This window comes from Acomys minous (genome assembly GCF_964271855.1).
Source record: "Acomys minous genome assembly, chromosome: 13".
NCBI classification, from domain to species: domain Eukaryota; kingdom Metazoa; phylum Chordata; class Mammalia; order Rodentia; family Muridae; genus Acomys; species Acomys minous.
This window is the reverse complement of record NC_140495.1, coordinates 48,895,146-49,023,860: the sequence shown is the minus strand read 5'-3', so window position 1 is coordinate 49,023,860 and position 128,715 is coordinate 48,895,146. Positions and strand designations below refer to the sequence as shown.

The following is a 128,715-nucleotide window of genomic DNA, read 5'->3' as shown; positions in this document are numbered from 1 at the left end:
AAACTCTTGGGAGAGCAAACAGAAAAGGCTTAAGACAATGCTGACACTGTGAGAATTTTGGGAGAGCAAAGAAAAAGTTTAGATATGGGAGCTTCCTTTCATTTATCTGATTGTTGGCAATGATTAAAAGTTTATTTTTGGAAATGTTGAAGTTTGGTTGTAGAGGCATATAAGCCTTAAGGTGGTGTTCCCAGAGGCGTGTCAGAAAGAATGGATGACTGAACATTTCCCATGGGGAGGTGAGGTCAGTAAGCCATCAGGGTGTCCCAAAAATGGTTAGTGACCCAGGGGTCTGGTGCAGACCAGTTAGTAGCTCATCAGCACTAACCAGCAACCAATAGCCTAGCTCAACAGATGAGCTAGCCACAGCCTAACTCAACAGATGAGTTAGCCACAGGGATGTAGCTAGGAATGCACTCTAATTTTTCAGTGGCTGTGACTAAACAGGAGAGAAAGAGCCTAGTTGAGGGTCAGTGAAGAGGACCAGGGTGTCCCCTGTTCCCAGTCAATCAGAGAGGGCCAGCAAACTCTCTAACTAGAGGGAAGCATTTAGGGAGAATTTAGCTGGTGTTGGGTGTAGAAAGGTGGCAATCAGGGAGTTAGGGAAAGGGGAGTCCAAAAACCAGGGAAATGGAAAAGGAATCCCACTCTTAAAGATAGGTGAGAAACTTAGGTTTCGGATTACTGTACTTAGCTGGACTTAATTTGACCTCAGAGATGGATTTCCTGTAGCTTACAAGAATCCTTCTAAGTTCATATAGGGAGATAAATATGACATCATCACTGTTTGAAATCTGCAGTGAAATACACATTGTTAGACATGAACACATTGTAGGAAAAGGGTAGTAAATATATATATACCATAAATATATCATCCTTGGGAAAAGAGCTTTGTGTTAAGAGCATAAATGCTCTGAGATGAGCTTAGGGAAAGCAGAAGCCCTTTTGGCCTCTGTGGAACAGTAACAAAAGGAAATTTAAAATATTGGAACCATGGTAGGATCATATAGTGGAATGATTTACCATAATTAGATTAGTAAATCAGAGCTCCACTGATCAGTCTCAATACTTTGAACAGTTAATACAATAGCATAGTAACAGGAAGAAATGAAGCATTTGTTTAGACATGTGGACCTTCATAACTTACATTTTCCAACTTAAAACACATTTTTAAAACACCTTCTTGGAAGCTTTAAGCAATAGGTGAAATTAACAGTTAAAGTTTGGTCTCTTGCATATAAAGAGGGCTGGAAAGGTACCTGAAGTCTCTCATGATAGAAGCTGGCAATGTGACTATGTATGTAGCTCGAGTATGAATTTGAAACAGACCTGCAGCATTACCCTGTTTTGTGACGTTGAATTTAAGAGCCATCTGTACTCTGCCAGGTCAAGGGGCTTGAAGGCTGGACATGTCTGCAGCTCTTGTGTTGCTTGAACCTCCAGTGACTAGGAAGGAAAACAAGCCTGTGTATGAGCATCGACATCCATAGGCAAAATTTGCCAACAGGCTAGACTGTGGGATCAGCATCCCATTCTGGTTATAGCAGCTGTGAGACCAGTGTCTCCTTTAGGCTGCATCTGAAACAGGTCCCTGGCAGAGCTGGCTCAGGCTGGACCCCGGTGGGAAGGGGCATGCCGACTTCTATTTTCCTAGGGTAGTGGTTAAGGCCTGGAGTAGTTTGAGCCTGTTGGGAAGGTCTTTTGGGGTTTAAAGATTTACCGGTCCTTATATGGGGCTCAGGACACATCCTCAGCCTTTTAATTAAAATGGCAACAAGACCACAGTCTTGTCTATCTTAAGAATATCTAAATAGACAGACTAAAACTTTAGATTTTATCTCTGTTAAGTTGGAATGTTAATAACACAAGTACAGTCCAAAAACACAATCCATAAAAGAGAATAGAACAGATTTTGTATGACCAATAATATCATATTTAGAATTTTAAGCTAAACATGGTTTAAGGCAATGATTGAAAATCTAATATTGTAAACAGGAGTTGAATCCAGGTTAGCTGGTGATAGGAGAAATAGCATTTATTTACTTGTCTAGGAATTATCAAAAACATAAATTAAAACACAGTCAAATAATCACACGATTTTTTTGTCAAAAGGCAGGTGTAATAAACAGCAAAGCTGGTTGATCAGCTGAGCATATCTACTGGATTGCCAGTTTACCTGCAATGGGAAGTGGGTGGGGCCAGAGCATGTAGTGGTTGCCCTTAACAAAGATGGCAGCTAACCACCAAGTTGTCCTTAGAGAAGGTAGTCACGTGGTCGCCCATAACAAAGGTGGCGACTAGCCTAGTCATGTGGCCGGAGCGGAAAACAGCTGGCAAATTTTTAAATGGTAGCAGGCTGCAAGCGGTGGAGCAAGGTACCTTAGAAGGCTGAGTAGTGGCTCTGCCACCCGGGAAGCACAGCTGAAGCAGCGGCTGCAGGGTCCCCACTGACCCATTCTGTCCTGTCCTGGCCGGGGTGGGGGACAGCGGCAGCAGTGGCAGCACGGTGGAACAACATGACCAGCTAGATTGTGGCTGGCGAAACAAAAGTAGCCGGCAGGGGCCGGCAGGGGTACAGAGTCAAGAGGGTACCAGCAGGGACCATCCCTCTGGGCCTCTCCAGGAATAAAAGTAGACTATCTGAGGTGATAGGCGCACATTCCAGGGGACTTGGTGTCCAATCAGAGGAAAGATGCCCACTGTAACCCTAGAAGTCCAGGGCCGGTGGAGGAAATGGCCAGGGGTGGTGTTTGAGATCCATAGGTATGTTACCAAGAAGTCCAGCGTTGGTCGGGGGAGGCCATGTGGACAGCAGCAGAGAGATACCTGATTTTCAGGTCCCGGGAGAGAGCAAAGTAGCAGAATTTTTGTGTGGAATAGGGTCCCAGCTGGTTGTATAGAGAGCAGAAAGTAGGAGAGTAGATGGGAAGGTCCTATGAAGTTCGTACCCTGTTTCAGCACCAATGTTATATATAAAAATTAAAGATTAAGACCGATGAGAGAATAGAATACAAGGTGCCAGGCAACAGATGTTATACAGAGTTTATTAAAGGAGCATGGGGAGAGAAGGTAAATGGGGAAGGGGTACTCCAGAGACAGAGAGAGAGAGAGAGAGAGAGAGAGAGAGAGAGAGAGAGAGAGAGAGAGAGAAAGTAAGATGGGAGAGAGAGAGAGAGGTAGAAAAGTAGAGAGAGAGCATCACATGGAGGGTGTCTTTTACATGGCCCAGGGCAAGGTCATACCCTCGTGGCAGGTAAGCAGCGACATCACAGGTAGGCAGACTGAAGCAGAATCCTAACATTTTTAGTTTGAAACAAGATGGTGTCATTGGGGAAGAGGGAATCTCAGTTGAGAAAATATTTCTACCCAATTGGCCTGTTAGCAAGTCTGTGGGGGCATTTTCATGATGAGTGATTGATGTGTGAGGACCCATCCCACTAAGGGTGGGTCCAGCTCTGGACAAGTGGTTCTACATGGTATAAGAAAGCCGACTGAGCAAGACTTGGGTGAGCAAACCAGTGTTCAGCACTATTTCATGGTCTCTGCTTTAGTTCCTGCCTCCAGGTTTCTGCCTTGAGTTCTTGCCCTGATTTCCATTTATGACCGACTATAAGTTGTAAGATGAAATAAACACCTTCCTCTCCTTGTTCCTTCAGTCATGGTGTTTCTCATAGCAACAGAAAACAAACCAATATAAATTCTGAAGTAAGCTACATCAACATTCCTAAATGAACACTCCCGAGACTGGGGACTGCCCGTATTTTTCTTGTGACAATGTATAAGCAGGAGCAATGTTTTGCAGATTAGCCAATACTCTTTGTTGACCTTGAGTGTTCAAAGCCCAATTTGATTTTGGTCTGAAGACTCATTCGACACTTGAGAAACTGATACGGAGAGTTTCATACTTCTCGCAGGTGAGGAGTGTTTTACTTCTACCCTTCATATCTTCTGAATTTGGAAAACAGAAAGCCTCATGCCAAAACAATGAGTTAAAATAAACCCAAGGCTTGAGAAGGGCAGAGGATGAACAGGGCCAGAAGGCTACGCTGACATCACTTCAATGCACTGAAGTTGTATTGATACAGCAAGGGAGATGCTCTCAAGCTTTCTGCTCCTGGATTTATTTATGCCTTGGTCTCTTCTGGGGCCTTCATTGCGAGTGAAGGATATCATGTGCAATATGGAAAGATCTGAAATCACTCCAAATTGTTTCAGGGTTATGGGTTGTCTTCTAAGGCAATCTTAGAAGTGATATCCTCTATGGGTGACTGAAATGTTTAATCCTAGAGAAGTATAAAGTAAAAACCCCTAAATGAGTCCATACTGTTCTTTTCCTATTTAAAATGTTCCTTGCAGCCACAGTAATTAGATATATTTTATCTTAGAAGAAATTCCGATGGGAAAAAGCACATTAGACAAAACCTAGGGAAATATGGATAGAGCAATGGACTAGAGTGTTCAGTGTTGGCTCGTTGGCTGTGGTAAATGTACTGTACTAACAATGTGTGGTGTTAATGATGATGGAAGCTGGGCATGGAGTATATGGGAACTTCCAGAATCATCTTAATGACTTTCCTAAAGCTGAAACTGTTGCAAAACCAAAACATTATCTTAAAAAACACTTCGCTACAAATGAAGGTGGCTTTATGGAGCCAGTAAGAGGCCAACATGAAACTATCATCAGAGTTATGTCTCAAAGATGCAAAAATGTCCCCATTCCTGCTGCAAAAAGACACCAGATCCAGCCCTTTTCTTTCCAAAGTTTTGCAGAGGGTAAATGGCCTGGATGTCTTCCAGCACACGTTTGGACAGCCTAGGAAGAACTGTGACTTCAGATGTGCTCTCTCCAGAACATTCCCCTTTGCCTCCAATCTCCCTTACAGGAACAGATACTGCAGGACTTGCTCTGGCCTGTCCCTTTTGAGAAATAGCCTGGCTCTCATTTTCCATACTTGGCAATTCCATTCCCCTCACAGCCAACAATACATCAGAAGTGATAGTCATTTATAGTAACATATTTTTCTAATAGGGAAATGTCAAAGATGTCACTAACAATTTATATAGCTAAGAGATGACAGGATAATTAACTCAGACCCTTCACAGCCATCTGCTAACGAGGCCCACTGCCACCCACTCACTTCAGGCCAGTTTAGGAAGAATCAAAGGCAGCTTCTGCCTGAGAGAAACCAGGTTCAGATCTCTCCAGAATGTCTGTGCTGAGGCCTTCGCTTGCGGTGTAAGATCTCTTCCCATCTCTTTTATAACTGTGTTGATAAAAGATGTAGATGTTCACAGAAGAGCATAGGGCACAAAGTAACACACATGCTCTGACTTCTGAACACATGTGGCCTCCCATTCATGGCTCGTGGGAAAGCAAAGTGGTAAAGAAGCTCTGGAAGAGCATTTGTTTGATTTTACAAAGCTCACCCTCTTATTATCACACAACCTGGCTGCTCCACTCCTTGGCATTTATCCAGATGAGCTGGAAGCTTGTGTACACACAACAAACTGCACACAGAAGCAGTTAGTTACCAATTACTGGGAGACAGGAGCCTCTTCAATGGAGCTGCCAGCAAGTGGGGGTAGGGAGCTCTGTGATGCAGCAGCTTTCGTGGTCAGCAACTCCACTGAGGTACGTTTCTCACTGAGTTACCCCTGTGCTCCAGTAATCAGCTCCAATAAGCATATTGTTTCACCAAGATAGACTTGAATGGAACAATTTCTTTGAACTATCATCAGGGCTGCATCCTGGCTAAAACACATGTTTGTTCATGTGTCCTCATGGGGGAAAATCATACAACAGCTATGTATGTATGATTTCAACAATAGGATTTTGTGGTCAAAGCACAAACATGCTTCTGGGAGTCAAGGAAGAGAACTGAGTAGAGAGAGTACAAAAGAATTTTAAGGAGTGGAATGATTTTGCACATTATAGTGGTGGGTATGTGCCATAGGCTGTAAATTTATACCACCAGGAGTAAACCCAACAGAGATGATAGACTTGGTGTAGTAGCAATGTACCAATGCGTGATCATCTATTGTAAAAAAATATATTACTCTGGTCTGGTGTCAAAGGTAGGGAAATCTTTGTATTTTCTGTTCTATTTTGTTGTGAATCTAAAGTCATTTGAATAATATGTCTATTTTTAAAAGTGTCCTTTCGGGACTCAAGGCTTATGAAACAATTGAACCCACCTTTGTAACTCTTTGTAACTGGCATATGACAAAAGCTTGGGAGAACCTGTCCTGAGTCTTTTGGATTTGTGCCTACATTTCCTAAGCTCTCCTGCTTCTTCCTTAATGTCCCCTTAGTCTTGAGCACCCATTCTGTTTCTAGTCCCCAACTTGCTTCTTTGGGTCTGATGAAAGCTGTACTCCTTCAACATATTTCTCAGACATTTTAGCCTCTTCCCCGGGCCATCTGTTTCAGTTTTTCTTGTTCCTCTTGCTTCAACCAGCCCATAACCTGGCCTCTCACCTCTGTCACTGAGCATCTCTCTACCTATAAATCTCTTTTCCATGAAGACAGAAGGAAGGACTTGTGTTTGGCTCTTGGCTGGGAAGCCCAGAGCCACTGGGTTGATGATTGGGAAGAGCTTTGAGAATACAGGCTCTCTTGTAAAATATTACAGTGGCATGTTTCCTGGTCAGGCCACCTGGGGAGATCTGCAAAGACATAGTGTGCCCACGCTGTACATTTGTTACACAAGAATTTCTTCTCTTCCCCTCCTTAACATATTGCTAAACATGAAATATCAGGCATAGAAGATAAACCTGAAAATATGAAGTGCAAGATTAAACCAGCCTTTAAACAGAAGAGCATTCACCAAGACAGAGCAAAAAACAGAAGCAGTAGCAAGATTTGCTCAGTACAGAAGAAACTGCTCTTTGCCAGACTTTCATCTCCAGTGAGTTCTGCCAAAGATATTGCTGATTTATTATTTTACTGGGCTTTCCAGAATCAGCTGTGACGGTCATTATTCTTGCATAGCTGTTTTATTCTTGCATTTCCTGTACAAGGAAAGGAGCCACGAAGGCTGTGGATGCCATTTTTCTATAACCCTGGCATGGTGCCAGCAAGGACTCACAAGCCTGTGGAATGGGCACAAGAGCACAGTATAAAGGCCTGTCTGAGGGTCTGCTCTATCCGTGTTCTCAGCCTTCCTAACGCTGTGACCCTGTGGTACAGTTCCTCATGTGATGACCCAACCATAACAACACTTTTGTTGCCATTTCTTTTTTTTAACCCTTTCTTTAAAAAAAAGATTTATTTATTTATTTATTATTATGTATACAATGCTCTGCCTGCATGTACTCCTGCAGGCCAGAAGAGGGCGCCATATCACATTACAGATGGTTGTGAGCCACCATGTGGTTAGTAGAAATTGAACTCAGGACCTCTGGAAGAGCAGTCAGTGACCTTAACCACTGAGCCATCTCTCCAGCCCCTTGTTGCTACTTCTTAACTGTAATGTTGCTACAGTTTATGAATCTTAATATAAATATCTGATATGCAGGATATTTGACATATGACCCAACCAAAGGGGTCATAACCCACAGGTTGAGAACCACTGCATTTGATAAATCCTGCGGTAGCATGTTGCCTTTCGCTAATAGGGTTCTCCCTCTCCCTGTCTTTCTCCTTTCCTTCTTCCTTCCTTCCTTCCTTCCTTTCTTTCTTTCTAGTTTAAGAATGAACCTCTTTGAGAATAGAAATTCATCTACTTTTAGGTACACTTAACATCATTATTAAGACATGGAGTTGCTTGGACAAAGGGTTTGGACATGTTGAAGTATATTGATACATTGTGCAAATTTCTTTTGAGTGTTGGTCACCCCCAGAGGTGGCTTTGACTTGAAGAATAAAATCAGATTGATGAAGAATTCTCTTTCTGGCCCTTTTTGTCCTTAATTTAAGACTTTTTACTTAATAGTTTCACATGTGTCTTTAGCTTGGAAGAATTGTTCTAAGAAGCAACAATGACTCTTCATCCTCCCCTTTGACAGACTTGTCAAGCTCTCTTTTAGTGCCTGGGAGCACTCATGCCCCAGCCCAATCCTGCATGGGCCAGCCCAATCCTGCCTGGGCAATCCCCAGCAGGAACTCTCTGATTAATGTACAGATGTAGGAGTTAGCATCTGGAGAATCATTTAGAGCCCAAAGGACACTGTTGGTGAATTGGTATGGGTCATCCTTGGTGGGAAGGCTGATATTCTGGAACAAGAAACTCAGTGAGTCATTCTGGCTATAAGGAATCTGAGAGTGTTCAAGAAGGCTTGGTGAATAAGTCACCCCACTTTCTCTCTCTCCGTCTCCTCCTGCTTTATTTATCTGCCTCCTTCATGGCTCCCAGTTTCTCATGTCCGTATTCAGTTCTACTTCAGCAAATATGCATGCGTTTATATTTCTTCTTTTTTATGGTTGAGGAGAAGAATTTTATTGTAGATATGAGCCAGAGATTTGGAAGAGTCCAGACTGAACTTGTCCTTGAGAAGAGACAAATGGAGGGAGAGGAGATAGGAAGAGAAGACAAAAGAAGAGAAGAGAAGAGAAGAGTCAAGAGGGCAAAGAGGTCAAGAGCTAGCCAAAAGTGAAGAGGTGAGAAAAACCAAGAGAACTGTGTGTGTTTAAACTTCTTAAGCAAGGTTTATTCATGCAGGTCAGAGTGAATAAATCAAGAGAAAGTGAAAGAGATTCATTACAAAATATGAGGTTGTTGTTCATACAGCAAGGGAGACCTTCATTAAAGTACCTACCCTGCCATTTGTCAGCTGAACAACAAAGTATAAGAGTAACCACACTTCAGACTTCCAAAAGAGAAAGATAGAGCCCATGTTTCTAGCCTTGTATAGATGGAGCAGATAATTGCTACTAGTATTTTACACAGAATCATAAAATGTATCTATAATTTTACATCTATTTTATTTATTTATAGATGTATTTATATTTAACATTATAATATTACTACTTTCCCTATTCTTAAAATCTCTTTGTAAATATAATTTCTAAATGCAAGAGGAAAGCCCCATTAAATGGGTATACTGGAATTGTGTAATATTTCCACATTATTGGGCCTAAAGTTCCCTTCTTTTCTCCCCCCGACTTCTTTTCTCCCTTCCTTCTGTCTTCCTAGTATAAGAATGCACCTGTTTGAGACTACAGATTCATCTACTTTCAGGTATACTTAACATCATTATTAGACATGGGATTGCTGGAACAAAGAGTTTGGACACTTTTAATTATCTCAACTCATTGTACAAATTCTTTTAAAGTTCACACACTAACCACTTGTATACTGTTTTCCAGCTTGGCAGCAGGAGTGGACACCATAGGCTGCCTACCCAAGAGCTCTATACCTTCTTTTTCCTGTTGACAAGACCTGTCTTGATCAAGTGTCCATGCCTCTTTTGGGAAAAAAAATCATGAGTGAGGTGAGCATCTCACAGGGCCCTGGCTGCCTAGAAGATCTGTAAGGTTTCTGGGGTTTTCGTCTTAATTCTTGAAAAGAGCCAAAAAGGAAATAGTTTCCATTCTTTCAATGGGCATTGTTGTGTCTACATGAATAACCTTGAACCATGTCGACTTGAACACAACTCTAGTGAAGCTGTTGAGCCTTTGAATTAACCACCCAGAAGCCCCCTTCTCTGAGACCCCTTTCTATGTAAAATAGTGTAATCTACTCATTGCTTAAGAAGTATGGTGTTCGTCCCCTTGATGGGGAGGCCCAGTGGCACTCAGGGGAAGTATAGCAGGCTACCAAGAAGAGACTTTATACCCTATGATCATATACAGGGGGAGGAGGTCCCCCACAGTCACAGTCATAGGGGAGGGGAACAGGGTGAAAGTGGGAGGCAGGGAGGAATGGGAGGATAGAAGGGATGGGATAACAAATGAGATTTAATACGAATGAATTAATAAATTAATTAGTTATTTTTTTAAAAAGAAGCATGGTGTTGTCATAGCACTCTAATGCATTGTAATTGGAACAGCCTTACAGTTATTAAAAAATGTTTCCCAAATTAATTCATAAACACACACACACACACACATACACAAAACCATCTAAATTTGACTTCAATTTGATGTTCTTTAATTACTGATGAAAGTTCACATTTATTATTCGTTTGCTACTTAATCATTTGCATTTTCTTTTCCAAAACTGATCCAACTGTGGACCAAATTATCTGGAAAGCACTTTAAAGATTGGTGCTCCTCGGGAGAGGGTTGTGTCGCAGGCTAGACTAAGCTGACTGGCATGGAACTGAAGGCCTGGTTAAGGTCTCATTGGAAACGAGACTAAAAGGAACAAAGACTCCTGCTTGTTTGCAGGCAGAGCTGTCTCGCACTCAGTGACATGGGACTGTGTTATGTTTGAGCAGGGTTCTGTATCGAGCATTTGGTCCACAGTTGGTGGTGCTATAGGGAAGAATCTCTAGGATATGAAGCCTAGTTGGAGAAAGGAAGTAAGTCACTGAGGTGTGCTTTTGAAGATTTCTTCCTCTTGCTCTACTTCCTGTCCATCATGAGATGACAGGGCCCTTGCTTATGCACTGCTATGAGGCTCCACCCACACCCAGGGGGATAAAACAGTATGGACTGAGTCTTTTGAGACCATAAAGAAAATAAACTGATCTTTTTTTGTAATGCAAAATAACTCAAAGGAGCTGATCCCCCCAAATATGGTTATGACCATTTATAGAAAGCTAGACTTCGAAGGGGTCTCTCTCAACAAGAAGACTGGTTAGTAAGAGAAAACTAGTGAAAATAAAGGGACTGTTGTGGGACATCCACCAGAGAAGAATACTCAGGCATGGGTTTAAGCCAATAGAAAGTCTTTATTAGCCAGCATATGACTAAACCGGGTGATCAGGGCCTCACTGTACCCCGGGGCCTTTCTTAGGATGAGCTGTTAAGCACAAAACTGTGATCTGGGTTGACATACGTAGTTAGCAAGAACAGTTAGCCAGAAGCAGAACAACGGAAATTAAAAAGCAAGGTCAGTAAATTAGGGAATTTCCCAGAACTATGGACTTTGATGGTTTCAGTCTTTGTTTTTGTTTTGGCAGGTGGTGCTATCTATGTGCTGAATTTTACAGCATGAATGGCACTACCATCATGGAGTCAGTTGTGCTAAGGTCTGGGGGCTACTAAGGTCTTGGAGGCCCCATAAAAGTGAGGAGACAGACACATGCTTGCTACTAGGAGGGACTCACAGAGTGTCATTCTCTGCTTCCCCTGCTTTCAGGCTTAAGCTACTGAGCACCCCATCCCACCCCATCTCACCCCATCCCCTGTGCCATCAAACACAGTTAAGCTCCACTATAGCATAAAAACACTTCATTAGCTTTTCCAGAGAGAGAAATGTTTCCAATAACTCTAGTTTTAAAACAAATATTGGAGTATTTGAAATAAGCATTGGAGCAAGAGCCCCTAATTCATCTCCTGAAAGAAAAAAAAAGGGACCTTTGAAAGTGATTCACCATCTTCCCATTAGCACCTTGGGAAGCCACAGCACATCAATCCATCCATATTAAGGTACCGTGTGATGGTCACATAATTAGAAATCTAAATGCCCTACCTTTTAATGGGAGGCTTTCAGTATTACAAATAGTGACGTCAAGCCCAACTGAGAAATGCTGGGGACAAAAGTCTTTCCAGTGAGAGTGTGTGTTATGCACAGGCAAAGTTTCTTTCTAGAAGATTCGTTGACTTTGTGGTCAAAACTCTAGCAGCCCATCCCAAGACAATTGGATTTTACTCATAATTTGGAGGCCCTTGTGTAGACAAGTGATGCTTGTTTAGCTAATTTGTTTATCTAAGGACTTCAGCCAGAACCTACCTGCCTTCCCTAAGCCACAAACACCATCAGCAGAGAAGCCCATTAACCAATGCTTGCTTCCCTTCAGCTCATGCACAGGTCCACTCATTAGAGGCATCTCTCTGTGGGATTAAATCTTGCCAGGTAATGATGCCCTTAACATCCCAGACAACTAACACCATAACATAGTTGGGAGCAAGAAAACACTCAAATTGGTATGAAGAGAGAGAGAAAGAGAGAGAGAGAGAGAGAGAGAGAGAATTTCCAAATAAGTTGAATGCTGTTGGAGAGTTTCTGCTGCCCTGCATACATGTCCCTCAGACTTGTGTGCTGGTGAAAGGCATCTATGTGACCTCACAGACCCTGTGAGTACTGTTCACCATTTTGTGATTTAAAGCAATGATGATGCTTTGACATGAATGTGAGCTGTGTTGGAATAAAGAGAATAGAAAAAATAAATTTAAAAATATGTGTGGCTGCCTACTCTTTATGTGCAAAATTGTAAAATAAAGATGGTCCAAAAACAGCCCCATCTCTGCCCCGAAAGAGATTTCCTATCAGCCTTGAGTTCTAAGAGCCCACACTAAAAGGAGCTCTGAAATGAATTGGGCTCCGATGGAATGGCGTAAGGGAAGGATGTAAAACTAAGTTCAGTGGGGGACTACAGTCAGCCAAGGTTTTTGTTTGCTGTACATTTAGCCCTAAAACCAGTAGATTAAGACCACTGGCTAGGGGCTACAGAGATGGCTCAGAGGTTAGGAGCATTGGCTGATCTCTCAAAGATTCAATTGCCAGCAACCATATGGTGGCTCACAACCATAATGAGATGTGGTACCCTCTTCCTGTGTGTAAGTGTATATGCAGGCAGAACACATAATCAATAAGTAAATCTTAAAACAACAACATCCTAATTGTAGCCCCCTCCCTCATCAACTCTCGATCCCATCTCCCCTCTCCCTCCCCTAGTCCTTAGAAAGGGTAGTCCTCCTCCTCTAACATCTGACCTTAGTTTATCTAGTGTCCCCTGTACTACATGTGATCTCTTCCTCTGTGGCCTGACAGGGCCACCCTACACTCCTGGGATTCTGTCCAGTGTCCAGCTTTGAATCTCTGCAACTGTCCCTATTCCCTGCTGGGTAGAGTCTCTCTGAGGATGTTTATGTTGGGTTAAAATCCACATATAAGTGAGTATATACCATGTGTGTCTTTTTGGGTCTGGGTTATCTCAATTAAAATGATCATTTCTAATTCCATCCATTTGCCTGAAAAATTCAAGATTTCCTTGTTTTTAATAGCTAAATAGTATTCCATTGTGTTGATGTATCACAGTTTCTTTATCCATTCTTCAGTTGAGGGGCATCTCAGTTGTTTCCAGGTCCTGGCTATTATGAATAAGGCTGCTATGAACACAGTTGTGTAAATGTCTTTGTTGTATAGTGGGGCATTGATGCGACCTCCTGCCAGCAGGAAAAATGCTCGACACCAGGATCCTTCTCAGTCACGTTTTATTGGGAGCATCCTTGAAGCTGAAGTGAAAGACCCCAAACTCCCCCAGAGCTTGAGCTTAAATACCATCTAAACCGGCGCGTTAACACCTCACAGATTCAGGCAGAATGCCTAGTTAACATATGAATGCAGATAGGTCAACAGCTTACACAAGCATAATTACCATTAGCATAATCCCCCTGATGGGAGGGGCGACTAGAGATAGCTCTAGCAAACGCATGCGTACTGGCAATTGTTTACAGGTAACAGCACACAGACCAGCGCCATTATTGGGTGCGGCTGGCACGATCGTGGCTGGCTCCTTACAGGGCATCTTTCAGATATATGGCCAGGAGTGGTATAGCTGGTTCTTGGGGTAGAGCTATTTCCAATTTTCTGAGAAAGCACCATATTCCTTTCCCTTTCCAGAGTGGTTGAACAAGTTTGCACTCCCACCAGCAGTGGAGGAGTGTTCCTTTTTCTCCACATCCTCCCCAGCATGTATTGTCATTCAAGTTATTGATGTTCACCATTTAGATAGGTGTAAGATGGTCATTGGTATACAATTTAGTATATTGATACAAAATATGGGCATGTCAAATACTTGTCAGATTTTAGCATAAGAATATATATCCTAAGTCTAACAGATAGATATGACTCTATCTATAGATGAGGTAAAATAGTTGAATAAGATCTTCAAAAGTGTCAGAGACACACAGAATATGGCATTTAAAGTTGTTTTTATAATCCTAAATTTCTTTGACAATAAGACAAGTTAATTCCTGACAACACCCTGCTGACCTCAAAGAAGATGATGAGCATCAAAGAACCTCCCTATGGAGGCAGCTTCAAACATGGTGAACCGGCAACTGGGCAAAATGACCTCATACCTGCCACAAACAGAATTCTGCCTAAAACTGGGTAGCTTAGATGCAGGCTAAGGTAAGCAAGTCCTCAATAGTCCCTGCCCTGTGAATAAGTCTGGCAGAGATATTGAGCCAGAAAGCTGAACATGAGGCTCCATCATTATAGAGAGTATTGGGTGACTGTTTAGGCAGTAAACTGTCTCAGTCATTTTGTTTGTTTTGGAAGCTGCTAATCTGTACTGCTGGTTCACTCAGAAATTTAAGTTTTATTCCTTCTCAAGTCTCTGAGGGACACTGAAGGATGGATAGTATAGTTTTACAATCAAATTTAGTTGGTTAGGGGATACCATGACCATATTCTTAATCATTATTATTATTTATTGGGAAGATATGATTTTTCATCTGTAGCCACTGTTCCTTCTGCTTAAAAATCCCTATATTTTTCAATAATTGTTAAATGTTTCACAAATGTGTCTGAAATATCTTCTCTGAAATTAAAAGTTAGTTAATGTATTTCTCTTGTCTTATGACAGTTTGGCTTTAATAACTTTTTCTGACTAAATGATTTTAATAAAAGAATGCCGTAATTTGAAATTAAATAAATATTTGCTCAAGTGCTCGTATGCGTGAGGATGTGTGTGCATGTCTATGGATGCCAGAAATTGACACTGGACATTTTTCTCTAATATTCTTCACCTTATTTTTTGAGACAGGGTCTCTCACTGACCCCAGCGCCTACTGATTGCCTGGACTTGCTGGCCAATGAGATCCAAGGATCTGCTTGTCTCTGCCCTCTTGCCCTGCTACTCCACCCCAACCCTAGAGTTACAGACATTGCCACCACTTCCACCTGGCTTCTCTTATGTGGGGTCTGGGGATCTGAACTCAGGTCCTCACATTTGTGTGACAGACATTTCACCCATTGAGCCAACTCCCCAGCCCTGTTGCTTATATTTTTATATGTTCTTTCTCTGTCTCTCTGTGTCTGTGTCTGTCTGTCTCTCTCTTCTCTGTCTCTATGTCTCTGTCTCTATCTCTGTCTCTCTGTCTCTCTCTGTCTCTCTGTCTCTCTCTCTGTCTCTGTCTCTCTGTCTCTCTGTCTCTCTGTCTCTCTCTGTCTCTCTCTGTCTCTCTCTGTCTCTCTCTCTCTCTCTCTCTCTCTCTCTCTCTCTCTCTCTCTCTCTCTCTCTCTCTCTCTCTCTCTTCCTCTCTCTCCCTCTCATATCACTTCTGTTTAAGAAAAAGAATATCACACTGGCCAAATCCTAGAGGCATTTATTGTTCTAGTGGACTATGGGCTATGGAGGCTGTGACTTAACTGTGATTCAGTTCAGGTTGGAGACTCTGGGATAACCATGCTTGTCACTACTGCAGTAAATGGTGACAGTGGGCTATATGCACCAAGCTCCCTGTATTTTGCTCTGAGACAGACATTCCACTGGTCCAGGGGAGGAAATGATGCCTGAAGACAAAGTGATTCCTCGCCCACTAATCCAGCAAGTATTCTGTCACTAAGTTATGCCCGAACTCAACATATAGCACGTTTTTAATTATTTACTTTGTAGGGGTTTGGTTTGTTTAATATACTTATTTTATGCATGTAGATGTTTTACTGGCATGTATATCTGTGTACCACATGTGTACTTGGTGCCTTTGGAGCCAGGAAAAGGAACTTGAGTTACAGATGTTTGTGAGCCACCATTTTGGGGCTGAGACTCAAACCTGGGGCCTCTGAAAGAGCAACGAGTGCTCTTAACTGCTGAGCCATCTCTCCAGCCCTTGTTTTGTATTTTTGAGACAAGGTCTCATGTAGTTAAGTGTAGTCCATAACTCTTCAATCTCCAGCTTCTGCCTCTCTAGTCCTCATATTATGGGTGTATATCACTGTATCAGATGCCAGCATTCAGAGCCCTACCATACTGCCATCTCCCAAATAGTTTAAACATAACCAGAATGCTACACGTGCTACATAAATATAGATCATAAATGTTCTTATCAGTTTGATTTGAACCAATGACTTTAATCACCATTTTTATACATAACAAACTAAATATCCAGTTTTTAAACACACATTCTGGCTTCAGTTGTTCCCGCTCTCTCATAAAGATGTAATGGGTGCTGTCTAGAGGAGCTTACTGCTTCAGGAGCTGTTTACATTATAGAAAAGGCTCTGGTTTTCCTGTGGAGTGTTTTCTTGAGGCTTACCCAGCCCTGAAGAGGGGGCATTAGAAGGGCAGAGCGAATCCTGGCTCAGTGCCCCTGCACTCTCAGCTAGGGAGGCAGGACTCCTTGGCGAGCATCTCTCTCCATCCCATGGCTGCCATTTCAGCTTCATTCCCTGGTGACCTAACATTAGTAAAGACTCCCCGCTAGAAGACACCCCAACATTATGTCTTCTTCTCCCACTCAACCCCACCCTCCTCTGCTCCAAGATAAATTCATAGGCCTCAGAGGTTTTAATGTTAAAACTGTTAAAATTGAGTCCTCTTCTATGCTTTTCTAACACCCTTTCATGCCCAGACCTCTCTCCTATCATCACAGGTTGTATATGCTGTGTTAAGACCTGGACTTTGAGGCCATATATTAAGTACTATATTTATATTTGTTTATTTTTAAATAATTATTTTTGTTTTATGTGTGCATGTGCATGCAATACTCACAAAGACCAGAAGAGGGCATCAGAACCTCTGGAACTGGAGTTGCAGGTGGTTGTGAAACATCATGTGGGTGTGGATGCTAGAAACAAATGCTCTTAACAGCTGAGCCATCTCTCCAACTCCCATTTAAATTTTTATAGTATTTAAACAGTTCTCAGTGAAGGAAATATATTTTTAAGAACAAATTAGTCTATAATAACAGAACAACTGGTTTACCTGAGCACTACTGAATCAACAGGAGGTGTTAACTGCAGAGGATGTTGAGGCCATAGGTGTTTGTAAACAGTCCCTCTAAAAATGAGGCTAACAAGTGTCTCCTGCAAAAACTCTGGAATACTGCCCTTTGACTCCTTTTGGAAGCAGAAGATAGGAGAATGAGGAAAGTCAACAGGTAGAGAGGAAAGAGGCAAAGCAGCAGGAGACTAGAGAGAAGGGACACTTGCTTCATGATGACCTACTCCAGTCGATGAGGGTTGGTGGTATACCAGTCCCTAAAACACACTTACAAGGAAAGAGTAGGAGTGCTGAAGAGACCAAAAATTCTAAGGTCAGACTGGAGCTGGCCCCACCATCCAGCTGCCGCTTCCCTGACCCATGTGATCGGATTCCTTCTATACATGTTATGGTTGTGGCTAGTCTTAGCAAGCACTAGGGTAGGTGGGAGGGAAGACAGAGAAACACACATGTGGACTGGCTGTGGTTATGTGGTTTCCATGCCTCCTCTAACTTATGACCCTTCTTCCAAAGAGTCAACGCTATTGCCTTAGGGAAGGGAAGAAGCTGAAGCAAAGAACATGAAAGAGTCAAATATTAGCACTTTTGTTTTTGGGGTTTTTTTTGGTTGGTTGGTTTGGGTTTTTTGTTTGTTTATTTGTTTGTTTTTTGTTTTGGTTTGAGACAGGGTTTCTCTGTGTAGTCCAGGCTGCCCTAGAGCTCACTCTGTAGACCAGGCTGGCCTTGAACTCACAGAGATCTGCCTGCCTCTGCCTTGAGAGTGCTGAGACTAAAGGTGTGTGCCACCACCTCCTGGCAAGTGTTAGATTTTTTGCTTTTTGTTTTTCAGGCTTTCAAGTCAGGGCATCAGGAGAACAGATGGGCCTAGAGTGTTTGCAATAGACCCTAGAGAAGAAGGCCTGTTCTGCTGCTCTAGACTGATGCCTCCCCACTGCCTTTCAAGAGCATCCAAAGAGAAGTGGAGGAGTTAGTTGGGAGACTAGACAACAAAAAATTCTGGTGGAAAAGGCCAGCACCTGTGCCTTCCTAAAGTGCAGCAAGGGGAGTGTTCAATGACAAAAATCTCACATACAGTTGGGGATTACAAAGCAGAGGAAATCTGTCTTTACTTTCTTGGCTTGAATCCAGGAAAGAGAAAAGACTCATGTCTGCAAGGATTCCGTCTGGTCTTTTCTGGCATGGCTTGTGAGATTGAACTCCTCTTAATCTTTGTAGACCTGAGAATGGTGGGACTGGAGGCTCAGGAGCAGTGAAGCAATTCAAGAGTGCCAAGGGTCTCAGTCAGTGTTCGATTGCTGTGAAGAGACACCACAACTACAACTCTTATAAAAGAAAATATTTAACTGAGGCTGTCTTACAGTTTCAGAGGTTTAGTCCATTACTGCCATGGTAGGAAACACGCCAACATGGTGCTGGAGAAGGAGCTGAGAATTCTACATCTTGATCTGCAGGCAGCAAGAAAAGACTGCCAAACTTTGAGTGTACCTTGGATATCTGAGACCTCAAAGCCCACCCTGTCAGTGATGTACTTCCTGCAACAAGGCCACACCCACTCCAACAAGGCCACACCTACTAATAGCACCATTCCCTATGGACCAAGAGTTCAAACACATGAGTCTATGGGGGTCATCCCTATTCAAACCAACTACCAAGTAAGTAACAAATAACTGTGGGTGATTCCATAGGTTTCCTGTAGTGCCAGAATGTTATGAAGCACCAGGTTTATCCTATATACCCAAAGGAGTCCTGGGAGTTAGCTAACCCAGAGCCAGATCCAAAGTTAGGGTGATACGACCTGACACATGGGGAGCTGCAATGGCCGATGCTTTCTTTCCCCAATTGGACTAATAAAAAGTGATGCAGATCAGTAGAAGTGTCCCTGTGTCCCAAACCTCCACTCACTAGTACAAGGTAACCCTCAGATTTGTTGCAACCATGGGAAAGTGGTCATGTATTAAAGTGACTTAAGAAAGAAAGTGTTTATTTTGGTTCACAATTTGCGAGTATGTTCCATCATGGCAAGAGGGCAGGGCAGCATGGACTGAAGCAGTTGGTCACATTGTGTCTACAGCTGAGAACTAATGCTCAGAGCCCCCTCTCCTTTTTACTCAGTCGGACCCCAGCCCATTGCATTGTGGTGCCTCCCACAAGCAGGGGGTGGGCGTCTTCCCTCCTCACTTATACCATTCTATTGCTGTGATGAAATGCCATGAACACAGCAACTCATATGAAGGCAAACATATAATTGTACTGGTTTACAGTTTAGAAGTTTGGTCCAGTATCATTATGGAGGGAGACATGGCAGGGAGCAGGCCAAAGTGGTGCTGAAGAGAGATCTGAGATTGTGTGATCTACTGGGTATAGTTTGAGCATAGGAGACCTCAAAGCTGGTGCCCACAGTAACACACATCCTCCAATAAGGCCACACCAACTCTAGCAAGGCCACATCTCCCAGTAGTGCCTCTTCTTATGGGCCAAACATTCAAACACATGAATTTATGGGGTCATACCTTTTCAAACCACCACAGATATCATAGAATCGTCTCTTCCCTTGGACAAGAGGACAAGGCTTTCCTCCAGCTAATGACACACAATTCTCATGTGAGGCATGGAGGAAGGAAGGATGCTATGCCATATTAATGCAGGGGTCTTAGACAGAATGCTGACTGTTCAGCTCAGCGTCTCATGTATGTTCCCGAGGAGAGGTTGAACTGGGAAAGGAGCAATCAATGCTACTTGAACTCATAAGAGAGAGAGAGAGAGAGAGAGAGAGAGAGAGAGAGAGAGAGAGAGAGGGAGGGAGGGAGGGAGAGAACTACTGTCTAAGAGGAACACCAGGCAGGAAAAGACAACAGAAGTCTATAGCAGGGACAGGAAGGGCTGAATGATTCTGGGCCTTATGTTCTTTCTTAATGAAATGCTTAGACCACTACCCATGCAGAAAATATAGAAATATTAAATATGTTCCTAGAATAGTTAGAGGGAGAGAAACACACACAGAGAAAGAGAGAGACAGAGACAGAGACAGACAGACAAACAGAGAAAGAGAGAGAGATAGAGACAAACAGAGAGAGAGAGAGAGAGAGAGAGAGAGAGAGAGAGAGAGAGAGAGAGAGTTGTTTTGTTCCTGGCCCTCCTGAAGGCCTGGACAAGTTACCATGTTTGGACAGTGTTCTTGAAGGTGTCATGCTACTTCAGGCTATGAAACTTTAGGTAATAGAAAATTCAAGACCCACTCAATGGGCCTGTTGGCCAGGTTTCTTTGGACAGGGGCCAGGGTCTCAGGACAGAGGTGGGGCACAAAGGATTCCATGGCCAGGCTCAGCCATGGGACATCCAGCTGGGTGTGTGGAAACCTTCCCAAGACCTTCCTTTTACTTTCTGGAGTGAAAAAGCCAAGCCTACACTGCAAATGTTACTGTGATCAGGAGCCATCTCACTTCTGAGGGAACTCACTGGAGTAATCACAGTATTCCCTGAATGCAGCCACCTAGGCTGTTGATGTAACTGTATCACTCCACTTGGTTAAAAGAGCCTGGAGCACTGCAGTCACATTCCAGCTGAGCTGCTGGCAGGTTGAAACTGCCCAACTTCTCTGTCCCTGTCCTCTCACCACTTTGTAACTCATTTGTCCACAAAGTTAGAAAAATATGAGTCCCTGTGACCTCCATGCCTGGATTTCCTATGAACCTCTTCAGAGCTGTGACTCTCTGAGGATGCAAGTCACCAGCCCACTTCTGTTTCTCATTCTTTGCCTATGTGTGGCCACATGCCCCTGTATGGGCATGCCTGTGTGAAGGTGTGCATATGTGCATGTAAGCACATGTGGGAAGCCTTGGGTATTGTTCCTTGTTTTTTGATACAGGGTCTTTTATTGTCCTGGTACTCACCAATTAAGCTAGGAAAATCCAAAGATTCACTTATCTCCACTCCCACCCACCACCCCAACCCCTCATCTGGTATTGCAGACACATACTATTATGCCTTACTTTTTTACACTCATTGTGGGGATTGAACTCAGGTCCCCAAGCTTGTGTAACAAGCACTTCACTGACTGAACTAATTGCTTTACATTATTTTTTAAACTTTTTGTTTATTCCTTGTATGTATATGTGTGTACGTTTCTGTGTGAGAGTGTAACGGGTACCTACAGAAGCCGGAAGGGGCATTGATCCCCTGGAGTTGCAGGCAGTTGTAAGCCACCTGACATGAGTGCTAGAAACTGAGCCTGGGTCCTCCGCTGGAGCAGCAAGCTCTCTTACCCACTGAGCCAGCTCCTGCCTCTCATTCTAACTCATTGCCCGCAGACCCCTAGAAACCTAGCCGTTACCCAGCAAAGAAGTATGACATGACATCCCTGCTCTGGACAGTCAGTGGCTCAGTTAGAGTAGAAACTTGGGGGCAAGGGACCGTGGTTCTGAAGCTAGGCATGGTGACCACACCTGTAACCCCAGCCTTCAGGAGGATGAGACAGCAGAGTTGTCCCAGCCTGGGCTACAGTGTGAGTGCCTGTCTCAAAAAAAAATACTCCCCTGATCCATTAAAAAAAGGAAGATGATTCTGGTAATAACTTGGGACTCAGGTTTCAGATGGAGGAATGTACTAGAAGGTGGCTTCATATGAGAACTTTCTGAGGATATCCTTTCCATTGGTGACAGTGTTTGATGGATAGATCTGCCAAAGTAGGGTGGTCCACCAGGAGTCGGTAGGAGGCATGGGCTATCAGGGCTGGACTTGACCCCTCTGAGGGACTCAGGCAATTTGCAATTTGTATAATTTGGGCCTTTCATTTAACAATACATTTCCTCAGGGTAATTTCACTACTTGCACAGCTGCTAGTGTCAAAGGATTTCTCTTGACAGGATGAGGAAAAGCCCTTCATGTGCATTGCCCCACACTCTGGAGGGAGGGAGGCTGGGAATCAGGGCATCCTCTTCAGAAGGTAGCTGTACAGTACCTAGCAGAGTTAAATGTAAAAATCCTACAACTACAGTTTATAAGTAGCCCTTACTCATACAGTAGCATCTGTATGCCTAGGGTCTGTGCTTATAGCCACACAGTGGAAAAAAATTCCAAGCTCTACTTAGTAGAGAATGGACAAGATTCACTGTAGAGTCCTGTGGCTTCATGAAAATTCAGAATAATCTATACTTGCTTATTTTTTGTTTTGTTTTGGACTTCTGTTGCTGTTTATTTTGTTTTGTTTTGTCTGGTCTTGTTATTGTTTTAGAGAAGGGAGTCACAGTGTGGCTCTGGCTGGCCTAGAATGCACTATGGAGATTAGGCTGGACTGGAACTCACAGTGATCAATCTGAAGGCCTGTGCAACCACATGAGATATAATCGATACTTGTGTCAATGTAAAAGAGCAAGGCATAAAATAGTGTAATTAATATGTTCCTATTTATTGAAAAATAGTAAGTAAATGCATAAAAATTATTGGAAGGGTACACAAAATGTTATTATATGTGGCAATACAACACTGGAGGTCTGTACCAAGAGAGATATTTTTGTTTCCTTAAAAGTAGATATATTATTTTATTTTTTAAAAAAATCTTGCCCATGCATTTCTTTTTAACCAGCGAAAGCCATTGAAGAGCACAAAATGATAGGCCATTACAGAAAGGGGCTCCCCAACACTGATGCCATGCAGGACAGGAGGCTGAGTCCTGTGTAGAGGGATGCTGGCCCTCCTTGGCAGTTACATCTTAAAGACCACATTTGTCCCTTGAATGAAAGAACAAGTGTGATTTGGTTCTGATGATGTTTGGAAGAACATGGAGAAGTTCTCTTATATGTCACATCTCCTTCAGGGTCTTTCTAGTGTTATTCCAAATATGTGAGCTCATGGGACTGAGAGTAGATATGGCTCCAAAACTCCTTCATATCTGGTACAGGCCAAAGAATCTAAAGGGTGTCCTCATTTTTACAGAGGGATAGATGGGAGGGTCTTCATTCTCATGGAGGGACAAGGTAATGAATGGGAGAGAAGGGAAGGAAGGGTGAGAAATCCTGGGATCTGGGGAGGATAGGCAGTGGGGTGCTGCTGGAGAAGTTGAAGTCTGGTTTATTCAGACAGCCATCTGAGCTTGGTCTATTACTACAGATTCCCTTTCTCAGAAGCATTCTCTCTTCCCCTGATCTGGGCACCCCCAGATGCTCTAAGAAGCATCACATAGCCCTCAGGAAAGATTATAGGCCTTACTCTTTACTAATAAAACCTGTTCAGCAAGGATCTGGCGATTCCTGGGGATACCTTACCCTATGCTAAAGAGATCCTAGCCTTCGGCAAAGGTATGACCTTTAATCATACCTAGAAGTTCTTCCTCCACTCATAGGATAATTAAGTATTGTGTTTTCCTTCTTTTGTAGGATCCTGTGCTACTGCATGTAAATGAGGTTCTGTACAGCTACATGTAAATTAAGTATCTTGGGATCACTACCGCCAGCAAATCAGACACATTCACCTACAAACCCCTCCCCATTGCAAGGCTTATAAATAAAAGTTGGCTGGCATGCTCAAGAAAGTGCTTCCACCATTCCTCTACCACGATCATCTGAGACTCCATTTATTCTGGGGAAGAATCACTGCTGGACACCCTGAGCTTGACTGCTGCCTTGGCAGCCACTGAAGCCTGCTCCACTAATTCAGTGCCGACCTCAGGTGAAGCATCTGCCTGGCCTGCCTTCTGGCCAGTTTGGAGGATCAGCCCACATCCTCTGCTGTTCTTAGCATGGCAGCTAAACAAAGAGTTTTTGGTATCATCACAGGATCGTGGAGCTCCCCAGTCTCCACTGCCATCTAATACCAGCACTTTCATTCTAAAAGAGCTAAACTGTAACACTCCATGGAAAAAACTCTTTCCATATCCCAGCCTAGTGCACGAGCTTTGCCCAAAGCACTCTAGCCATTCTTGAAATAGGACCTTTGACCTTGAGGTCTATCTGCTCTCCTCAGGATGCTGAATGACAATGGTGAAAGAGGAAAGGGCAAATGGTTAGGAATATTACAAGACCTAGAAGAGACTATCAATTCTGGAACCTTCTACACTAGGGAACTGGAAGAGTTCCTTCTGATTCCAATATGCCTCTGAGACACCTGTAGTACTCTGTAAATTTGTTAACTTGTATGTCTAAAGCTGGAGAAAGTTTTAAAAAGTACTTAACTGACTCTCTCATCAGCACTTAACAGTACTTTTGTTAATATCATCTGTGGCTGATGAGATGGCACTACAGACAAGGGCGCTGACATGCATACCTAACAGCCTGTATTTGATCCCTAGAAACCATCTGATGGGAGAGGACAGACTCCCTGCATGTTGTCCTTTGACCTCCACACACAGGCATGGTATTTGTACCCCACAACACACACATGCTCAGATAATATATGAATGTAAAACATTCTCATTAATGATATATTGTTAACTATCTTTGTATAGCATTGTATAACTTACATAGTAATAAATCCAGTTATATGATACTTAAGTGAAACATTTTTATCAGTTTAGTAATGCCTTAAAAGCACTTACAAGCATAAGTAAAACTCTGAAAGGAAAGAGACAGGCTAATGTTTATAACTGTAGTGGGGGCTCAAAGTGACAGTTTGACTTTATTTGTCATAATTTAAAATATACACAAACCTCGACCTAGTGGTTTCCTTTGCAGACATTTATCTTGCAGGAACACCCACAGAGATGAGAGGAGACTGTTGTAGAAGCATCTTCTTTATTGCTTAGCTCTTTCAGGTTATTCATCAGAAACAACCCCAAACGCCCAGCAACAGCTGGTTAAGCAGCCTCAGCACTTTCAGAGTGGAGCACCATACCGGTGACCCACATAGATAGAGGTACACATTTGGGATCTGAGCCAGGCATAGTGGCTCTTCAGCATTTGTATGGCAAGACTGAGGGATTGCCACAAGTTGAAAGCCAACCTGGGTTACATCATGAACTCTAGGACAGACTGGGACATAAAGTGAAAGATTGTGGAGATGGGGTGGGGCTGGCTGTGCAAGCCTGATAATCTAAGTTTGAATCCCTAGTACCCACTTAAGGCCCAGCATGGCCATGCACATCTATGACCTCCTTCCATGTGTTCACTCACAGATGTATACCCTTGCACACATACACATACACCACATACACCCAAAAATTAAACTTTGAAGTTTATCAGGGGTGGGGGGAGGGAAGGAGAATGCATAAGTGAGCTATGGTGATATAAGACTGATCCCAGCACTTGGGAGATGAGTAAGGAAGAGCCAAGGATTCTAGGTCCTCTTCTGAGACCACCCCGGGCTACAAGAGTCCTTCCCTGCCTCCCCCGAAGAGAGGAAGAATAAGATCAGAATTAAAGGGAGAAAAACTGCAGGGAAAGCCACACGCTGTGTGCTCTTGTTTGAATTTACAAATGCTATAAAAACCTGGGATCACACACTCGGTGCTTGTCTCTGGTGCAGGAGGGACTCCCTATTCTACACACACATAACGTTCAACAGCCATGTACTAGTTTTGTTATGCGGAATAACAATGGTAATGCTGTAATAAGCAAGAAAAGTTCTAGTCAGAGAAAAGCCTGCTTGCCCATTCTGAAAAGCAGCTCATCCCAGGAGCTCATCAGTGCCATTCCTGGCCGTCAGTCTTGCCTTCTGAACAGGTCTGAGTACCAGTGCCTAAAATCTGGGAAGATACGTTTCTATTCTCTACCTACCTGGTCACATCTGGCCACTGTGTACAGTCAAATGTGCTGTCTGGGCCATCAAGATGACGCACGTGATAGAGGGCCCTGCTGCCAGCCCTGACAACCTGAGTTTGATTCCCAAGACCCCAGAGTGAAAGAAGACATTGCCTCCCACAAGTTGCCCTCTGACCTCCACATATGAAAACACACACACACACACACACACACACACAAATCAAGTCAAATACACTTTTCCCATTGACCAGAAAAGCTGAGAGACCTGAGGTCTCATTTCCTAGTATTTATATAGTAAGGTTTCTTGTTTTGTTTTGTTTGTTCAAGACAGGCTTTCTCTGTGTAACCTTGACTGTCCTGGACTCACTTTGTAGATCAGGCTGGCCTCAAACTCACATTGATCTGCCTGCCTCTGCTGACACTACAGTCGTGGGCCACCACAGCTGGCTGGCACAACATGGAAAGTGGCAGACCTTTTATGTACATTAATATTTATTTTGAACAAATGAGATAATAGAGAATGAAAAGTAGGCAAAGACATTTGGAAACATCTAGAAGTCTTAGAGAATGTTTCTCTCGACTTCTCTCCATTGAAAATAGACCACGTTGGCCTTTTCTTAGAAGGTGCTCCTTCAGCATTCCTCTTGTCACCATCCTCCCTTTCGCTTTTTATTTTTTCATGCCTCATGTGTTTCTAAACTTCTAAAACTGTGGGATGACAGTAGAAAAAACCTTCTCTATTGAGTGGCGTACGGTGCTCTCTGTTGGATGGCTTTTGAAATTCCCAGGCTGGTACATGACCTTGACTTCTCCCAGAGGAACCAGCAAAGGTAGCAAGGGTATGTCCCTTGCTCCCCTAAGTGCTTGCTGGTGCTGGGCTACCATTTGAAGGAAAGGATTCCCATTATTCCTGTCACTTGCCTGGTCTAGGACACTGAAAGGGACTAGGCTGTGACCTGTTCTTGCCTCATTTCAGTGAGGAACTTGAGGGGTGAATTGCTCACTGACTGCAGCTGAGTGCAGGTCTCCTCGCTGCTGACCCAGGACTCCCTCTCACAGCTGCTTTGCTCTTACCAGGGGTTGGAATGTCTCGGGTGTTTGACTCTAACAACCTAAGAACACCTTTGCCTTTCAGCTCATGCAGTCTGCAAGCTTCTGTCAGCACATTCTACTCAGGCCTGCCCCTAGGATCCCTGTCTTCTCCACCAGTAAGACAGGTCTTCACTTTGCCCCTACATTCTAGTGCCTTTGGTACAGGAAAGTACTCTGCACACTACCAAAAGAGAAACATAAGACACCAAGCCATCCACAAACCCTTTGACCTACAATGATGTCCTGACTGCAAGATATGCTAGTGCAATGGAGGCATGGCACAAAGCTCGTGGGAGTAACCAACCAATAACTGATTTGACTTATGGCCCACTCCATGAGATGGGGCCCATATCTGACACAGCTTGGGTGATAAAGAAGCAGAGATTACATAGCACACAGACATAGGGTAAAACCAAATAATACTGATCTTTAAAAAGAAAAACAAAACAAAAACGTAGTGATAAAATAACTCCTAATGATATTCTCCTATACTCATATATCAGTGCCTTGCTCAACCATCATCAGAGAAACTTCCTCCTGCAGCAGATGGGAACAAATACAGAGACACCCCCCCCACCCCAGCCAGACATTATGCAGAGAGTGAAAGACCTTGGAATACTCTGCCCTAAATTGGATGTCATCATTAAATCCCTCCCCTCAGGACTCTCTAGAAAACAAGGCCCTCTAAGTCAACATGAAGAAAATGTATATGAACTCACAGAGACTGAGGGAACATGCACAGGGCCTGCGTGGGGCTGCACTAGGCCATCTGTGCACATGCTGTGGCTTCTAGTTTAGTGTTTTCATGGGATTCCAGAATGTGAGAGTGAGTGGGTCTCTGGTTTTTATACCTTCTCTTGGACTTTCTTCCTTCTGTTGGTTTGCATTGCTCAATTTCAATGTGAAGGTTTTTGTTTTATCTTATTTTATTTTGTTTTGTGATATTTCAGCATTAATTTTTAGGAAACCTACTCTTTTCTGATGAGACAGAAAGAGAGCCGATCCAAACGGGAGGGGAGGTTGGAAGGTACTGGGAGGAGTAGAGGGAGGGGAAACTGTAATCAGGATCTATTGTGTGAGAAAACACTGCTTTTCAATAAAAAGGGAGGGGGAAAAAGGTTTTCAGGTCCAGGAGTTGCAGGACTCTGCTGTCCTAACAACCACTGCACACATTGGCCTGGGTCACAAGGCCAGAGAAAAATCATGCTGCTGCTGCCCTCCAGTGTCCACCTGCGAGACCAGACCTACTTTTCTCTGGAAGGCAGGATGCCAGTTTTTTGAGGGACAACAACCGTGGGCTGAGCTGCAACACTAGAGCTTCCAGATGAGGCCTGAAGTGATTGACTCATTAGAGGCCAAGGGGTTTGTGTTGGGGCTCCATGTCCTTCAAGGAGGCAAGTTATAGTACTCCATGCTGATGTTTGTGAATGACATCAGTTTAAGGAGTAAACAAACATAGTCATGACCTCAAACAACTGGAAATGGCCCAGAATCATCAGTTCCTTACAAAACACCCATATCTTAAAGATGGGGGTCCTAAAGGCTTCTCCAAGTTGGAGTACCTAAAATTTACACAGTATTTCCAATGATGAATTGTGAAAGAGAAAAGAACTCTTATGGCATTAATATGAAAACTACATTTTTACCTACAATTCTAAGAATGAATTCATTTTCTATGCTCTTCACAGTAAATGATAATGCAAAATTGTTGAGGTATAGTGAGGCAATCAAAGTAGCAAATCCTGCCTGTGAGGAAACTGGAGGTGGGAAATTAGAGAGGAAAGTTTTGCTGGCTTGTTTATATGTTATTGTTCTGGATGTTCTAAGGATTATAGAATTTGCCACAATTTTTGTAATTGTCATGATTTATTTTCTTTTTGTCATTTAATTGTCAACTTCACACAGCCTAGAACTACCTGTGATGCAAGCCTTGATAGAGAATTGCCTTGATCAGACTGGCCTGTGGGCATGTCGGGGGGGGGGCAGGGGATTATCTTGATTATTTTTTGATGTTGGAGGATCCAGTCCACTATAGGCAGCACCATTCCCTAGGCAGGTTGTCCTGCATTGTATAAGAAACTAACCTGAGCATTAGCATGCAAGCTAGACAGCAAACATTTTCTCATGTTTTTTGCTTAAATTCCAGCCCTAATGCCCCTCAGTGATGAACTATGACCTGGAAGTATATGCCAAATAAATTCTTACCTAAGCTGCTTTTGGCATGAGTATTTCACCAAATCAACAGACTGAAACCCTCTAAATAAATATTCTTTTGGTACCTAATTTTGAACTCTTATTATATATTACATAATATATAATAATAGAATGCATTATATAATGTTGTGCTTCCATAAATCCAGATCAAATTCCTTCCTCCTTTCTTGTTCTGGTTCCTGGCTACACACATGTGTACAGTCAGTGTCAAGTCAGTCCAGTCCAGGCATATTCCTGTAGCGATCCCTGGTGGCACCATCACCCTTCGAAAAGGTGTCCTAACTTTGCAAAGTAGCCTCATGTCTATAATTTCAGATCTAGTTAAACAATAGGTGCTTGGTAGCATTCAGTTATTTAAACTCTTCTGGCCTTTGTTTTTTTCATCTGTACTGTGGAGTGGCCCTTGGACCTATTTTTATTATGTGTCTGTGGAGATTGAGTGAGTTAATAAATGGCAGGTGTTTGGAACTGGACCAAGCACAACGTAAGTATCAGGTAGGTGCTGGCTGCTGTCTTATTTTACTCATTGCCTGCTGTTTACATGGACTTCACAGTATACAAAAGAACAAGCCCTGCCCCCTGACTCCCCTTTTCTTCAAGATGATGATATTGAGAACTGAGAGGAGGCAGGGAAGAGGTTTTAGGACTTGGAGGAAAGACAGCAAAATCTTCATCACATATGATGACAACAGACAAAGTAAAGAGGCATAAATTTTAAAAATTGTGGGGAGAGCAGAATACAGAATGATAAATACCCAGAAGAAATAATTAAGGGCAGATTCCAAGATGGCAAGCGTTGTGGACCTTGTTTAGAAGCTAGAGTAATCGAGTCAGGGAATTGGACTGATTTCTTAACCAGGAACACCAAGCTCCTTACCCTACTACAGGGGCAGAACTCCACAGTTTGAAAGGAATAAATTATGGGAAAACAGTGCTCCCCTGAACATGGGAAGAGCATGGACTCCCTGGAGAGCAGACTAGCATGGCAGCAGTGGCAACTGCTGAGGTAGGCTGACGGGAAGGCCTACAGGGAACCGCCGGCAGAGGTGATTGGCATGGTATCCCTTAAGAATTGCTATGGGAAGTGGCAATTAACAGGGGCTGTGAGCAGTGGTAGGTGAAAGAGAGTGGAGACCAGCAACCTGCCTCAGTGGCGGGCTGTAAACCACAGGTAGAAACAGAAGGGCAGACTGCTCGACAGCTCAGAGCAGCAAAACAGCACCCTCCACATGCACTGCTGCACAGGCAAGGAGCTGAGGAGAGGTCAAGGGGAAGCCAGGTGGAGTCCACTGTGCACTGGGGAAGCAGCTCCATGGAGCAGAACCAGCCGGCTTCCTGCCTGCTCCCTGCTCCCAGAATCGCAGCTCCAGAGCCCAGCAATGACTCAAACACTGAAACTCACCCCTCTGACAAAGATTGGGGATTCCTGTGGCATTTGATCTGCGAGGAAGATACCACAGAAACTGGGAACAAATTTGTAGTATACATTGGAAGCAGTGCTAAGAGGAAAATTCATGGCACTAAGTACCTTTAAAAAGAAATTGGAAACATCCCACATAAACAACTTAACAACACATCTGGAAGACCTAGGGAAAAAAGAAGCAGAAACATCCAAGAAGAGTAGACATCTGGAAATGATCAAACTCAGGGCTGAAATTAACAAATCAGAAACTAAGAAAACAGTCCAAAGAATCAACAAAATCAAGAGCTGGTTCTTTGGGAAAATCAACAAGATAGACAAATCATTAGCCAAACTAACTAAAAGGCAGAGAGACAGCATTGAAATCAACAAAATCAGAAATGAAAAGGGAGATATAACAACAGACACTGAAGAAATACAAAGAATCATAAGATCCTACTTCAAAGGCATATACGCTGCAAAATTTGAAAATCTAAGGGAAATGGACAATTTTCTTGATCAATTTCACTTGCCAAAATTGAACCAAGATCAGATAAACAAGCTAAATAGTCCCATTTCCCCTACAGAAATAGAAGCAATCATTGATAGTCACCCAACCAAAAAAAGCCCAGGGCCAGATAGTTTCAGTGCAGAATTCTAACAGACCTTCAAAGGTGCACTAATACCAATACTCCAAAAACTACTCCAAAAGATAGAAATAGATGGAACATTACCAAATTCATTCTATGAAGCCATAGATACCTAAAACTCACAAAGACCCAACAAAGAAAGAGAAGTTCAGACCAATTTCTCTTATGAACATTGATGCAAAAATACTCAATAAAATACTTGCAAACGAATACAGGAACACTTCAAAGATATCATTCACCATGACCAGGTAGGCTTCATAAATGTAATCCACCATATAAACGAACTGAAAATCAAAAACCACATGATCATTTCCTTAGATGCAGAGAAAGCATTTGATAAAATCCAACACTCATTCATGTTTCAAGTTTTAGAGAGATCGGGGGGATACAAGGCACTTTCCTCAACATAATAAAGGCTATATACAGCAAGCCAATAGCCAAAATCAAATTAAATGGTGAGATACTCAAGGAAATTCCTCTAAAATCGGGAACAAACAAGGCTGCCACTCTCTCCATATCTCTTCAATATAGTCCTCAAAGTTCTAGCCAGAGCAATAAGACAACAAAAGGAGATCAAGGGTATCCAACTGGGAAAGAAGAAAGTCAAATTATCCCTATTTGCAGATGATATGATAGTCTACATAAGTGACCCACAAAATTCCACCAGGGAACTCTTACAGCTGATAAACACCTTCAGCAAATTGGCTGGATACAAAATTAACTCAAAAAAGTCTGTAGCCTTCCTATACACAAATGACAAGCTTGCAGAGGAAGAAATTAGGAAAACCACACCCTTCACATTAGCCACAAGCAATATAAAATATTTAGGAATTACTCTAACCAAGCAAGTGAAGGACTTATTTGAAAAAAAATTCAAAACTCTGAGAAAGAGATTGAAGATGACATGAGAAGATGGAATGATCTTCCTTGCTCACGGATCAGGAGAATTAACATAGTAAAAATGGCCATCTTACCAAAAGCAATCTAGAGATTCAATGCAATCCCTATCAAAATACCTACACAATTATTTATTTTTTTATTTTTTTAAAGATTTATTTATTATTATGTTTACAGTGCTCTGCCTGCATGTACAGCTGCAGGCCAGAAGAGGGCATCAGATCTCATTATAGATGGTTGTGAGCCACCATGTGGTTGCTGGGAATTGAACTCAGGACCTCTGGGAGAGCAGTCAGTGCTTTTAATCTCTGAGCCATCTCTCCAGGTCACCACAATTTTTTAAAGACATTGAAAGTTCAATTCTGAACTTCGTATGGAAAAACAAAAAAACCCCGAATAGCTAAAACAATCTTGTACAATAAAAAATAATCTGGAGGAATCTCCAGACCTGATCTCAAGCTGTACTATAAAGCAACAGGAATTAAAACAGCATGGTACTGGCACAGCAACAGGCTGGTTGATCAGTGGAATCGAATCGAAGACCCAGATATGAATCCACACACATATGGTCACTTGTTTTTTTGACAAAGAAGCCAAATCCATTCAATGGAAAAAGGATAGCATCTACAACAAATGGTGCTGGTCTAACTGTATTTCTATGTGTAAAAAAATGCAACTGGACCCATATTTGTTACCTTGCTCAAAACTTAAATCCAAGTGGATCAAAGACCTCAACATAAAACCAGAGACACTAAGTCAGATAGAAGAAAAAGTGGGGAAGAGCCTGGAACATATTGGCACAGGAGACAACTTCCTGAACAGAACACCAACAGCCCAGACCTTAAGGTCAACAATTAATACATGGGACCTCATGAGGCTGAGAAGCTTCTGTAAGGCAGGAGACACTATCAGGAGAACAAAGTGACAGCATACAGACTGGGAAAAGATCTTCACCAGCCCTACATCTGACAAAGGTCATATATCCAAAATATATAAAGAACTCAAGAAATTAAACACCACCAAACCAAATAACCCAATTGAGAAATGGGGCTTGGAACTAAGCAGATAAGTCTCAACAGAGGAATATCAAATGGCTGAGAAACACTTAAAGAAATGCTCAACCTCCTTAATCATCAGGGAAATGCAAATCAAAACAACTCTGAGATTCTATCTTACACCCACCAGAAAGGCTAAGATCAAAAATTCAAGTGACACCACATGCTGGCGAGAATGTGGAAAGAGAGGAATACTCCTTCATTGCTGGTGGGAATGCAAACTAGTATAGCCACTTTGGAAATCTATCTGGTGTTATCTCAGAAAACTGGGAATAGGGCTTCCTCAAGACCCAGCTATTCAACTACTTGGAATATACTCAGAAGATGCTCCAGCACACAACAAGAAAAGTTGCTCAACCATGTTCATAGCAGCCTTATTCATAATAGCCAAAACATGGAAACAGCGTAAGTGTCCCTCAGTAGAAGAATGGATAAAGAACCTGTGGTACATTTAAACTATGGAATACTACTCAGCTATTAAAAACAAGGAATTCCCGAAATTTGTGGACAAATGGATTGAACTAGAAATGATCATAATGAGTGAGCTAACCCAGAAGCAGAAAGAGTCAAATGGTATATATTCACTTATATCTAGACACTAGCCCAAGGGGCATGTCCCATGAAAATCTTCACATACCACTAAAGTAGGTCAGAAGGGAGGACATCGTATTGGGACTTTAGGTGAGAGAAGCATGGGAGAATGGGGAAATAGAAGGATCCAGATGGTCCTAGAAACCTACAAGAAGAATATTATGATAGGCAGATTTGGGCCTAGGGGTCCCGCTCAAACTATGGCATCAGCCAAGGACAATACCGGCCGTAAACTTCAAACCCCTACCCAGATCTAGTCAATGGATAAGACATTCTCCACAGTTGAGTGGAGAGTGGGGACTGACTTTCCCACATACTCTGGTGCCTCATATTTGACCACGTCCCCTGAATGGGGAGACCTGGGGGCACTCAGAGGAAGGATAGCAGGCTACCAAGAAGAGACTTGATACCCTATGAGCATATACAGGGGGAGCAAGTCCCCCTCAGTCACAATCATTGGTGAGGGGAGTAAGAGGAAAATGGGAAGGAGGGAGGAATGGGAGGATACAAGGGAGGGGATAACCATTGAGATGGAATATGAATAAATTAATAAAATAAAATTAAAAAAAAAGAAACTTACACTTCAACACTGATGTGTTTCTCAGTGGTCAATTAATGGTGACAATTTTCTCACTGTGAGAGACCCCCAAATAAGTTTACACTGCTGGCAGTTTTTTCTCACCATGCCCAGAGTCTCAGTGGCTTTGAAATTATCTAGGTTTTAACTGAGATATTCTAAGTTTACTATCAAAGACAAAGATGATTGAAGAAGGCAGATGGTGGGGTAAATGAAAATTTGTTGTATAGTTTCAATTGTCACCTTGACACAACCTAGAATTGTCTGAGTAGAAAATTGTAATGAGGAATTTTATATATTTATTTGGCCTATGGGCATCTTTATGAGGGGTCATCTTGATGTTGTTAATTGAAGTGAGAAGACTCAGCCCACTATGGGTGGCACCATTCCCTGTGCAGTTCACCAACTCTGAGAGCAGAAAGGATGACCAAAAACAAGAGTGCATGTATCAATTTGTTCTTTGCTACTGGACTGTGGATATAATTGTTTCAAGCCCCTACCACTATGACTTCCCCATGGTGACAGACTGTAACCTGAAACTTTGAGCTACGATCATCCCTTTCTCCCCTAAGTTGCTTGGTCAAGATATTTTAATCACCACAATTGAAACAAAACTAAGACACACACTGTCTTATGTAGACTTTTTTACTAAGTGAACCAGAATGTGGGGCCAGTTTGCTGACAATATTTACAAAAGCAAACTGGGAAAGGTATGAGCTGTGCTTTGTGATCTCAAATACTGGAGTACTATTAATAACCCCGAAAAACAACTGAAAGATTGGCTCTAAGGGGCTGTGAAGAAAGTCTGGATCTTGCGGTGGAAATCTGTGGCCTTCTGTAACAGTTTTGTGTATTCAGGAAGTGTGTGTGTGTGTGTGTGTGTGTGTGTGTGTGTGTGTGTGTGTGTGTGTGTGTGTGTTATTAAACATAGAAGAAGCAGGAAGGGGGACAGTAACCAACTGCCTCTATGGCTGGGTCCAGGTCCACCCCACAGTTGAGAGATTAAGACTTTCACCTACACTTCTCTATTGGTTCCAAGAAAAGTTAAAACATGGAAGCATGTGTATGACAGAAATCAATACCTTTTTATTTCTTCTTTGTTATCTATTTATTTTTCTGAGACAGGGTCTCACTAGCTTTGGTTTACCTGGAGCTCACTAAGTAGAGCCAATCTGGCCTTGAACTCCCAGAGATCTGCCTGCCTCAAGGATGCTGGGATTAAGGCATGAGCTACCACACTCAGCCCCATATTTTTCATTGAGGAAAAAAAATCCAAATTACATTAATATACCTTTAAGTTCTAAAGAACTCAGTCAGGACACTTTGTCTGTACTAAAGTAGCAAACTTAGTCTCATGGGTATGTATACTTGACATACGTTAACAAAGGAGTCTAGGATGGCATAGGCCATGGAAAGTGGGTTGAATCCACCAGACTCAACTTCAGCTACTGCCTCATTGGTTCACAAATCTTCCATGGTCTTGGGGTTTGGGAGAGCTGACTCTAAGAAAGAGTTCCAAATCACCAATATAAGGTAAGGACTAGGGCCATCTCAAACAAAGAACTCTCATCGTAGGTTGTTCAGTGGAACACAAACCCCAAGCACTAGGTACTTTAAAAGCAGGACTGAAAGAAATGAATGTTACCCTGTGATGGGATTCCATTTACACAAAGCTGTAGTCAACGCAGTTAAGACACACTGTGAGGCACAGGGTGCTTACCTGCTAGAGTACAATGACTGTTTTGGCTACTGTGGTGCTACCTGAGGTATAACGTCTGATACAGGGAGGAGTTTTGTCATTTTTGGACTGGGCCATGGTAAGCAACAAAAAGCCCAGCAATGTGTGGTCCTGGGGAGTGCTGCATCATGGAGCTACTGAAGAGGCAAGGCTTTCCTGTGTGGGGTGGGGGTTGGGGGGTTGGGGTTGGGAGAGGAAACCCTTCACTTTCTCCTCAGCCTGTAAAGCCAGGGTGGAGTTTAGTGGTAATCCTTTCATTTCCACTGTTTGGTCTTGAATTCAATAACTTGGGTGGTCCTGAGACTATTTTGCTAAAATTTTTGTTTATGCTTGCATCTCTAATAGACTTTGGAAGTTTCTTGTTTTCTTTCTCCCTCTCCCCCCCTCCTTTCTTATTTTTGGTTAGGAAAGAATAGGGCATTCACAGAAAGACGGATAGAAGGTATTCATGCAACCCCCCCTTTTTTTTAAGAAGAAATGCTTACCTCCATAAATTGTCTAGATTTATAAATTATGTGATTCTGTTTTTACAAAACCAATTTCAAAATTCCTTATGCCATGTGGGTATCTGACACTGTTGTCTTCCAAGGCCAATTTAGAGCCTTGGTCTATAAGAACTTGCTAAGACTATATAACATCTGTAAAGGACTCTCACACCAACACCCTCCCTGCTACATACTTGGTGATAACACTTCAATCCAGAAAAGGTCAAGAAATCTTCTCACGGTCAGGACAGGCCAGTCAGGGAGCTAAGAGTGGGTCTCAGGTTTTGTAAGTTAGCCCCATGCTGTCCTTCACGTTTTTGATAAAATCTCCAAAGCTTCATTGTACAAATTACCCACAGCTGCTGTCTCCTGTTGGGTTCTGGAGGCTACAGCAGTACTATCTTCTACTGAGAACCAATGACATCTGTGCTTAAGTGGAAACTGAGTGGCTGGGTGATGGGAAGGGCGGAAGTGGGACTAGAAATGCTGACTCTCCCAGAACATGAGTGTTGTGGAGGAATAGAAAATGCCTCCCGTTGGCTCATGCATTTGAACATTTGATCCCCAGTTAGTCATGCTGTCCTTTTAAAAGAGAATCATACCGGAGGAAGTATGTCACTAGTGAACTTAGAGGCTGTTTTAAACCACCCCACTTGCTGTTCCCTGTCTCCTCCCTGAGTGGGGAGGTAATGTGACAAGCCAGCGTCTGTTCCTGCTGCCTTCTCTACCTATGGCTGCATCTTCCTGGCCATGATGGACTCTACCCCTGGAACTATAAGCCAAAACAAGCCCTTTCCCCCTTAAGCTGTTTCTGTCAGATATTTTATCATAGCACAGGGAGAGAAATGGACACAACACAGAACTGTCTGTCTGCTTCTGCTATTAGATGTGTTCACACATGTGTTTTCCTTCTTTCCTCCCTGCCCTCATCGTCTGTCTTGCTTGCGGGCCTGCCCTTCATCTGTGCTGAGTGTGGGAGTTCCTCCAGGCTTGGCTTTGCCTTCTTTCCTATAACTTTCTGGAAACAGCCTCCTCCAAACACCACCAACTCACAAATCATTACCTCCAGACCGTCTCTGGGCACATGGCATCTCAAATTCCCATTAGCCTACAGAACAAGCAATCTTCCCTCCTCCCCTAAACTCATCTTCCTCCAGGACTTCCAAGTCGGAATCTGTAAATCACCCCAGAGCCTGCCTTCCCACTGCCATCCCCCGAGTCCCTCATCCCTCCCATCCCCCACCTTCCCACACCCCCCCTTGCTCCCATACTCTACAGCCTGCACACCTCTGAGTACTCATCCGGTGATTTGGTCAGCTTCTGACCCTTCGTCCCAGCCCACAATCCACACAACTATCACTTCTCATCCAGAGGGATAGCAGCTTCTAGCCTGCTCCTGGATCTGCTTCATGCCCCCCCATATCTCTCTCTCTCTCTCTCTCTCTCTCTCTCTCTCTCTCTCTCTCTCTCTCTCTCTCTCTTTCTCTCTTTCTCATTTTACCCCAGTATCTCTCAATACACTCATCTGACTATAGTTAGAATCACAGGAAAAAAACACTTGCTTCTCTGGGCTGCAGTTGCTCTGCCTACTCTTGGGTCCCTGAAACAAGCCATGTTCCCAGGCCTGTGCACCCACCCAAGCTATCATAGAGTCTTCTTTCCTGGTCTTTTTGTGCCTGCAGACCTCCTGCCAAGTACACAAGTGTACACGAGCTCGTTACCATCCACTTATCCTGCATAGCTTGTCTCAAATATCTCCCCCTCAAGCCCATTTGCTGTCCCTGGGCTAAGCTCTCACTTAGATCATATTCTGGATATATGTAGCTCAAGTTTAGAATCATAGACAACCTTCTGCATCCACAGGGTTACCTGATCCGCAGAATGAACCACCCACAGGTCAAAACATTTTGGAATTTGTTCCAGATATACTGAACATGTGTGGATTTTTATCTTTTCATTGCTACTTACAGTACAGATGCTTACATAAATCATTAGGTGTGAACAGTAGTCTGGAGATGGTTGAAAGTACACAGTATAGTCTATGCCAGCTACATGCAAATGTGCATCTATAGATTGTGGACTCTTTAGGAAGTCATGAAACATCAATCCCCTATGTTCCCTGGGGCACCTGTGTGCACTATCTTTTAGTTAGTGGACTTAGTAAGTTACCTGCTTTTTGCCAGGCCTTGTTCTGCACACTTGAGAATTACTCAGCCAGTAGAAAAGTAAACTTAAGTATGTTTTTACCTCATTGTTTGGATTTACTTGTTTTTGTTTTATGCGTGTGAGTGTTTTGCCTGCACTTGTGAATATGCACCATGTGCATGCCTGGTAGGAGAGGGTGTCAGATACCCTGGAATACAGTGGTTGTAAGCCGCTGTGTAGTGAGTGCCAGGTCCTCTAGAAAAGCAGCCAGTGTTCTTAACCACTGAGCAATCTCTCCAGACCGAATTGTAAGTAGTCCAGAAACGGAATAAAAAATTAAATTATATATAGTAATTATATCCCATTAATTACTGTAAGTTACTTTTGATGTGTTCCATTTCAAGTTCATCCCCTCACTGGGCTCTATGCTTAATGTGAGCTAGGACTGTGTCTGTCAGCCCTCAGCTCTAGGATCTATCAGGGACTCAACACCTAGGAAATTAATGAACATTCAAACCTGTAAGCCAGCAAATGAATGAATGATTTTAATACTTGGACCAATTTACATGGAATTATGGCATTTTTTCTTTTATTTTTTTATTAATTTATTCAGATTACAACTCAATTGTTCTCCCATCACTCGTATCCTTACGTTCCTCTCACCCTCCCACCTCCAACCCTATTACCCTCCCTTAGGGCCATGTACAAGGGGGATCTCCTCTCCCACTTTCTGTTCACAGGCTAACAAGTCTCATCTTGGTAGTGTGCCTATTCTTTCTTTTTAAAAATATTTTATTAATTTAGTCATATTACATCTCAATTGTTAGCCCTTCCCTTGTATCCTCCCATTCCTCCCTCCCTCCCTCTTTCCCCCTACTCCCCTCCCCTAAGTCTGTGACTGAGGGGGATTTCCTCCCCCTGTATATGCTCATAGGGTATCAAGTCTCTTCTTGGTAGTCTGCTCTCCTTCCTCTGAGTGCCACCAGGCCTCTCCATCAAGGAGACGTGGTCAAAAATGGGGCACCAGAGTTCGTGTGAAAGTCAGTCCCCACTCTCCACTCAACGGTCGAGAATGTCCTGTCCATCGGCTAGATCTGAGTAAGGGTTCGAAAGTTACTGCATGTATTGTCCTTGGCTGGTGTGTTAGTTTGAGCAGGACCCCTGGGCCCAGATCTGCCTATAATGTTCTTCTTGTAGGTTTCTAGGACCATCTGGATCCTTCTATTTTCCCCATTTTCCCATGCTTCTCTCACCTAAAGTCCCAATACGATGTCCTCCCCTCTGACCTACTTTCATGGTAAGTGAAGATTTTCATGGGACATGCCCCTTGGGCTAGTGTCTAGATATAAGTGAGTATATACCATTTGACTCTTTCTGCTTCTGGTTGAACTCACTCATGATGATCATTTCTAGTTCACTCCATTTGTCCACAAATTTCGGGAATTCCTTGTTTTTAATAGCTGAATAGTATAGTACCACCAGGGCTCCCCTCCAAGGGGAGGTCATCAAATATGGAGCACCAGAACTCATGTCAGAGTTAGAGCCCACTCTCCATATAACTGTGGAGGGAATTGTGGCACTTTCAATACACCCAGTATGTATCAGCACGGACAGCGTATGTGTAATCCACGAGGTTGCTCTTCCCCTTCTCCACTAACCTTATATGTCAGCAGCTCTTCCTGCTGCCCTGGATAAAAGGAGATCTGAAGACGCTCTTGAACAATGCTGCCATCTTGTGACCAAAGACAGCACCACAGCTGGACTAGCAAGTTCTCATCACTGCCTCTGAGTATCTATGAAAATCTTGCCACTGAGGTTGATCTTTGCCTAGAAACCCAAGAACATGCTGCCAGCTAGGAGGAAAAACAATGTCCATGCTAGTGTCTGTCTCTGCTGTGTCTACTTGTTGGCCCCCTGGACCATAGTCCTTGCCCTCTGCCTCTGCATCCTAGCACCATGGTACAAAGCCTTCAATGTGTGAACAACTGTTTTCTATCAGAATTGCTGGGGTTCAGTCACTCAGTGGACACTGGATGCCTTTACAGCTCCCTTCTCCAAAAAGCGTGGGTGCTAAAGACTAGGCCTGCTCAGTTGGCAGTTTAGGGAATCCATGCTACACTCAGTGCAAGATGTGCACCCCTGCCCTCCCCCTACTCACACCCTCCCCTCTTTCTCTTGTCCAGCTTCCTCCTTGGCCTCCTTTCTTATTCACAGCCCCATTCTCTTCCTTCTTTCCTCCTTCTCTCCCCTTCCCGGGAAAGTCTATCTAAAATACTTGGATCAATAACAATTATAAATCTCTGGTTACAAAAGAATCATAATCGAAACTTAAGATCTCCCACCACACTCAATAAATGTGTGTGGGTTGTAGTAAAGGCCCTTCTAAAATAAAAGAATAAAACATTAGGAGAAATACTTTCTTTATAGCCTATGTGACCCTGTAAGGAAAATTATGGCAGGTTCTCTGAGGGCTAGAGAAGTTCTTAAAAACATTAATCTGGGGTGAGATGGCTGAGTGGGTAAAGACACTGTTGCCAAGTGGGAAGACCCAGATTAGATCTTGGGACCTACATGGTAGGAGTTGAGAACTGAATTCCTGCAAGTTGTCCTCTTATCTCTATACACACGGCATGTGTGTACATTTGCATTCGCTACCACACAGACACAGAGATGCATATACATAATAAATGTTGGAAATGCTTATTTTTAAATAAATATGTAAAATTTGTGTTCCTTTAGAAAATCTGCAAATTTGAAAATCTGGCTGTGATGCCAGGGAGCCTTTGTATAGTTCAGGTTGCACAAGTGTAGCATCTTAGCATCCCAGCATCATCCCACCATCCCAGCATCCCAGCATCCTAGTATCCCAGCATCATCCCAGCATCATCCCGGCATCCCCCCAGAAAATCTTCCAACAAATCCAGAGAGATGAGACACCTTGAAATGGTCTCATAAGAATAGTCCATGTCTGGGAGATTGCATGGGCAGGTGAGTGACATACAGACCCATTAAAACATAGTTAATCCTCGGCTTCTTCTGGGGAAGTTTCTAGCAGAGTCTTGATTCAGAGAAGTGAAAGTGTTGAATAAGAAAACAAAACTGTAGGGCTAAGAGGTTTGTCATTCTTTGAGGATTAACCCTCTGGTCAAGACAGGAAACCCACGGTAGCCAGATGACCATCTTTTCCTCTGTGTGGGCCTTGCGTGTTGACAAGGATCTCCTCACTTGAAGGAGGATTTTTGGTTACCCAAGTTCTCACTTCTCTTTACTATTCACTACAGTTCCTGACACAGATTGAATGATCCTAACTCTCCAGATTTAAAGTTCACCTTTGAACTCCTGCTTCTGAATAGTCATGTCAAAAAAAAAAGGAAAAAAATAATGCTTTAAGTAGCAAACTTCCAGTTACAATGGAGAAAACTAAACAAAGCAGCAATTTTTCTGATTTTATGTCTAGAAGCTATGCCAATGTACTTCCCTGGCCAGCACGGAAGCTTTCGGAGAACCTGGCCTTTGCACCCACATGTGGGTGGCCTAGTTCACCAGAGATGGGCAACTTTGTGCAAAGGTTTCAGTCCCAGCCAAACAGTGTTGCAAGCACTGAGCAGTACAGCCTCTGTATGACTCCTGCCCCTTTCATGAAGTAAGATACCTGCCAGCAATTTCCTGTACTGACAGACTGGGGACAAAGGCCCTGAACAGAGGAGGAATGGAAACCTGGCTGGCTTAGGCTGGTCATTTGGGAAGACTAATGCTGGGTGTGAAGAACTTGCCTGACATCCATCACCTGGCTATTTCAAATTGTCCTGGGAGTCTGTGGAGAAGACACTGAGCCATTCTTTCCTCTCAAGCCCAGCTTTCCAGAAGTAGCATTAAAACAGGAGGCCTTTCTCTCTGGAGAGCACTAAGCCCTCATGGTGACTTGGGTGAGAGAGACGAGAAACCACTGATAAAGACATGTATGTCTCAGATGGAGAGGAGTGATTCTTGGACAGGAGTGCCAGGGGAACTGCTCATGTCCCTTTACTCTGAATGAACACCTGTCATACAAGTTCCACCTGCTGATGAAATCAAACTCCCTAAAGCCCACTGAAGGAGAAGCTGATGAAGTCTAGGTCCCACAGCCAGAGATGCTGATGTAATTTCTTGGATTTGGCTTCTAAGTCACGATTGTTAAACCTTCTTGGGTAATTTTCACTATGCAACCAAGATGAAGAACCCACTGTGTCCCCATAAGGAGCCATTAATGGATTGAGGAATGTGATTTATTGATGCAAAATATTAAAATACATTGAAGAGCTATGGATGGTCTATTGAATTTTTCTATCAGATGCTTGAACCACTTGAAACAACTTTACATTTTACAAATTGTTCACTTTTTATTGAATTACTGATGGAAGCAGAGAGACCCACTACTGAAGAGGGAGAAGAAGGATTGCAGAAGCAAGCATAGTCAAGGACAGCACAAGAAAATCCACAGAATCAACTAACCTGAGCTAATAGGAACCCACAGAGACTGAATTGGCAACCAGGGAGTGTGCATGAGTCTGACATACACCCTCTGCATACAGTTGTGTACCTTGGTCTTCTTGTAGGATTCCTAAAAGTGGGAGTAGGAGCTGTTTCTGACTCTTCTGCCTGCTTTGGGGACCCTTTTCCTCCTACTGGGTTGACTCATCCAGCCTTAATACAAGCAGGGTGCCTACCTAGTTTTACTACAATTTGGTATGCTATGCTTGGTTGATATACGTGAGAGGCCTGCCCTTTTCTGAAGAGAAAGAGGAGGAGTGGATGGGGGTACAGAAGGGAGGTATGGGGAAGGACTGGATGGAGAGGTGTGAGGGGAAACTGTGGTGAGGATATAAAAAAATATATGAAAAAAATTTTAAACAAATAAAAAATGGAGAGATGCTTCAGTAGTTAAGAGCACTGGCTGCCCTTCTAAGGACCTGGATTTGATTTTCAGCACCCACTGGCAGCTTACAACCATCTGTAACTCCAATTCCATGAGTTCTACTCTAATACCCTCTTCTGATTTCTGTGAGACCAAACATTTATGTGATACACATGCATACATTCAGGCAAATCACTCATATACATAAAATAAAACCAAAAAACACTTAAGAAAATCAGGTGTGAACATTTGGTGTTTCGTTATTTTTCCTATGACTTTTCTTACTTTGCGGCAAGTTCATATTGTTGAATTTTCTCATGTTCACTACTGAGTACACCTGATTGGATAGATAAGCGTGGTCCCTCAGATGAGAATGGCCACCATAGGCTCATATGTTTCAATATTTGGTCCTCGGTTGGTGGAACTGTTTGGGAAGGATTTGGAGGTGTGGCCTTGTTGGAGGAAGTGTGTGAATGGAGTTGGGATTTAAGGTTTCCAAAGCCCATGCAAATCCTAGTTAGTTCTCTCTGTGTGCTACTCTTGGTTAAAGACAAGCCACTGGGCAAAATGTCCTCATTTCTACCACAGACAGAATTCTGCCTTAAAAAAGGACAAGCTTGGATGCAGGCAGAGTAGACAACTGAACTCTGTCAAGACAGGGTAAGCAAGTCCTCAATAGTTCCTGCCTCACAAATATGTCTGTCAGATATATAGGCCCAAAAGCTGAGAAAGATGCTCCAACATTATAGAGAGTTTTGGGTGACTATTCAGGTAGCAAACTGTCTCTGTCATGTTCTCATTTGGAAAGTTACTAACTTGCACTGCTGGCGCACTCGGGTAGTCAAGTTTATTCCTTCTCAACTCTCTGATGGAGTCAAAGACCAGGTAGCTTAGTTTTACAATGAAGCTTAGTTGTTTAGGGGTTAAGATGTTTTTAGGTCTAGATAGATGTTTTAAGTTGATAATGACAAGATGTGATGGAGCTTGATTTACATTCAGAATTTTAGATGCACCAAGATAGGAAAGATGTTTTCTTCAAAGGTGTCAAATACAAATAGCTAAAACACTAAAAATGTAACATATAATTCCTGATTCTGTCATGGTTCTTCTTGCTATAGGTAGTTTATTATATATGTGTGTGATAATATAAATGTATATGTAAAAAGTATGAAAAGATAAAATTAAAATAAACTAGCTTTAAAAAGATATAAGATATTAGCCACTACTCCAGCTCTGTCTGCTTCCATGCTCCACAATATAATGGTCATAGGCTCTAATGCTCTAGAACTGTAAGCCCCAGTAAACGTTCTACAAGTTCCTTTGGTCATGGTATCTCTTTATAGCAATAATAAAATAATTTAGACACTGGCAGAGAATCTTAGGCTAGAAAGAAGCAAGTTCACTTACAATTGCAGAAATAAGATTCCAAAAAGAATATTGTCTTTGTCCACTTGAGTTACTATAATAAAATAACTTAAACTGGTAATGTATAAAGAATAGAAATTCATTACTCACAGTTCTGGGGACAAAGGCATCTGCGATTGAGGTTTCAGAAAGTCCAGCTTTTTCTGAACACTCAAGCTTTACTTTCAAGGTAGTACCTGGTTGCTGTGTCTTCACACAGTGGAAGGGATTGATGGGGAAACACTCACTCTCTCAAGCCCTTCACAAGGGTGCTGATCCTACCCATGAGGGTATCACCCACATGGCTGAAACATCACTCAAAGCCATCACCAATTTAGAAAATTGTATTTTGTTAATTCTTTAAGATTTTCAAACACCCTAATTTGATAATATTCACCCACCCCCTTCTCTCCTCTTCACTCTGAACCTACGCCCATTTTGTCTGACAGTAGATGTTCTGTTCCTCTGGCTCTTGAACTCTTTCCATTTCTTCTTCTGAGATGCTTCTTGAGTTTAGGTCTAGGGCTTGTGCTGTAGATGTAATCTTTAGGGCTGTCCACCCCACAGAGCTGTTCTCTGTGTTCTGACCAGTGAGTTTCTGTAACGGTCTCTGTCTGCTGCAAAGAGAAGCTTCTTTGATGAGGAGTGAGATACACTATCTGTGGGTATAAGGATAAGTATTTAGATTGCAGTTCAACCGTGGCAGTAGTGGGTTCTCTTCCGGGTTCTATGGCTTTACCAGCTGTAGGTAGTTGGCTGGGTTTACAGTACCAGTATGATTTCTCTCATATTGAGCCTTACGTCTAAATAGCTATTGGTTACCTCCAGGGTATAAGCATCACTACTGTGCCTTCAAAAAATGCCTTGTCACAGTGGTGCACACCTCTAATCCCAGCACTCAGAAAGGCAGAGGCAGGAAGATCTCTGTGAGTTTGAGTCCAGCCTGGTCTACCAAGTGAGTCCAAGATAGCCAAGGCTACACAAAGAAACTTAAAATATATATTTTTTCATTCTGATCATTGTTGAATAAGACTATTGATTGCTGAAGTCATCATATTTTTAAACCATTACTTTGAGGAGTATATTCTAGCATAATTTTTGGGGGCTACCAACATTCAGAACTGACCAGTTATCATGACCAGATTCCTTTTGAATTACTGTCATAAATATGTTTTAATAGCTCTGGGATAGTATAGTAAAGCTGTACTGCATTCTGGTGGCCCACTATTTTAGGAATAGCAAAGGAATTATTGTCAAGGCAGTATCAAGTTCAATAACCACTTTCCATTCTTCTGCTGGTTGAGCTTCCTTTACCATAATTATGGAACTCAGCCCAAGGCCCATTAAAAGGCGACAGCTAACATTTTCATGGCTGCACTGAGCTAATGCACACAAAGTGATAACAGTTAATACACACATGTTTGCTGGCTCTTTAATTGTGAGAGCCCCATTCTACTGCTTCCTGAGAAGCTACTATTGTAAATTTAGCATGCCTTTCAGCACTGGTAAATGCGATAATTGTGTGAGTCCAAAGATTCCCATTTAGCATAGTCAAGTGAAAACAGAGGAAAGGGTAGGTCCCACCCCTAGTCACCTGAATGAATGCTATGGGACACACATGTTCCCTCATTCATAATAGCTACCTTAATAAAAATATTTAGACTCCAATGTAATAGCCACAAGACAACAGAGCTTTCTTTTGTCTTTAGACAAAAAGGGGCTCACTAAGATGCCCAGGATAACCTTGGATTCGATCCCGAGCCCAAGTTAACCTCAAACTTGGCAATCCTTCTGCCTCAGCCTGCAGAGTGACTAGGATTGCTGTCACTGTGCCACTAGGCCTGTCAGACTTCTTAGTTGACAGTTACCCTCAGACCTTCCCATCTTTCCTAACGTATCTCCAAAGTCGCTGGGCTAATCTTTAAACTTCTGTAAGTACTTCTTTGCTGGCTGTGTATCCAGGATTCCCATTTGTGCTACTTTAGTGCCCTCTATTGGCTCAGCTATTTTCACCAGCACAGTAACAGTAAATAAAGGCAGACAGATTGTTTGGGCAGTCCTTAAAAAAACAACACATTATTTTAAGTGAGTTGTTATGACCTCTGGAAAGTTCTTCACAACCATTCCTTCCTAGTGTACAGATAGCTCTTCTTACTATAAACCACAGATGGTCACTCCAATGCCATGACATTGTTCTCGACCTGTAGTACTAATTGTACTTCTGCCTCCCGCATGCAAGAGTCTATATGGGCAAATGTCAATGGCCAATTTGGACTGATTCAAAAATACTGCCCAAACATCATCTAGACAAACAAAAGTGATGGAACTATCTAGGGAAGAGTTAAATTTAATCCCTCAGCTCGCATCTCCTCACGAAAGGGAATTATAGTTGGACTAAAAATTCCCTTGTCTGTGATCATGCCAGGGCAGTGGGAACCTGCTCCATTTGCAGGGTTTGAAGAGTTCTGCATAGCCACTAGTCTGCATAGACACTAGTGACACATATTGATGTACCGCTAACAGGCTCTGGGCTTAGGCAATAAACAGTAAGACTGCAGGGTGCACACAGCACCGCATGGCATACCCAGGCATGAACTTAGTTCTTGGTCTCACAAGGCTAACAGTATGTAATTTCACCTGCAAACTACAGACTACATCCAGTCAGCCTGAGTCCCTCTGAGCCATTATCAGACCCTGATGTTAGCCACAGGACCTGTTTCAAAATCTTGCAATTTATGCTTTCCATAGATCTCTTTTCATAAAAATGCCTAAACTTCACTGGCTTCCTGGGCCCATTTTTGATAACCTAAAATGAGTTTATTTGGCTCTCCAGTGTCACCTGAGAGCCCTTGCCATGGCTGAGGCTTCCACTGTCTCCTAGAGGAAGGTCTTCCCAATGCAGCAGTACCCTCAGACTTTCCCATTTCATGGAGACCCTCTGCTGGCTCCCGTTTCCCTGTCCTTTTTTCTTCTGCTTTGTCTTAGTATCATGGCAGATTAGATACAGTTTTACATGTACACGTTGCTCATGTACATATAAATGTATATATAGCAAGAGCACATGTTGTGTCACTGTTAAATGTCTTACACCAGCAAGTGTGACATGACTGCATGGGATGCTCTTTGAGGAGCACCGCATGAGGAGCACTGCATGAGGAGTACTGAGTGTCTTGCATAATTTCTATGAACCCTTTCTAAAGGGTTCATAGCCCCAGCTATAGTGTAACGGTGTATGACATTTAGCAGTGATACAACATTTGCTCCAGCTATGGTCCTGGTTCCTGTACCCTCAGCGCTGCAAATGCGGTGGAGTACAGGCTGTGCACTAGTAGCCTAGAGAGTGAAACCAAAGAAAGGTGGACTTTACAGAAAGACCGAAAGGCCTGTGCCCACATCTCTGCTGTCACTAAATGGCCTTGGGCAAATCACTTGCCCTATTAGTTCCCTAAAATGGGGCCAGTAGCAGAACACAAGGTTGCCTGTAAGCATGGGGTAAGAAGCTTTGAGATGTTCTTTGCACCCACATGTCTACATAGGATGAAGACATTTTCTTTAAAAGAAGTTGCCCAAATCATCTTCATTGTCCTCTTCATACTTTCCAAATGTCAGCATAATTTACATGGATTCCAGAGCTTTGCATTCTGGCTTTGCCAGGGCCCAATTGTAGGACCTTTGGTTCCTTAGAACTTTAGGAATTTGGGGGTCTGGGGACTGAAAAATAGAAATTTACATGTTCTTCACAAAAGGGCTCATAGAAACGATGCAAGTAATGTAGTGTTCCTCATGCAGTGCTCTTCATGCAATGCTCCTCAGGCAACATTCCTCATGCATTGCTCCTCATGCAGTACTCCTCATATAGTGCTCCTAAAGCAGTGCTCCTACAGCAATGCTCCTCATGCAGTGTTCCTCATGCAACACTCCTTATGCAGCCTTCTTAATGCAGCACTCCTCATGCAGGGCTCCTCATGCAGTGTTCCTCATGCAGTGTTCCTCATGCAGCGCTCCTCATACAGTGTTCCTCATACAGTGCTCCTCATGCAGCGCTCCTCATGCAGCGCTCCTTATGCAGCACTCCTCATGCAGTGCTCCTCATACAGCCCTCCTCATGTAGTGTTCCTCATACAGTTCTACTTGTGCAATGCTCCTCATGCAACATTCCTCATGCAGTGCTCCTCATGCACTGCTCTTCATGCAGTGTTCCTCATGCAGTGCTCCTCATACATCCCTCCTCATGCAGTCTTCCTTATGCAATGCTCCTCATGCAGCCTTCCTCATGCACCGATCCTCATGCAGTGCTCCTCATGCAGTGTTCTTCATGCAGCACTTCTCATGCAGTGCTCCTTCTACAGTCCTTCTCATGCAGCACTCCTCATGTGACGCTCCTCATACAGTGTTCCTCATGCAGCTCTCCTCATGCAGCACTCCTCATGCAGCCCTCCTCATGCAACACTCCTCATGCATTGCTCTTCATGCAGTGCTCCCTATGCAGCGCTCCTCATGCAGTGCTCTTCATTTAGCCCTCCTCACACAGTGCTCCTCATGTAGTGCCCTTCATACAGCCCTCCTCATGCAGTGCATTTCATACAGCACCCTTCTTGCAGTGCTCCTCATACATCCCTCCTCTTGCAGTGTTCCTCATGCAATGCTCCTCACGCAGCCTTCCTCATGCAGCGCTCCTCATGCAGTGCTCCTCATGCAGTGTTCTTTATGCAGCATTCTCATGCAGTGCTCCTCCTACAGTCCTTCTCATGTAACACTCCTCATGTGATGCTCCTCATACAGTGCTCCTCATGTGATGCTCCTCATACAGTGCTCCTCATGTGATGCTCCTCATACAGTGCTCCTCATGTGATGCTCCACATACAGTGCTCCTCATGCAGCCCTCCTCAAAGAGCATCCCATGCAGTAGTGTCACACCTGCTAGTGTAGCTCTGCTTTCTGCAGTCTGAGGCTTCCCCCAGTTTGCTCATGAAAGAAAGGGGTTAAGCCATTTTTTTCTCCAAGGACTTTAACACTAATGTCCTATGACACTTTGTAATATACTATGCCAGTCCCCACAAGACAGAATTGGAAGAGGAGCAATTTAAAGGTGGGTCCAAAGCCCTGGCTTCATAGAAACTAACTTCTTGTTCCTGGCTGGCCTTCTCATGTTGTACCCTGGACCCTCTTCTTCCTAATTTCCTGTGGTGAGTTCTATGACCGCCTTTTCTCTCTCAGAACAAGAATATTTCTCTTTATTATATCATTGTCACTGTATAACATATTCTTTTAAAAGTTGTTCTGTATTTTGTGACCTGACCTGCTTCCCAAACCCACTTGCCATCCACCTCAGCCAGTCTTCTCCATTTCCTTCCTTTCAGTTACTCAATTAAAATTTTTTATTAAGGGCTAGAGAGATGGCTTCTATCTCCTGTGCTTCCCAGCACCCACCTGGTGGCTCATAACCACCTGTAACCCTAGTTCCAGAAGATCTGATGCCTTCTTCTAGCCTCCTTGAGCACCAGACATACACATGTAGTATGCATATATACATGCATACACTCACACACACACACACACAAATAAATATAAATAAGTCTTTTAAATCTTGGGCATTATTCTTGAGTCCTTCTTTCAGCACATCTAAGCATTCAACAAATCTTTTCATTCTGCCTCCAAAATTCAGCCACATGCATCAACTTTCTCCATTTCCACCAGTGCTGCACTTAATCAACCTGCCACCATCTTCAGCAGAGAATTGCTATAATATATCAACCTCCCATCCTTTCTCTTATGGTAACCAGACTGAGCTTTCAAAGAATGTCGATCAGTCTGTGTGTTTTCCTTGCCTGAATTTGTCCAAACCATTGTCCTTTGATTTTCTGAGGCTCCATATAAAAGCACCATTCCCTGCCTCCCCACCCTCACTGTAGAGCCCCAGCCTCTCTGAACTTCATGCTAATCATATACCCACAACTCATGTCTGTTGGGCATTCCTGCTCAGGCTCCTTCCTTTCCCTGATACGTTAGCTTTCAGTCCTCAGGATCAACGTCACCTGCTCAAGGACACCAGTCCACACAGCACAACACGGAGTGTCATCTCCCTCCTCTACCACAGTGTTCTACATCGACAGCTGCTCTCTGAGATCTTTCTTATGTGATTTTCAGGTCATTCTACTGACATCAGGACCCTACCTTATCTTCTTTGCTGGTGCCATTTCAGAGCCTAGAACTACATATGGATAAGCTGTTCAGTAAATAATTGTAGGAACACAATCAAATCAACCCATGTTGGCCTTGCAGCACTATTATCATTTCACACCACTAGAGGGCAGTCATTTAATTAGAATGAAGAAATCGGTGTCCTTGCATACATCCTAATTTGTCCATAATTGACTTTAATCATTAATGGCACAGTTATATTTAAGAAAAAATATTTTTCTATCAAAAAAAAAAAAGAAAGACCCTAGATTTTTAAAACAGCCACCGGGCTTAAGTCCAGGCAACAGTTTATTCCAGAATAACAAATGGTGATATTTTAAGCAGGTTTTCTGCTTAATGCTGTTATTCAAATTTGTTTGTTTTGAAATTTTCATTATATAGAGTGATATGTTTAATTTGGTGATGTGAATTGTCTAGGAACTCAGATGCAAGCCTATGCACACAGACTGAGAAAGGCTGTGGATGAATGAGTTCTGGAGATGAGGTGGAAGCTGCTGATCTGCATCTGGTGGAAGTGTTCTGTGCCATAAAGCAATGCTTGCAGGACAGCTTCAAATGAGGATCACTTTGTTGTATGATGGGTGGATTTTGTGTCTATGACAAATGTTTGGGGTGCCCCAAGGGCAGAGGCCATTTCTATCTTTTCTGTCCCTTGTTCTTAGCAGAATGGCTCTTAGTGTTTCACTTTTTGTTTTATGGTATGTCTTCAGGAATCATGTTCAAGGTCAAGAGGCAGGAGAAAACCTTTCTGTTAAAGACCAGTGGCCAGCACAACCTTTAAGGGAATCTGGGAGAGTCAGGATCTGTTTAGCAGCAAGAGAATCATCTCGATGGGTAGGTCAGCCATGATTTACTGCCAATTACAGGCTATGTGCTACCATAAGTGGAACCAGTTTCCCTTAGCATCAAAGGAAGGGCCTCTTACACACTCAACAGTATCTACGTCAACCCTCTGCTGTCGCTCAGGTGTCCCTGAACATGTGATTTTTCAGATGGCTTAAAAAGGAAATGACACAAGCTCCAGAAATCTGCAGATGTGACCTCTGCTTCGGATGCCTGCTTCTAGCTTCCTTCCTCTTCTGAGCCAACTTCTCCTACACATTCATGGGGGTTGGGAGGAGGTCCCAGTAGATTCCTGCTTATCCTTAAACTTTGCCTAAAATGATCTTCACTAGTCCTTTCTTGGCCCTAGCTCAAAGCTTTAGGCATGTTGGGTCATCCTTGCTCTCACAGACAAGTCCACTCTGGCACACAGCACACTGATCGGTAGCTATTTGGGTTTTCTCTTTGTTCACCACAAGAGTGAGCATGGAGCCTGGTACATAATGTAGCTTAATAGCTATGAACTAAACAGATGAGAATTGCAGAGCTGTGCTGTGCAGTGTACATGGAGCTGGGTAAAACTCACAGAGAGACTTGCATCATTATCATAAAAGAGTATAGCTTTCAGAGGAGACGTCCTTGTTTTGTAATCACCTTTTTATATAGAGTGGACAATAAATCTTTATTAGATAGATAACTTGAAAATATGCTCTCCTATTGTCTCAGGGAAGTGCTTTTTGTATGAACCACAAGGATCTATTCTCTCTTCTGTGGCTGGTACTTTCAGCATCCTATGAAAGGAACCACTGCTTAACCCAAGGCGACAGACATCTACCCTTTTGTTTTCCTTTAAGACTGTCTAGTTATATAGCCTTTACAGTTATGTCTTCAACCCATTTGAGAGCTAATTTCTCTACATTGGTATGAGGTAGAGGTACAGTTCCATTCTTAGGCACGTTTATGTCATGTTGAAAACATTCTTTCTGCATATAGTTGTCCTCATGCATTTGTCAGAAATCAACTGGAGTCACACATGTAAAAATATGAAGATTTGCTCATGAGCCCTATTCTCAGCCATATTTTGTTAGTCCTGACTAAGTCAGGGAAACAGACACAAGAGAAAATCACATGCACACACAGCGAGAGAGGGAGAGAGGGAAGGAGAGGGAGGGGAGGAGGAAGGGTCAGAGAGAGGAGGGAGAGAGAGAGAGAAAAAGTGTGTGTTTAAACATATAAAAGTGACTGATTTGCACAATTGCAACAAGGTCAGCACTGTCAGGAAGACCAGACCACAACCCTGACACAGGTATAAAGCTTCAGTTGACAGGAAGAATTTCTTCCTCAAGGGAGCTTTGATCCCCCCTTCATGTGGTTCAAGCTCTAGATGGCCTACGATGCTCTTCTTTACTTGAACTTAACTGATTATACACTTTAGTGACATCTACAAAATAAATCTATAACAACATTTAGATTAGCATCTGACTGAATAATAGAATAAAGTCTCACCAGGCTGACTCATAAAACTGACCGTCACAATCCGTAAGTCTTTGCTCATTCCAGTACCACAGTCTTCTTTACTGTAGCTTGGTGGTAAATTTGCAGCTGGGAAGTATACATTCTCTGTGTTCTTATTTTTTTATTTTTATTTGTAGTGGGGGGAGTCACTTGCAGAGACCACAAGAGGACACTGCATCCCCTGGATCTGGAATTACAGGTTATTGTGAGCTACCCAGTGTGGACACTGGGAAATCATTTTAGGTCCGCTGCAAGAGCACTTGAGTTCTTAACCCCTGAGCCATCTCTCCAGGCCACAGTCTTCTTTTTAAAGTGTTTGTTTGGGGGGGGTTGGTGTTTTTGTTTGTTTTTTTTTGTTCTGTTTTGGGGGTTGTTTTGTTTTTGTTTTGTTTTGTTTTGGCTATTCTAGGTGTCTGTGTCTGTAAGCCAGATGTCTGTGAGGCAGGGTAGAAAAGAAGCAGGACATATTTATCTGATGTAAGCTTTGTGCAACATGGTGACTTCATAACTCAAAACCCAAAGAAACAAAGAAAATGGTGTTTTTAAAGGCAGCCATGCAATGGTGTGACCAGAAGGCCACAAGACATGAACTAGGGAGAACTTAGCACAATTCACTTGGCAGGATGCTGTGTCTCTGTCTCTACCCATGGACCTGAGGTCCAGAGCAAGCCCCTCTCAAACAGGACCTGTTTGAGGCAACACAGACAAGAGGAGGTGAGGATGACACTGATGTGTCTGCTGCTTTGTCCTGTGCTTAAGACCCACACCGGGGACAACATGTCCTGAACCCTGTTGTCCCTCAAGACCACTCGCTACATTTCCTACCTGCCTGTGTGAGGGGCTGAGACCAGACGGCATCATGAGAATAAGTCAATTGCTGTGGCACCCAATAAGCTGTTTTAAGTGTCAAACACTGTAGCCAATAGTACCTTCCTCTCTGCTCATGAAAAAGTGGCAAGTTACATATGTGTGACCTAGTGTGGCTCTCCTGATAATATGGATGATAGTTCAGCCTTCTTGTGTGAGGAAATCCTGTTTGAGACTTTAAGAAGTCACCTGCCCTGGGGAGTGCCTTGTGATGAATGCGATGCCAAGAGATGAAGGGACGTGCTTGCTTTCTGTGGAAAGTTTGAGTGCCTGTGAGAACAAATGCCATTGACATGTGTCATTAATGTGATGACACATTAATTTTTGATTTTTTTGTATAGTGTATACATGTGCACACATGTGAGTATGGTTACATGTACATGTGTACATATGGACGGGTGTCAGCATCTGTCACTTTCCACATTTTTTTTGAGACACAGTCTCTCAGTGAACTGAAACTTCCCAGTTGGCTAGACTGGCTGATTGATAGCTTCAGTCAATCATCTACCACCACCACCACTACCACCACCACCATCACCATCACCACTATCATCACCACCACCACTATCACCATCTCCACCACCACCACCACCACCATAACCATCACCACCACCATAACCATCACCACCACCACCACCACCACCACCACCACCATCACCATAACCATCACCACCACCACTACCACCACCACCATCACCATCACCACCACCACCACCACCACTACACTACCACCACCACCACCATCACCATCACCACTATCACCACCACCACCACCATCACCACCACCACCACCACCACCATCACCATAACCATCACCACCACCACCACTACCACCACTACCATCACCAACAACAACAACAACAATACCCTTGGTAGGGTGTCAGATGCACACTACCATGCCCTGTTTCTTATGTGGATCCTGGGAGTATGGATGGATCCTTATGCTTGCTCAGCAAGCACTTTACCAATGGATGATGCCCTTTTAAGAAATTCAAGTTGCAGATATCAGCACCTCCACTGTCACATGGTTGTCGTCTCTGTTTCATTAGGACAAGAGGGTGACTGCTTGCAGGGATGTGCTTCAGCCTATTCCTTCCTGCTTGGCCTTGTTTTCTGGGAAGTCTGCTCAGCAGTCCACCGAACTGAAAAGATTTGAGAAACAATGGGTATTGTTAAAAATCAGTAAACAGATACCAGTCTGCAAAGATGCCTAGTGAGCAGGTAGAGGGGGGAGCTGTAAGCTCTGTGCTGGAGGACAGCATCGCAAAGCCCTGGGTTCAGGACTTAGGGAATGGCTGGGGCTTGTTTTAACAGAGCCCTGTGCACTCTAGTAAGGAATAGAGTCAAGTGCTCTCTCCCAGATTGAAGAAGTGGATTATATTTTATGAACAGACTTTCTTTGATTTTCTTGTTCAGGAAGACAAGTGCTGGTGAAGTAGAAGGCACTGAGATCAAGAGTGAGAAGCTAAGTGTCTCTACTGCTGGAAAAGTGTGTACTTATCCCTGAAACAGGAAGTGGTCCTTGATGTGCCTGGGGTGGGGGAAGTATATGTGCTTATGTGCTGCTGTTTCCCGGTTTGTGTGTGCCTGCAGGGGGGTGGAGGTGAGGGACAATGTGTTTACATGATGGTGTATCCAAGTGTGTGCCTGAGCTTGTGGAGGTCAGAGATTGACTGTGGTTGTCCATGTAGTAAATCTTAAGAATAATCTACATCTTTATTGACCACTTTTACTCTGGGAAGCAAGCTGTCCACTTCACTTCACTGTGTAGTCAGAACTAGTCCAATTGTATTGGACTCTCAATGAGTCCAGGCTGTCTGGCAGGTAAGATGGAGGGGCTACCTCCATCTCCCCAGCACTGAGATTGCCAAGTGGGCAGCACCACACCAGATGTTTTCCACAGGTGATGGAAGGAACCCAAACCCAGGGCTTTACACTTACAACTGTCTCCTCAGCCTGACCCTTGACTGTTAGTTGAAGACTTTGTGAACTATTGATGAGCATCGGCCCCTCACCCCACCATGAGTATGTGAGTAAGGGTTGGTTATAGAAGATCATTCAAAATATAATTTCAATGACATTCACCAAAATCCGGGTAACAATGCTAACAATGATGACACAGGGAGGCAAAGCAGCCAGTTTGCTTCTCAGAGAAAAGGAAGTCAACAGAGATGTTGATTATTCTAAAGGTTTGCTGCCCAGTATTTAGAACTTGACCTGCTCCCTGCCCCCAGACCAGTTTAAAATCAGCATGAATGTTGTGTAATCTAATGAGTTTGATCCAGGTCAGTTATTAAGGGCTAAAATGGATTAAACAAAAGACATTCCCTCATAACTAGAAAGAATACTTCAAAGGTGGGATTTGCTCTTGTTATGACAAAGGAAGTGGATTTGCAGACTGCCTCTGGGGCACACCCCTCAGTGACTTTTGGTTTCTCAGTAAGGAGAGTCTTTTTTTCTCTGTCTTTCTGATTCTTCCCTCCCCACAACCCAGGCTCTGGTCCAGAGTCTCCCTCAGGTTAGAGATGCAAGTTAAGAGGATCTGACTGTCAACATCTTTTCTTGTTTTTTAAAGACCAGGCAGCAGGCATCACCACCATCAAATGAGCAAACGACATGCCTGGGCTCCTAGCAAGGAGTAATGTAGCAGGGGACCTGCAGCAGGTAAAACAGGCCACACTGTACAGACTCAGGGCTTGAGAGATGCTGACATCAGGACACATGGAACACTCTATCCTGGTACCTCCATTCTGTGTGGAAATCCTAAAGAGAGAATCCAAACAGGAGCCAGGAGATCTAATAGATTTTTTTTTAAATCACTCCATCAACATTTCCCACTGCATAAACTTACAGGGTCAGGACTGGGCTCTGGGGTTCATCTTCAATACACTGACCTTTTATAGTACCGATGTAACCCAACAAAATGGGTTGGTGGTGAGTTGGTGAGTGCAAAGGCCAAACACAAGGTTACAGCATGAATGAGTGGAGAAAAGTAGATTGCCTGTGGCAGGTAAGAGGCCTCTCAGAAGTTCCCTGGGGAGGTGGTGGTGGGGATTGAGGATTTTATTTGGGAAGCATACACATATTTGTACTAAGAGAACTTCGAGGGTGAGCACATTACTATGCATGCTCAGTTTAAGGTAGGAATTTAAGAAGGAAAAGGCTGGGGCTATAATACAGTGAAGAGTGCTTGCTTTGTTTATTTGAAGCCCTAGGTTCTAGGCCAGTCCTGGGAGTTGATAGGAGAAGGGGTTCCATTGTGCTGCTTGTCCTAGGGCCTTGGCAGAGGCACAACAGTCAAGCCACCAGTTGTAAGATCCCTTTGGCTACATCACACATAGCCGCTCCACCTGCACTGACACCTTCCCCAAGCGGCCATGCACATACACACATGGCTGCCTTTGGCCCCACCCTGCCACCCTGCCTGCCACAGCACTTTGCCCAAGCAAAATGTTGCTGGCGGTAAGACCCCTTTGCCATGCCACACCACGCCATTCCATGTCATGCCATTTGGTGCTTCCAGGACAGGAAGATCTGTCCACGCTAACCTGACATACTAATCTTCCCATCAGAATAGCAGCTGACTTCTCAATGTCTTTTAAAGCCAAAACAGCTTGAAAAGCAATGTACTTCAAGTCCTAAAAGACCACAGACCCAAACACTGACCAGTCTACTTGGTAAAACTATCTCCTATAATTGAAGGAGAAAGAAACTTGGCACCATTAAAAAAAAAAACCTAAAGGAATTCATGTACAAAACCAGCCCCCAAAGAGAACACTGCAAGGAGTCTTTTGTACTAAAAAGAAAGATAAGTATATCTAAAAGGTTACAGGAAGAAAAAAGTAGTACTATGACTGGATATAAAATGGTACCAAGAAAGCAAACACCATAAATGCAACAAAATGACAACAATAAACACACACTTTTAAAATGATAACTAAATATTGATGGCCTTAACTCCAAAATCAAAAGCCATAGGCTAGCTGATTGGATTAGGAAACAATATCCATCTTTTTCTGTCCTCAAGAAATACACTTCACCTGGAGGATGCACAGTGAGTGAAAAGATGGAGAAAAGTATTCCAAGCAAATGAGACCAGGACACATGTAAGCATCCCTGCCCTGACTTGACAAGATAGACTTCAAAGCAAAACTAATCAGAAGAGACAAAGGTCATTTGATTCTGATTAAGGGCACAAGCTTTCGACTTGTTGGTCGGGGGAATATATTTAAGTACAACACATCTTCTAGGAATTCAAAGCCATCGTGGATTTTGGAATATATATATATATTCATACACTTGAATATACACAAATAGTAACTACACAAGTAGTAACTACTACATTAGAATTACTCTTAAAATGTTTAATTCCTTTGGAATAGCAGTAAAAGTAGTGCTGGCATACAAATGCTGTATAATAGCCTCTCTACATACAGTTGTACAAATGCTTCAAAAATATCTCCCACTGTTCTCCAGATGTTGACTTCAGTTACGCTTATAATAATATTACTTAAACCTGTATGAACATAAAACTAGTTATGAGCTCCTAACGTCGTAGTTCTTATTCAATTATAAAAAGCGAGTGAATGCACTAATTACAAACAAATTGCAAAACCAATAAAATTCAAATTAACAACATTAAATTAATGTGACACAAAATGTCGTATTGAAATTGAATTACCATATACAACATAACTATGGTGAGGTGCTGGAGGCCCCTCCCACATTCTTTTGAGTTAGGCCCCCACTAATTTCTCTAGACAACCTTTTTCTAACTAAATACCATCAATTATTTGATGCTGGTTATTATTTTCTTTGAATGGTGATGATAATAATTTTTCATGGCTGAGATGTACCATTTCGTTTTGCCAGTGGAGTTGTAAAGACCTGTGTATTGAGTCTGCCTGTCACTCTACACATTCACTTGAAGCAGAAAAAAATGCTGTGAGCCACCTGACTACTCATTCCAGGAAACTTGGTAAGGTTTGGGCTTGACCCTTGACATCTCCGTCATTAAACTAATTTTGAAAATTGAGTCCATCACAGTTAAATCAGGTGTCAAGATTTTCTTATATGTTGTCATCAGAGGATACAGATGATCCTCTGTATGAAAAAGATCATCACCTATATAAAAACAGAAAGTCAACAGCTTTTAATAGAGAGCCAGGTGGGCCCTGGATCATGTACTTGGATTTCGGTTTAAGGGTCAGAAATGCTTCAGATGCTAAGCAGTAACTATTCCCAAATCCATTCTCCTGCTACAGGACTGAATACTTGTATTAATGAAAAAAGGCAAGCTGAGTACATTGGGACAGGCCTGCAATCCTAGCTACTCAGGAGACTGAGGCAGTAGGACTACAAGTTCAAGGTCAGTCTGGGAAACTTAGCAAGATCTTATCTCCAAAGCAATAAGAAAATAGGTGTGTGTGGGGGGGTGGATGTACTTGGTTTTTTTTCATTCTTTAACTATTGACGTGGTGGTTTTAATGAGCAGTACCCCTGCCCCATGGACTCACATATTTCAACAGCTGGTCCCAAGTTGCAGAGATGGCACAATCCATTTAGAGAAAGAGTGTCACTGCAGGCAGGCTTCGAGAGTTCATAGCATCACCTCATTTCCAGTTTGGTTGGAGATGTGATTTCTCCGGTTCTTACTCTGGATGCCTGCTGCCACCCACCCCACTCTCACCCTCCCCACTGCATAATCGACTCTCCCTCTGGAAATGCCAGCCCAAATCAACTCTTTCTTCTGTAAGTTGCTTCCAGTTTGTGTATCTTATCAGAACACTAGAAAAGTAACTGATAGAGCGAGGCCAGAGTTCAGGCCCCAGTCACCTAACGAGTCTTCATGGTCTCTGTGGAGCCAGCTAGTATTCCCTGGCTGCAGATGAAGCAGCCAATAACCAGTTCATGGACCAGGCATCTCTCTTTAAGGAGCTTACAACTTAGGGAGACAACACACACATTAAAAAATGTATGTTTGAGGATGTTCAAAGCTTGCTTGTGAAAATGCACATCCTCCTTAGTCAGAACACAAGGGGAAAGGTTGGAGGCTCAGCAGCATCACCTGTCATTCACACCCATCATAAAGCCTCAAGTCCTTCTTCCCTGCAGGAACAAAGTACCATTCCATTGGGTGCCACCCACGACTTGAATCGGTAAACCTGATAGCGTCTAGGGGTTGACAGTTGGCCCCTGTGCCATTAGGGTGTCTGAAAATTCTGATCATCACAGTCAAAAAACAGAGGCCATTTTTCTATTCCAGCTGAGCACCGATATATTTCAGGAGAAGCATGTGGACACAAGGAATAAAAGACATGCACAATAAAAAGGAGTGTACATTTCTGCTAAGTTCCAAGGTCCTTAGAATTAGAAAAGAAGTCTACAAACAGCAACAACAGAAAAGCGAAGCCAGTCTGATGACTTATGTGAGTAAACCTGGGTGCTCAGATCACGGGACTGCAGAAGAATTTGAGGATAAGGTACAGCTCCAATTCCAGGCAGTGGGCTCTGTGAGAGCACCTATTTGCAGGGTCCTTAAATTTAATGCCATGAAGACAGGAGGATGATCTGCCAAGATGACTGGCAAAGAACCCGATCTCTTCTTGCCTGGAACCTGTCAATCAGCAATGTCAGACCTCGGACTGGCTGGAGGTAATCCAAGTTTTTCAGTTCTGGAACGATTAAATTCAGAACAATTAAATTCAAAAAATGCAACAGTGTCATTTCAATATATGTCAGTAAAGAGCAATCTCTGTGTACTTGAGCTCATTATACTTTAAAAGAAACCATCCTGCTAGAATAATTTATAACTTTCATAATTTGAGCATAAAAATTAGTGAATATGGGATAGTGAGATGACTCAGGGGGTAAAGTTCACCAAGAAGGCCTAACAACTTGAATTTCATTGCCAAGACTCATAGTGGAAGGAAAGAACAGACTTCCAAAGTTGTCTTCTGACTTTTATAGGAGTGGCATGGCACACACACACACACACACACACACACACACACACACACACACACACACACCAAGGAATTGTGTTTTTGACTAATAAAGATAAAAATATCAACTCTAAACAGAATTGATTTTTTTAATTAGCTTTTTAAAAATAATCAGCTAAAGGACTCAGAGACAATGGAGATACATCATACTACTTGGTAAATAGTTGTTTGTCAGACTGACAATAATTTTTTTAATTTCCATATCAAACCAAAGGAAGTGTTCAAAGTTTCTAATTAGACTGTGTAGAAAATAGAAACAATATTCCTATTTTTACTTCTGCCTTTATCCTCCTAGCACAGATAGATTAGCCTATAAATAAACAACCTAAACTCTCACAACTTGGAGTGGTTTAAGTGAGAACAGCCCCTTGGCTCATAAAATTGAATGTTTAATCACCAAGGAGTGGAACTGTTTGGGAAGGATTAGGAGGTATAGCCTTATTGGAGGAAGTGCGTCACTAAGGGTGAGCTTTAAGGTTTCAAAAGATTGTCACCATTACCAGTGAGCTGTCTCTGCCTCCATCTTGCAAATCAGATGTGAGCCCTCAGCTACTTCTCCAGCACCATGCCTGCCTACCTGCCACCACGGTCCTTCCCAGGATGCTTTTGGACTCACCCTCTGAAATTGTAAACAAGCCCCAACTAAATGCTTTCTTTTAGAAGAATTGCCATCATCACAGTGTCTCCTCACAACAATAGAAAGATACTGTGTAACCTGCTGCAGCCAATGTAGTGTCATTTGATAGACTCCAAGGAGAGATTGGAGTGGGCGTGTGCACCAGGCTTGACTTCTGTTACACTACCACTTTCCTGTGATGCATGTGGAGGCCCACTGTGCTACAACTTCCTGTCTTACCAGACTGCATCATACTGTACAGATACAGAAGCTATCAACATAAAAAAGCTGTGGGAGGTTGTCAGCTCCTCCTGGTCATTCCCACCAGTAGAGACAATGGATCCTTTTTGACTGACAGACTTTCACAAAGAGGCTTGGAGCTGGTGTGCATTTCAACAACTATGAAGTGTATGATGATGTTCTTGTTTTCCTTCTTATCTGAACTCTTTTTTTCTAAGATTTCCTAGTTGATTTATTCAATGTGTATGAGTGTTTTGCATGCATGTATGCCTATGTACACATGTGATTTTGCAGTGCCTTCAGAGGCCATCAGAACCCTTGGAGCTGGGATTATAGTCCATTGGATCCTGGGATGGAATCCCAGTCCTCTGTAAGAGTAGAAAGTGCTCTCAACTGCTATCTCTCCAGCCACCATCATGTTTTTTAACATGAATTAATTATTCTATCAGGAACATGTACCAATCAACACTTTTCATCCTAAGAAACAAGTGTGACCTCATATGATCATCATGGAACCTACCCACAAGGTCATTACATGTGTTTATGATGTCTAATAAAGGCTTGTGGTGTCTCTCAGGGGGTATTGGAGGGGCTCTTCCCAGAAGCCTGATAACTCTGAGAAGAGTCTTTCCGTATCTAAATATTGGCTGGATATTTTTTCCTGCCCTGGACAATAGTTAATAAAGCCTAGTAGATCACTCACATGCCAAGTACTATGAGTTGAATCCCAGTAAGAAAATGAGAAAGAAATTCTGTGAATCATTTTAAATCTAAACCCATTAGTTGAAAAAAAATGACCCTGAAGTTAATGTCATCTCATTCAGTAATTAGATCTTCTTTGCATAGCAAAAAAGAAGTTCTACACCAAAGGCATAATAATTCTATTAGAAAGTTAAACCATGATATTGTACAGTTCGGAGGCTCTGAATTCATATTTAATTATGCAGGTAATGTAATTATACAATCACTTCTCATCTGATATCAAGAGGAAAAGTTCTTGGTGAGTCTGTGAGAGTGTTTTTTACAAGGTTTTGTGGAAGGGGCATGCAATTAATATGACGCTCTTAAGATGAAAATGTAAAGATATCTTTGCAAGCCTGTATCCCCTTCCATGCATGCACACTGAATTAGCTGCTTAGATCTTTGCCGTTGCTAATAGAGTTGTGGCTCCTTATCTTAGCATGGCCTGCTATAACAATTAGCACTAGGATTGAGCAAAGACCTCAGCCCTTTATTTCAGAGCTCAGCATCATTCCACAGAACAACCGAAAACTAATAAGTCAAGAATTTTGATTCCCTTAAATGCTTATAAGAATTTTTTTTCGTGTTCACTCTTTCTATTTAATTCACTAACAGACAAACTTGTATACTTCTCTTAGCTTTTCTTTTTTAAGTCCATGGGACAATTTTGCCTGGTAAGCTAAAGAGAAGCTTTGGTTAAAATAGAATGCAATAGCAAAATCAAAACAAAGAAAAAACTCCTGTTGCCTTTCGTACTGGCACTTTTACCAATGACACCCAAACAAACATGCGTATTACCTTGCTCTGTGTTCACAGTATTAATATGAGGGCAGGGTTTCTTGCCACCCTACCAACAGCAGGGCCTGTTCAGCCCAGTTCCTCACGCTGAATGGTGGTAACTCCCATAATATTATCCGGAGGCCCCAGATCAAAGCCTCTGTGCTCTGGAAAACCCACATTGCCATGCTTTATCACACCAGCATGTGTGTGTGTGTACCCACACATCACCACACTCCTGCTTGCTACCTCATCAGTAGACACCTGAGTGATGTCATTCTGGTGCAGCACCTCCATGGTTGTGAAGTCCCAGGTTGCGGCTCTTTTGTCCATGCCGTAGAAGTGTCCCATGGTGGACAGGACACATTGGATGCTGTTTGGCAGAGTCTACCTTGAAGTCAAAAGTCAAGCAGCAGCCATCATCATTGTTAAAGAGCACTGTGTAGCAGTAAGGCCAGCAGGCAATACACTGTTCTCTGGGATGAATGCCACACTCACCGATGGTGCGAGCCTGGCTTTCAGAGTTGGAAGCTGCAGACTTTTCTAGGCTTCAGCAACTCACATGGCAGTGCTGTAGCTGACCAGAGCTCTCCCTGGAGAAGATTGTGAATCCATGCACCAGGCAACCAACGGGACCACCAAACTCTGACATCTGCTAACCAAAAGGCACCTTGCTGCCATAGTGCTGCCAGCTGGCTTCTCACTCACCTCTTCAATACAGGGAGAAAACACTGTGCACTTGAAGTCATATGAGCCTGAAAAGCGTTGTTAGGATGCCAGTCCAAGCTGAGGACCATGGACCCACCTGTTGTTTCCAGACTGCAAGTGGAAAGCAGAAATGAGCCGACCTCCACTGCTGACTGCAAACTCACTATGGAGAATGACCCTACATATTGGCTCTGCATGCGAATAAAACCTCATTATCACATGATGTCCGCTTGGCAGGTGGCTGGCCTGGCTCTGAGGAACCTTGGCAATACATATGTTGTGTCCCTTACCTTCCTGAGTTCATGAGCTTTCAGGTATAGGGTTCCTATTCTTGTAGGTATGAACTGTCCAAGCATGGCCACTGACACACACAGTGCTTCCCAAGGACACAAAGCCTGGATCTGGGTACCCTAGTGTTTGGAGGACAGGAGTCACTGATGTCAGTCAGTAGATGCTAACACGATCCAGTGTACTCTGGCAGAGGAGGCAGGCCCAGAAGTGTTGGTTCAAAAAATGTTTTGTTTTGTTTTGTCAAGTCAGGGTCTCACTAGGTAGCCCGGGCTGTCCTGGAACTTGTCGAGCAGACCACGCTGGCCTCAAATGCATAGAGATCTGTTTGTCTCTGCCTCCCAACTCCTGTTATCCCAGCAAATACACTGCTTCTAAGGAAATGGAAACACACTGAGGAGACACTTGGGGGAGCTACTGTGACTAAAACTGAGCTTCCCTACGCACAGGGAAGCAAGAGAAATGCTGAATTCATCAAACCCAGTTACATACTCAGAATCTGTACTACTGCGCAAATAGGCAAACCTAGTGCGTTCTAAAGCACGTGTTTTTAGCAAAAAACTCATTTCTGAAAAAGTTGCCCAAATGCATCTCCGAAGTGTGCAACTTGTTCCCTGAGTTAGAACACATCGAGAAACGGTCGTTTCTGCTAGTGCTGTGCTTCTACACATGTATTTGCTGAATGGTGAAAGGGCACAATAATGCCACTTGCTCCCAACAAATACACTGCTTCTAAGGAAATGGGAACACACTGAGGAGACACTTGTGGGAGCTACTGTGACTTAAAATGAGCCTCCCTACGCACAGGGAAGCAAGAGAAATACTGATTTCATCAAACCCAGTTACATACTCAGAATCTGTACTACTGCGCAGTTAGGTAAAACTAGTGCATTCTAAAGCAAGTGTCCTTAGGCAAAAAACGCATTTCTGACAAAGTTACCCATATGCATCCCCGAAGTGTGCAACTTGTTCCCTGAGTTAGAAGACGTCGAGAAACGGTCGTTTCTGCTAGTGCTGTGCTTCTACACATGTATTTGCTGAACGTCAAGGGCACAGTAATGCACTTTTCTCCCAGCAAATACACTGTTTCTAAGGAAATGGGAACACGCGGAGGAGACACTTGTGGGACCTACTGTGACTAAAACTGAGCTTCCCTAGGCACAGGGATGAAATAGAAAAGCTGATTTCATCAAACCCAGTTACATACTCAGAATCTGTACTACTGCGCAAATAGGCAAAACTAGTGCGTTCTAAAGCACGTCTCTTTAGGCAAAAAACCCGTTTCCTACAAAGTTGCCCAAATGCATCTCCGAAGTGTGCAACATGTTCCTTGAGTTAGAAAACGTCGAGAAACGGTCGTATCTGCTACCGCTGTGCTTTTACACATGTCTTTGCTGAACGGTGAAAGGGCACAGTAATGCACTTTTCTCCCAGCCAATACACCGTTTCTAAGGAAATGGGAACACACTGAGGAGACACTTGTGGGAGCTACTGTGACTAAAACTGAGATTCCCTATGCACAGGGAAGCAAGATAAATGCTGATTTCATCAAAACCAGTTACATACTCAGAATCTGTACTACTGCGCAAATAGGCAAAACTAGTGCGTTCTAAAGCACGTCTGTTTAGGCAAAAAAAACCCGTTTCTTACAAAGTTGCCCAAATGCATCTCTGAAGTGTGCAACTTGTTCCATAAGTGAGAAAATGTCGAGGAACGGTCATTTCTGCCAGCGCTGTGCTTCTACACATGTCTTTGCTGAACGGTGAAAGGGCACAGTAATGCACTTTTCTCCCAGCAAATACACTGTTTCTAAGGAAGTGGGAACACACTGAGGAGACACTGGTGGGAGCTACTGTGACTAAAACTGAGCTTCCCTACGCAAAGAAAAGCAAGAGAAATGCTGATTTCATCAAACCCAGTTACATACTCAGAATCTGTACTACTGCACAAATAGGCAAAACTAGTGCGTTTTAAAGCACGTCTCTTTACGCAAAAAACTCATTTCTGACAAAGTTGCCCAAATGTATCTCCGAAGTGTGCAACTTGTTCCCTGAGTTAGAAAACGTCGAGAAACGGTCGTTTCTGCTAGCGCTGTGCTTCTACACACGTCTTTGCTGAACGGTGAAAGGGAAAAGTAATGCACTTTTCTCCCAGCAAATACACTGTTTCTAAGGAAATGGAAACACACTGAGGAGACACTTGTGGGAGCTACTGTGACTAAAACTGAGCTTCCCTATGCACAGTGAATCAAGAGAAATGCTGATTTCATCAAACCCAGTACATTCTCAGAATCTGTACTACTGCGCAAATAGGCAAAACTAGTGCGTTCTAAAGCACGTCTCTTTAGGCAAAAAAAAACTCATTTCTGAAAAAGTTGCCCAAATGCAACTCCGAAGTGTGCAACTTGTTCCCTGAGTTAGAAAACGTCGAGAAACGGTCGTTTCTGCTAGCGCTGTGCTTCTACACATGTCTTTGCTGAACGGTGAAAAGGCACAGTGATGCGCTTTTCTCCCAGCAATACAGTTTCTAAGGAAATGGGAACACGCGGAGGAGACACTTGTGGGACCTACTGTGACTAAAACTGAGCTTCCCTACGCACAGGGAAGCAAGAGAAATGCTGATTTCATCAAACCCAGTTACATACTCCGAATCTGTATTACTGCGCAAATAGGCAAAACTAGTGCCTTCTAAAGCACGTCTGTTTAGGCAAAAAAAAAAACCCGTTTCTTACAAAGTTGCCCAAATGCATCTCCGAAGTGTGCAACTTGTTCCCTGAGTGAGAAAATGTCGAGGAACGGTCGTTTCTGCTAGCGCTGTGCGTCTACACATGTCTTTGCTGAACGGTGAAAGGGCACAGTAATGCACTTTTCTCCCAGCAAATACACTGTTTCTAAGGAAGTGGGAAAACACTGAGGAGACACTTGTGGGAGCTACTGTGACTAAAACTGAGCCTCCCTACGCACAGGGAAGCTGATTTCATCAAACCCAGTTACATACTCAGAATCTGTACTACTGCGCAAATAGGCAAAACTAGTGCGTTCTAAAGCACGTCTCTTTAGGCAAAAAACTCATTTCTGACAAAGTCGCCCAAATGCATCTCCGAAGTGTGCAACTTGTTCCCTGAGTTAGAAAACGTCGAGAAACGGTCGTTTCTGATAGCGCTGTGCTTCTACACATGTATTTGCTGAACGGTGAAAGAGCACGGTAATGCACTTTTCTTCCAAAAAATACACTGTTTCTAAGGAAATGGGAACACAGTGAGGAGACACTTGTGGGAGCTACTGTGACTAAAACTGAGCTTCCCTACGCACAGGGAAGCAAGAGATATGCTGATTTCATCAAACCCAGTTACATACTCAGAATCTGTACTACTGCGCAAATAGGCAAAACTAGTGCATTCTAAAGCACGTGTTTTTAGGCAAAAAACTCATTTCTGACAAAGTTGCCCAAATGCATCCCTGAAGTGTGCAACTTGTTCCCTGATTTAGACAACGTCGAGAAACTGTCTTTTCTGCTAGCACTGTGCTTCAACACTTGTATTTACTGAACGATGAAACATCACATTAACCGTAACCCTAACCCTAACCCTAACCCTAACCCTAACCCTAACCCTAACGCTAAACCCTAACCCCTAACCCTAACTCTAACCCTATCCCTAACCCTAAACCTAACCCTAAATTCTAAACCTGAACACTATCCCTAAATCCTAAACCCTACCCATAACCCTATCCCAACCTTAACCCTAACCCTTACACCTAACCCTAACCCGTTCCCTAACCCCAACCTCAACCCCAACCGTAGCCCTAACCCTAACCCTAACTCTAACCCTAACTATAACACTAACCATAATTCTAATCCTAACACTAACCCTAACCCCAACCCTGACCCTGACCCTAACCCTAAACCTAACCCTAACCCTAACCATAGACCTAACCCTAATCCTAACCCTAACCATAAACCTAACCCTAACCCTAACACTAACACTAACCCTAACCTTAACCCTTACCCTAATCCTACCCCTAACACTAACACTAACCCTAACCCTGAGTCCTAAACATACCCCTAATCCTAACCTTACCCTTAGCCTAAAACCTAACCCTTACCCTAACCCTAAACATAACCCTAACCTTTACCCTAACCTAACACTAACACTAAAAGTAATCGAAAGACTAACACTAACCCTGAGTTCTAACGCTAACACTAACCCTAACCCTAACCCTAAGAGTAACCCTTATCCTAACCCTAACCCTGAGTCCTAACCCTGAGTCCTAACTCTAACCCTAACACTAACACTAAACCAAACCTCAACCCTAACTTTTACACTAACTCTAACCCCAACCCTAACCCTAACCCTAACAGTAACCCTAAGCCTAACCCTAACCCTAACAGTAACCCTAAGCCTAACCCTAAACCTAAACCTAAGCTTAAGCCTAACCCTAACCCTTACCCTAATCATAACACTAACCCTAACCCTAACCCTTACCCTAACCATAACACTAACCCTAACCCTACCCCTAATCCTAACTGTAAACCTAATCCTTACCCTAACACTAACCCCAACCCTAACCCTAACCCTAAATATAAGGCTAACAATAACCCTAACACTAACACTAACCCTAACCCTTACCCTAACCCTAAACCTAACCCTAACCCTAACACTAACCTTAACCCTAAGAATAAACTTAAGCCTTAGCCTAAACCAAACCTACACCTAACCCTAACCCTTACCCTAAACCTAACCCTGACACTTACACAAACTCTAACCCTAACACTAACCCTAATCCTAAACCTAACCATAAACAAAACCATAACCCTAACCCTAACCCTAAGAGTAACCCTAAGCCTAACCCTAATTCTGAGTCCTAACCCTAACCCTTACCCTAAACCTAACCCTAACCCTAACCCTAACACTAACCGTGACCCAAACCCTCAGTCCTAACCCTAACCCTAAGCCTAACCCTTACCCTAAGCCGAACCCTAACAATAACCCTCACCAATATTCTAACCATAACCCTAACCCTTATCTTAACCCTAACCCTAACCCCAAACCCAACCCTAACTCTAACCCTAACCCCAACAGTAACCCTAAGCCTAACCCTAAACCTGAGTCCTAAACCTAACCCTAACCATAACCCAAACCCTAACCCTAACTCTAACCCAAAACCTATCCCTAGCCCTAACCCTAACACTAAACCTAAACCTGACCATAACCCCTAACCCTAACCCTAACCCTAACCCTAACCCTAACCTTTGCCCTAATCCTAACCCTAACCCTAACCATAACCATAAACCTAACCCTAACCCTAACCCTAACCCTAACGCTAAACCCTAACCCCTAACCCTGACTCTAACCCTATCCCTAACCATAACCCTAACCCTAAACCCTAAACCCGAACATTATCCCTAAATCCTAAACCCTAACCATAACCCTATCCCAACCTTAACCCTAACCGTTACACCAAACCCTAACCCTAACCCGTTCCCTAACCCCAACCTCAAACCCAACCGTAGCCCTAACCCTAACCCTAACTCTAGCCCTAACTATAACACTAACCATAATTCTAATCCTAACACTAACCCTAACCCCAACCCTGACCCTGAGCCTAACCCTAACCCTAACCATAGCCCTAACCCTAATCCTAACCCTAACCATAAACCTAACCCTAACCCTAACACTAACACTAACTCTAACCCTACCCTAACCCTAACCCTTACCCTAACCCTAACCCTAACACTAACACTAACCCTAACCCTAACCCTGAGTCCTAAACATACCCCTAATCCTAACCTTATCCTTAACCTAAAACCTAACCCTTACCCTAAACCTAAACATAACCCTAACCCTTACCCTAACCTAACACTAACACTAAAAGTAATCGAAAGACTAACACTAACCCTGAGTTCTAACCCTAACACTAACCCTAACCCTAACAGTAACCCTTATCCTAACCCTAACCCTGAGTCCTAACCCTGAGTCCTAACCCTAACCCTAACCCTAACACTAGACCAAACCTCAACCCTAACCCTTACACTAATCCTAACCCCAACCCTAACCCTAACCCTAACCCTAACCCTAACAGTAACCCTAAGCCTAACCCTAACCCTAACCCTAAGCCTAAGCCTAAGCCTAACCCTTACCCTAACCATAACACTAACCCTAACCCTAACCCTAACCCTAACCCTAACCCTAACCCTTACCCTAACCATAACACAAACCCTAACCCTACCCCTAATCCTAACTGTAAACCTAATCCTTACCCTAACCCTAACACTAACCCCAACCCTAACCCTAACCCTAAACATAAGGCTAACAATAACCCTAACACTAACACTAACCCTAACCCTTACACTAACCCTAAACCTAACCCTAACCCTAACACTAACCCTAACCCTAAGAATAACCTTAAGCCTTAGCCTAAACCTAACCCTACCCCTAACCCTAACCCTTACCCTAAACCTAACCCTGACCCTTACACAAACACTAACCCTAACACTAACCCTAATCCTAAACCTAACCATAAACAAAACCATAACCCTAACCCTAACCCTAAGAGTAACCCTAAGCCTAACCTTAATTCTGAGTCCTAACCCTAACCCTTACCCTAACCCTAACCCTAACACTAACACCAACCATGACCCAAACCCTCAGTCCTAACCCTAACCCTAATCCTAACCCTTACCCTAAGCCTAAACCTAACAATAACCCTCACCAATATACTAACCATAACCCTAACCCTAACATTAACCCTAACCCTAACACTAACCCTAACCCCAAACCCAACCCTAACTCTAACCCTAACCCCAACAGTAACCCTAAGCCTAACCCTAAACCTGAGTCCTAAACCTAACCCTAACCATAACCCAAACCCTAACCCTAACCCTAACCCAAAACCTATCCCTAGCCCTAACCCTAACACTAAACCTAAACCTGACCATGACACAGAATCCCAACATTTGCCCTAATCCTAACCCTAACCCTAAATCTAACCCTAACCCTAAACCTAACCCTAACCCTAACGCTAAACCCTAACCCCTAACCCTAACCCTAACCCTAAACCCAAAACCCGAACACTATCCCTAAATCCTAAACCCTATCCAAAACCCTAACCCAACCTTAACCCTAACCCTTACACATAACGCTAACCCTAACCCATTCCCTAACCACAACCTCAACCCCAACCTTAGCCCTAACCCTAACCCTAACCCTAACCCTAACCCTAACCCTAACCCTAACCCTAACCCTAACCCTAACCCTAACCCTAACCCTAACTTTATCCCTAACTATAACACTAAACATAATTCTAATCCTAACACTAACCCTAACCCCAAACCTGACCCTGACCCTAACACTAACCCTAATCCTAACCATTCCCTAACCCTAATCCTAATCCTAACCATAAACCTAACCCTAACCCTAACACTAACACTAACTCTAACCCTAACCCTAACCCTTACCCTAACCCTAACACTAACACTAACCCTAACCCTGAGTCCTAAACATACCCCTAATCCTAACCTTATCCTTAACCTAAAACCTAACCCTTACCCTAAACCTAAACATAACCCTAACCCTTACCCTAACCTAACACTAACACTAAAAGTAATCGAAAGACTAACACTAACCCTGAGTTCTAACCCTAACACTAACCCTAACCCTAACCCTAACAGTAACCCTTATCCTAACCCTAACCCTGAGTCCTAACCCTGAGTCCTAACCCTAACCCTAACCCTAACATTAGACCAAACCTCAACCCTAACCCTTACACTAACCCTAACCCCAACCCTAACCCTAACCCTAACCCTAACCCTAACCCTAACAGTAACCCTAAGCCTAACCCTAACCCTAACCCTAAGCCTAAGCCTAAGCCTAACCCTTACCCTAACCATAACACTAACCCTAACCCTAACACTAACCCTAACCCTAACCCTTACCCTAACCATAACACAAACCCTAACCCTACCCCTAATCCTAACCGTAAACCTAATCCTTACCCTAACCCTAACACTAACCCCAACCCTAACCCTAACCCTAAACATAAGGCTAACAATAACCCTAACACTAACACTAACCCTAACCCTTACCCTAACCCTAAACCTAACCCTAACCCTAACACTAACCCTAACCCTAAGAATAACCTTAAGCCTTAGCCTAAACCTAACCCTACCCCTAACCCTAACCCTTACCCTAAACCTAACCCTGACCCTTACACAAACACTAACCCTAACACTAACCCTAATCCTAAACCTAACCATAAACAAAACCATAACCCTAACCCTAACCCTAAGAGTAACCCTAAGCCTAACCCTAATTCTGAGTCCTAACCCTAACCCTTACCCTAACCCTAACCCTAACACTAACACTAACCATGACCCAAACCCTAAGTCCTAACCCTAACCCTAAGCCTAACCCTTACCCTAAGCCTAACCCTAACAATAACCCTCACCAATATTCTAACCCTAACCCTAACCCTAACCCTAACCCTAAGCCTAACCCTTACCCTAAGCCTAACCCTAACAATAACCCTCACCAATATTCTAACCATAACCATAACCATAACCTTAACCCTAACCCTAACACTAACCCTAACCCCAAACCCAACCCTAACTCTAACCCTAACCCCAACAGTAACCCTAAGCCTAACCCTAAACCTGAGTCCTAAACCTAACCCTAACCATAACCAACCCTAACCCTAACCCTAACCCAAAACCTATCCCTAGCCCTAACCCTAACACTAAACCTAAACCTGACCATAACCCTGAATCCCAACCTTTGCCCTAATCCTAACCCTAACCCTAACCGTAAACCTAACCCTAACCCTAACCCTAAACCTAAACCTAACGCTAAACCCTAACCCCTAACCCTAACCCTAACCCTAAACCCTAAACCCGAACATTATCCCTAAATCCTAAACCCTAACCATAACCCTATCCCAACCTTAACCCTAACCGTTACACCCAACCCTAACCCTAACCCGTTCCCTAACCCCAACCTCAAACCCAACCGTAGCCCTAACCCTAACCCTAACTCTAACCCTAACTATAACACTAACCATAATTCTAATCCTAACACTAACCCTAACCCCAACCCTGATCCTAAGCCTACCCCTAACCCTAACCATAGCCCTAACCCTAATCCTAACCCTAACCATAAACCTAACCCTAACCCTAACATTAACACTAACTCTAACCCTAACCCTAACCCTAACCCTAACCCTAACACTAACCCTAACCCTAACCCTAACACTAACCCTAACCCTGAGTCCTAAACATACCCCTAATCCTAACCTTACCCTTAGCCTAAAACCTAACCCTTACCCTAACCCTAAACATAACCCTAACCCTTACCCTAACCTAACACTAACACTAAAAGTAATCGAAAGACTAACACTACCCCTGAGTTCTAACCCTAACACTAACCCTAACCCTAACCCTAACAGTAACCCTTATCCTAACCCTAACCCTGAGTCCTAACCCTGAGTCCTAACCCTACCCCTAACACTAAAACTAAACCAAACCTCAACCCTAACCCTTACACTAACCCTAACCCCAACCCTAACCCTAACACTAACCCTTACCCTAACCCTAACAGTAACCCTAAGCCTAACCCTAACCCTAACCCTAAGCCTACCCCTAATCCTAACTGTAAACCTAATCCTTACCCTAACCCTAACACTAACCCCAACCCTAACCCTAACCCTAAACATAAGGCTAACAATAACCCTAACACTAACACTAACCCTAACCCTTACCCTAACCCTAAACCTAACCCTAACCCTAACACTAACCCTAACCCTAAGAATAACCTTAAGCCTTAGCCTAAACCTAACCCTACCCCTAACCCTAACCCTTACCCTAAACCTAACCCTGACCCTTACACAAACCCTAACCCTAACACTAACCCCAATCCTAAACCTAACCATAAACAAAACCATAACCCTAACCCTAACCCTAAGAGTAACCCTAAGCCTAACCCTAATTCTGAGTCCTAACCCTAACCCTAACCCTAACACTAACACTAACCCTTACCCTAACCCTAACAGTAACCCTAAGCCTAACCCTAACCCTAACCCTAAGCCTACCCCTAATCCTAACTGTAAACCTAATCCTTACCCTAACCCTAACACTAACCCCAACCCTAACCCTAACCCTAAACATAAGGCTAACAATAACCCTAACACTAACACTAACCCTAACCCTTACCCTAACCCTAAACCTAACCCTAACCCTAACACTAACCCTAACCCTAAGAATAACCTTAAGCCTTAGCCTAAACCTAACCCTACCCCTAACCCTAACCCTTACCCTAAACCTAACCCTGACCCTTACACAAACACTAACCCTAACACTAACCCCAATCCTAAACCTAACCATAAACAAAACCATAACCCTAACCCTAACCCTAAGAGTAACCCTAAGCCTAACCCTAATTCTGAGTCCTAACCCTAACCCTTACCCTAACCCTAACCCTAACACTAACACTAACCATGACCCAAACCCTCAGTCCTAACCCTAACCCTAAGCCTAACCCTTACCCTAAGGCTAACCCTAACAATAACCCTCACCAATATTCTAACCATAACCCTAACCCTTATCTTAACCCTAACCCTAACCCCAAACCCAACCCTAACTCTAACCCTAACCCCAACAGTAACCCTAAGCCTAACCCTAAACCTGAGTCCTAAACCTAACCCTAACCATAACCCAAACCCTAACCCTAACCCAAAACCTATCCCTAGCCCTAACCCTAACACTAAACCTAAACCTGACCATAACCCTGAATCCCAACCTTTGTCCTAATCCTAACCCTAACCCTAACCCTAACCCTAACCCTAACTCTAACCCTAACCCTAACGCTAAACACTAACCCCTAACCCTAACTCTAACCCTATCCCTAACCCTAACCCTAACCCTAAACCCTAAACCCGAACACTATCCCTAAATCCTAAACCCTATCCAAAACCCTAACCCAACCTTAACCGTAACCCTTACACCTAACCCTAACCCGTTCCCTAACCCCAACCTCAACCCCAACCGTAGCCCTAACCCTAACCCTAACCCTAACTTTATCCCTAACTATAACACTAACCATAATTCTAATACTAACACTAACCCTAACCCCAACCCTGACCCTGACCCTAACCCTAACCCTAATCCTAACCATAGCCCTAACCCTAATCCTAACCCTAACCATAAACCTAACCCTAACCCTAACACTAACACTAACTCTAACCCTAACCCTAACCCTAACCCTTACCCTAACCCTAACACTAACACTAACCCTAACCCTGAGTCCTAAACATACCCCTAATCCTAACCTTACCCTTAGCCTAAAACCTAACCCTTACCCTAACCCTAAACATAACCCTAACCCTTACCCTAACCTAACACTAACACTAAAAGTAATCGAAAGACTAACACTAACCCTGAGTTCTAACCCTAACACTAACCCTAACCCTAACCCTAACAGTAACCCTTATCCTAACCCTAACCCTGAGTCCTAACCCTGAGTCCTAACCCTAACCCTAACACTAACACTAAACCAAACCACAACCCTAACCCTTACACTAACCCTAACCCCAACCCTATCCCTAACTCTAACCCTAACCCTAACAGTAACCCTAAGCCTAACCCTAACCCTAACCCTAAGCCTAAGCCTAACCCTAACCCTTACCCTAACCATAACACTAACCCTAACCCTAACCCTTACCCTAACCATAACACTAACCCTAACCCTACCCCTAATCCTAACCGTAAACCTAATCCTTACCCTAACCCTAACACTAACCCCAACCCTAACCCTAACCCTAACCCTAAACATAAGGCTAACAATAACCCTAACACTAACACTAACCCTAACCCTTACCCTAACCCTAAACCTAACCCTAACCCTAACACTAACCCTAGTCCTAAGAATAACCTTAAGCCTTAGCCTAAACCTAACCCTACCCCTAACCCTACCCCTTACCCTAAACCTAAGCCTGACCCTTACACAAACACTAACCATAACACTAACCCTAATCCTAAACCTAACCATAAACAAAACCATAACCCTAACCCTAAGAGTAACCCTAAGCCTAACCCTAATTCTGAGTCCTAACCCTAACCCTTACCCTAACCCTAACCCTAACACTAACACTAACCATGACCCAAACCCTCAGTCCTAACCCTAACCCTAATTCTAACCCTTACCCTAAGCCTAACCTTAACAATAACCCTCACCAATATTCTAACCATAACCCTAACCCTAACCTTAACCCTAACCCTAACTCTAACCCTAACCCCAACAGTAACCCTAAGCCTAACCCTAAACCTGAGTCCTAAACCTAACCCTAACCATAACCCAAACCCTAACCCTAACCCAAAACCTATCCCTAGCCCTAACCCTAACACTAAACCTAAACCTGACCATAACCCTGAATCCCAACCTTTGCCCTAATCCTAACCCTAACCCTAACCCTAACCCTAACCCTAACCCTAACCCTAACCCTTAGCCTAAAACCTAACCCTTACCCTAACCCTAAACATAACCCTAACCCTTACCCTAACCTAACACTAACACTAAAAGTAATCGAAAGACTAACACTAACCCTGAGTTCTAATCCTAACCCTAACCCTAACCCTAACAGTAACCCTTATCCTAACCCTAACCCTGAGTCCTAACCCTGAGTCCTAACCCTAACCCTAACACTAACACTAAACCAAACCTCAACCCTAACCCTTACACTAACCCTAACCCCAACCCTAACCCTAACCCTAACCCTAACCCTAACAGTAACCCTAAGCCCAACCCTAACCCTAAACCTAAGCCTAAGCCTAACCCTAACCCTTACCCTAACCATAACACTAACCCTAACCCTTACCCTAACCATAACACTAACCCTAACCCTACCCCCAATCCTAACCGTAAACCTAATCCTTACCCTAACCCTAACACTAACCCCAACCCTAACCCTAACCCTAAACATAAGGCTAACAATAACCCTAACACTAACACTAACCCTTACCCTAACCCTAAACCTAACCCTAACCCTAACACTAACCCTAACCCTAAGAATAACCTTAAGCCTTAGCCTAAACCTAACCCTACCCCTAACCCTAACCCTTACCCTAAACCTAACCCTGACCCTTACACAAACACTAACCCTAACACTAACCCTAATCCTAAACCTAACCATAAACAAAACCATAACCCTAACCCTAACCCTAAGAGTAACCCTAAGCCTAACCCTAATTCTGAGTCCTAACCCTAACCCTTACCCTAACCCTAACCCTAACAATAACACTAAACATGACCCAAACCCTCAGTCCTAACCCTAACCTTAACCCTAACACTAACACTAACCCTAACCCCAAACCCAACCCTAACTCTAACCCTAACCCCAACAGTAACCCTAAGCCTAACCCTAAACCTGAGTCCTAAACCTAACCCTAACCATAACCCAAACCCTAACCCTAACCCTAACCCAAAACCTATCCCTAGCCCTAACCCTAACACTAAACCTAAACCTGACCATAACCCTGAATCCCAACCTTTGCCCTAATCCTAACCCTAAACCTAACCCTAACCCTAAATCTAACCCTAACCCTAACCCTAATCCTAACGCTAAACCCTAACCCCTAACCCTAACTCTAACCCTATCCCTAACCCTAACCCTAACCCTAAACCCTAAACTCGAACATTATCCCTAAATCCTAAACCTTAACCATAACCCTATCCCAACCTTAACCCTAACCCTTACACCTAACCCTAACCCGTTCCCTAACCCCAACCTCAACCCCAACCGTAGCGCTAACCATAACCCTAACTCTAACCCTAACTATAACACTAACCATAATTCTAATCCTAACACTAACCCTAACGCCAACCCTGACCCTGACCCTAACCCTAACCCTAACCCTAGCCCTAACCATAGCCCTAACACCAATCCTAACCCTAACCATAATCCTAACCCTAACCCTAACACTAACACTAACTGTAACCCTAACCCTAACCCTTACCCTAACCCTAACCCTAACACTAACACTAACCCTAACCCTGAGTCCTAAACATACCCCTAATCCTAACCTTACCCTTAGCCTAAAACCTAACCCTTACCCTAACCCTAAACATAACCCTAACCCTTACCCTAACCTAACACTAACACTAAAAGTAATCGAAAGACTAACACTAACCCTGAGTTCTAACCCTAACACTAACCCTAACCCTAACCCTAACAGTAACCCTTATCCTAACCCTAACCCTGAGTCCTAACCCTGAGTCCTAACCCTAACCCTAACACTAACACTAAACCAAACCACAACCCTAACCCTTACACTAACCCTAACCCCAACCCTATCCCTAACTCTAACCCTAACCCTAACAGTAACCCTAAGCCTAACCCTAACCCTAACCCTAAGCCTAAGCCTAACCCTAACCCTTACCCTAACCATAACACTAACCCTAACCCTAACCCTTACCCTAACCATAACACTAACCCTAACCCTACCCCTAATCCTAACCGTAAACCTAATCCTTACCCTAACCCTAACACTAACCCCAACCCTAACCCTAACCCTAACCCTAAACATAAGGCTAACAATAACCCTAACACTAACACTAACCCTAACCCTTACCCTAACCCTAAACCTAACCCTAACCCTAACACTAACCCTAGTCCTAAGAATAACCTTAAGCCTTAGCCTAAACCTAACCCTACCCCTAACCCTACCCCTTACCCTAAACCTAAGCCTGACCCTTACACAAACACTAACCATAACACTAACCCTAATCCTAAACCTAACCATAAACAAAACCATAACCCTAACCCTAAGAGTAACCCTAAGCCTAACCCTAATTCTGAGTCCTAACCCTAACCCTTACCCTAACCCTAACCCTAACACTAACACTAACCATGACCCAAACCCTCAGTCCTAACCCTAACCCTAATTCTAACCCTTACCCTAAGCCTAACCTTAACAATAACCCTCACCAATATTCTAACCATAACCCTAACCCTAACCTTAACCCTAACCCTAACTCTAACCCTAACCCCAACAGTAACCCTAAGCCTAACCCTAAACCTGAGTCCTAAACCTAACCCTAACCATAACCCAAACCCTAACCCTAACCCAAAACCTATCCCTAGCCCTAACCCTAACACTAAACCTAAACCTGACCATAACCCTGAATCCCAACCTTTGCCCTAATCCTAACCCTAACCCTAACCCTAACCCTAACCCTAACTCTAACCCTAACCCTAACGCTAAACACTAACCCCTAACCCTAACTCTAACCCTAAACCCGAACACTATCCCTAAATCCTAAACCCTAACCATAACCATAACCCAACCTTAACCCTAACCCTTACACCTAACCCTAACCCTAACCCGTTCCCTAACCCCAACCTCAACCCCAACCGTAGCCCTAACCCTTACCCTAACCCTAACTCTAACCCTAACTATAACACTAACCATAATTCTAATCCTAACACTAACCCTAACCCCAACCCTGACCCTGACCCTAACCCTAACCCTAACCCTAACCATAGCCCTAACCCTAATCCTAACCCTAACCATAAACCTAACCCTAACCCTAACCCTAACACTAACTCTAACCCTAACCCTAACCCTAACACTAACACTAACCCTAACCTTGAGTCCTAAACATACCCCTAATCCTAACCTTACCCTTAGCCTAAAACCTAACCCTTACCCTAACCCTAAACATAACCCTAACCCTTACCCTAACCTAACACTAACACTAAAAGTAATCGAAAGACTAACACTAACCCTGAGTTCTAACCCTAACACTAACCCTAACCCTAACCCTAACAGTAACCCTTATCCTAACCCTAACCCTGAGTCCTAACCCTGAGTCCTAACCCTAACCCTCACATTAACACTAAACCAAACCTCAACCCTAACCCTTACACTAACCCTAACCCCAACCCTAACCCTAACCCTAACAGTAACCCTAAGCCTAACCCTAACCCTAAGCCTAAGCCTTACCCTAACCCTTACCCTAACCATAACACTAACCCTAACCCTAACCCTTACCCTAACCATAACACTAACCCTAACCCTAACCCTAACCCTAACCCTAACGCTAAACCCTAACCCCTAACCCTAACTCTAACCCTATCCCTAACCCTAACCCGAACCCTAACCCTTACCCTAACCATAACACTAACCCTAACCCTAACCCTTACCCTAACCATAACACTAACCCTAACCCTAACGCTAAACCCTAACCCCAACCCTAACTCTAACCCTATCCCTAACCCTAACCCTAACCCTAAACCCTAAACCTGAACATTATCCCTAAATCCTAAACCCTAACCATAACCCTATCCCAACCAGTGTAATTGCTCCGAAGAACTGAGTCTAAAAAGGTCTACTTCTCCTGTTCACATTAACCTCTTTTCTCTCCTATCTAGAGTAGGTAGGTTGGAAGGGAGGTAAAGCATTAAAGAACCCCAAATAAAGTAGGTTTGAAAAAGTTCAAAGCCTACATGCTCTGGCAAGGAATAACATCCAAAGGCCTTCCAGGTCTGTGTGATCTGGCTGGAATGATACACTTTTAATCCCTCTGACTGGAATATAGACATGCCCTTTGTACACACCTTTCATCTCAACAACACCATCTAATTGAAGGGCAAACAAAGTGACAAATCAGAGAAAATACTTGACAGAATGAGTCAGAAATAGGATATGCCCAACTCTCACAGGAACAGACAAAAAATAGAGGCTACTTAAGAGCAGTGCAGAAAGAGTAGAGAGAAGGAGAGGGAAGCTCAGTGAGCTCAGTTCAATTGAGTTCAGGCAACGCAGTGGAGTTCAGCTGAGTTCATTTTGGTGCAGTTCAGCTAAGTGCAGTTTAATTCAGTTGAGTTCGTGTGGCTCCAATTCACTTCATTGCAGTCAGTGCAATCTGTTAAGGTAGTCTTTTACTCTCCTGAAGAAACTGATGTCTCCAAAGCTTATTGCCTCTGTCTGCTAATGTAGGCCTAGTGTTTGAAGCTTCTAGCCTCTGTACAATTTTATCTACATCTAGAATGTTTTCAGCCTCTGAGATTTACCGTTGAACAAACTCACCCACTATTGGTCTTTCTGAACTCTTGCTGGCAGGTTCAACTCAGCTGTTGTTGCTCAACTTCCTCTCCAAGATGACTTATTCAGCCTGGCTTCTCACTCAGCCTCTGACTGAATTGCTCTGCTTGGCCTCAAGCTAACTCTAGCAATCTGTCCTAATGTTCTGGCTCCTCCTCATTCTCTGGCTCATTCTGTCTTCACCTGTGTCTAGCTTGTTCTATCTTCAAGCCCTGTCTGTAAATCTCTCCTAGTAAAACAATTTCTGAATTCCACAAACTGAACTGCCACAAACTCAACTCCACTGCCTCTCAACTCATAACTCAACTGAATTGACTAGAACTCAGAGATCTACATACCTGTCTCCTGAGTGCTGGGATTAAAGGGAGTACCACCATGCCAGGACCTAAGCTTTTCTTTACCTGAAACGCTCAATTTAAGGCTGCCCTTGAACTCAGAGGCTTGCCTCTGTCTCCTCAGATTTAAGGTGTCTGTATGCCAGACAGAGCAGCCTTGTTGCTGGATTAAAATTCTTCTATAGCACTCTATGCAGTTCAGTTTGTGGAATTCAGAGGCAGTTTTTCCAAGCAGAGCAATTCAGCGAGAAGCTGAAAGAAGTCAGTTTGAATTAGTCAACTTCCAGCCAGCCAAAGTTCAGAAAGAACTACAAAGGTTGAGCTTATTAAGCAGTAAGCCTGTGAGAAGACAATTACATCAGGAAAAAAAAAGTTACATTTACACTGCCCTGTCCTGTTTGGGAAACACTGTTTCCTTGTAGTTATCCACCACCTTTGGCTCTTACAATCTTTCCTCCTCCACTTTTGTAATAATTCCCAAGGACTGGAAGAAGTGTGATATAAATCTCCCATTTAGAGATGAGCATTGAATAGTCTTACTCTCTGCACCTTGAGCAGTTGTAGATCTCCATGTGTCTTAGTTATTACTACATCACTATGAAGAGACACCAACGCCATTAGGTATTAGATACCATGTCTAATGGGGACTTACAATTTCGGAGGGTAAGTCCATTACAATGATGGTGGGAACATGGCAGCAGTAAGTCCTGGTGCTAGAGCAGTAGCTAAGAGTTTATATCTGAACCACAAGCATGAGGAAGAGTGCTAACCGGGAGTGGTGTTTCCTTTTGAAACCTCAAGATAAAATTGAAAGCCTACCCTTAGTTACACACGTCCTTCAACATGTCATACCTCCTAATCCTTCCTAAACAATCCTACCAGCTAGAGATCAAACTTTCAGACATATGAGCATCATATGTCTTAAGAACATCATCTCCATTCTTAAGTGAATTCTCTGTATTTCTTTCTCACATTTGCTTATCTGGGTTTTGTATCAACTTTCTACTGGCCTTGTTAAATGAACTGGTGAATAATGTCTACTGTTCCTATTCTTGATAAGTTTCAAATGACAATTTGATAGGAATTTTATGTACCTAATTAATGCATTAAAGGATTTTTAGATAGGTAGTGAGATATTATTCTGAGTGTGCCTGTGAAATTTTTTCTGGAAGGGTTCAGTGACTGATTAAGAAACTTAGAAAAGTAGGCAGTGTGGGTGGGGATCACTCATAACCATCTTAGATAGAACAAGTGATGAGAAGGCAAATCCACACTGAACTGGGACATTCATGTGTTGCTACTGCCTGCTCTGAGTTTCTTTCTTTTTTTTTTAAAGACTATGTAGCTTTGGCTCTCCTGGACTCACTCTGTGGTCCAGGCTGGCATCAAAATCATGGAAATCCAACTGCCTCTGCCTCCTAAAGTGTTAGGTTCACAGGCACGTCTGCAACCATGCCCAGCTGCTGCCCTGAATTCTTAGGTTTCAGAATTCTATCACTGGTTTACACCTTCAGATTATGGGTCTTACTTATCTTGTGAACCACATCCAATAAATCTTTTCCTACTGTTTTTGTTTTGCTGGAAAAGTATTGGTAATAACTGTTTTTTAATAAAAATAGATAGCATATCAGCACATTTTAGAAACTGATTCTACTGCTTTCTTTATGGAATTATTTAAAATCTGAATTAATTTATCTAAAGGCTAATTCTAAAATTGATTTCATTCTTGAATGTGTTTTCTTTATTTTTAATGTTTGAGCTTTAACTTTTATATATTTACAAAGTTGTTCATCCTGCTAATTTATGCTGTATGTACAGCTGTATTAGTTACTTTTCTCATAGCTGTGATAAAATACTTGAAAGAAGTAATTGGATTTTCTTAAAAAATTGGTTTCAGAGGGTTTAGTGCAACATGACTGGGGAAGGTGCTGAGGCAGAGGTGGGTATAGGGCAACTGGTCACATTGCACTGGCAGTGAGGGAGCAGAGAGCCCAGGTGGTGTGAAACATGTAAGTCCTGATCCTAAGGCTCTGTTTCATCCAGCTAGGGACCATGTCCAACCAAATATTAGAACTTCTCTAAAGAGCACTACCAGCTGAGGAATAATTAATATACGAACCTGTGAGGGACTTTTCTCACATATTCCTTTTTCCCTTTCTCCTTCCTCTACTCTTCTGCCTTTGTATGCTCTGTTTTCATAATATAAATTCTAAGAACTAATGTAATCCAAATCCTCTGGCACTTCATTCCTACTAAAAAAAATTTTTTTTCATCAAAGTCAGTGACTAACACAGGGACCGACTTACAAGTGTATTGTTTTCATAAACATGTCGTAATAAAGTATGAAGGATGCTACAAACATTTTATACTAAGGATTTCAGTCTACAGATAATCAGGAAACAGTAAAAACATAACCAAGAAGATATTATAATTAACTTCCTTTTTTTAAATTTCAGAAGAAGCAATTCTCTTTTTATTCTTTCACATTTTAAAAAGTATTTATGATGAACTTGGATCAGTGTGTGCGTCCGTGCGTCCGTGTGTGTGTGTGTGTGTGTGTGTGTGTGTGTGTGTGTGTGTAAAATGCACTGAGTTTCACTGCCGCTGCTTACATAAGCATAACAACCTGCCACTTAAGAAAATGACACATACAACACTGGAGCAACCATTAACTGTTCATTGTTCTCCCATCCATAATGGCATAGTAATTAACCGATTTATAAGATTCTAAATAAGTATTTACACAAAGGGTGTCCGAGCTCAGCAATCTAGTCCTCTATTTTAAAGCACGATTTCCACCTATCAGTGTAACATCTCGGTGTACAAGTGAGTTCACTGGACTTAGTAGCAAGTTTAAAACATGAGACAAAACTCAAGCTTACAGTGCATGTTGGACCCTACCTCACCTACAGCATTAAGTTCACCCGACAATGCCGTATGTACATTCTGAGGAGAGTCCCATGGCACACTCGCACCGTCACAGGAAGAAGCCCACGCCTATACCCACGCTCTTCAGAGCTCTGAGGGAGAAAAGGCTCCGTGGGAACTCGAATGCGCATGCGCAGTGCTCAGGCGCATGCGTCGCATCCTGCGCATGCGTCGCATCCTGCGCATGCGTCGCATCCTGCGCATGCTCAGCGGCTAAGACCTCCGGACTACCGGGACCCTGAAGGGTACCCGCCCCGCCCCGCCCCGCCCCGCCCCGCCCCGCCCCGCCCCGCCCCGCCCCGCCCCGCCCCGCCCCGCCCCGCCCCGCCCCGCCCCGCCCCGCCCCGCCCCGGCGTTGTCTACCGCCCAGGTCTTCCTTGCTTTCTTTTCCGGGCAGGCGGGCCTTGGCTCCGGGGTTTGTATGTCTCCGGGCGCGCTCATCGCGGGGTCCACGCCACGCTCCATGGCGAGTGCTGCGGAGCGCAGGAGCTGGGCCGCCCTCTGGCTCTGCGCAGTGGGTGAGGAGCGCGCGGGGCGGTGGGGATCGGTGGGAGGTTGGGCCGGGTCGGGGTCGCGCCGCGGGGTGCTTAGAGTATTCATCCGACCTCCTCTGTGGGTCGGGCTTCCTCAGCGGGACTCTGCGCTCGCAGACGCCCCGAGAGTAAGGCTACCTTCTCTGCGACCAGGAAGTTTCCGTGACTCCATTGGTAGACAGACAAGGAATGTCGAGCCCCAATTAGCCATAGGTTACAGGGTCTTGTTACAGTAAAAGGCTTTCCTTGCCCAAGCTAAAGAAGAGGATGATGCCTAAGGGCAGATCCTAGTCAGATATCCAGAACTGTGGTATAAAGAGAAACCATGCATCTTTTAAGCTCTCAGCCCTCTACTGTCACGGATATTTGGGTTCTCTGTGGTTCACCCCTTGATTCAGCCACCTATTTAAAACCCTCAGTGAGCCAGTGTTAGAGGTGTGAGTCTTTTTTCTACCTATTTTGGTGAATTGTATTTGGACTTTATATCGAAGGGATAAATGCTACTAGAGAAAGGGGAAATTATTTTAATGTCTAGGGCAGAAAAATAGCGAAAAGGAAAAATAAAACGAGAGTGGAAATATGTAGAACAAACAACTATTATTATATGTACTTTCATAGTGCTTGTCTCTTGCAATATGATTGCATGCAGAGTAAATTTTTACTGATTGGATGAACTAATTATGCTTTTGTGTCACTTAAATCTTGTAATGGATCATTGGTGAGGTTTGGTTTTTTTTTTTTTTTTGATAGATAGTAAAAAAAAAAAATTCAAACATTGAATAGGCAATTTAGACTAAAGGTAAAAACAAAGTAATGAATCATTTATCTTCTACATTTTGTCCTTTCCAGTTATTTTACTTGACCTGGCTGTCTGTAAAGGATTTGTAGAAGATCTAAATGAATCGTGAGTATACATATATGTGTAAAATACTATTAAATACTGTTTAACTTTGCCTAACTCAGATGCCTTCTAAATATCCACACATGAATCTAATCTTTTAATAATAGGTGCTGTGGTGACTGATATTAACATTGTCAGTTTTGTTTCAGGAGTTGTATAGAGTGCCTGCCATTTACATGCAAAATGGAAGAGTGCTGCAGAGAGTTCTGCTAATAAGGTGAAAACCCAACAAAAGTCTCCTTATTGTTTTTTTTTTTTTTTTTTTTTTTGGTTTAATCATACAAAGTTAGCGCTGGAATTCGGTGCTTAATCTATAGTATAACAGGTTTATTCGTGAGATCTTGCTCACAATAGGTGGGAAAACTAGCTTCATTGCAAAATTCAAGGTCAGTATTTCTGCCTTCACGGCAACTGACAACAATCTCTTCCTTGGCAGGCCACATGGGTGCCTCTCCTATACCAGATTTGGTGTGCAATCAGTCTCTGGAGGGACTTGTAGCCAAGGACTCAAGCTTCCCATGCCAACCAGGCTCAGAAGTATACCAGCATTCCTAGCCTACTTGTTGGTACATTTTTTTTGGCATTTTTTTCATATACTTTGCTACTAAAATGTTCTTTTTGAAGTCTTTAACTTAGTTACTTTTCTACTTATAGAGAGGCAGAAATCTTTTCTTCTGTGTTCTTCATCAGTGAGATAGATTTCCCTGTCTGTACTTCATCTGCATGATGCTTGTATGGTACTATTTCATGATGGAAACAAACACCACCTACCAAGGAGCTACTATCCTTTTTATCTTATATCTTTCATTGTTAACAGTAGATGAATCAGTACTTATTACTTCCAGTTTTGCTTTTCTGTGTGAAATGGTGTGGGCATGTGTTTGTAGTTTGTATATGTGAGCACAGCCTTTGTATGCTTGTGCAGAGGACAGACGAATACTCTGGTAGTCCTGCTCTACTGCTTTATGTCTTTGAGACGGGGTCTTTCCATTAACCTGGTTCTGGCCAGTATCTAGTAGGCCCCAACACTCTTCCTGTCCCTACCCTGTAACACTGAGGATCCAGGCATGGTGTTAGCTTTTTTTGTGGGTGCTAGAATCTAAACCCTGATCCTGCTTGCACAATAAACTTTCTTACTCACAGAACAATTTCTTCAGACAATTTCAGTTTGTTCCTTGTCCCCATTATCCACCTTGGCACCCAACTGTGTAATAGAATGGCCATAGTAAGTAGTATGGTCATTTGAATACAGGTACTTATGGATTACAAAGAAGTATGAACATCCCATGGGTTCTAGTCCTAGTGATGGGCATTGAAGTTGTGTTTGAAGATTATTTATAGAAACTATATGTTTTCCCAACAAGGAAAAAAAAAGAAACTATATGTTTAAGGAAAATTCTTTGATAGCAAGAACTCAATGGTATCTTGTGGGGTATTTCACTTTCAACCACTTTTTCACACTTCTCTCTTTTTTTTTCTTTTTTTGCTTTTTGAGACAGGGTTTCTCTGTGTAACAGTGCTGGCTGACCTGGACTCTCTTTGTAGACTAGGCTAGCCTCAAACTCACAGTAATCTGCCTGCCTCTGCCTCCCGAATGTTAAGATTACAGTTGTGTACCACCACACCTGGCTTCACACTGCTCTTATAATGGTAACTGCCTGAGCAGGGGAGGTTTCACTTTTGGTAATCATTTTGCTCCTGAAGTGGATGCTCACCTGAAGGCTCTTTCATTACAAAATAGAGTACCTTGCTTGATGCCTGAATGTGAAAACTGAACTGTATCTTGTCATAGTGCCAGCCAGTGTTTTCACTCAGATATACAAGACAGTGCTCCATGAAAAGGGAATCCAACTGTGAAAAGACACCAAAACAGTATGAGGGGGGAGCCCCATTTGTCACATCCTGGTGAAAGCTAAATATCCTGTGCAGGGAGACTTCCGAAGCCTAAAGGCATGCCATCCTCACCAGATGAAACATGTTGAACCCCTTATATTGTCTGTAATATTACTATAGACCTAAATGCAGTAATGTGTCTCTGGATGTGCATTGACATCCTCATGCTTTGTGCCGCCTTGCTAGGTGCTCTGCTGTATTTGCGTCCTGCTCAGACTTTCTGAGAGCATTGCATCTGATGGTGGCCCTAGAGTTTTGAGCTAACTAACTGATGGAATTTTACAAGTTCATTATAGCCTGGAATGTAAATCTCAGACATTGATTCCAATGCAGCAATTCTGGATTTGTTGCTTTTCACCAATATTTTATGAGAGCTGCATCCTTTACCAAAAAATGATGGGATTCCTCCTAAAATCCAAGTTCTTAATAAAAATAATGGGCCAATCTTTTTTAAAAATATATTTTATTAATTTATTCATATTACATCTCAATTGTTATCCCATCCCTTGTATCCTCCTATTCCTCCCTCCCTCCTACTTTCCCCCTACTCCCCTCCCCTATGACTGTGACTGAGGGGGACCTCCTCCCCCTGTATATGCTCATAGGGTATCAAGTCTCTTCTTGGTAGCCTGCTATCCTTCCTCTGAGTGCCACCAGGCCTCCCCATCCAGGAGACGTGGTCAAATATGGGGCACCAGAATTTGTGTGAAAGTCAGTCCCCACTCTCCACTCAGCTGTGGAGAATGTCCTGTGAAGGGGCCAATCTTATAAGCAGTGTTTTCTAAGTATAACCTTAGGCCACTGCGTTAAATTTCCTGCACAGGCTCAAAATAGAAGAGTGAAGAGCTTACACAAACATTGTCATCCCTCAAGACTCCTGGAGATTAGTTCCGGGATTTTAACAAAGTCTGGATGTTCAAGTACATTATATAAATTTATGATATGCTATATATGATAACTTATTTACATGTGTCTTTACACATATTACATATATATAACTTATTTGCATGTCTCTTGCACACATCTTCCTTTGTATTTTAACTCATTCCTAGAGTTCATGTAAAACCTAACAAAGTATAATGTAAATAGTTTTGCTGTATTGTTAATGGAGTAAAGACAAGAAGCAAAAACTAATACTTGTTCAGTTTAGAGGAGCCCCTTGTTCCAAATGGAATACCAGATTAAGGAAACAGACTGCATTTGTGGTTTTCCCAAAAAGTTCTTTCTTTTTTATAGTTTTTCGATTTTTTTTTTTTTGGTCAATTTTCAATTTTAATTCTTAAAATGTTTACTGGATAGGATAAGATTTAACAGTCACTGAGTAAAATTTTTATGTAAAACTTTTATTCAAAGATTTTGTTCTGTAATGATTAGTTCAATATTTTTACTTAAGTGGCAGATTTATAAATTATACTAATTGTAGGGGGTCTGGAGAGATGGCTCAGAGGTTAAGGGTACTGACTGCTCTTCCAAAGGTCCTGAGTACAATTCCCAGCAACCACATTGTGACTCACAACCATCCATAGTGTGATCTGATGCCCTCTTCTGGCCTGTAGGTATACATACAGGCAGAGCACTGTATATATAATCAATAAATCTTTAAAAAATAAATAAACAAATTATACAATTGCAATAATAAATATTATTGGCAGGGACAGTGTTTGTAAACAGAAATATAAAATCAGATTTATTTTTCCTTTTGTTTTTAGATTTAAAGATAATCGAAAAGATGACATATGGCTTGTTGATGTGAGTATGTAAATTTAAGTATCAATTTTGCTCTCTTCTATGCAAAGAGAACAAATTTGTTTTCTCAGATACTGATACTTGTATTCCCCCCATATGTATGTGGGTGTACATGTATGCATGCATATTTGTTAAGTGTGCATTCACTTGTGTGTGTTAGTGTACGTAGTGTATGTCTGTGCCTATGAAGGGCAGAGGTTGACACTGTGACTTCTTCAGTTGCTCAGCATCTTATATAATGTAAGACAGACTCTTTCACTGATGGAACTCAAGATTTTTTTCTATTTTGGTTAGGTATCTCCCCATCTTTCTCCTGTGTACTTAGACTTTTGTATTTAAATGACCCTGAGAATTTTCTAGTGCCTGGCACAGAAATTTATTTTGGATGAAATGCTGAGAATAGGGGTATTCTGTGGGAAGCTGTAATCTTTTCTTATAATGAGGTGTTGTAGATTATATTTTAAGGAGATTATGTTATGATTTCAGTGTAGACTTAATTCATCTCTTAATTATTTTGAGAACTTGAGTTATATTAATATAACAATAATATCAAACGTACTTTCATCCCAATACTGAGCAAAGCTAAATTTGGGGGTTTGTTCTAACAAATATCGGGGGGGGGGGAGTTCGATCCATGAAATAGAACAAGATAGCAGAGTTGGTGACTGTTAAGGTAGAAGATAGGACCTGAGAATCTACTGCTTAAATCTTTCTTCTTTTATTTCAGTGTGAACGTTCCATACTATCAACTTTAAAAATAAGCCTTATTTCATGAAAATAAATAAATACTGTGTTAATATCATATAACCCAGGGATCTAATTAAATCTGATGGTTCTGTGATATGAAGGGCTATGGTTCTGATCAACCTGACTTGTCCCTGTGTCACATTTCTCAATGATCACCTCTACTCTGCTAGTGAAAACAATAGAACTAAGGAAATTCACCTACCTCTTAACTTTTTGTACTAAGAACATATTTTTTTATGAACACAGATTGTATGTGGTATGGTACATGCTTGTTTACTTAGTGTTTTTATATAAACATGGACACATTTGCACAGAATTAGAGACTTTGAGTCAATCACATTTCTATTCTAAATAGATATTGATAGTCAATTAAAATAAAGTTAAAATACTAGTTTTGAGGTATCTATCTATATTTATCTGTTTTGTTATATTGCTTGGATAAATTCTTTGAATATTATGATTGATCCCCATAGTGATGCAGCTTCTTAGTGTGTTTTCTTTCTTTTTGTATAGTTTTATGCACCCTGGTGTGGCCATTGTAAAAAACTAGAACCGATTTGGAATGAAGTTGGGCTTGAAATGAAAAGCATTGGTTCTCCAGTTAAAGTTGGAAAGATGGATGCTACTTCCTATTCTAGTAAGCTCATAGTTAATTATTTTATGGTTCTAATAATAGAAATATTTTAATTGAAACTGTTTTCAGGGTGAGTAGAAGAGATGTTTGTTTTATCATGTAAAATTATCATAATAACTTTAATAACTTAATACTTTAAGGTTATATACTTTGAGTTAAATGAATTAGCTATTAAAATTTTAATAAATAATGTGAGCTAATCTTATATTTTGGTTGTGAACCTAGCCTTTAATGGCTGAGCCATCTCTCCAGCCCATGTGAGCTAATCTTAATCATAGTGTAGACATGCAAGCCATTGTTTGTTCCTAATTGAGTCCACATTGATCATAATATATTATAGGAGACTACTATAGAAAAGTTGATTTTGTAAGTGCAAGCTGAGGAAAAAAGATAGGGAAATAAGTAGAAGTTTAAAAGGTGGACTGAGTTAGAAAAAATAAGTGAGGGTTAGGAAGGTATTGAAAGTAGAAAATGAGATTAATAAATGGATGCAGAAACTGAATGAAGCTGAGACAAGTATAAGTACAATAAGCCAAATCTGCCCTGCTGCCTATTTTTATAAATAGAATTATTTGATGCCACAGTCATTTGTGTATTGTTATGTAGACTATTTTCATGCTTCTTTGTCAAAACTGAGTTGTGACAGAAACTACATGCCCCATAACATAATCTTCATTAAGAAGTGTCTTAAGGGAAATAATAAAAGAAGAAATTAAGCTTAGAGAAGTGTGAGGTATCAGAGCAATTTGGAAAGAGCTTCAGAGACAGTAAGGTTGGTACTGCCTATTGCTCTTGTGTGTGAAACTGGGAAGGCTTCTGAAGATCCTAAGCTTTGGCTTTATCAGTAAACATTTAATTGTGATATTTCTTTACTGGCTGTTTTGAAGTTTGAATGATGTGATACATGTAAAATCCTTTGTGTTCAATAAAATTAGTTTCCTTCTCTTTTACTTAGGAAAGAATTGTGTTATGTGGTAATATGTATGCTTGCTCTCTCTAAAATAAAACAAAAATGAGACAGGCTCTTTTCCTGTAGTTCAGACTGGCCTGGAACATTCTATTATGTCCCTGGACTCATATCACTCTTCTTCCTCAGTCTCCCAAGTACTAGCATTACAAGTATGAAGCAACACACCCAGCTACTTACTGTCCTTTTTTTTTCTTTAGGACAGTAAGTTTATGTTCTAGATTGTACTTTGGGTCAAGACAGGCCCATGTTTTTAATCTCAACTCTTACATCCTATTTTGTGGCTATGAAAGAAGCACTTAACCTAATTTTAGTTTTTTGATCGATCAGGGAGCAGTAATCTTTAGGGTGGTGAACATTGCATAATGTTTCATACTTAAAACCCATTGGTGTAGTAGATAGTGCATCTGATGATACAGAAGGAGCCATATTAAGAGTTTCCTACGTCAGGCAAAGTTTTACATTTTATCATTTGTCAATAGGGAGAGAACTCATTTGAGGAAAAGCAAATGACTTGATAAAAGAAATGTTTTGGGCAGAAACTTGTAAGATGAAGGAAAAGATCAATACATACAGAAGGATAATCTATATGAAATGTTATAGGTATTCTGTGTAGGGGCCTGGAAGCTTAGGCTTGAATGGAAACAGCAGAGCAGTAAAAATAATGTTCATAGTAATTTGCAAGGCTGAAGGTATAGATGGGATAAACTGGCCCTGTAATCCTAGATGTACTGCTATATTGCAAGCAGGACATTTTGCTTTTTGTTATGTTCAAGCTGTCAGCTAGTTTCAGTTGGCAGTTTTTAGTTTACTGATGTTAGTGAATTAGTGATCTAGAATGTAGATGAGTTGTCAGAGCTGGAATTACTAAACCAAATAAATGAACTTTTGAATACTAGAAGGAGATAAAATGACTGGCAGACCCTTGTTGTAGAGAGGAAGGATTATATGCTTGGATTGGTATGTTTGAATTAGTTTTTGACCGTATTAGAAGAGTCTGGAAAGATGGCTCTGTGGTTAAGAGCACTTTACTGTTGGAGAGGACCTACCTAGGTTTGGTTCCAAGCATCCAGTGGGTGGCTCATAACCACATTTAATTTCAGCTTCAGAGGAGCTCACACACATATTTACTTATGGTGCAATCATTCACTTGTCCACTCAATCAGATTATACTTCTTAACTATTTATGAGCCTCCATTCCAATCTTTAGAGATTGTTTAAAGGTCAAACAAGTTCCCCTTAGGCCAAGAAATGCTTAATAACCTATTAGAGAATGAGAAATAAACTAGTAAGTGCCAAAAAGTCTGGAAAATTGCAGATTAATTGATCATTTGAATCACTTATTGGAAAATACAATGGACATATAAAGAAAAGTCATTAGAAAAAATACATATAATACATGTAATGCATTTAAATTGTAAATATCTTAAAGATAAACTGTGTGATGCCTCAGAGATATTACATTAACTCAAAACACTTATATTATCTGATATTTTAAATTTAGTATTCATTAACTGACCCTTTTAAAGGGGTTCTGTGATTAGGAAAATTAGCCAAGTGAGAGATAGAATTCCTTGATGGTAGAACACTCCCTTGCATGTATAAAGCTAGTAAATTTTGTTTGGTAGTTCAGGTGAGAAAGTGTTTTACATGCTATGAATTCGTTTATAATTTTCTTTTTAGCCACTCTAATTGGGACTTCCCCCCCCCCACTTTGTTGTTTTGTTTTGTTTTGCTTTGTTGTTTTTCGAGACAGGGTTTCTCTATGTAATATCCCAGGCTATCCTGGAACTCTTTTTGTAGACCAGGCTGGCCTTGAACTCACAATGATCCACCTGCCTCTGCCTCTCAAGTACTGGAATTAAAGATGTATGCCTCCATGCCCATTGGTACATTTTAATTTCATAGGTGTGATTATTACAGCTTATATTTCTCGTTCACAAAACATTGTTATATAGAGCTGACCATACAGAAAATATGCATTTAACACATCTTGTGTAAACCGCATATCTTTGGGAAAGGGGAAAGAGAAACTCATACATATGGAACACTGTCACCTGCCAAGTATTTTACCTTGTGTGATACACTCTGTGGATATAGGCCAGTGAAACTCTTCTACTTCCCCTTCCAACTTACAGCCCAACCAGAGCAGTAATACATTCTTTCTTCTTGTTGTTAAGATGTTTTTAATAATTATTTACTGTTAACAGTATTTTGTATCCTTTCAGCCTACAAAGCAAATAACTGACACAGGGAGACTGAAACTTTAAAGCTGCCAGCACTTTGCTGGGCAGAATCTGAACTGATTCTAATCTGCTCATAAACTAATCAAACTATTCTAAGCCTTGTAACATATTCCAAGCACTTGCCACTATGACCCATTCCTCCTCCAACTGTCAAAAAACCTCTCCTCACTCCAGCCTTCAAACTGTCCCCTCCCCTCCAGGAAGTCCCGCCTCTCACTTACTGTTTTTCTGCCCAGCTGATTGGCTAAGCAGTGCTTTATTGATGGTTGATACAATTACTTACTCAGCATTCCTCCACAATGTACACAATGTTTTGTCTGCATGTACACCAGAAGAGGGCACTAGATCTCATTACAGATGGTTGTGAGGCACCATGTGGTTGTTAGGAATTGAATTCAGGACCTTTGGAAGAGCAAGCAGTGCTCTTAGTTCTTAGGAATCTTGTCACTAATTTAATAGGCCAAACATGGTCTATTACAAAAGTCATTCTTTCATAGAAAAGCTGTAAAGTCAGCATTCATTTACCTAGAAGATAACTTAATGAGTGTTCCTTCCATGATGGTATGTACCAGTTGCAGAATCATTTCCCTATAAGCCAGCACATGCCAGACACATTCTAGACATTGGTAATACAACATTGAACAAAGGGAAACTGGGCTCTTACGGTACATAAACTAGAAAAGAAACAATATCCAATAAACATAAATAAGTTATTTTATCATTGAATATACCGTCTCCAATGGACTGTACAGAAAAAGAATGTACTTTTTAGTATGTTGATAAACATTGATAAGTATTCATAAACTGCTGTCTAGAGATCACATAGTTTTGTTCTTATAATTCTCAATGCTTCCTTAAATACCGCAAAACTTTAAATACAGACATTTTGATGCAATTGAGAGTTAAATTGATAAAGGACTGATTTTTTTTAAGCCACCTGTCCTTGTTATTCTTTGTTGTCTGTACAGTTATAAACTTTTGACTATTTCATAGATACCTCTCCTGTGCATTTTGGACATTGTGTTTCTCAATATTTGGTCTGTCTACCTGTGTTAAGATTACCTGAGTACTCACTGTTAGTTTAGAATCCAGACACCCACACTGCCATATCATTTGAAAATATTTCAGAGTAGGTTATGAGAATAGTTTTGAAGGCATTTTGAATACTTCTACTGCAGAACTTAAGTTGAAGAACCATAAAGTAGAATATTGGTATGTAGTTACATGATTTGGGTTTGGTTTGAAAGAGGGCTATTCAAAGCAGTCATGTAGAAATAAGATTATTTGACAGTAGCTTATTCTCAGTTGTATAACTGTGACTGAAACAAATAGACACAATGAAACAAATCCCAGTGTATAGAACTTTTGAACTGGAACTTTGAATTAGTATGATTTATTTTTCTTTGTTTCAAATAGTGACAAATTTTTTATCCAGTTTTAATTAGTAATTAATCTAGCATGTCTTAAAACATCTACACATACACAAATATCTACTCTTCCAGGAATCAGTGCTAAAAGTATTTCTCATATAGACGTTAAATTGTATAGTTTCCTCAAATGTTTCTTTCTATTGTGGAGCCCCTAAAACCCTGCTTACTCTCCAGCCTACATACAGGCTTTACAGTAAGGATTATGTCAGCCTCACTTGCACTGGTACCATTCCTATTCCTTGTTCTTGTTAAAGGATTATGTTTGCAAATTTCCTTTCTAGACTGCAAAACATTTTAGTCTACGACTATAATTATAAGATAATGAATGCCATGGTTTTCTTCTTTGTGAGATTTAATACTTAAAAACAATCAAGTTTATATAGATATACTTTTTTCTGAATAAAAGGCTCATATTACTTAGTTTTCTCAGTTTAAAAGGAACTTAGAAATATTTATTCTTTTTCTTATCAAGGCATTGCTTCAGAGTTTGGAGTTTGAGGTTATCCAACAATTAAGCTGTAAGTTTAGTGTTGTATGTTTTTCTGTATGGTTTTAATAGTTCACTCTGCTTATATTTTACTTATTCTAGTACTTTCTTTGGAGGGCAAAGGTTTGGGTTCAGCCATTGTTTTTAAGCCAAGAGTACGATCAAAGGTGAGAAACTTCACCTCTATACATCTTCATATTTAAGTGTGTGGTATACAGCTAATTCAGTAAATGTGTTCTGGATGTTTACTGTGTAACATGCACTTACACTTACACTTAAGGTGTACATCATACATTATGAAAGGTCTCTTGAGGAGCCCCAGTATGTTTCTGCTTTGCCACTGCAAATCACATCTAAGAGATTTCATTCTTGTATAATTAATGACACTAACTTTATTAGAGAAAAATGATAAATATTCATTTTAATCTATGTGTACTAGAGAAATTAAGTTGGAAAACAATGTGGTGAGTTGGGAAAAAATGTTTTAAAATGATTTTGCTAAATTTTCCTGTTTTTTACATTAATCTTATTTTCGTGCTGTGAGCAGCTAAGCCATTTTTTTTTCAGTTTTTTTATTTTAAGTAAACTAACTTTACCCCAATATTTTAAAACCCCAAATTTTTTATATTAGTCTGGGTTTTTTTAATTGACATTTTTCCTTTGTTTTTAGTTTTGTTTTGTTGAAAATGTTATTCTATTACAGTGTATGTTAATGGTCCTTCCTCTTTGTTATTAAGAGCTCTGTTTTTGCCTATTAATTGCTCTTTTGTATCTGTACAGTTGGTTAGATATAAATTTATTCATTGACATGTCTTTTGGAAGATAATCTGTGTTTTAGGAAAACTATTTTTATGCCTAATTCATGATGCATATTGGGGGTTTTGCTACCACCAAAATAATCTAGTCCCTAGTCCTTTTATTTTCCGCTTGATGGAGAATGATTAAAATTACTCTGATTTAAGCTCTTGACTGTAAATGTACAAATTACTCACTTTTCTGAAGGTTCATACTATAACTCTACACTACAGATTAAAATGTATCTCTGATGTGTATGTGGCACATTGCCTTTTCCTGTGCATTGTAAGTCTCAGGGGACTCTGCACACTCTGCTTTACACAAGTGCGCTGCTCTTAAAGCTTCTTCTTATTTAGTGTTTTATGCATTTTAAGCTTATACTTTAGTAGAGGAGGATTGAGAGTAAATATGAGGACGATTAATTTCCAATTCTTATCTTTTATTTTTAAGATTAAAGGGAGACTTGGCATATAATTATAGAGGACCACGGACTAAAGATGATATAATTGAGTTTGCTCACAGAGTATCTGGGTAAGTTGAAAAAGCCTTTACTATATGATTTTAGTATTTGAAAGAAATGTATTTTAGTAGATTATATTGAACATACATATTTTAGATATTAAATGTGTTGTATACATTTATGAAAATATAAGGTTATATAGCATATGCAGTGAAGTTCTGTAAAGATAGATGATATAGTTTATGTTAATTTTTTTCTCCAATGAATTTTAATATATTTTCAAAATTTTTATTATAGATACAACAGTCTGTCCTATATATTAAGGACATCCTAAGCCCCTACCTCAACTCCTCCCAGAGATGCTTGAAACTGCCTAGTACCAGATCATATGAATGTTTTTTTTTTCCTTTCTTTCAAAATATCTTGTACTTCTCGCTTTTCACTTAAAGGAAGCACTTGATTTCCTTTCTTTAGTATCTGGATTTCCAATGTCACTAACTTCTGCACTTTGTATCCATTGATAAACAAACTAAGGATTACTTGCTCACAGCCCTGAGTGATTTACTGGCTGTCTCTGTACTCTTTGAAGGAAAGCAGTGTACAGTGGGGCTTCCTGTTATTCAGAACAGTGCACAGTTTAACTTATGGACTGGTTCCTGTGGAAGTTTCTACTTAGTATTATCAGACCATAGTTGTTATGAGTAATTGGAAACATGGTAAAAGAAATTAGGAGTATCTGTTAGCAATTTCATGAATCTTATTTTTTAGAAATAGTTCTTATGTTGTAATGCCGTGTATCAACTTACATAGCGTCTTCTCTAATTTCAGAGTCTTAAAAGAAGCCCAGATGTTATTGCTCTTAGAGACTTGGGGTTTCATTTCTAGTTTGTGGTGATGAAAATATTTTTTTAAATACATCTAAATTAATTTTCTTTACCATCACATTTTTTTCAATGCTACCTGCAAAGTATTCTGGCAGTATTTGCTTAGCTAGTGACATAGTTAAAACCCAGTGAGCCATTTGCACTGAATTACCAATCTTTGACTTATTGCTGATCAGGAAGTAGATCCTTCACAAGCAGTTCTTGCTGATTTGAATGTGATTTTTCAAAAACAAGATATCTACATCTTGCTAATGTGTAAAGAATATCAGTGTTTATAATTATATTTGTAATATGCTTATGTGTATCTTTGTGAAGAGCACTTGTCAAGATCAATTTATATTGGCTTTAAAGTTCTACACACTTTATTAGCTTAATAGGATATATTGGTAATTATAAATAGCTTGAGGTTGAAACAGGATAGGTTCGTGGTGTAAAGTTAAGCCTCAAAATATTTGTGTAAATGCACAGATTTAGGAATGATCTTTGTTATAGTTTGTGACTCTTATATGTAATTTCAATTGTATTTTCTCATTTTGATTGTATATTTCTCTTCATTTACTGTGTGAATAAATAAATTTTGAAACACGTTTATTTGAGGTAAATGAGGGTAGTGGTATACACTTGACTCTCCTGTGGCTTCAGGTAGTTTTATGTTTGGCAGTTATTGATTGCGTTTTTCTTTAACTGTAAGAAGAGATTCTCCTGATGTGAGAGTGCCTCTGGAGTAGGGGAGATTTCATGACTCAGTTTAGAGTTGCATCACTTGCTGGTTAATTATGAAGGGTTGAAGCAGAGGCTCGGGAGAATGATGCAATGACCTTAAAAACTGTGTGTTTTGAAAGTGTTCACTTCGCAAAATAGGTTCTGTTTATTTTATAAGTTTTGTCGACTAAAAGTATGATAATCTATACCATATTTTTAAAAAGAAAGCATTTATTTTATCTCTTAACTTTATAAGTGATATGTTTTATAGTAACCTTTATTGTCATTCATTTATCCATTTGTTTTAAAAATGACTGTTTATTAAATTTTGTAGGAAAGCTTTCTCTTTGTGCTTCCATTTTATTTTTCTGAAAATAAATAGTAATATAAATTAGAAGCTTGGGACTTTGACCTCTATAGGGTACTTAAGAAGTATGTAGTATTTAAATTGACACATATAAATATTAACTCTTGTTGACTCCTGGGATACTATTTCTGTAAGTATGCTTTTGAAAAGGAAAGAATTCTCAGGTGAATTGTCTTGCTTTTAGCCAAGGACTATAAATGGATGATCATTCTATATGTCACTAATTTAAAATAGTGTCGATGATGTCTAAAATGATTTGAAGCTGTCAGATTTAATTTTGCATACTACATAGAATTTTACTATGTAGTACACAAGTACCATAGGCTGAAATTTTACTTGAGTGGGTTTGGTGATATACATAAGTGCAGATAATACATTGCTAAAACATGTCCCATAAGAATGAATTGTGCTCTATCTTTAGTTCACTACCATTTGTTTTGTTTTCACACAGGGCTCTGATTCGACCTCTTCCAAGTCAACAAATGTTCGACCATGTACGGAAGAGGCACCGTGTATTTTTTGTTTATATTGGTGGAGAATCACCCTTAAAAGTATGACATTATCTTTTTTTTCCACATGAACAGACATGTTGTAATTTTATGTTTGCTATGCAGCTATGATTCTTCCAAAACTTTGAAGCAAAATATTTTAGCTTATCTATTTTTCACAATGAAAACACTTTCTTTAGTCTCTCTTACTAAATTTACAATTATGAAATTATCAAATTGAAATTAAGTGAAATTTGGATAAAGCTTGCCTGCCTTAGTTTTTTTTTATGTTACTGAGCAGTTTATTTAATTTTGCATCACTTTTTCGTACTTTAAGTGAAAGACTGAAAACTGTTGTTCAGATGTTACCTTTTTAAAGCAAAGCACTGTGCTTAAGTTTACTTAATGTATATGTGTATTTGTGTATACCTTTCTTATTGTCACCACCATCATCATTAATCATCATTGCTAATCTCTATTAATAAACCTGAGTCGACTTTGTGTTATAATTCATCAACTCTTTTTGAAGGGGAGGGTAGGATCACTTAGTTGCAATGGTGGTTTGCCTTCACAACAGTACATTTGTTTTAGTTATAGTGTCTTATTTCACTGAAAGGTAACATGGTAGGAAATCTTTATAGTATATTATAGTTAATTGGATTATTAAATAAGGAATAAATTTTTATCTTTAATGTTTAAGATATCCTTTTTCTGTTCAAATTATAGGAGAAATACATAGATGCTGCTTCAGAGTTAATTGTGTATACATACTTCTTTTCTGCCTCAGAAGATGTGGTTCCTGAGGTAATATTTAATATTTGATTTAATGAATTTTGATTTGGTTCTACATGTCAGATTTATTTGTAATGTTGTATGAAAAGTTTTTTACTACTGATGTCAGACTGTTTATAATTCATGAACCAATGCTTCCACAATCATGGCACTTAGAGATTGTGGTTACATTACATTGGTGACCTTCTTTCTTTATGAAATAATATTGGTAAGCAGTTGTATATATCAAACCCCAAAGGTGCTTTTAAGTAATAAATTATGTATTGTTGCAAATGCAGTCTACTTCTGGCCCCTCACATCCAGTAGTAAATAAATACTACAAAAACAAGATTCCAGAGATGCTACCAAAAGTAAGTGGACATTGTGAGAGTTGGGATATGTAGGGATGGACAGCTGTTTAATTTTTTTGATCCAAAAAGGTAAGGAAAGAGGGAGGTGTGAGCAGAAAATATTTGAACTGAAGCCTGCTTGATGTGAAAGAGCCTCACACAGGTCTATGGATAGAATATCAGAAAAGAGGAGATAATTCAAATGCCCAAGACAAGAGCATAACTTGCATATTTGAACAGCAGCACAGTAGCCAGTCTTCCTATATCACTGTGAGAAGGGGATAGAAGCAAGCAGAAGACAATTCTTGTTGTATATTTTACAGCATGTATAATGAAGGTGAAGTTCATAAGGAACTCAAGTCGGTTCATTTGAAAGTGCTAAGAGCACAATGTTGTGAAAGTAGATTCACAGAGCACTTAACCTTTGAACTTGGGAGTCAATAAGCAGGTGAATATGAAATAACTTAGAGTGTACTCTAGCACACTGGTTCTCAACCATCCTAATGCTACGATGCTTTAATACAGTTTCTCATGTTTTGGTAACCCAACCATAAAATGATTTTCATTGCTACTTTATAACTATAATTTTTGCTATTGTTATGAACCTTAAAATGTAAATGTCTGATATTCAGAATGTGTGATATTCAATCCCTGTGAAGTGGTAGTTTGACCCCAAAAGGGTCACGACCACAGCTTGAGAACCACTGCTTTAGTACATAGGTTTTTATGTTACAATGGAAATTCTGAAATGTTTTCAACATGTTAAAGAACCTCTACTTTTGCCAATCTAAATCCACTCCAGTTTACCTATTTTGGTAGAAGACATATTATTTTTTCAGAGCACATAATGTTCATACCCTTAATTTGTCATTTCTCCTTTTTTTAGATCTAAGTATTAATTTTTATATTTTACAGTCAGATCCTTCCATTTTGGTGTACAGATGTGTTATTTTTGGCACATGCAAATAGTTGTGTAACCACTATCTCTTTGAAGCTAAAGAATTAGCTGTACATGATATTTATTATACAACTGGAAATAGAGGCAGGAGCTCAAGGCTAGCCTGGGCTACAATGAGACTTTATATTTTAAAAACAAAGAAAAAACTAAAACAATAGAGAGCAGACCAGCACCTCCTGTAATGTAAACGCCATGGAATGTAAGGAAGAGATAGATATGGAAATGGATTATCTGCTGTAAGTCCTTCCAAGAAAGGCCACTTCATTGCTTTGGAAGGGAGCAATGCCTCATGCTAACACAGAAACTTCCTAACATTTTTGTGGGTGAGTGGCCAAGAACAGGCAAATCTAGTCATGATTGAGAGCTTTTTTACTACCCGATATTATGATAGTATTATGTAATTTTTAGTTACAATGTAGCAAGATCATTTATCATATTGCCTCTGTGCTGAGATGTACCTGAATCTATTCACTGTTACTTTTGGGTTACATATACTCATGGGTAATTGCCTAGCCTAATTTTTCATAATTTTACCTGTTTGAAATACATACAAAATAGAAGGAGGTACTTTTAGATGATTCCTTATGAATGCCAATAGTATTTAAAAAGTAGTTTGGAGAGTACTTGTTGCCTAATGTCATCCATAATTATCCTGGGAGGTAGATGTTGTCATTGGCTTTAAGTTTCTAGGCTGAGGCAGTTGAATCTAGATGAAGTAACTGAGTATCACAAAGCTGATGAGTACTGGGGAGGTCCTTGTCTTTTCTTATGTCAGGCAGCATGCTTCCAGGGAGGTATCTGAAAACATAAAATTTAGCTGAATTTAAGATTGTACTCTTTCTAGTCTTCAGTAGTGTGGGTGAGGGGTTATTTCCTAGTTTTTTTCAATGCTTTTGAAATTAATTGTAGGTACTTAATGTAGAAAATAAAAATGGTTAATAATGTTTATTATTAAAAGCCTGTAATTGTTATGGTGGTATTATTCTCTAACCTGCTACCAAATCAATAAGTACACAGACACCTGATAGATTTTAGATAAGCCTTATTTTACCTGGGGCTGAGCAAATATTTCCCCTCTCAACTACCCTTCATCTCCCAGTCCCATATCCTATGCCAATTGCTCTAATAATTCCTATCTGGGCTACTTCCCATCCATAAATCATAAATACTTGCACGTGTTTCTCACCTGGGCTGCTTTGCTCCATCATTAGAGCTGCTCCTCCAAGCCATTTGCTTCTTTTCCTATCTCCTCCCCATGAACCTTAGCTCCACCTCTCACTTCTGCCCTGCCCAGGCTTCAGCATTTTGTTTTGGTTTTTGATTTTTGGTTTGTTTGCTTTGTTTGTTTGGTTTTGGTTTTTTGGTTTTTTGGTTTGGTTTGGTTTTTGTTTGGTTGGTTGGTTGGTTTGGTTTTTCAAGACAAGATTTCTCTGTGTAGTCTTAGCTGTCCTGGACTTATTTTGTAGACTAGGCTGGCCTTGAACTCACAGTGATCCGATCTGCCTGCCTCTGCCTCCCAAGTGCTGGGATTAAATGTGTGTGCCACCACACCTGGCTTCAGCGGTTTTTTTTTAACCAATCACCTTTAAATTAGGTAGAGCAAGATTTACACAGTAAGGGAAGATGTACCGGAGAATGTGCTTGTAAGAGAAAGCAAGCAGATCTCTGGAACAAAATAATTCGCAATCAAATACAAAGCACCAGATCATGCTATTACAGGTACTAATTGAATTATTGGCGTTAAAATTTCAAACTTCTGATGTTTTTCTGCAGTATGTGACACTGAAAGAGATTCCTGCTGTGCTTGTTTTCAAGGACAACACTTACTTTGTTTATGATGGTAAGTTCCAAAGCTTTAACTCACATAAGGCCTTTCATAATTAAAACATTGTTATAAGCAGGCATTTATAAAATATTGTGTAAGTGCTGCCACTTACAAAGTATCACATTTGATAGAATCATCTTTTAATCCTTCAGTAGATTTCCAACAATGTACTTCATTCTTAGTTGCTTCCATTGATGTGTGTGTGTGTGTGTGTGTGTGTGTAATTATTTGCCACTTTAAGAAATAATCTGTATTCAATTTCTATACATTAAAATGTTCAGACTTAATTTTAGGAGGATAGTTAGCTTTCATCACACACCGATAAAATAAAATATCCTCAGCAGAATGAAACTCTTTACCTTCTTTAGGTATTTCTCCCCCTCTGTCAGAAAATACTTTATTTAAATTTTATTTTTATATCATCCATACATCATAAAAAGAAAGATATAATAAAACCCTCATACTCATAAATGGTTAACAGGACCTTACTGTAGTTGTTTCAGTTTTATTGTTTTTCTTTTGAAGTAATTCAAAGCAAATCCTAATGAAATTTTTTCACTGTGTTTCATTATCCTTCTTTTTAAAAATGGGGGTTATATTTTTTTAGGTAACCACTTGATTGTTGGACCACTGAAGAAAAAAATTATTTTCCTTGCTTTAGTAAAGGAACATGTTTTGATATTTTCTTATATTTTATGTCTTGATAACTGCAGAGAAAACTACACATCTCTAATTTTTGTCATTGTGTTCCATTGAACTAACTTGATACATAATTATCACTCGTGCTATACATTAGATGTCCTGCATTACCCACCTAATGTTGCATAGTTATTTCTGTCCTTTAATTTATACAGGGGATAGTGTGGCAGATACATGACTGTCCTACATCATTAGAGTATTAGATAAGGTGATCTATACAGTGAAACATCAAAGTGCATTCATTCAGGAGATAGTTTTTGAATGTTTATAGTCATCACCAGTCAAATGAACTTGAGAAGAACTTGCATACATGAAAAGAGGAGAAAGGAAAGAACCCATATATTTGTCTGTACCTACCTTCTTTTTGGTTAAGAAAATGCTACTAGAAGTGTTCAATGTATACTTGACCATTGTTACTATTTTATGTATTTTTAAAGAAGAGTGTTTTCTTTTTTCTCCCAAGTTAAAATGTCTAGCAGTATCTAGACTCAGCCTTCAAATCTCTTATTCTAAACCTGCTAAGAGGCCCTTAATTCAGGCAACTATAAACTACCTAAGAACCAGCTTAAGGTTTTATAATTATAATACTGTTTTAGATACGTTATCACTTTGCTGAATTGAGACATTACAGCTGCCTTGTACGCTGATGTATTTCCTTTGCTTTGTTTCAAGAGTATGAAGATGGCGATCTGTCCACATGGATCAGCAGGGAGAGATTTCAGAACTACCTTACTATGGATGGCTTCCTTTTGTATGAACTTGGTGACACAGGTAACAAGCATATGGCCATTCCGCTTCATTACAGAATTTTTCTTTGAGTGCTTATTTACTGGTTCTTTTAAAGCTGCATTTCCTAATTAAAGTACACTTATGTTTGCTAGTTCTGCTTTCTAAGAGTTGAGACTTAGAGTACCACGGATATATACTTTCATATGAGGATCAGTGTAGCCAAAGAGGTTTACTAACACCTGATGGTGATGAGGAAGACAAGGGCCTGAATGATTCAAGAATAAGGGAATAAAAAACCAAAACCAAAACCAAACAAACAAAAACCATGAAGCTACAAGTTAAAGTGAAGCCTTCTCACTGTCTCCTAAGGTCTGCTGTTACTTGTGAGTGGGAATCAGTCATACTGTTCATTTCTTAAGGTCATATGATAGAAAATGACAAAGAAAGAAAAATAAATAGAAATATAAGAGTTAGCCACACATAGAAAGTTTAAAAATTATAAGAAGCTTACTTTATTAGGAGAGTATTGTATAGGCTTAGACCCCACTAAAGGTGGGACATCTATATGTTGTTACCACATGTGTTCCCTCTCACAGTTTCATGATCATGAAATGGAAATACAGCGATAGGGAAGAAACATTTGAAAATTAGACACAATTCAAATTAAGCACTGAAGCCAGGTGCTGTAGCACACGTCTGTAATGCCAGCATTCAGAAGGCAGAGAGGTAGATGGATATTTGTGAGTTCGAGCCAGCCTGATCTACAGAGAGAGTCCAGGACAGCCAGGACTCTATTACACAGGAAAACCCTGTCTTGGGGGGAAAGAAGAATAAGAAAAAAACAAAATGAAAAATTAAGCACTGAATAGTACATGAAATATTTCAAGAAATGAAATAATTCTTATAGATGATGTTTTCAACAAAAAGCTAACAGTGAATCAAGATTATGTAGATGTATTAGAGATGTATTATGCAGGGTGAGATTAGGAAAAGCATGAAAATAATGTAAATGATGCTAATTTTTTGGTTTTGGGATTTTGGGGGGTGGATTTTGGTTTGGTTAGTTTGGTTTGGTTTGGTTTTTAACTTATTCCTACATTTGTGTTTCTACCTCGAGTGAAACTATACTCAAGTATATTTATGTATATAAATTCATTTAATTTTTCCTCATAAGTCAGAAAAACTTGCTTTACTAAAATAAATGGGAGTTTGCTTATGTTCAGTTACATAAGTATTAGAGAGTGGTATCTCACTTTTATTCTCCCTGCTTGGTACAGTGCTGAGAACATAACCCATGTCAGCACCCCGAACACTACTGTTATTACATTGTTCTACCCTCCTGAACATTGTCAGTAGGCATATAACTTACTGTTTTACTTATACTTCAAAAGTAGTGTCACTCAATTTGATTCTATATGCCATCACTGGTGAAATTGTAACAGAGGAAATGGCTAAGCAAAAATAATTTCCTTAGTGTTATAAACTACTAGGGCTTATTAGCAATTTTTAGTAAATGTTTTTAAATCAATGTCTTTTTGTTGTTGTTGTTGTTATTGTTGTTGTTGCTGCTGCTGTTGCTGCTTTTTCAAAACAGTGTTTCCCTGTGTAGCCTTAGCTATCCTGGATTCACATTGTAGACCAGGCTGGCCTCTAACATTGATCCATTTGCCTCTGCCTTCCTGAGTGCTGGGATAAAGGCATGTACCACCACATCTGGCAATGTCTTTTTTATGGTGTAGCTTTTGACAAAATATTTCATTACGTTGTTGGTTTGCATAAAATAATTTTAGAGAAATTAAAATAAAATTATTAGTATTTACCTCCTAGAGGTAGAAGAAATGTATCATTTGAAGTTGACTAATTTACTGGTCTGGGCTGCAAATATGTTGGCTTAATTTTATGTAATGTGTAAATAATGATTGGCAAGTGAGAATTCTACCACTGAACCACCAATGCGTAAATGATGATTGGAATCTAGAAACATAGTCTGGTATCAGAAGTAATATTTGACAAGTATGGGTTATGTGAGTTATGTCTTTCTCAATTCAAGGAAATGAAAGATACTATTCTTAATTTCAGGAAAGCTTGTGGCTATTGCAGTCATTGATGAGGAAAACACATCACTTGAGCATACCAAGTATAGTTGCTTTGAAACAGATTTAAGCTTCAAATGCCATGCCAGCTTTGTGTAGTCTACATAGAGTGTCTTGCAACAGATGTTGTAATGGGATAGTTAAACCTTTTAATTGAAGAGGTGACATATTTATGTATTTATTCTTCTACAGATTAAAGTCAATTGTTCAAGAAGTTGCTAGAGATTTCAGAGACCACTTCCATAGGTATGTGCATGTTTTCTGAAAAGTTGACTTTGTTTGAAAGTTTGTCACTGTTTAATTCGGTTTATCAGTGAAGTAAATTAAAAGTAGTTAAGATCCCTAATCTCAAAAATTTAAGGCTGGCATCTTAGATGCTCTAAGGTCTAAATGCATGGGCTCTGACACAGCACTAAGTGGAAAATTCCACACCTGCCTTCCCATGATAGTGGTTAGAACACAAAGTCATGTTAAAGAATTGTGATACTTCCTTCATGGTATGTGTATAAGGTGTATATGAGGAGGGAAAAATGAGTTCTGTATTTTTTTTAATTCACTTTATATCCTGTCATAGCCCCATCCCTCCTCTCCTCACAGGCCCACGCTCCCTCTCCCTCCTCCCTCCCCCATCCCCTCTTCCTCAAAAAAGGGGAGCCTCCTTCCCTTCTATCCCAGCTCATCAAATCACATCAGGACTAAGTGTGTCTTCTTCCCCTGTGGCCTGCTAAGGTTGTCCCACCAGGGGGAAATGATCAAACAACAGCCAACAGAGTCCATGTCAGAGAGAGCCCCCACTCCTCTTACTAGTGGACCCACAGAAAGCCTGAGCTGCCCATCAGCTACGTCTGTGTAGGGAGAGATGTGCAGGGATAAAGTTAGAGCAGAGATTGAAGGAATGTCCAACCAGTGCTTGGCTCAACCTAAGACCCACCCATGGGAAAGAGCCAGCCCTGACACTATTAAAGATATTCTTATCTAAAGATTTGCTTGCAGGCAGGAGCATAGTTGTCTTCTGAGAGGCTCCACCCAGTAGCAGTTAGAAACAGTCGCAGCCAAACACAAGGCAATGTACAGGAATTCTTGTGGAAAAGGGGGAAGGGGAAAAGGACCTGGAGGTGACAGGAGCACCCCAAGAAGACCAACAGAGCCAACTGACAGCGCCAGCCTGGAGACTGAAGCACCAACCAAAGACTCTGCATGAGTTCTGTACTGAACATTTGGGTCCCTGCCCTAGGGAGCTCATTGTACGCAAATCCAAACCATGAAAACTCAGAAATGTCAAACACTTCTGGGCCCCAGCATTTCAGATAAGAGAGATCATATCTCATACTTTGAAAGGTAAATCAAGAATTAATTGACCTGGAGCTTCCAGTCAGCATGAGGACATATCTATGCCACATCTTAAAAGTTGGAGAAGCTGCTGCACCCAGTCATTTATAATTCATCCCATTCCTACTTCCTGAGAGTGTTTGACACATGTTTTATGGTAGAAAAATAGTCACATAAATTTGCAAATTTGAAACAATTTAAATGAACACTCACATGCCAGGAAAGTGATTGTAAAAAAAAAAAACTCAAAATACTAATGAAATGTAAAAAGTTACTTAGGAATAAGAATTTTTGCTGTATTTCATTTTTTTATGTTTGTTGCTGCTACCAAAACAGCAAGAGAAACCTCGAGGATTCATTATTTTCTTTGTATAAAATCTACTAAAAGTTCATTGTGCAATTCTCATGGTACATGGTAGCTGACCTCTTCTGAGTGATCCTATTTCACAGTAAATCCGCTTTTTTATTTTCTTTTTTGGTTTTTTGAGACAAGGTTTCTCTGTGTAATGGTCCTCGCTATGTGCAACTCTCCTTGTAGACCAGGCTTGCTTTGAACTCACAGAGATCCACCTGCCTCTGCCTCCCTGAGTGCTAGGATTAAAGGCGTGTGCCACCACACCTGGCTCACTTTCTTTAAATGTATTTTACTTGCAGCACATTTCATTCCCTGTCTTTTAAACATGTATAGTGAGGTGAAATGTCCAGTTTGTTGGTTGTGTATTTGCTTATCAAAACTGAGTTGAAAACACTCTGGTGTAAATGTCAGGGGTTCCATGTTCAGTGTTGGAAGTTTATGTGCTTACAAGTTCTAGTTTGTGGTGTGTACCTTTTTTCTCTTAATCCAATATTGTGCTCTTTCTCTTCTTTCTCTTTGTTGTTGCTTGTGTCTTACAGAGATTTTCAGTTTGGCCATATGGATGGAAATGACTATATAAACACCTTGCTGATGGAGTAAGTAAAGTATTGATGGTTTTTCCACTTTGATATTACTAATTTTGAGAGATGGAGAGCGACTTAATTAGCTGGAAAAAACATACCAAAAAGCACTTTCTGTCATTTTCTGATGCTGACATCCCCCCAATAAATGTCTGATTTTATTTTATAAATCCTGTATTTTGAATTTATTAAGATTTAATTTTATTCTTTACTATAAAGATTGTCTCCTACTTCAACATAATAACATTTTCAAATCATTCTATAATAGGTAAATTTATAGTTTTTATAATACATATTTTAATAAGTTATTGTGGGCTGGTAAGGTTGTTCACTGAGTAGAGCCACTTCCTCATAGGCCTGACAACTTGAGTTTGATCCCCATATGCCACAAGGTGTCAGAAGAGGCCCAATCCTGAGAGTTGTCTGACTTCCACATGCAATAATCGAAGATGCTTGAAGTAATTGACAGTATTTTTTCTTTGTTCTTTTTTTTTCTTAATTTTCTTTACATCCCATTTCAATCCACTGCTCAGTGGAGCCTCTCAGAGGACAGCGATGCTAGGCTTCTGTCTGCAAACATAGCAGAATATTGTTAATAGTGTCAGGGGTTGGCTCTCTCCCATGGGGTGGTACGAGGCTGTAGTTGGACTTTCCTTCAGTGTCTGCTCTGTCTTTATCCCTGCACATCTTGTAGGCAGGGTAAATTTGGGGTCGAAGTTTTTATGGGTGGGCTGGTGCTCCCATCCCTCCACTATGAGTCCTATCTAGTTAGAGGGTATTCTTTAAATTTTAAAATTTCACGCCAGGTGTGGTAGTCGGAGGCAGAGGCAGGTGGATCGCTGTGAGTTCAAAGCCCGCCTGGTCTACAAAGTAAGTCCAAGCTACATAGAGAAACCATCTTGAGAAAATAAATAAATAAATAAATAAATAAAATTTCACTGACAGATTCATGCAAGTGTAGAATAAATTTTAGATATTTTTAACCATCTTTCCCTCCCTTTCTCCCCCACATCTTTCTCTGAAACACTTCTGCCCAATAAGTCTGAGTTGTTTGCATAAGTGTGTGATAGGTTATTGGTAACTTCACTGAAGAAAATTATAACCTCCTGACCCGAAAGCTACTAACTACCAGTAATCACACAGGAAGAGACAGGACCTCGGAGGCCCCTTCCTTGTGCATGATGAAATGCTGACAGACCCAGTCTCATGCAGGGCTTACACAGAGAACCACATGTTCAGTGAGTTCATAGTTGCAGCAGCTGTGTTATGTACAGCACTCATCTTTTTGCAGCACAACTCCCCATTCTTTAGAGTTTATGTTTTTTTCTCATTTCCACTTCCATCCCTCTTCCACATTGTTTCCCAAATGGCACTAAAGTTTTAATAATGTTAAAAAAAAGAAAAAGAAAAAGAAAGGAAAACAATTGTTTATAAATTTCCTATTGCTCATAGAACAATTATTGTGTATAGAAGTTGTAAAGTTGATCTTGTATAAACCTAAGAGGAAAGATATCCTCTATAACCCTATAATGGAAATTCATTTTTTTTCAGTATATGATAGGGACTTTGATAAGACCATTTAAGTTGATAGATTCATTTTTTAAATGTTTGCAGCATTCCGCAGCACTTTTGCTCCAATAACTAACATCATAATCCACGATGATAGTATCTAGCAGTAGGTAAGCATTTAATTCGTAGTTTAGTCAGTTGTAAGATCTTAGCTCAAATTACAGTCACAACATCATAGTCAGCTTAAGTTGTTAGGTTTGAAGGGTGTGTTTTAGTTTTTTTGTCTTTGAGGGAAACGTTTTAAAGGAGGTAAAATTTATTTTGGTATGTAAGTCTCAGTCAGTGTTGGTGGGTTCTACTGCTTTCAGTCTGAATGAGGCAGATCATCGTGGCAGCAGGAATTGTACGGCTGATACTCCTCACCTTAGGTGACTAAGAAGTAAAAGTAGAGGAAGAGAAAAGGAAGCAGGAGAAACCTTCAGTGTCATGTTACCAGTGACTTGATAGATCTAGCCAGCTTAACTGTAGAAGACTCCTCTGCCTACAAAGATGATGTCACCAGCTGGGGGCCTTCACACACGAGCCTTTCCAGGCCATTTCATATTCAAGCCATGACAGCAGGGCTTAAGTGCCAAGGTGTGACCTGCCTGGTGAATGTTTAAGTACATTGGAAAATATATGTGTCCTCTTGTTGGGTAGAGTGACAGGAGACTACAGAGAATTCACAATAGTGTTTATTTAACATGTATGTTTACTCAGTGTATACAAGGAACCATTCTGAAGGGTTAGCTTGAATTTTCTCATGTAATTGTGTAGCAAGTTAGGTACTATTGGTTTCCATATTTTATAAGAAAAAAGCTTTACATGTAAGAAGCTTAAGTTCTTGACTAACATGCTGCAGTGTTAAGAGAAAGCTCCAGATTCAAACAGTGTGGTTCCAGAGACCACTCTCTTGCCTGTTGGGGTTTCTGAGTACCATCTGAGGTAGAGTTAAATGTTATTAGTATTCTGTATAGTACTGTGCAGAAATGTATACTTTGCACAGCACTTTTAATCACTTAGGTGTTGGTTTTTAGAATATTTTCATGCAATCTTGATTAATGGTAAAGTTTATACAAACTTTGAAAGCTTCCTGTAAACCACAGAGGTAAAGATATTAAAAATCTCTTTTCTTCTCTAACTATAGCTACTTAGATGTAATTGAGCGCTAGAGTATTTATTATTGCTGTGCTTAATATAAATTTTTATTTTTTTTTCTAGTGAGTTGACAGTCCCAACCATAGTTGTACTGAATACTTCTAACCAACAGTACGTTTTGCTAGATCGACATATTAAGGATGCCAGTGACATGGTCCAGTTCATTAACAGCATTTTGGATGGTACAGTACCAGTAAGTGTTTCAGATCCATTTCAGAGGGATGAAGGGAAAGAGGCACAAGAGAAACTAGCAGTTCTTTACCTTAGATCCTGAAAAGAATAGGTATTCATTGCTTGGAGGGAAGAGGGAATCAGCTTCCACCCACTGCTTTCTCCTGCCTCATTCAGTCAGCCTATTAGAGCCTCACAGGGGCAAATGTCCCTCAAAGAGTTATTTGGGACACTGTTGCCTATCACAGTGATGGGGAAAGTATTCTTGGCCTCTAGAGCTGGTAGAGATATTAGGAGGTTTGTGACCCGGAATAATGCTTTTTTAGAGAATTTTCCTGGCATGACCCTTTGGAGTCAGTTGAATTAAGGACAACTGAATTAAGTTAGCCAGACTATGAAAACCAGTTTTTTAAACCATCAAGAAATGTATTGAGGGGCTGGAGAGATGGCTCAGTGGGTAAGAGCACCACCTGCTCTTCCAAAGGTCCTGAGTTCAATTCCCAGCAATCACATGGTGGCTCACAGCCATCCATAATGTAGTGTGATGTGATGCCCTCTTCTGGCCTGAAGGTGTACATGCAGACAGAACACTGTATACATAATAAATAAATAAATCTTAAAAAAAAAAAAAGAAAGAAAGAAAAGAAATGTATTGAGAACCAGAGCTCCAGCAAAGAGTTCTAAAAATAATCATGTGAAAGAATTGTCATAAAGACTATGTGATCTTATTTTTTCCTTTTTCTATTCTTTTTGTTACTGTAATTCTTATTGTAGTATTTCTCAAACTAGGCTGCAACTCATTGAACAGTCGTGAAAACATATCTTAATTCAGTAATTTTAAAAAAAGTCAGAATGAGTCTTTGTTGCTTCAGTGATAATTTAATTATTGTTTTGTTTTTTACATGTTTTTTTTTTCAGTTTTACACAGACTTTGGGAAGCTCCCTGAGTCACATAGTAGCAATATGTTACTGTGTTGAAGTGTTGTTTTGATTGAAAGAAACTGACTTATAGTAGTGAGAGCCCTTTTGTTTGTGAGTTAGTGAAACCTGACCAGACTCTTGTAACAGATATGTCATTGGTCCTATAGCTTAGCAATTCAAAGAATGGTCCAGACTTCTGGGGTAGCTAGATGCCAAGGTTTGATATCCCCAGGAACTTTTCTCTGCACTCATCTCAGCACTATCTGTTGAGCTCCATCTGCATGAGGATGTTCCTACTTAGTAAGAAAGTCTTTGGCCACACTGTAGCTAAGCAGCCAGAGAAACTCAGAGCTTGTGCAAGCCTAGGGAGGGTGGGCCACCTTCCAGCAAGCCACAAGGATTATAAGTAAAGGAAGAATGAATTGTTTAGAGTACGTTAACGTGATAAGTAGGAATATATATATTTAACATGAATATATAAGTGGTATAAATATTTAACATGATTTTTGGGGGCTAGGGTATAATATTTTTGAATCAATATTTTTACTTCTAGCTATATTTTTATGTATGTAACATAACGAACTACTAATATGTGTATAACTTGTCTTATTCTTATTAAATTAAAGGCCCAAGGAGGTGATAGCATTTTGCAGAGATTGAAAAGAATAGTATTTGATGCCAAATCTACAATTGTGGTAAGTTCTGGCAGTTAATTTAGTGTCTTCAATAACTGAAAATTTTGGCATTGTCAGTCTGCTCTCTGTTTCTTTCAACTTGCCTTCTTTCTTTAATACTTTATTTCTTTATATGGCAGGCTTAAATTGTAGAATTAAAATGTGAATTAATTCTCTAACAGTTCATTTGTTCATCCCAACTGTCTTGCTCCATGCCACTTTTCATTTGTTGAGGCAAAGGCAACCATGAAAATGTGGCCTTATTGGTAAGGAATAAATTTGGGTAATCTGAATTATCCATACATAACATCCTTCTGTTTATCACTATCCTGTTTCCACCTAAATGGTTTGTCCTCTTTGTATTTTGTCTGACAGCTGCCCTCACTTTCACTCAGGACCACACATCCTCTCAACAGTCTTCAGTCCACTACACAGTGTCACAACAGCCATCAGTTCTGAGCACTTCCTTTCCCTTTTCCAGTGATACTCACCAGAAGACCTCACCCATCTGAAGTACTTTCCTTACTGGCTTTTAAATATTGCTGAGGCTTTCTAGGGCTAGAGTCAGTAGTCATACATTGTCGTGTTCTGCTTCTTTCTCACTCATCCTCAAATTTCCACCTCTTATTCTGTGAATCAACCAAAATTACCTTTTGTTCTCTGTATTCTTTTAGAGTAACAGACCCAACCCATGAAATAAATCTTAGTGGTAAAACCAATTCACTAACTGAGGAAATAGCACATAACATAAGAGGAAGTAGTAAATTAATAAAGCTTTACTAACAACCAGATGACTCAGATATTAGAATGTCATGTGAAGAGAGTATGTATAGGGCTATAAATAGATGGCTCTGTAGTTAAGAGCTGGTACTTTTTACAAAGGACCTAAGTTCAGTTCCCAGCTCAGAACCTCCCATGACTCCAGCTACAGGAGATCTGATACCTCTGGCCTCCAGGCACCTACACACACAGACACACACACATAAATCTTTAAGTATGTGTGTGTGTGTATGAGCATGAATATTAACTCTTTACCAGAAAGAACCCACAAGCAACTTCCTAGAGTTTACCACATAGATAATAATCATCTAAGAGATATTTATAGGCGATAAGAGAAAAAGAAGGGTCTTGATAATCAGGCTATTTGATTGCTTATCCTGTTGCCTGTAGCCATTTCTGCACACATGCACACTTACATGTGCATATATGAGCATAGAATTTTTGTTTATGGAGTCTTTTTGTTTGTTTTTGTTTTTCGAGTCAAGATTTCACTTGTAGTCCTCGCTGTCCTGGACTCCTCTTTGTAGACCTGGCTGGCCTCGAACTCACAGAGATCCACCTGCCTCTGCCTCCTGAGTGTTGGGATTAAAGATGTGAACCACCACATCTGGCTTTATTTATTGAGCCTTTAACATGGTAGATACTGCTCAGGTATTGACAGTTATTCATTGCAACTGAGTTCAGTAACAGTGAGAGAAAAGTTGTGTGGCTTTAAATTTACATCATGTTTTTTATGTCAGAATTCCATTGAAGTGCAACTGAATTCTCTCCCCACAGTCTATATTCAAGAGCTCTCCACTTATGGGCTGCTTTCTCTTTGGCCTGCCGCTGGGTGTCATCAGTATCATGTGCTATGGAATCTATACAGCTGACACAGATGGAGGCTATATAGAAGAGCGATATGAAGTGTCCAAAAGCGAAATGGAAAACCAAGAACAGATAGAAGAGAACAAAGAGCAGGAGTCCAGCAGTGGAGGGTCTCTAGTGCCTGCGGTGCAAGAGCCCAAGGATGTATTAGAAAAGAAGAAAGATTGAGACTTCACAGAAAGAAAATATTTGATAAGATTTCAAATTATTAAAGAGTATTTATTGAATTTAGATATTTAATCATGATCTATTTACAGAAGAGAACATGTTCTTTGTATTTTGCTAACAACTGCATGAATTAAAGTAATCCTTCCATAAATGGAAGCTGTTTGGAGCAAAGAGATGAAGAGTTTGTCCAGAACAAAGTCAAATCGTTCTGTCAACTATTGTTCAGATGCCCAGTGTCTGTACACCTGTCTATGTGTATGTTCTATGGCAAAGTTAAGAAACTTTGGCAGGATTTTAACTTGACCATTAAGGTGGAAGATGTGTGTTTTGCAAAGAGAAATAATACTTTCACCTACTATACCAATTCTCCTATATTTTGGATAAAGTTTATATAAACAGATGAAATCTTTAAAATTTAGACATTTTAAGAGAAACTGGTAATTTTTCCATCTATCAAACTTAAAGTTCTAAGTTTAAAAGTAGTGATTTTATATATAGCATAATGATTTTATTTTACTAGTTGTTTTTAAAGGAGAAATGTTACTTTTTTACTTAAACTCCATTGCATTATTACGATACGGGCATATGGTACCATGAAGTAGGAGAAGGATCTTGTAATTGACCTTTACAAAATGACCAAGATATGTGTGGAGTGGGGGCTGAAGCTGTGCTGTTTAGCAGAGCACACTGTCCACTACTGCAGGAAAGAGAGGCCATCTCACTTTTAGCCAAAGCAGCCTGGTATTTTGTTTTGTTTCATTTTTATTTTATAGCTTGATATTACTTACAATATTTCTATTAATTAAGAATGTTTTCATAAGAAATACAAATTACATTTTATGATATGTAAACTAATAATTTAAAATTTACTGCCACACCTCTATTGTGGGAGACTATAATATATCAGTGATACAATCAACATGTTAAACTCAGATATCATGGATAGAGAGAGTTCTCTTCTCTAGCCCCTCACCTTTGCCTCCATGACAGTCACGACCTCTCATGTTTTATCAGAATGCAGTCATGCCTAACAGTAGGTATTTTGTGATAATATGTTTACTACAGATCAGTTTGTTAATTTTGAGGCCTTCGTTTTAGCTAATTTCTGATTTTTTATTAGGTAATGTTTAGATTCTGTTCTTTGACTACTTTAGGGTTTGTTAAAAGGATCCGCTGTGCATTTACAGACATCGTGTGTAGTTCCAACAGTGACATTTCTTGGGGCTTCTGCTTTGGTTGCCAGGGGAGCTTCTGATCTCAGATGCAATACTAATCAGCACTGAACTTAAACATGTGTGTCTGGAGCTAGGGAATTGCTAATCATAGTCTGTGTCCAAGTGTTCCTTTTCATAGTCAAAAGCATCCATTTTTAACATTTAATCATCATTAACTTTACTGATAATGTTATAAATATGTAGTCACAGGGAATTTTTAGGAAATAAAAGAATATTCTCTAATGGAAACTGGAGATACGCACTGTTAAAAGTTACTGTGAGCTGTGCATGGTGGCGCACGCCTTTAATCCCAGCACTTGGGCGGCAGAGGGAGGAGGATCGCTGAGTTCGGAGCCAGCCTGGTCTACAAAGGAGTCCAGCACAGCCAAGGCTACACAGAGAAACCCTGACTCAAAAAAAAGTTACTGTGAAAAGTAAGCTCCTCCAAAGAATAAAGATGATTCTTTAGGAAGGTTCATGGTAGTGGGCCCAATGGTCAAGCCTTTTTATAGGAGAAAAGACCTGAAGTGCATAGAGATTCCTCATTTATGATCCTGTATGGTAAGGAAAGAGACAAGGGAAGTCCCACCAGTATATTTTAGTATTGTTCATCACTGTCAACTGTGTATGTATTTTGTCTTGTCAATCATCCCTTGTAAATAAGTTCTTAGTAAGAAAAAAAGAATAACTAAAGCACAGCTTTGCATCAATGAACAGAAGTGCAAAGATAATTCTTTGTTTTCGGCAATATTTTTCTTTACAAATGAGTCCTTTGGTTCTCTGCTGCAAAACAACTTTATACTGATCCTCATAGTCTATTTATACTTTTAAAATGTGCATCGGATAAAACAAAATGTGTATGTGGATTGTAAGTCAAGTTTTTTGTATTAAACTCTTTTTTACTTGTTTATTCTTAAGGACATTTTTATTTGCATTGTCAGGTTGCTCACATAAAAACAAAACAAAACTAAAATTTGTTCATTCATGTGCTTTTCTCTTGAGTGTGTTATCATTCTGAATACTGTTTGCTTATCAGGAGAACATACTTTAGAATCAAGGCACCCCTCTTCATAATCTAGTAAATGATTGATACTCTAATTCCCATGGCTAAAAACCAACAACAGAATCCTTTCAGGAAAGTGGGATTCTGCCTTTTTTTTTTTCATGTGTAAAGATCTGATTTCTGAAATTCAAAATCGTAGCTTATTGGTGCTCAACAACATTTAAGAGTATTTCAGAGAATGTGCATGTTTAGCCCAGCAACCCCAGCACCTCTGCCCTGAAATTCCTCTTTGTTGTGTTTACCAATATTTTGTAGTTTCTATTGTTTGAAATTTGTTTGAGATTTACTAGGTCTAGAGGTTTTGATTTCTTCCTTACTCAGAGGACTTTTGGAACCTGGTTTAGAACTCATGTAAAAGATGCCAAATGAGTAAAAGTAATGGAAAAGTCTCTTGAAGAGCTGAAGCAATTGTGTGTGTTGTTTGTTTTTACCCAGTTTTATTGCTCATGATGTTTCTAATATTTTGACTTGGTAGCTCTTTATTTTAAGAAAATAATATTTTCCAGCACTCGGAGGCAGAGTCAGGCCAATGTAAGTTCAAGGTCAGCCTGATCTTCGGAGTGAGGCTACACAAAGAAACCCTATTTTGAGGGAGAAAAGAAAAGTAATAATATTTTCATCAGTTTTTCATGATGAGATGAACGGGGGGAGGGGAGAAACCACTCACCTATTCTTACACAGAAATTGTTAAGTGTGGACTATTAAGACTTAAGTGGCAGGACTGAATTTGCCATTTTATTTTTATAAATATATATTTTTTCTGAATGTGCCTGAGCCCCAAGAATGAGAAAAAACAATAATTAATTGTAGAAATAATACACTTTCTAGTTTGGACTAAGCTATAAAGGTTTTTGAAAGTGTATTACTGTTAACTTGTCGAATTGTGATACTCTGCCTTATGGCATCAATTGGAAACCTTTGTTTTTCTAAAATAAAGTAACTAAAAACATCATTGCGTAACTGCTACCTTTAATACGTGTTTTTCAGAAGTTTGCCATTTGACTAGTTGTCTAAACAAAATAAGCTATAACTAATATTCCATACAATACTTTCATTTTAATAAGACATAGCTTATTAATAATCACAGAAATTTTAGATTTAAGCAGGCTTAGAAGAGAATTATATCCAAAACCCCAACACCCCTTTATCTACTTTTAATTTTATAAAACCTAATTTCTACAAAATTCAAAGTTAAAACTGGTGAACTTTGAATTAATAAATTAACGATTCTGAATACCATACTGTCCTGACCTCTCATTTTTATTATCAATGAACAGGCAATTTAAAGCATTGGAGGGGTGGCTATTTGTGTTTGATTTTTTTTTCAACATTAAGTAAAGCACATACATTATGAGTACATAAGTTTTACACAAATGTTAATTTTAAATTCCTGACATCAGATATGTTTTCATGAGGTGTTGAGACCAAGAATAACTGAGCTCAAAATATGAATTTGAACTTGATTTGCAGCTAATGAGCAGAAACAGACAGCTCAGCTATGTGTGAAGGAGGTGCCCTGTGTTATAAGTGGGTGGGGCACCATCTGTACTGGAGTTTGCTCCACCCTTGTGAAGTTAGAAAAGCCAGTTAACCTTTCCCACTTCTGAATTACCTGTGTCTTGAGGATAATGCTGCCTATCTGTGGATTTTTTAAAGTTAGAAGACCCCATGACTGACACAGCCACAATTCATTAATTGAGGATTACTGTTTAAATTTAATTGACTTCTCATTTAGAATTCTATCATTGACCTCAAGGAGAGGAAGGATCTAATAACAAATATTTAAGTTTAGTTACCTATGAAAATCCACTGGAACCAGGCGGTGGTGGCGCACACCTTTAATCCCAGCACTTGGGAGGCAGTTGGAGGCCAGCCTGGTCTACAAAGCGAGTCCAAGACAGCCAAGACTACACAGAGAAACCCTGTCTCGAAAAACGAAAAAAAGAAAATCCACTGGGTTTTGTGCTTTTTAAATGAAAGTGATCACACACAAGGAAATGTAACCTGCCAGTGATTAATATTTATGAATATTTTATTTAAAGTTCTGTATGATTTAGACAATTAGATGCAGATATGTCACCATAGGTGGAGTCTGAGGTTTCAGAAGGTGCCTGTGGATCATGATGCAGATCTCAGGTTCTCCAGCACCATGCCTACCTGACACATACTCCCTTTTGGTGATGATGGTATCTTTGGAAGCTGTAAGCAAACCCCTGACTAAATGCTTCCTAAGTTGACTTGGGTGTATTGTTTTATTACAGTAAATGATAGCCCTAAGATAGTTTTCTTGTGCCTTTATCTAGGAGAATACTCTGGACAGGTGAGTTGGGGAAGTGGGTTGAGAACAGAGCTGATTTCCACACTGGAGTACAAGCAATTGGTGTGCATATGTAACTTGATATTTGAATGACTTTAGAAGAAAACTTGCTAAAATGACATTTTTCTGCCTTTGTGGAATAGTAGGAAAATAGTTTGCTATGCTGGAATGGAAAGAAATATGTAATCTAAATTGGACTGGGGATGAATGTTCTAAGTGGGAGCTGGAGACATCTCTCCCTAGTTAAGAGCATTAGGAACATACTAGGAACATACATAGTTCCAGAATATCCAGGTTCAATTCTCAACACTTACATGGTTGCTCACAATGTTCTGTAACTCCAGTTCTAGAGGATCTGATACCCTTTTCTGGTTTCTGCAGGTGCTACACAAACATGGTACACAAAGACACGTGTTAGTAGGCACTCCTACATTAAGTAAATTTTGTTTTGCTTATCAAAACAATTGGAACAAAATGTTTTACACCTTGATTGTTATGATGCTAAGCAAGTAACTCAAGATAATTCTTACTTCCAGCAAAGGAGACAGGTATGATAACCATGCTACAATCCACAGAACCAAAGAAGCTAAGTAACAAGGAGGGCCACAGGGGATGCTTGAATCTCACTGAGCAGGGGAAATAGGGCAGACATAGGAGTGGAGGGAGGGAACAGGGTTGGAGGAGGGGAGCAGGAGAGATAAAGTGGAGGGGCCAGAGGAGAGAGAATGGAGAGAGAACTGGAATGGGGTTTGTGGGGGACAAGCTAGAAACCTAGGAAAATGGAGTATCCCAGGAATCTATGAGGTGATCCTGGCTAGGACTCCTAACAGTGGGGGAAATGGAGCCGGAAATGGCCATTTCCTATGACCAGAAAAGACTTCCAATGGAGGGACTGGGCCACCAACCCAACCACAAAACCTTAGACCCACAAATCTGCTAACAAGATTTGTAAGGGTAAAGATGGAGCAGAGATTAAAGTAACAGCCAGCCAATGACTGGCCTAACTTGAGACCCATGCTTGTAAGAGCAAGACCACTCCTGACATTATTAATGATATTCCAGAAAGGTGCCTGGCATGGCTGCAGAGACCCACAGCCAAACACTGGGCAAAGCTTGGGAATTCTATGGAAGAGGGGTACAAAGCATTGAAGGAGCCACAGAGGTCAAGAACACCACAAGAAAACATACAGAATCAATTAATCTGGGCCCATAGGGACCCAAAAGACTAAATCACATAATAGCATACATGAGACCCTAGCAGTGAAAGCTAGGAGCTATATCTGACTCTGTTACCTGCCTTTGGATCTTGTTCCCCTACCTGGACTTCTTGGCTAGTCACTTTGGGAAAGGATATGCCTAGTCCTACTGCAACTTGATATACCAGGTTGGGTTGCTATCCATGAGAGGCCTCCTTTTCTCAGAGTCTTTTCTGAGGATATGGGGAGGATTGTATGGGACATGGGACGGGGGGGGGGGGGTGGCGGCATGGGGGGAACAGACTGAAAGAGGATGCTTCGATCCGAATGTAAATAAATTTTAAAATATTTTTTTTCTTTTAGTGTGGTCCTTCTGACTTAGTTGTCTTTGTGTTTATAATGCAGATATAGTGTGTGCTTATGGGACTATTAACAGTCCCTGACCTAAAATAACTATTTACAATAAAAATGAGCCAGTGTCTTAGTGAGAAATGAATGCAGATGTTGAGTGTGAGAATTATATAGAAAAGGTCCTATTGCTCTGTGCCAAAGTGGGGAATGCCTTGCAAACACAAATCAGATACCTGATATTGAGGTACATGGTTTTGTGAGAATTTAATAATTATCAGTACACTTAAAGCACTGCTTGTTTACACCATTGCTTTTCTTTAAAACTTTCAGGACACATTATAATTTCTTCATAAGCATTTTCTTATCAGCTTGCAGATGAAAATTACCTTCATGTCTTCTAGAACTCTGAGAATGTTCTTCAATATTATGGTCTTCCTAATTGTAGCCTAAAACATAATACCAGAAAATATGGAAATTAGGCAAATTTTAACTTACTATCTTCAGTGAACCTGATTAATTCACCTCATTCTTCCTTGTCCTCAATTAAAATTACAGAAGAGCATCAATAACAAAGAAACAGTTGTCTCTTTGTTTTAAAAAAGTCTTACCTATAACAGTGAGGTTCCTGTAGGTCTCCAGCATCACATCTTTGTAGAGACTCTTCTGGGAAAGATCCGGCAAAGCCCACTCTTCCTCAGTGAAGTTCACATGCACATCATCATAGGTCACTGTAACCTTAAATATCCTATACATGGTATAACAGAAAGCATGAAACTTATAATGCTGCAAATGTATATTCATTTACAATATATTCATATAATTCTAGTGCTTCCATGACTTATTTCCTGACACAGAAGTTCTAATGTAATCACCAAGTCATTTTAGAAGGAAACTGAATAATGAGGTTCACCTCTATCATTTCTGAGCCCTTTGAATAGGATAGAGCCTTGCAAGATAAATGCCAATTCACAGAGAAGGGGGAAGAGAGAGAGAAACACATCAGAGAAACTGTATGAACAATTACTAATAGCAAAAAATGATGAGCAAGCTTGGTGTATTCACTCATTCCCTTAATCCCAGCACTCACGAGGCAGAGGCAGGTTTATTTCATTGAGCTTGGTGCCAGCCTAGTCTACACAATGAGTTCCAGAACAGCAAGAGGTACATATTAAGAGTCTGACTCCCCTGCAAAAATCAAACAAACAGAAAAGAGAACTCTTTACTGAAGTTCCTACTAAGAATTATACATTCACTCCAGTTCTGTATTCATCCTATAAACTTGAAGTGCCCCAGATTAAACTGTAACACTAGTAAGATCTTACTAAAAGAAAATGCATGTTTAAACAGCTACAAATAGACAGATGAAAATATTAGCAATATGTTGATCATAAATAAGCAGCATAGGGCAGGAGAGATGTCTCACCAGTTAAGAGCTCTTGATGGTCTTGCAAATAATTGGGGTCAATTGCTAGTCTTTACATGGGGCTCACAATTATCCTCAAAGTTTGAGAGTTCTGAGGCCATCTTCTGACTACAGTGAAGAGGAGGCACACATGATATACATATTTATGCATACAGGTAAAATACTCATCTTCATTCAAAAAATTCTTAACAGATTAAGAACACTGACTATTCTTCCAGAGGTCCTGAGTTCAATTCCTAGCAACCACATGGTGACTCACAATCACCTATAATGTGATCTGATGTCTTCTGGCCTGCGGGTGAACATGCAGGCAGAGCACTGTATACATGATAAATTAAATATTTAAAAATTTTTTCAGAACAAACACAACAGATAGGAAGAATGTCACAAACCTGCAATCCAATGATTCAGAAGGCCCAGGTAGTATTAATGTAATTAATATGTATTATTCTGAGAAATGGAATATACTTTCTGCAAAATTTCAAAATTCAAGATGTAGATGAAGCCCAACACATGGTTGGCATGTACAAAAACATATATTCTACATATATCAGCTAATAATGAACAAAACAAGCCAGGCATGCTGACCCACATCTAATCCCAGTACTCTGGAGCAGAGTCAGGTGGATCTCTAAGAACAAGCTCTGTCTGGTCTACATATCAGGGCTACACAGAGAAACTTTGTCTTCAAAATCAAAACCAGAAACAACAAAGTTAAAAATATAAATATACCAAGCTAGCAAAATAGCTTAGCATTGAATAGCACTTGCTACTAATGTATCTTATATGATTTAGGAGTAATGGTGAGAGCATGACAGCACAGGAAGGAAGCTGACTGGTCGATTTCAAACACAATACAGTAGATACAAAGAACAGGGAATGGGTTGAATCTATAGGCACTCAAATCCCACCTCAATAAGGAATCTAGACAGGCTCCCCCTACAAAAGCTCCCAAAAGCTCATCAAAGAAACCACAGATGGGAAGAAATACGTAGATATATTTCTCCAAATGTTTAAAGGATGTAAAGATATTTATGTCACATGTAAATGCTCTTAAAAAGGTGACTTCAGCAGAGGAAGAATTCAATAATGAAATAGATAGAATGATTCATTCTGTGAGCAGTCAGCCTCTTTCTCCAGCCATTCCTGTCATTTTCCAATGGTCCCATGAATAAAGTGGCCATAGTGGCAGATGTTTACATAGTAACTTTCATGTACATAATTGCTTCTGCCATAACCACCATCCATGGATGTGCAGAATGCCTTATCCCCTGCAATAGTATTCCACACAGTGTTGCTTCTGACCAAGAAACTCACTTCAAAACAGAGAAACGAGATAGTGGGACCACTATCATGGATTCCACTGGTATTGCTATGTTCCTTGGCATCCTGAATCAGCTGATCTGATAGAAAGATGGAATGTTCTTTTGAAGATACCATTGCAAAGCAAATTAGGTGACAGGCAGCTAGAGAGCTGGAGCAGGGTCCTCCAGAAGGCTGTATATCCTTTGAGTCAGCATCCAATATATGGAATGGTTTATCTCATAACCAGGATCCATGGGTCCAGGATTTAAGGGGTGGAAAAGGGAATTGTTCTAATCACTATACCACTGGTGACCCCTTAGGGAATGCTTTGCTCTCTCTTCCTGTGACCTTAAGTTCTGCTGGCCAGCAAGTTATAGTTCCAGAGAGGTTAGCGCTCCAACCGGGAGCTAAAACAAGCAGTTCATTGAACAAGAACCTCAGGTTGTGGTGATCCTCAAGCATAAAATCATTTTCACTGCTACTTCATAAGTGCAATATTGCTACTGTTATGATTTGTCATGTAAATATCTGGTATGCAGATGGTCTTAGGCAATTCCTGTGACAGGGCCTTTAGATCCCCAAAGGGTTTGCAACCCATAAGTTGAGTGCATTTAGTGATTTAGTGCATTCCTTGCTACTACAATGCCTTGTGATTAAAGGCAGTGGGAACCTACAACTGCTTAATCCAGCGGGATGACAAAAGGCACAGACCTCTCAGGAGTGAACATATGACACATCTGCTGAGGTTATGGCCAAGGGTGGAGGAAATACAGAAAGGATGTTAGGGGAAGGTAGTTATAGTACCAGCTAAAGCTATATGACCAGTTACAGAAAGGAGTTTTATAAGTGATATGAGTGTTCCTGTTATATTTTGTTAACAATGTGTTTGTACAGATATTTGTGCTTTCTTTCCTTAATTTCTTCTTTAGGTGAGGTAAATCAAGTAAGAGAATATTAATGGTTATCATGTTTAAATTTGAGATACCAAAATAATGTCCCCCGAGGACATTGCAACCTATTCTAACATTATAATGAGCTTACCGTTGTACAAAAGATACTTATATCACATTAGGCATAATTAGGGTCTGGTTTGGTATATAATGTGTTTTCCTTGGACTTGGAATAGTTAGTTACATCATAGTTAGGCATTATTATGACCTGGTTATTGTTTTCATTTGTGAAATTAATGATGGCATAAAAAGATGGACTGTGTGTCAAGTTGACCTGGGATGGAACTGTGATGGTATGATGGTTCTTTTTGGTTGTCAACATTATTACATCTGGAATTAACTATAACCCAAAAATGGAGGGACACACCTGAGAGGGCCTAACCCCAACCCCGCCCCCGCCCCCCCTGTTAATGAGAAGTGGGAAGATCTACATGTAATCCAGAACTTGGAGGTAGGAAGAAATGCCCTTAATCTGGATCTTGATGGGGAAGGGGGTGCAGACACCCTTTAATCCAGTTGTTTTAAAATAAAAAACCCTAATCTGGGCTACGCCTTGTGCTGGAAAGTCCATATAAAACATAGAAGAATGAAGCTTTTACTCTTTCTTTGCTTGCTCTCACCTTTGTAGCAAGTCCATTCCTTCACTGGCATTAGTGCCTACTTCTTTGGGATTCCAGCCTATACTGAAGTTGCACTGTGACATCGAGGCTCCTGCAGTGAGCAACTACTGGATTCTTGGACATTGCCAGGGTAGATGGCCATTGTTCAACGAGCTGGTCCACAGCCTCTTTTTATAAATAGAGAAATTGATTCTATCAGTTCTGTTATTCCATAGAACCCTGACTAATAATATATTGGGTATACAAAGAATACCATTTAGAGCCATTTGTGACTCAAAATCATCTCAGCTCAGTTATAAATTACTTTTGATAGATTTTCATGATTAAAATGGAAAATTTTAAGCAAATAATATGTTGGTTTGAACTCTATAATAGCCTTACAAAAGTCTTATTAAACGTTAAGGTAGACCATAGGGAGAAGAGCTGCCGAAATGTCCTCTAATCTGCAATGGATGGTCCCTGGGAAGTGCTCCAGTTTCCTGACCAAGAGGAATAAGCAGACGCTCGTCACCAAGCCTAATAATCTGAAGGCCACAGCTCCTTCCACTACTATGGGCTAATTCACTGCCAAGACTGTGGGAGTGGAGCCCGAGGCCAATGGCAAAGGTGTCGTGGTGGTCATGAAACACAGGGCCAGGCAGTGGTGGCGCATGCAGGCAAAGGCAGGCAGATCTCTGTGAGTTACGGCCTGCCAGGTCTACAGGGCGAGTTTAGGACAGCCAAATCTACACAAAAAAAACCCTGTCTAGAAAAAGAAAGAAAGAAAGAAAGAAAGAAAGAAAGAAAGAAAGAAAGAAAGAAAAAGAAAGACAGAAAGAGAAAAAGAAAAAGAAAAAAGAAAAGAAAAAGAAAAGCAGAGCAGATCCGGTCAGTGAAAACCAGCTCTACCTGGAGCCAGAGATTGAGAGAGGTTTAAAGTGGGCTCTCCCCAACTCCTCCACTTGCTGATTTAATTTACTTTTTCTCTCCCCACTGTCTTGAGTTCTGACTCAAGTGTCTCCTCTCCATCCCTCAATACCCTTCTTCACTACAAATTCTAATGATTAAACAAAAAGACAAAAAAATTATTTTTATTTATACTTCATAACTAAGCTTGGCTGTCCTGGACTCCCTTTGTAGCCTAGGCTGGCCTAGAACTCTCAGCTATTCGCCTGCCTCTTCTTCCAGAGTGCTGGGATTAAAGGTGTGTGTCACCATGCCTACATTGTCCTCAGTTCCTTTGTCCATTTCCTCGCATTTCCATACCCATCAACCATTTCCTTGTGCTTATCTTCATGAATCTGTGCTTTCAATATTGGATATTATTTAAATTGCTCTTTTTAGGGGATACATCTATGGTTGTGATTGGTGTTTAGTCTTTTTTTTTTTTGTAAATAATTTATTTTGAGAATGAGACCAAAAGAAATTGGAATTCGGGTGTTGGATGTCTTTTGCCCTGCATTTTTTTATCCTAGGAGGCTTGTATTCCAAGCTAACAAGTTAGGCTGCCTATCTTTTATATGAAGGGTTCAGAATTCACTATAGGGCTCAGATATTGGGGTGCAGCATCCTATTAGACCCAGTTCTGGTCTAGGCTGGCAGCAAGAATGCTGGGAGGCTTGCAGAGCAGAGCCAGGGCAGCTTGACAGTTGGAGCTGTGAAGGAGAGATAAACCTGTTTTTTATGATGCCAAGTGTGGGATCGGAACGGTCTTGTGAGAGAACAGGTGAGGTTAATCCACTAGAAGACCAACCTCGTGCAGGAGCTTGATTGGTGCCAGCTGAAAAGATCCCATGAACAGACTTCTGGGAGGAGATATATAAATAAGCCCAGAACTGGAGACGGGGCTTTTGGAGACCTGGGATAGTTTTGGCTGTTCGTTGCTGACTGCTGGGGAAGGCTTGGGGCTCCGGCTCCTGCTGAGGTTCCGGGTTCTGGTTACTCCAGGTTCCAGCAGAAGAAATCCTGCTGATTATGCCAGGAGAATCGTTCCTCGGAACTGCTTTCCTTAAGGTTTT

At 41.1% G+C, this 128,715-nt stretch overlaps 2 long non-coding RNA genes and 1 pseudogene across 6 annotated transcripts; 2 read left to right on the top strand and 1 right to left on the bottom strand.

The window, feature by feature from the left end:
- The first annotated feature begins 7,864 nt into the window (after positions 1-7,864).
- On the top strand, positions 7,865-9,400 carry LOC311580644. Its single transcript, XR_014773535.1, has 3 exons — positions 7,865-8,599; positions 9,135-9,179; positions 9,308-9,400. It is a non-coding gene; the product is annotated as an uncharacterized lncRNA (long non-coding RNA).
- A 35,840-nt stretch (positions 9,401-45,240) lies between these two features.
- Positions 45,241-85,127, bottom strand: LOC311581038. Of its 4 annotated transcripts, XR_014773642.1 has the most exons (4): positions 84,996-85,127; positions 59,814-60,971; positions 55,310-55,439; positions 45,241-45,551 (listed from the first exon to the last, which is right to left on the bottom strand). It is a non-coding gene; the product is annotated as an uncharacterized lncRNA (long non-coding RNA). The 4 variants fall into 4 exon arrangements; XR_014773643.1 differs by lacking the exon at positions 45,241-45,551 and having other exon boundaries at positions 53,820-55,439; XR_014773644.1 differs by lacking the exon at positions 45,241-45,551 and having other exon boundaries at positions 53,820-55,439; positions 85,001-85,127.
- A 217-nt stretch (positions 85,128-85,344) lies between these two features.
- LOC311581037 (protein disulfide-isomerase TMX3-like) lies at positions 85,345-118,960 on the top strand (annotated as a pseudogene). Its single transcript, XR_014783544.1, has 16 exons — positions 85,345-85,540; positions 86,405-86,459; positions 90,059-90,098; positions 91,356-91,479; positions 96,592-96,637; positions 97,852-97,932; positions 100,266-100,365; positions 101,029-101,106; positions 104,155-104,221; positions 105,578-105,676; positions 107,714-107,771; positions 107,920-107,973; positions 109,951-110,007; positions 112,762-112,891; positions 114,417-114,485; positions 116,022-118,960. The product of XR_014783544.1 is annotated as a protein disulfide-isomerase TMX3-like (transcript).
- The last annotated feature ends 9,755 nt before the right edge of the window (positions 118,961-128,715 follow it).